This window comes from Molothrus ater, chromosome 19 (assembly GCF_012460135.2).
Source record: "Molothrus ater isolate BHLD 08-10-18 breed brown headed cowbird chromosome 19, BPBGC_Mater_1.1, whole genome shotgun sequence".
Lineage (NCBI taxonomy): Eukaryota > Metazoa > Chordata > Aves > Passeriformes > Icteridae > Molothrus > Molothrus ater.
The window spans coordinates 4987638-5108632 of NC_050496.2; the positions used below are offsets into that span (position 1 = coordinate 4987638).

General features: G+C 51.6%; 5 protein-coding genes across 10 annotated transcripts; 3 read left to right on the forward strand and 2 right to left on the reverse strand.

Annotated features, from left to right (window-relative positions):
* Positions 1 to 4949: 4949 nt before the first annotated feature.
* On the forward strand, positions 4950 to 19095 carry UNC13D (unc-13 homolog D). Its single transcript, XM_036394637.1, has 32 exons — positions 4950 to 5006; positions 7108 to 7140; positions 7382 to 7489; positions 8163 to 8222; positions 8438 to 8504; positions 8585 to 8762; positions 8888 to 8932; positions 9293 to 9361; positions 9541 to 9610; positions 9945 to 10049; positions 10312 to 10404; positions 10628 to 10731; positions 10926 to 11043; positions 11806 to 11930; positions 12209 to 12299; positions 12577 to 12633; positions 12720 to 12817; positions 13051 to 13102; positions 13386 to 13516; positions 13758 to 13878; positions 14440 to 14580; positions 14725 to 14823; positions 15310 to 15516; positions 15690 to 15758; positions 16057 to 16136; positions 16355 to 16460; positions 16535 to 16606; positions 16727 to 16810; positions 17062 to 17182; positions 17747 to 17870; positions 18296 to 18501; positions 18591 to 19095. Exons 1-32 carry the CDS (start codon positions 4950 to 4952, stop codon positions 18692 to 18694), a joined length of 3195 nt encoding a protein of 1064 aa, XP_036250530.1. The 3' UTR covers positions 18695 to 19095.
* Positions 19096 to 20516: 1421 nt separating this feature from the next.
* Positions 20517 to 66067, reverse strand: UNK (unk zinc finger). 6 transcript variants are annotated; one of them, XM_036394363.2, is made up of 17 exons: positions 65955 to 66052; positions 47543 to 47752; positions 45889 to 46065; positions 45321 to 45451; positions 45063 to 45198; positions 42851 to 42968; positions 41829 to 41913; positions 39905 to 40047; positions 38590 to 38637; positions 37532 to 37732; positions 33297 to 33365; positions 32449 to 32623; positions 31209 to 31310; positions 29518 to 29706; positions 26522 to 26619; positions 25756 to 26013; positions 20517 to 25414 (listed from the first exon to the last, which is right to left on the reverse strand). In XM_036394363.2, exons 1-17 carry the CDS (start codon positions 66050 to 66052, stop codon positions 25262 to 25264), a joined length of 2391 nt encoding a protein of 796 aa, XP_036250256.1. In that variant the 3' UTR covers positions 20517 to 25261. The 6 variants fall into 6 exon arrangements, with proteins under 6 accessions (XP_036250256.1, XP_036250255.1, XP_036250260.1 ...); XM_036394362.2 differs by having other exon boundaries at positions 26522 to 26703; XM_036394367.2 differs by lacking the exon at positions 38590 to 38637 and having other exon boundaries at positions 26522 to 26703; positions 65955 to 66067.
* Positions 66068 to 69561: 3494 nt separating this feature from the next.
* On the forward strand, positions 69562 to 71245 carry LOC118693641 (histone H3.3A). The gene is made up of 4 exons (XM_036394368.1): positions 69562 to 69666; positions 70088 to 70229; positions 70306 to 70459; positions 70544 to 71245. Exons 2-4 carry the CDS (start codon positions 70102 to 70104, stop codon positions 70670 to 70672), a joined length of 411 nt encoding a protein of 136 aa, XP_036250261.1. The 5' UTR covers positions 69562 to 69666; positions 70088 to 70101; the 3' UTR covers positions 70673 to 71245.
* An 8299-nt stretch (positions 71246 to 79544) lies between these two features.
* GALK1 (galactokinase 1) lies at positions 79545 to 83846 on the forward strand. Its single transcript, XM_036394634.2, is given in 9 exon segments — positions 79545 to 79701; positions 80500 to 80689; positions 81006 to 81125; positions 81624 to 81759; positions 82156 to 82337; positions 82554 to 82606; positions 82608 to 82705; positions 82866 to 83028; positions 83666 to 83846. Coding segments are annotated over 9 exon segments (1170 nt in total). The 5' UTR covers position 79545; the 3' UTR covers positions 83738 to 83846.
* A 258-nt stretch (positions 83847 to 84104) lies between these two features.
* Positions 84105 to 110762, reverse strand: ITGB4 (integrin subunit beta 4). Its single transcript, XM_036394823.2, has 39 exons — positions 110648 to 110762; positions 110282 to 110364; positions 109685 to 109786; positions 109072 to 109276; positions 108487 to 108583; positions 107913 to 108084; positions 106434 to 106697; positions 105961 to 106050; positions 105682 to 105804; positions 105398 to 105565; positions 105053 to 105129; positions 104728 to 104939; positions 103985 to 104088; positions 103770 to 103868; positions 102897 to 103023; positions 102637 to 102756; positions 102036 to 102142; positions 101680 to 101713; positions 100658 to 100846; positions 100468 to 100571; positions 100006 to 100064; positions 99524 to 99547; positions 99216 to 99364; positions 98956 to 99135; positions 98248 to 98396; positions 97579 to 97783; positions 96955 to 97115; positions 96418 to 96598; positions 95448 to 95585; positions 94740 to 94922; positions 94008 to 94139; positions 91768 to 91941; positions 91118 to 91288; positions 90062 to 90211; positions 89168 to 89356; positions 88121 to 88276; positions 87543 to 87707; positions 87176 to 87289; positions 84105 to 86259 (listed from the first exon to the last, which is right to left on the reverse strand). The coding sequence occupies exons 1-39, from the start codon at positions 110760 to 110762 to the stop codon at positions 86129 to 86131; spliced, it is 5403 nt and encodes a 1800-aa protein (XP_036250716.1). The 3' UTR covers positions 84105 to 86128.
* Between the last annotated feature and the right edge of the window lie 10233 nt (positions 110763 to 120995).

Here is a 120995-nt window from a genome sequence, read left to right on the forward strand (position 1 = left end):
GGTTCTTTCCTAGCAGGTTTTCCTTTGAGGGGAAGATTATTCCCTATAAATAAGGTGATGATGCTTGTTCTTTGGAGATCTGTTTTCTCAGCAGCACCTATAACCCCATTCACAAGTGGGCTTTATTTATATTGGGGACAGGTATAAAAGGTTTTCCTTTAGGATTATTTGTTTTTAACAATGATTTGTTTTTAAAAGGAATGTAAGGCTTCACATTGTGCATATATATGTTGGTTATTTTGGGAGGCAGACTGACAGCATGGGAAGCAGGGGCTGTTTTGGGGAATGCCCACCACCTCCCTTTAGAAAGTCCTGCCTTGGATGTCTGGGATGTTTTGCTAATTGTCTGCCAGTGTGAGTTTATCAGGATTGTCTCTACTAACCAGAAATCCTCACTCCTTCTGGAGCTGCTTTTAGGGCTTCTCTTATTATTTCCTGGACAAAGAGTAACTCGAGGTGCAAGTACTGGAGCTCAGGGCTTTTTGTCACTGGTATTTTGTGGAACAGGTGGCTGCTGGTAAAACCCGGGGGAAAAAGGATATTTGCTGCTTTTGAGAGCTGTTCACCAGACAGCTCTCCCCTGGCACCCACAGAGGCTCGAATCCATGTGATCCCTGCACAGAGTCCTTCCCAAGGACCCTGCTGGCTCTGCTGGGAGCTGTGAGCTCCCACCCTGCTGGGCTGTGCCTGACCTTTCCAGAGGGCATTGCAGCCCAGTGCAGTGCCCAGCTGGGGAAAGGGCTTTTAAACAGACACTTCCACACTGCAGCTGAACTTTTGCTTTCTAAAGCCTGCACAACCCCAGCCCAGCCACCAGCTCCTGGCTGGAGGGTCACTGCCTGCTGTTTAGCAATGGTTATGGCTGGATTTTACTTCTCCAGTGTTACAAGGAGGAGAGAAGTGGATTTGAGGATTGACTAAACTCTTTCAGCTGTTCTCTCTGTGCTGGTTGAGGCAAGAGACATCCTGACTGCTGTTATATTTTGTTGGCAAGGAGCAGTGAAAGATGTGAGCAGCTCAAGGATGCTGAGTCCATGTCCTGCCTTTACCTCTGGGGCTGCTGTTTGCTGGGCCAGATTTTGCTTTTGCAATCAAAGCTAAAAGCAAAGATGACAGCAATGGTTTCCAAAGGCCATTATGCACTCCTCTCTAGCTCCCACTAGCAACACTTTGCAAGGGAGCACAGAGCTGATGTCCCAGATCAATAAACTGCATTTGTGTGTGTCATGGGACAGGAATCAGCTTCTCCACCACATCCCCCCCATCAGCAAGGGAGGAGATGCTTTGAAGCTTTGCCCAAGGCGCGCCAATGGAAAAAGGCTGGATAAAGCCAAGGCTGGGGCTGGCAGGGCTGGGTGAGCACCTCTGAGCATCTCTGACAGCAGAGGGAAGGGGCATCCTCAGCAGGTGGGGGTGAGGAAGTGGCTCCAGTGCCAAACTGGGGAGTGCACAAGAAGGGATTCTGAAGCTCAGTTCCTTGGGACACCCAATTTCTGGTAACCTGGGGACAGTTACCAGAGCCCTCCTGACAGGGGAGAGAGCAGAAGTGTAACAAGCAGCTTTTTTCAGACCTCAGGGGACAAGGCTGAAAAATCTCAGGAGTGCATTTCAGCTTTTGGGTGTCTGCAGCTTTTGGGTGTCTGACTGTATCTCTGGATTTTTATTCTGTAGATTACCTTGGCATCCCCCTGCTCCTGGAAATTCACTGTTTTTATGCTGTGCAGCCCCTCTTGGCCCCAGTCCTGTGCTGGATGACCTGGATAAAGAAAATCTGCCCCCCACATCAACCCCCTGCCTCTGTTCTCAGCCCTTTCTCCATCTCCTGGTCCCACAACTTCAGGGAACCCCTTTTGCCATTAACCTGCTCTTACAGGGTCCCAGGGCAAAGGGAGGTTGTGTCTTTCTTAAAGGAATTAAAAGAGTGCAACCTGCCTCAATTAAAGGAGTGGATGAGTGCAAGGCTGGAAGGAACTGGCTGCCTGCCCTCATCCTCTGGCAGGGCTGCTGCTGCCAGCATCCTCCTGCAGCCCTGCTTGGAGCCAGCGTGCTGTGGGGCTCTGTGCTGATGCACTCTGAGTCCTTCTCTGCTACTGAGGACACAAACTTTCCAGTGCAGTTTCCATGGCCATGGTTTCCTGTTTGGGTTCAGCACAAATCCCTGAGTGCCTGCACAGGACCACTGATCCCAGTGCGGAGCCACTGCCATCTGTGTTACATCTGAAACATCTTTTTTTAAATGGGTTTTGGATCATCCAGGGGCCAGAAAGGTGTGGGGAAGACAAAATTTCCTCTTGGGGAGTCCCTGCCCTGCTGCACAGGGCCTGTGGCTCCTCAGCAACCCCAGCAGTGACACCAAACCCCAGCAGTGACTCTGAGCAGGGGCTGATGTCCTTGTCCTTGCCAGGGCTCTGGGTCTGCCCATGAGCACCAAATGCTTGTGCAGCTCAACAGCTCCTCCAAAGTCCAGGAGCTGTGCCTGTAGACACAACACACCCAGGAGCACACGGGCTCTGCCCCTGGCCATCTCCTGGTGCCCAGCCAAGCCTTCCCCCACCCAGTTTGTTATCAGTGAGAGCATCCTGATAGGGATCTGCCAGGGGAGGGCAACTGCCTGGCAAGCTGCAGTCTGATAAAGTGTTTACAAGAATGAAAGCTGATGATAAAGAACAAGATTTCCACGTCATTTCTTTCTGCTTTTTTCTCAGTAACCAGCTCTTTCTGGACAGCCCGTTTGGGAAAAGGTCACAGGCCCTTTCTGATTGCTGTTCTTGGCTCTCTACTGTTTCTGTTCTCAGCCCAACCTTGTGCAACTCTCCTGGGTGTTGCAAGGACTTCTCATCCTGCAGCTTTTGCATGGGGTTTCAAATTCCCCATCCCCCGGGGCTGAAGACACCCGGGGCTTTCTGCCAGGTCCCTGTCTCTGCTCTCAGGGCATGAAGGATCCCAAAATCAGAGCCCAGACCCTTTGTGCTGCCTTCACAAATCCTCTCCATCACCCCCTTCCCCTCTGGGCTTTTCCTTCTCAGGACTATTTCTCTCCACTTTTATTGCAATGCTGCGAGGGCCCCCACAAAAGAGGAATGATGATGAGGACTCCATTGATCTCAGAAGGCTAATTAATTACCTTATTATACCATATTATTCTAGACATCTAAAACTGAATCTGCCAAGCACTCAACCCTGCACACAAGAGCACACACTGCACAGAATCTTGTGACTGTCAGCCCACAGTCCCCACACACACACACCTGGCCCTGATAGGCCAAGGAAACAAAACACTGTGGGTAAACAATCTCCATATTGCATTCTGCTTTGGCACAAACACAGGCACAGCAAATGATGTGTTTTCTTTCTCTGCTGTTCAGAGAATGTGAAACCCAGAAATATTCTTGGGAAGAATTGGTGCCTTGCTTTTCCCTGTGAGGGGAAATTTGGCTACACACTTGCTCCCAGTTCCTTGCTCATAAGTGGTAGCAGGGGCTTTCCTTTTGCCCCCACGCCGTGTGTGCCCCACAGTCCCCACGGTGCTGGGGAGCAGGGCTGGGGGTGCTGGGGAGCAGGGCTAAGGGATGGTGGTGTTAGGAAAATTAATTTACAAACACCAGAGGTTTATGTGCAAAAAGGAGACAGAGGAGTCCTTTGACTTTATTTGAATAACGGGAGAGGCCATGGGGCATTCCCCTGGGATCTCTCAAATTTTTGGAGAACACAGCCTCCTTTTTATCCCAATTTCCCTCTCTCTTTCCCCCTTGGCTGGGGTACTTGAGAGGTTCAGACGTCCTGATACACCTGATACTGAAGATTCCCTCTAATGTATAACCCTCCCTTTTCATTTTTAATTCTTACAGAATTTAGGGGTTTTTCTTCCCCATTGTTTCTTTCCTCTCTCAATGTCTAATTTTGTTTCTCAGCAAACCTAAAGTTTATTTGTAAAAGCAAATATCTTTTTCCAATCATCCATCAGTGGAATCCTTCCCATTGTTTCTTTTATCTTTCTGAGCTAGTGTTATCTACCAGCAGACCCACAGCTTGTTTGTAAAGACAAATCTGCTACTCCTCTCACTGGGGAGCAGGGCCAGGAGGTGCTGAGGAGCAGTGTTGGGGTGCTGGAGAGCAGGGCCAGGAGGTGCTGGGGAGCAGTGTTGGGGTGCTGGGGAGCAGGGCCAGGGGTGCTGGGGAGCAGTGTTGGGGTGCTGGGGAGCAGGGCCAGGGGTGCTGGGGAGCAGGGCCAGGGTTGCTGAGGAGCAGTGTTGGGGTGCTGGGGAGCAGTGTTGAGGTGCTGAGGAGCAGTGTTGGGGTGCTGAGGAGCAGTGTTGGGGTGCTGGAGAGCAGGGCCAGGAGGTGCTGGGGAGCAGTGTTGGGGTGCTGGGGAGCAGGGCCAGGAGATGCTGGGGAGCAGGGCCAGGGGTGCTGAGGAGCAGTGTTGGGGTGCTGAGGAGCAGTGTTGGGGTGCTGGGGAGCAGGGCCAGGGGTGCTGGAGAGCAGTGTTGGGGTGCTGGGGAGCAGTGTTGGGGTGCTGGAGAGCAGGGCCAGGGGTGCTGGGGAGCAATGTTGGGGTGCTGGGGAGCAGGGCCAGGGGTGCTGAGGAGCAGTGTTGGGGTGCTGGGGAGCAGTGTTGGGGTGCTGAGGAGCAGGGCCAGGAGATGCTGGGGAGCAGTGTTGGGGTGCTGGGGAGCAGGGCCAGGGGTGCTGAGGAGCAGTGTTGGGGTGCTGGGGAGCAGGGCCAGGGGTGCTGAGGAGCAGGGCCAGGAGATGCTGGGGAGCAGTGTTGGGGTGCTGGGGAGCAGGGCCAGGGGGGGCGCCGGTGTCCCGGGGAGCTCAGCGAGGAGCCCCGAGCTCGTTTCCGCTCAGTTAAAATGGCCACGCTCTGATAAGGGCTGTGGTTTCCTCCTCGGAGCAGCGAGCTGCAGGCAGAGCTGCAGCCCGGCCCCACGCTCAGCCTGCCCCAGATGGATCCTGCTGGCCAGAGCCCCCCGGGGAGCCTCCCCGGGGAGGAGAGCCCCGAGGTAGGTGGATTGGAGCTCAGGGGATGATGGGGAGGTGTTTGAGGGGCGATGGCAGCAGGCAGGTCAGGGTGGCTGTGCCCAGGGGGCCTTGGGGACAATGCTGGGTGCTGAGGCTGTAAAAGGGGAATGGGGGAAAAGAGAAGGAAAAGGGACCAGGGCCTGGGTGTGACGGAGAGAGGGGGGCACCTACCCAGGTAAATGGGCACCCCAGGGTGAGTACAGGGTCAGCTGCAGCTCTGTGCCCCCACTGAGGGTCCCTCTGAGCCCCTCTGGGCTGTGCTGCCACAGCTGCCCCCACGCCCTGCTCCAGGCCATCCCAAAATGACCAAGCTCCCTGTGGGTCCCCTGTCTGTGTGTCTGTCCTGGTGAGATGGGAGCCAGAGCTCTGCCCGGTGCTGCTGGGAGCACGAGGGCACAATGCCCCACGCTGGGCTCCTGGGATGGTCTGTCCTGGGACTGTCCCCCTCTCAGGGACTTGTCTCCCCTCCTGGGTGCCCCTGTCCCTGCTGCCTCCCCACTGCTGCAGCTGCTGGGCTGGGCTGATGCTGGGGGTTGGATCCAGACCTGGATTTAAGCAACACCGCTGGATTTGAGCTGGGCTCTCAGCATGAGGATTAGCAGCAGTAAACACATCCTGGTGGCTCAGCTCAGCTTTAGCTTAGCCAGTCCCATGTGCACATGTGGGATCTGCACACCACGGAGCAGATCCTGCAGCCACCGTGTCTGGGCAGAATGGAACAGCAGGGAGCTGCCCCAAAACCAGCAGGGATTCTCCCCCTGCCCTCCTGGGCTACCCCACTGCTGGGCGAGGAGCAGATGCTTGTGTCTTGCTGATAATATATAACAGCAGCAGAGAAATAAAGTCCTTTTTCTGTCCCCTCTGTGCTTGTGACCTTGCAATGGGGCAGCACTGACTGTGGGGATGCTGAAAGGTTTGGGATGGGGCCATGCCCCCATGCCCTGGCACAGGCAGGACAGTGCCAGCTGCAGCAGAAGGTGCATGGAACCAGGCTGGGACCTCCTGAGTGCAACAGGACCCTTTCACAGGGGGCTGCTGAGCCACCAGAGCCCCCAGCAGCCACCACTGGGTAGAGGGAGGGATGTGGAGGCAGGTGGGAGAGAAGCAGCTCAAGGGTTAAACTTGCTGGGGCTGGAAGGGTTGAATTCAGTCCAGATGGCTGGGGGATTATGCCAGCCCTAGATTTGCCATAAGCAAATGTTAATGTTCAAGCTCAGGGTTGGTTTATTTTTTTCTGTTAGGGGCTCCTAAGGTCACTTTGGGGCCTGGGCTGACCCACAGGTAGGATTTGTCCGTCCATCCATCCATCCATCCATCCATCCATCCATCCATCCATCCATCCATCCATCCATCCCCACAGCCCTGCATGAGCAGGTGCTGGGACCATGCTCTGCAAACCCCCCTCAGCCCAGAAAAGCCCAAACTCATTTTAAAGACTTCTGTTGCATTTTTTGGTGTCATCCCCTTGTACTCCCAGAGGTTCCAGTGCCAGGACCCGTGACAGATGGCACGGGGACACCAGTTCCCTTCCTCTGGCACTGTCACCACTCAGATTTCATTCCTGTTTGGACAGTCAGAGCTGTCCTGGGCATCCTTCACGTGGGGGATGAGCAGTGCTCCCTTGCAGCTGTCAGAGATTTGTAGCAGTGCACCAAATCCTGGTGGCTTTTGGCATCTCCTTGGCCAGCCTGGAGCTCCTCACTGTGCTCTGGCCCCTGCCCTGTCCCTCAGCTGCTCTGCTCTCCAGCCTGGTGCTGCTGGAGTGAGTGGCTCTGGGGTGACAGGTGGGTTGTTGGCTTTTAAAGCCTCCTGGGGGTCACCCCAAGCTGGTGCTGCCACCCTCACAGCCCCCTCCTCAATTAATGGCACTTGGGGGTGAAGCCCCCTGTGCTGCCCTGCTGGTGGGTGATGGGGGACATTGTCCCTCAGCCATGGGGTGTCACAGCATCCTTTGGGACATCCCATCCTCATGTGTTGTGGGTGATGCCACCCCAGCCTGGCTGCCCTGCCCTGTCCGGCCACGACTTCCTCCTCAAACCATGCCCTTGATGGGAAACCTCTCTGCTCCTCTTCTCTCCCCAGATGGATCTGTCCCACCGCTTCTCCAAGGAGGAGGTAAGAGTGTGGCCCCACTGTGGTGTCCCTTGGTGGCACTGGAGGGGGTGGCAGTGCTGCAGGGGCTTGGGGATGTGGCTCAGCTCCCCAGGGACAGCAGGTGGATGCAGGGGGCGGCAGGGCCTGGCACGGAGCTTGAGGAGGAAATCCTGCTGCTCCTGGGGGATGCATGGAAATCCTGCTGCTCCTGGGGGATCCCTGCTGGCTGTCCCCACGTGAGGTGTCAGCACTGTCCCCACAGCTGGCCCTGCTCTATGAGGAGGTTCTCTACACCATCCGGCACCGCCTGGGCAAGCCCGAGCAGCAGCACGTCGGGGACTCCCAGGAGCTCTACTCCTACGTGCAGAAGGTGCATCCCCTTCCTGACAGCGTCCCCAAAACCTGTACCCTGACTTGTCCATCCTCCCAGCTACAGGGCATGGTAGGGGTCTGTTATGCCCCAAGCTCACATAGTGAGTGTTTAAAGAGACTTTGATTTACTCTGGTGGTTCACAGGAGACCACAACATTCTCAGGAGGCTGAATAACAAACTTTTACTTGCAAACTTGAGAATATTAATGTTGAATAAGGTTGGGCTTTCCATGTGCCAGGAGCTTGGGCTGGAGCCTCCAGGGGCCAGGATGTGGAGTGCCCCATCCCACCTTGCAGAACTTGCCCTGACCCCCACCACACACAATTTCTCTCTGGTTGTTTGGAGCCAGTAATCATGAGGGTCACTCAGAAGGAGCTTTTAACAAGCACCATGAAAGATGTAGCAGCAGCATCCAGCTGGAGGGCTGGGAGCATCCTGTGGCTGGGAAATATTAGCCCTGGGGAGAAGTGTTTATCTTAGGCTGGGGATGGTGGGAAGAAGGCTCTCCCTCAAGAGCTTTCAGCTGGTCCCCAGCCTTTCTGCTGGACTCAGCCACTCTCCTCTCCCCTTGGGCTGCTGCTGGCTCCCAGGGAGCAAAGGGAAGCCCCTGGCTGCTCTCCAGCCCCTGTTAACGGAGCAGAATCCATCACCAGCCCCAATATCCACACAGGCTTTTGGCATGGACGCAGAGGAGCACGGTGTCATCATGCAGCAGGTCATGGAGCTGGAGGTACAGTGTCCCCAGTGTGCAGCTGGGGTGCTGCTGAGGGGCTGCAGTGCCTCTGAGACCCTGTGGTGGGGATTTGGGGTGCCCTGGGGTTGTCACTGCTTGGGTGGGAGCTGATGGCAAGGTCCTGCTCCAGCCCCATCCTTCCATGCAGGGTTGATCCTTCCTCTCAGGCTTGGTGACCCTGCACATTAATATCTGTTTATTCATTTTTCCAGAGCCCCATTTACTGCCTGAAAGCCACTGTGAAGGAAGCCAAGGGAATTTTGGGTAAAGATGTCAGTGGTAAGTGGAGGGAGGTTGTCCTGTGGGAAGAGGGGCAGCTGCTGCTCCCGAAGGGAATTCCCAGAGCTCTGCTCCTGCAGGGCTCAGTGACCCATACTGCCTGCTGGGCATCGAGGCCAGGAGCCAGGAGCCAGCCCACCCTGACCACAAGAGGAGGATGAAGGCTGTGGTCAAAGACCTCATCCCTGAAGACCAAATCCATCGCACCCAAGTCATAAACCAGACCCTCAGCCCAGTGTGGAACGAGACCTTCATCCTGTAATCCACCCCCACCCCTTGGCTCTGCTCTCTGGGGGGGTGCAGGGCATGGCCAGGGCTCTTGGCTGGGGATGGGGGTTCACTCTTGTCTTACTGGAATAACAGCATCCCCTGGTGCCTTGCAGGGAGTTTAAGGATGTGGAGACAGCCAGCTTCCACCTGGACATGTGGTGAGTGACAGCATCCCCGTGAGCCCAGGCCCCTGCCCGAGGGGGTGCTGCCTCCTGAAGCCAGCTGGGAACCCCTTTCCCATCACTCTCCCTGGAGCAGTGCTCAGTGCAGGATGTGACCTGTGCCAGCAGGGAAAGCCAGGCTGGCTGTGCCCAGGCAGGGCTGGTCCTAAGACCTGCTTTAACTTATGGAGACCCACGTGCTGGCAGATTTGGGCTGGGTTTGGGGGTGGCCTCAACCCTGACATTTCCCTGCTCCTGTGCTTTCCCTCTCCACCGTCACTGCAATTCCCTGCTCTGTTTTTCCATCCCCTGCATTTCCCCTCTCCCCGCCGTGGGTTTTGCCTCCCGCCCTCGCAGGGACTCGGACGTGGTGGAGTCGATGCGGCACAAGCTGGGGGAGCTGACGGACCTGCACGGCCTCAAAAGGTTGGTGCTGGTGTGGCCCCAAGGCTGCTGAGGAAGAGGGGTGGAAAATGCTTATTTGCCTGCTGGGTTTAAAAATCGCCCTTGGAAGGAGGGAGGGAGGAGGGCGGCAGGTCTGTGTCACACGGCCGGGGCACGGCTGCAGGCACCTTCCCACCCCCTCGGCTGTTTGTGCCTTTCAGGATCTTTAAAGATGCTCGAAAAGACAAAGGGCAGGACGATTTCCTGGGGAACGTGGTCGTTCGCCTGAAGGTGAGCCCCGCGTGCCTCCCCTCCTCCGAGGGACTCCCCAGGACTTTCCCCGGTGAAACCTCCCGGGGTCCGGGCAGGATCTAGGCAGGATCCGGGCGGGATCCCAGCCCTGTGCCACACCCAGGATCCTGTCTCAGAGCCACAGACTGATGTCAGGTCCCTCCCTGTGCCACGGTACTTCCAACACAGTCACTGCACATCCTGTGGTTTTAATCCAGTTCTGAACCTTCCTGTCCCATGAACGCAGTGGGATGAAGATCCCCTGGTCTCCGAACGAGATCCTTCTCCTGGGAAGGCTGCCCAGGGCTTCCCCCTTATCCCTCTGTGCCTGCAGGACCTGCACTGCTGGAATGACCAGTGGTACCAGCTGGAGCCACGGACAGAGACCTATCCCGAGCGGGGACACTGTCACCTGCAGTTCCTACTGACGCACAAGAAGGTGGGATGGGATGTGGAAAGGTCCTTTCCATTGCCTTGGCAGGATGGGACAGCTGCCTGTCCCCTGGGGCTTGTCTGGGGGCCACAGGTGCCAGCACAGGGTCTGCAGGCTGCTGGACCCTGCCCTGAGCTCAATGCCAGCACTGGGACCCTGCTCCTGGTGCACCCACAGCCCTTGGCTCTCCAGCCCTGCCTTTTGGGCCCTCTGTCCCCAGGGTGGCAACATCCCTGGTGATGGTTCTCTCTGCCTTGTCCCTTTGCAGAGAGCCACCACCAGCAGCCGGACACAGCCGAGCTACACCGTCCACCGCCACCTGCTGCAGCAGCTGGTGTCCCACGAGATCCTCCAGCACCAGGTACTGCCAGGGCTGCCACCAGCACCAGAAGCAGCCCTCCAGCAGCTGGGCTGGGGAGGCCTTCCTTTGCAGCCCACACCCCAACTCATTGTGTGGTGGGAATGATGCCTGGCACCTTTCTGGGGCTCCCACTCCTGCAAATACACCCCCCATGGTGCCTGTCCTCCTCCTCCTCATCCTGTCTTGCTCCAGGATGCATTCCTCCCCCTTTCCCTCCTGGCAGGCTGGCAGCACCTCCTGGGACGGGGAGCTGAGCAGCCACGCCAGCACCGTGCTGTACCTGCACGCCACACAGAAGGACCTCTCTGACTTCCACCAGGACATGGCGTGAGTACCCCACACCCAGAGCACCACAGGACAGCACCTGGGGCCTTGCTGGGACCCTCTGACCACAGCTGGTCTGTCCCCTGAGCTCAGGTGTTACTCCCTGGGTGCCCCCTGTGCCCCTAGCTGTGACTGTGGCTGGTTCCTGGGTGTTCCCCAGCCCCTGGGGGCTCAGCCCAGCCCTCTCTCCTCCCCAGGCAGTGGCTGGCCTACAGCAAACTCTACCAGAGCCTGGAGTTCAACAGCAGCTGCCTCCTCCACCAGATCACCAGCATCGAGTACCGCTGGGTGCAGGAGCGCCTGAGGCCAGAGCAGGTGAGGGCAGAGATCAGGGAGACCAGGCACCCAGCCCTGAGCCTCTTCTCCCAGGAACCCCTAAAAGTGCCCCAGGCACCCAGCCCTGAGCCTCTCCTCCCAGGAACCCCTAAAAGTGCCCCGGGCACCCAGCCCTGAGCCTCTCCTCCCAGGAACCCCTAAAAGTGCCCCAGGCACCCAGCCCTGAGCCTCTTCTCCCAGGAACCCCTAAAAGTGCCCCAGGCACCCAGCCCTGAGCCTCTCCTCCCAGGAACCCCTAAAAGTGCCCCAGGCACCCAGCCCTGAGCCTCTCCTCCCAGAGGCCCTGGGGCTGTTTCAATCCCCCTGTTTCATGAGGGGCAGGAGACTGGGGGTCAGGGGTGCCAGGGTGTCTGGAGGGCATTCCCAGTGGTTTGTTCCCCCTCTCTGTGGAGAGCCCCTTACCCTTTGCACTGACATCCCCCTCCCCCATCCCTGCCATCAGGTCAATCACAACCCCCTGCAAAACTTAAATATGACCCAATTTCTGCTGCTCCCAGCCTGTTTTCCCAGAGCATCCCTGCACCCTGCTGAGACACTGAATTTTCCATGCATAGCATTGAGGTTTAAGCACAAAGCTCAGTTCAGTCCCTCCAGGGAGAAGCTACCAGAGACATCAGGGTTTTTTTCCCATCCCTGGAGGAGGCTGGGAAGGAATGGGAGCAGCAGCTCCCTCCTCTGTGGTCCTGCCAGCATCTGCCTGTCACTGAGGAGGACGATGCATGTTTACTTTCTTGTCCCCAGAAGGCAGAGCTGGCCGAGTCCTTCCAGTCCCTGCTGACCTACGGGGTCTCCCTCATCCGTAGGTTCCGCATCATTTTCCCCCTCTCTGTCCCGAGGTCCACGGAGAGGCTCCAGTCCCTGCTCCGGTGAGTGGGTCACTGCTGCCAGCTGCACATGGGGTCCTGTGGCTCAGGACAAACCCCTGAGCTTGGCAAAACTCAGTGTGAGCCTTTTCTCCCCTGTCTAGGCTGCTGTGACACTTGTCCTGTGCCACCCCTCATCCCTCGTCGCTCATCCCTCATCCCTGGGCTCCCTGTGGGGATGTTGCTGGGAGGGGAAGGCTCTTTGGGAAGGGTCTCTGAGGGGAGAGGTGCTCGTTTCTCATGGCAGGGGCTGGGTTTCACTCCAGGTTCTCACTTTGCAGGGTCCTTGTCCAGATGTGCAAAACCAAAGCTTTCCGTGAGCTGTGCACGCCCAGCCCTGACCTGCCCCAGATGGTCTCCACAGCTCTGAAGGTACTGGGGGTCTCAGCCCCTGCCCCCAACCCCTGCAGGGTGGGACCCTGTGGGTCTCCCTTTCCTTCCACCCCCTGCCCAATGCCCACACCTCAGCAAATCCACATGGATCACCATGGCGTGGGAAATACCTGCCCCTTCAACCTGGTGGCCCCAGCCCGTGGTTCCCACCACAGGATCTCCCCTCACCCAGGGGACAGGGAGAGTGAAGGGGGTGACAGAGCTGGCTTTGCTCCTCCTGCTTCCCTGCCATCCCACCAGGACTCCTCTCTTGCAGTCAGGCACCACGGAGTGGTTCCACATGCAGAAGCAGCACCTCAAGCCCATGGTGAAGGTCAGCTCCCATCTCTGTCTCTCCGACGTGATAAAGTCACCTCAGAATGTCTGAGCATTCAAAACAAGCTGTTCTTCCCTTTGCAGAGCATAGAGGAGAATAGCAAAGCCTTGTCCAAGCTCCTTCTGGAGGTGATAGAAGATCTCAAACAGTGCCAAAAGATCTGGAATAAATTGTTCAGCACGTAGGTTTCAGTGCTTGATCTCACTCCCATCCACCTTCCCTGGAATCAAGAGTGGCAGGGCACTTTGGTGCCTCATTCCTTGGCCCTTGGGCTCCACAGGTGGGGTCTTTGGTCCCACCTCTGCCCCTTAGGGCTGTGCTGGCCTCACCAGGGCATGTCCTGGGAGGGTTTTCTGGCCTGGCTTTGCCGGGCTGGGGCGGGCAGGCTCCTGAATCCACATTTCTCTCTTGCAGCAACCTGAAGTTGAATATCTTCTCCATTGCCTACCTGGAGCTGGAGAGCCTGGTGAGCAAGCCTGGGCTGCTCTGCCCTCGGGGGACTAAGGTCTAAAGCCAGGCTGAGGTTTTTAGTCACCCTTTAGGTGGCAGCTGCTTCTTGCAAGCTTGGAAGGGGAGCAAGAGAAACTCTCCCTCTGTGCCCATAGAGTGACTATGGGGACTGTTTGACCCAACAAATCTCCTGAAATGCCACCCAAAAGGAAGAGGAATCCCCTGAGCTGACCCTCACTCCAGAAGGAGCCTTCCTGGCCGGGCCTCACAGTGTCCCCCCTGGCCTTGCTTCCATCCAGGTGGCAGAGCATGTCCAGGAGCAGCTGCACAAGGTTGACAGCAGCATGTCCAGACCCACGGCCGAGAGCCTCTTTGATCTCTACAGGAAACTGCAGGAGCTCTATCAGATGAAGGACTCCCTCCCTAGCAGGTATCCAGCCCTGAGAGGGGAAAGATGCCAGAGGGAGGGATCCAGCAGCATCTGAGACAATCTCTGGATCCTTCATCACTAATTGCACAGCAGGCAGAGCAGGCTATTGGTGTCTGGTGTCAATGGGAGCATCACCAGAGGGTTTGGGGCTGATCCCTGGCTGGGGTTGGTGTGAGAGCAGGAGGGGTGATGGTCCCATGCTGCTGCTGTGTGGTTGGAGAACTGATGCCTTCCTCCACAGTGATGGACCTCTGGCTCTGAGCAACTTCCACCAGTGGTTTGAGGAAGCATTGCCCTTGTGGCTGCAGAAGGCCTACACCACCACACTGGAGAGGGCCCAGAGAGCCATCCAGATGGACCAGGTAACGTGGGGAGGAGAAATCTCCCTCTTCCTTTGGGACACTGCAGCTGCCCTCCATGCCCTGCTGCTGGGCCTGGCTCACAGCACTGACACCCACCACAGGTGCCTCTGGCAGGCCCAGGAGCAGCCTGGTTCCTCTGCCAAATGCATAACAAAGTATGTGGTCCCCTGGGCCAGCTGATCCCACCCACTCTGGCCCCACACAATGTCCCTGTGTCCCTTCCCTCGCTGCTCCCTGGCAGCCCTTGTGATCTGAGGACCCTGCATTTGGGCCATGCTGTGAGAATCCCCTTTGGTTCCAGCCTCTCTGAAGAGGGGAGGGAAGGCAGCCATGGCTGCTCTTAGTGGGGTCCAGCAGCACTGGGGGGATGTATGGAGGGAAGCAGGGAGCTCGTGCTGCTCCATCCATCCTCATCTCCTCTACTCTCCAAAGTGGTTGTGTGATGACATTGGGATGTAAGGAACTGATGATGGGCCAGGGAGCCCCGAAGTGAAGGAGCAGCTCTTCTCTCTGGGATGGCATCTCTCTGTTTAAGCTGTGTTTGCCTTCTCTGCCCCTCAGCTGAAGCCTTATGGGTACCACAAGCACAGCACATCCACTGTTGACCTGTCCACCTGCTACGCCCAGATAATGACAACCTGGCAGCAGCTCAAGTGGCCGGACCCTGAGAAAGCCTTCATGATCATGGTCAATCTCCTGGAGGTTTGTACAGCTGGGCACCAGCACCTGGAGTTTCCTCCTCCTGCACTTGAAGGAGCCAGTACCCCCTGTGATGGTGTTCCCTGAGCCCACAGTGGTCCTCTTGTTGCCTGGCTCAGTCCTGCTGCTTTCCTCTCTGTCCTGCAGGACATGTGCAAGATCTCCCTGATGTACTGCAAGCTCATCAAGGAGAGGGCTGAGGCTCTGTCCCTGAGTGAGCAGAACGAGGGTGAGGCCGCCAACAAGGTTGGTATTGGAACCTGTCCTGGTTGCTTCAGGAAGGGTAGGATTTGGCCCTGGTGTCTGGACAAAGAGTGAGCTGAGCTGCTGAGAACCCAGCTGACATCCTCAGTTTGGGTTCCACAGGGACCAGTTGGCCATCAAAAGCCATGATCCTGGAAAATCAGGAGGGAAATTATGTGAGCAGGGGGAGCAGGATGGGGATGGGGACACAGGTGAGGATGAAAATGAGATTGGAGATGGTGATGGAGATGGGAGTGGGAATAATGATGGAGATTGCCTTGGGGATGGGGATGTGGGATGGGAATGGGAATAATGATGGAGATTGCCTTGGGGATGGGGATGTGGGATGGGAATGGGAATAATGATGGAGATTGCCTTGGGGATGGGGATGTGGGATGGGAATGGGAATAATGATGGAGATTGCCTTGGGGATGGGGATGTGGGATGCTCCAGGGGGTGTGGACCCTGAAGCAGACCCACCTCTCCCAGCTCTGCATCGTGGTGAACAACATCGAGCAGCTGCGGCTGCTGATGCTGAAGCTGCCCTCCCAGCTGGCCTGGGCCCAGCTGGAGCAGCGCACGAGGGGCATCATCGAGCCCCAGCAGATCCAGAATGCTCTGCACAACCAGCTCGACAGCACCGTGGCCTGCCTGGACCATGAGGTCCGGGACGTGGTGCAAGCCCTGGCTACCAAGGTGACCACCTGCCACTGATGCCCCCTTGGCCCTCACCTGGCCCAGAGCAGTTTCACCCAAGGTGTCCTGAAACCCATAATGCTCCTGGGATGGAGACAAGGTGGAGCTGGGCATGGGGAGGCTGGTGCAGAGGACAAAGTCTCCAAGTCTCTTCCTGCATTTCTCCCTGGCAGCTGGAAAAGGGCATTGCCAGACACATCCAGGAGCTCTCATCTTCCAGTGACACCCAGAAGCCTGAGGATGTAGGTATCTGGTCCAGCCCCTCCTGGACCATCATTTTGGGCAGCCATGGATAGCCTTTGCTTGCTTGGCGGGTGCCTCTGTCACTGTCCATCACTGCTCCCTGTGCCTGGGGCACAGGACACACCAGTGATGGGGCCCAGAGCTCCACAGGCTTTGCTTGATGCCCATGTCAGCAGCAGGACCACACCAGGCACAGCCTGCCTGTGTGGGAAGGAGCCCCTCTGGGATCCTCCCTGGCCTGCTGTGCCCTGCTGGATGCCCCCCTGCCCTCCCCAATGCCCTCTCCTCTCACTGCAGTCCATCATCCCGCTCATGAAGTTCCTGGAGTCGGAGCTGCAGTACCTCAATGAGCATCTGGTCCAGGAGAACTTCAAAAGGTGACCAGGGCACTTGGGATGCGCTGTGGCAGAGGCCACCAGAGTCACCATCCCTTGGGCAGGAGCATCCCCTCAGCTCCATGGGGCTTGGGGCCATCTCACTTCAGGGCTGGCAGGATGAGGCACTTCCTTCTGGGGCTTTGCAGAGCCCTTCAGCTGAAGGCCATCCCTCCAGCCCAGCCCCTGGATCCTGCTCACAGCCTCCCTCTCCCCTGCAGCCTCCTCACTCTCCTGTGGCACCACACCCTGTCTGTGCTCTCAGCAGCTCGGGGGCCGCAGGTGCCCTCGGTCCAGCACTGCCAGAGGCTGTTCTGTGCCCTGAAGGTACCAAGGGGAAGCAGGGGGTCCCTGCCAAGGACAGGGGTTTGTTTGGTGGCTGACAGCATCCTTGTCCCCAGAGCCTGGAGCGGTGCTTCCACGCCGAGGGCTGCGGGCTGCCACTGGAGACCCTCCACAGTGAAGCCTTCAGGGTATGGAGATGGGGATGGGGGTCCTGTGGGCTCCTGTGGGAGGAAGGGATTCCAGGGAGGATGTCTCCGGGCTGTGGACCTGTCCATGTGCTTGACCATCACCTCTGCCCCTCCCCACAGATGCTGGAGGCTCACCTGGCTCTCTGCTCCACCACCAGCCGCAAACTCATCCAGAAATACTTCAGCAACAGGATCCAGCAGCAGGTAGGATTCTGGATACTGCTCCCAGCCCCTTCCCACATCCCACCCTTGCTCACAGGCCCTGCCTGTGGAAACGTGGAATTTCCCAGTCCTGGGCTGTTGGGGCAGGTTTTGCCGCAGCATTGAGCAGGAGGGGGCTAAATGCATCCCAGAGGATTCCCCAAAATTCCTGATGAGCCTCTGCCCAACCCTGTGCATCCCCTCCATGATGGGGATGAAGGACAGTGTCCTTATCCTTGTGCCCCACTGCCCAGCTGGACACAAGCTCAGAGAAGTATGGGGCCGTGACTATCAAAGCTCTGTACCGGCCTTCAGAGCAGAAACTCCACGTGGAAGTGCTCAACGCCACCAACCTCATCCCGCTGGACTCCAACGGTGAGTGTGGGTGGGCAGGGCAGCCCCAGGTCCCCTGTCCTTGGTCCCTACCATGCCCCAGTCAGGAGAGATGCTGGTAATGCTTGGACTCTGTCTTGATTTGCTTTTTTATCCAAAGAGGTGGATTTGCGGGAAAAGGAGGGTTATAGCACTGGTTCTGGGTGGTTCAGTGGGATGTGGCAGGCAGGCCCAAGCAGGACACAGTGCCCACGTCCCACTGCTTGTGGCACAAGCCAGCAGCCAGGGCAGGCGGCTTGTCTTCATTATGCAAAGCAGTCGCAGATAAAAAAGTACTCCGGGTGAGCAGCGACCTTCTCCGGGTCCGCCTGTCGTTCGGGGAGCTCTCCAGGAGAGGTCACTGCTCCTGCAGCCAGCCCAGCCGGTCGCTGCGCGGGCAGGCTTGGGGATGCTCCCGCACCCTCCAGGAGCCCGGGCTGGGCTGGGGGTTGCGGTGAGCGTGCCCTGAGCCCCCCTGCAGCCTCCACAGCGTGTCCAAGCCCCCTGGTTGGGTTCATGCCGGGGCAGAGGGGCCAGGGGAGGGGGCTGATGTCTGCACCCCACCAGGCTCCAGCGACCCCTTCGTGCAGCTCACCCTGGAGCCCCGGCACGAGTTCCCCGAGGTGGTGGCTCGGACCACCCAGTGCAAGAGGAATGAGCTGCACCCCCTCTTCGACGAGGCCTTCGACTTGTACGTAGGGGCTGCCACCCACCGGGCCCCGTCCCCACATCCCCTCAGGCTGGGGAGCCTCTGCCATGGGGCTGCCGTGTGCAGGGGGGGGGTCCCCCTCACACCGGGGAGGGTGCGGGGCTGTGCTGGGGCCCTGAGAGGTTTGGGTCACTGCGGGGCTGTGCTGGGGCCCTGAGGGTTTTGGGTCACTGCGGGGCTGTGCTGGGGCCCTGAGGGGTTTGGGCCAGTGCGGGGCTGTGCTGGGGCCCTGAGGGGTTTGGGCCAGTGCGGGGCTGTGCTGGGGCCCTGAGGAGTTTGGGTCACTGTGGGGCTGTGGCTGCCCGTGGAGCACAGCAGGGCCCGAGGGATGGGATGGGATGGGATGGGATGGGATGGGATGGGATGGGATGGGATGGGATGATCCCCTGCCTCCCGTGGCCCTGCAGCTTGATCCCCTCCGAGAAGTGCCGGCAGGAGGGGGCCTGTCTGCTGCTGACCGTGTTTGACTACGATGTGCTGGGCTCCAACGACCTGGAGGGTGAAGCCTTCTTCCCCCTGTGCCACCTGCCCGGCCTTGACACCGAGGAGGATGAGGCTGACATGGGACGGGTGCCCCAGACCCGGCTGCCCCTCATGCACCCCAAGCCCTCGGGTACGTGGTGCCACAGCCCCTGCAGAGCGGGGAGGGGGCTGTGGGGAGCATCTCCCACCATCACTGCCCTCTCCTCTCTCCTCTTGCAGATGAGATCCTGCAGCTGCTGGAGTCCAGGAAAAGGGACAAAGAAGCTCAGGCCTTCGTTAAGCTCCGCAAGCAACGAGCCAAGCAATCCAAGGAGACAGAGTGAGGGAGGGGCAGGAAGATGGCCCTGAAAGGGGAACTTTGGTGGTGTTGGAGCCAGAAGCATCTGCAGGGAGCGTGGGGACAGAGGGGTCCCTGTGCCTGCCCAGCGCAGCTCCCAGCACCCAGCTCACCCCAACCTTCGGGCAGCAGCGCTCCATGAGCCAGGGAGGGTGGGCAGCTGCATTGGAGGGGATTTCTTTGCCTGTAGTAACACTACACGAGGGATGTGGAAGTGTGGCTGTCCCTGTCCGTCCCTCTGGAGTTTGTCACTGCCAGTGCTGCATCTCCTGGCCGTGTCCCCAGCCCTCCTGTCAGCAGCACGACTGATTCAGGCTGGGGACAGCCATGGCCAAACCTGCCTTCATTTTTGGTTTTTCTTTAAATTTTTTAATTTTTTTCCCCTCATTTTCTTGTGGATAAGCCTCTTATTTTAAATGAAAAGCCACAAAGCTGGTGCGTGGGCTGTGTGCTTTGAGGCGGTGGCCCTGTGCTGGCAGCAGCAGCACAGTGGGGTGGGACAAGGCATTTGAGGTCTGGTGGGAGCTGCTGAATTTCTCCTTTTTTAAAATGTGTATGGCTCTTGTGTCTCTTTGTGGTTTTTTTTTAATTTTACCACCAATTTCACTGACCTCCTGGAAGCCTGGGATCTTGCTGGCAATAAAGAGCATCACAGCTCTGGCAGCCAAACCAGGAGGCATTTTGGGCAGCTGACAGCCCAGGCATGGGGTGCAGGTCCCTGGCATCACTCCCAGCCTGTGCCAGGGATCTGGGTCCCTCTGGAAGTGGTGGGAAACTCTGCAGGATGCATCCATGTGGGGTGACCCAGTATTACAGTAAAAATGCCAGACAAGGCAGGTGGTTTTAACAATTTGTTGGGTATTTTGGAGCTTGTTTTCTCTGCAATTATTACTAATTATACACCTGGAGCTCCCTCTACCCCCACCCTGCACGGGGGTGGCCATGTTTGAGCCGCAGCAGGTCCCTGGGAGCTGCCAGGGACAGGGAATTAAAAGCATCCCCCTCCTGGGTGCCTGAGCACCAGCTGCTCCCTGGTGGGCAGAGCAGCCTCTGGGTCAGCTCAGGTCAAATCCTGGATGTGGGGGTGGGAAAAGAAAAAAGCTCCTTTGGTATCTGTGTGACAGAGCCCACAGCAGGAGGGATTAAGGCACTGCGGGCTCTCAAGGAAGCCATTTGCTGGCTTAGGTTTTAGTGCAGAGAAATAATATTCCAGAGCTGGGTCTGGGATTGTGGGGATGCTGTCTTGGGGTGTCATTCAGCTGGGTCCAGCACCCTGTGCCTGCACCCTGCAGCTCATTTGGGGCTGGCACCTGCTGGTAGCCACCTCATGCTTTATTGTGAGGTTTACTCCATGAGGCTGGAGGTTTGAATATGGTCTGAACTAATTTTTAGCTATTTTTTAAAAAATCACTGTGTCCCACCTTGCCCTGGGCAGCCACCAGCCAGGTGTGTCCCAGGGAGCAGGTGGCACAGGCTGACCTCTCTTCTGAGGTTGTTTGCACTGTATTATTCAAAGTGTTTTAGCTGAATTTTTGCTCAGCCACAGGCAGTGGTGTGGATCTTCTCCCACCCCAAAAGAAGTCCCACCTTTTACAGAGAAAGACTAATAAACCTTAATCAGTCAGAGCACAACTAACCCCATGGAGCAGGAGAACAGCCCAAACATTTAAAAATAAGGCTTGAAGCACACAAAACCAGCTCCTAGCAAATGCAAGCATGACAGAGAGGAAGAAGTCTCCATCACCATCCTCCTAATCCTGGTGAAGAACCCGACACAGGCGGATGGCCAGAACACAAGAGGGAAGGGCTGGCACTTAGAGCTACTGATTTTATTGTGTTACCAATAATCTGCAATACAAATGGGCCCATTCAGATTATTGTTGTGATTGGACTGATGGGAAGTGGTTGAAGCATCTTTGAAGCATTAATTAGACCAAATTAATTAACAGGTAATTCTTGGATCCACAGCCAGGTGTGTTCTTCTGGGGTGCCAACACACAAAACACTGCATCCACTGTGCAGGCTCACCTCTGCCCAGCCTGGCTCTTCTAGGGCATAAATCCATGTCCAGACCAAGAATTTGGGTGAGCAATTTTTGGATTTGTCATTTCCAAAGAGGTCTCTGCCCCACCTTAACCACATTGCATTGATGTTTCCCCTCTTTCACCACACCTCCATCAGGAAAATGAATTGCAACACCCCAAAAAGGGAGAGGAGCTCAGAGAGAAATTATTCTCAGTTGTGTGAAAATTGGCCGGAGATCTGTTGTTCTGAGGGCTCCAAAGCCCAAGTTTCTCCACCCTCCCAAGGCCCAGAGCAGAGCCCAGGGCTGCACATCCACCCAGGCACACACACACACGCACACACTGCTTCAGTTTGTATTTTTTTTTTCTTAGCAAAAAAATAAAAATTTATTGTCGTCTAAAAAAAAAAAAAAATCCATCCTGCCCTTGGAAACTGTGACACAGATTGAGTTCTTTCCAGCCCCACATGCAAATTCACTCTGCCAAGAAAAGAGTCTAAACCAGGTTTCCGACAGCCAAAACACATATTTACAGAGTACGAGAGAACGACAGCTGAAATCACAGTTCTATACATGGAATCAACAACACGTTTTACACCACTGATCACCATTCTGCCAACTTCTACACAGACTAGGGGCGCCTCTGCCCAGTGCCCTTCCTCCTGGGGAAAGCAGGGAAGGGACTGGGCAAGAATTGCCACCAGAAATACTGCAGTGTGTATTATTATTATTTTTTAAATGTATACTGTATTTATTTTGTTTTAACATTGGAAGCTACAGAGTGGGGAAGCCCCAGAAATCTCTCCAATGCAGTCACTACTTTGCAGGAATACTTCACCTTTAAAATACTAGGTTTTACATCAGTAACATCTATTTTGCTGTTGGCCATCACTCCAAGGATTATAATAACTCTGGAGGAAAACACTGGTAATATTCTTCCTTCTCAGATAGGGGAAAAGGAGGAAGAGAGGAGGTTCAGAGGCTGGGGGAACAGCAAGGGATGACTGAGTCCATTCAGTGTTAAGGGCTTCCTCCCAGGGTAAGGAATTCTCTTCATTGTCTCAGCTGCACAAGCCTTGCCAGTGGCTCAGGTTCAGCTTCAGAGATGTACAAAAGTGTAAAACCCTTCAGCAGGGGATCAGCTGCAGGGACCCCCAGGGGTGGGATCTGCTTTAGGAAACGTGCTCCAGCTCTGAGACCTTTCCTGGGTCCCTCCTGTGCCACTGCAGGCGTGTGGCTACGGCACCTAAGGCCAGAGCGGAGCTCAAAGTGGTCCTGGCAGCCTAAAATCCTTCACGTCCTGGCTCTCACCTACAGCTCTGAGCCTGCTTGTTGCTCTGGATCTACCCAGGCTAGTGTTGTCCCAGGCCAGCTGCTTCTAGGTTGGTTTTCCATAATAATGTAAAAGTTGATTGACCTTTAGGATGCTGTGGTTTCACAACACAACCACAACTCCTTCCCCCAGCTCTCAACTCAGAAGTGTCCAACCTGCCGAATTAATCACCAAGGTCAGCTCTTCTGAAGCTCCCAAAAATTTGGGGAGGAAAATGTCATTATCCACTCAGGAGTCTGTGTGAGGAGGCAGGACTCAGCCATGGTCAGGGCTGTTCAGCTGGGCTGCTCCCCAAGGAACCCTGTGGACCCCACTTTTGTTTTGAAGCCCCCTCAGCTCTGCTGTGTTACTGTGTGTCCTGTAAAGGGAGTTCCTGCTTCAGAAGGAAGCCTGACAGTACGTGACAGGGGCTGCTGCACTTATTAGCACCAGGTTTGTTTCAGCTCTTTTTACACCATACGAAAGCTGATCACAGACTCTAAAGCCTCAACTGCAGTGCTGTGATTATGGTTTGTCCTTCCTGCACGGAGCAGGCAGCAACAACTGCTGGAGTGGGTCAGGAATGCTGCTCCTTCCCCCTGCTCCCACCTCATTTGGTTCGGAAATTGTGTTTAAATGGCCCACCAGAACATTCTAAAAGTATGCAAAGATGAAGTTCTCTTTTCCATCTGATGCTTAAGAAAATAAATTCACATTTCAATATTCCTCTCCTGTTTTTTTTAAAGCAGCAAACAAATTGATAGAAACCTAAATTTAGGAAGTGTTTCTTCAAGAACCAGAGAAAAGTGAGAAAGTCTATGTGCTTGTGCAAAGAGAATGCTGAGAGAGGATGGGGTGGGGGCAAGGGAAGGGTCTAGTGCTAATTCCTTCAGGCTGCTCTGCCATGAGTGCAGTGTGGCAATGGAAAGTTCAAATTTAAGGGCCACAAAACAGGTGAAATTCTGAATTCTTTGGTCCTTCAGTATAAGTTTTAAAACAGAGAAACTGTTTTACTCAAAAGGGAAAAACACATTTTCTCTGGCCTGGAATTTTTCCTTGTAACCCAGGGAAACTGGGGGTAAATAGCTCTTTGCCCTAAACCCCCCAAGTCCTGCATCACCCTGTGACTGTCCCAGGAGACAGCCCAGGCTGCCCTCAGGGGACAAGTTCCACGTGGAGGGATTCCCTGTTGGAATCACAGAGCTGCTGCTGGACAGATCTGGAAAAAGAGGGTTGGCAAAAGGCAGCATCACCCCTGAGCAGCCCCTGGGGAGGCAGAGGAGCAGAGAAACCCTCACGCTCATAAAAAGTGTTACAAACCATAGCCAAAAACAGGCTGATCAGCTCTGCTGCTTATAAATATTAAAGATCTGATTCAAGAGTTTATTTCCTATGATTTAAGTTAGTTACAAAAAAAAAAACAAAAAAACTTTTTAGTAAATTTTTTTCTTATTTGGGCTTTTTCCTCCTCCTCCCCTCCCACTTTTAATTTTTTTTTATTTTTTTTATTTTTCCTAAAAAAAAAGAGAAATGTTCATGTATTTTAATAAAAGGTCTTTCTTTAAGATCAGACCAAGGCAGATATGCTGCCCCATGGCACAGACATTCAAAGGCTATAACCAAACAACATAGCCACAATAGTCACTCAACAGTGTCTCTCCATTAAAAAAATTAAAAAACCTGATGCTAGTTACAATAAAATACACATGGAAAAAAAGCATTTTTACCAAAAAACCCAAAAACAAGTTAATGGGAAAACATAAAAAAGAACTACACAGAGCTGCACTTAAGAGATCATCTGGGAATGCATATTAACCCCTTCCATGGAGAGGAAAGGTGGAATTATGGAAACAAACCTAATTATGTGTTTGTATTAAATATGAAGCTTTCTGAGAGGCTCTGGTAAAAATTCAGTTTTCCTACAATAGTGGGCTGCTGGAGGTTCCAGTGCTTTTCCAGGTCATGGAGGGGCAGCACAGGAGCATCCCTGTGCAAAATAAAAATATTTAGTCACGTGAGTGGCCTTTTGGTTGAGATCCCAGCAGGTTACTGCAATCCACCTGATGTAAAAATCCAATGGATATGCTGGTAAGGAAAGTCACAGGAAAGCTCAGCTGCTGGGCAGGTCTGAGCTGGTGGCATTTCTCTGTCCTGCTGGACTATTTCTGTCACCACACTTCTCCAGCACCAGGGTTTCTGGAGCCAGCAATCCACAAACCACCCCTGAGCTGCTGACACAGGCAACAAAAATGTCCTCAGCCTACCTGGAATTGGTTCATGCACTTCAGCAGTGACTACGAATCAGGTCCCTGTGGCTAAAACAAAACTAATCTGGTCTGAAACAGTAAAAAGTCTCTAAACAGCCACCAGACAAAGGGGTGCCTGGAGAGAACTAACCTCTGCATCCAAATTTCCTTCATAAAGGGCTTTGGCTCACCCAAGGGCAATACTTCTAAGGCTGCTCAGACCTGGAACATGTTGGCTGCATCAGCAGTGAACATTGGTCACTGAATTTTGGGGCTTGGCTTGCTCTAGGTCCAATAGAAATTTTTTTTTCCCTCTTTTCTTCTTTTCATACAAATATACAAAGAGTGTAAAAAAATTTAAAAAGTGAACTTTGCTGATTAAATGCCAGACAAAGTTCCTGCACATTCAGAGATGGGCAGTGTGAGGCCCTCCAGGCAGGAGCCTGGCAGAGCTCTCATCAGGGAGGACGGCTTTAACCAAGCTGGGTCAGTGAAAGAGCAGGGGGACCGAAGGCATGAGCAAGTCATTTCAAACCACCTCGATCCTCCCCGTGATCTCAACTCTTCCTCTGGAAAGCACGTGGAAGCCCCTCTTGCCCACTCTAAGTCCTTCTGGAAATAGTCAAAAATTTGTTATCATCTAAATAGAAAAGAGGAGAAACACAGACTCTTTGCAAATGGCCCTTTGATCTGTATTAAAAACAGCTCTCAAAGTTCATCAAGAGTTAGAATTAGTGGGGCACGGGTGAGGGGCAGTTTAGATACGGGATGTAAAATATTAAAAAGTGCTCTGCAACTAATTTTCTGTTTTCATGTGTGCATGTGCGTGTGTGTGCACGTCCCTACAGGTGCACAGCCACGCCCATGCACACACATATATACATATATATATATACACATACATATATATGTACGTATGTATAAAGTTAAAAAGTTCTCTAGGATATGATCAGAAGAAGTGTCCCTGGAAGGTCACGACTGCAGAGAGTGGGGCCTGTTGGGGTGGCAGATGGGGCACTCGCCCTCCTCAGCGCACGTCTCGCACAGCACCGCGTGTTGGCACGGCAGCACCACCCGGTTCTCCTGACACTTAAGGCATTTCACTGACTGCATCTGAAATACTGCCTGCAAGAGAGGGGACAGGGCACAGTGTCAGTGTCACACACAGGGCAGGGAGGGCTTGCAGCTGTCTGCCCTGTTCATCTCCTGAAGCAAAAGGGAAGCAGCACAGTGCAATGCCTTTCAGGACCTTTAGGATCAACAGAGCAGCTTTGATTGATTTACACTCTGTATTTTAGGCACAAAGAGATGGAGTTATCTTCCTGTAAGCCAGCTAGAGCTCACTTTGACTACACCTACCTGGAGTCAGGCTTCTGATTTCTGAGTCTAACAAAGAAAAGGAGAAAAGCTGTGACCTGTAGGAGCAGAGAGGGCAGAGCCCTGCCCTTCCAGGCCCTGGCACTCACCTTGTCCACTTTCTCCAGGTTTGCCCGCAGCTGTTTCTGCAGGGTGTAGAGCGACGAGAGCGAGAGCGTCTCCAGGTCAGAGAAGGAGCGCAGGAACTGCGGGTCCTGCCCGGTGTGGATCCTCTCCAGCTCCTCCTGCAGTTTCTTCACTTGCAGCTCCAAGGCTTCCCTCTGCTCCCGGGCCAGTTCACATTCCATGTTAGCTGTGTTGGCGCGATCATTTGCTTCCTCTGCCTCCTTTTTCCAAGCATCACAAGCCTGCAAGTCCCAACCAAAGAGGGTAAAAGAAGCAGTCTGAAAACTTGGTCTGTCTCCAAAGAGAAACTCAGGCAAAACTATCAATTTCCATACACTCCTCACACCAGTTCTGACCAATCTGGCCTGTTCCCAAATTCTGAAACGTGTTTGGAGCCTTACTTCAAGGCACTGCTCATTCCACATATTCCATCTGCTTGGGCTGTGGTTCTACTCATCTGGCTCACAGCATTCAGGGGATGAACTTTGCATACTGATAAATTATCATGGATCAAAGGTCTGAGAGACTGTCAAACACTTTAGGGCATCTGTTGTGACATCTGGCCTTGCAATTTCAGCACCTGAACACGCCAAGCCAAGCAATTTGGTGATTTCCAAGGGAGAGGAAAGAATGCTGAGAACCTGCAAAACCTACAGCTCTGTCCATCACCTCCATGTCCAGAAAGAGCCTGTTGAAGACTGACACCCTCCACTGCTATACACTCCCTAATCCCAGGATCTGCCCAAGTACCTGCTTGGCTTGTTTCCAAGACTCTTCCCACTGCTTTATTGTGCTGTTGGCCTCATCCAGTTCCTGTCGCAGCCGTGCCATCTCCGCAGCACCTGGACCTGACAGAAATGCAGGTGAGGTACTGGGCGAAAAACTCCCCGAAGCAAAGTGTTCCCATATGCTGCTGTTCATCCCATTTAAACCTGTTTCACAGGGAAATAGAGAGGGTTATGTCACAGGTGCTGGCAATTTCCCCATTTCCTCCCTAACCCTGTGAAATCCAGGATTCATAAATGTGCAAATAGGATAAAAAGTTCATCTTAAGAATCAGTTTCATCCCCCTGAGTCCATCATAGAGAGACTTTATAGGGAAATTTCACAGTATTAGGCCCTCATCTTTAGTGATACAGGGAGGAACCATGGCACTGAGTGCAGGCAACTCTTGAATCAATCAGGCTGTTTTCAGAAGCATCACTTGTACAGCAGAGCTGACTGTCAGCTTAAATGCCCCTTCTTTCAGGGGAACCCCTGTCCTGCTTCTACCTCCCAATTTTCAGTGCAGCACAGCCACCAGAGCTGGTTCACAGAGCCCAGCTGATGCTTTCTCTCACCCTACACCCTAAGAAATTTCTGCTTTTGTCTCCTCAGTGTGGGGCTGAGAAAAGAGCCTCACTTCCAAACAGTGTCACAAAAATGCTTCAAGTCATTGCTGTTTCCATACACAAGGAACAGAACTGGAAAATCCTGTTTATAAACAAGTAGAGACAATAGTATCTGTATCTGCTTCATCCTCTGCAGAATTCTAGCACTGAGCTAGCGAGCAGCACCAAAGAAAACTAATCAGCCATTTCCCTATTTTAGCTTGTTCAAATAAACTCTCTTTTCAGGAAGAATTTCAAGGCTTAGGAGACAAAGGAGTAGAATATCAGTTGTAGACAAAACTGGCTATTCTTCCAGAGTCCAATGTTCATACTCTTTCAATAACTTTCACTTAAAATAGGTACCCACACTTGCATTCAGGGGAAAACTAGCAGGAAAAGGTAACATTGAGACAGAGTGTGGACTCTCACCCACACAGTTTGCTCCAGTTTGATGTGGGAGTCATTTTCATGCAGTGGTGCTCACCAGTGGCTGGGAATATTCCTAAATCGAGCTGCAGTTGATAATTCTGATCTCACAGCAGCTAAACTGTGCCTGCAAGTGAACCCTGGAATCAACAGCCTCTCACTGAGGTCTGTCCCAGCACCACTGACTTCCCAGCCAAGACACAAATATTGACAAAATTGTCTTCACCAAGGGCTTAGGCACATGAACTCATTCAGCAGAGCAGCAAGGGATCTTTGCTGGCTCAGGCCACTTACCACAGATCCATTTCAGCTGCTCTGAAGGGTGCTCAGATTAAAGCAAGAAGTTTTAATGGATTCCCAACTCACATTTTATTTTTCAAACCTGAGTTTTCTTGAATGGGAATCCAGCATTAAGCAGAATGCTGGCAAGCCACAAATTCTGCCACAGTGCTGACCAGGCTGATATTGTAATTTGTTGTAACTCCCTCTTTCCATCTGCTGTTCTCATTTCACATTGGAAGTATCAAGCCCCTTTGGGCAGAAAAGCCTTCTCTGCACATTTTGCACCTAGCACAGTGGAAACCAGCCCAGAACTAGGTATTTTTAACTCAATTTCAATACAAATAAGTGATAACTACACATTTGACATGTTATGTGCATTCACTAAGTTAAATGGAACAGATGATTGCCAACTGCCAAGATATTATTTAAATATCTTCCCAAAACCCCAGCAAAGGATTTGTTGTGTTTATGGAAAAATATATTTTATAAATAAATTATTAAAATGCATTTGTGAATTTCCTGCAATTTTTGGCTTTTTATTTATATAAATACACAGTCAAGATAAACATAATTCATTTCTTCTGAAACAGTAGTTTTTCCTTTCCTTACAAAAACTGGGACAAACAGCCAGCCTCAACCTAATTAAGAGCAGAGATGGCCTCTGATGTCTTTTATTACAGTAATTGTAAAAGCTGTTAAAGCCTAACAAGCAGCAATGGGAAGCATGGAAGCATGGGATTGGGCTGTGCAAACAAGGGATGCAGTTACACAGATAAGTGCATGCAGAAATAGCTTACACAAGCATGTAATAATTTTATTAGGTCAAGCTTAATATTAAAGATTAAAGTGTATCTCAGACTTTAAGAGGCATTTATGTCTAGCATCAATAGAGAGAATTAATATTTACTGTTACAAACAGAAATGAGCTGAACTGGTGTCCCTGTAGCCTGGAGGCCAAACAGTTTTATTTCTCAAGGTAATCCCATGTCTTGATAATAAAACAGATTTGACTAATTCCCTGTTCTAAATTTGGCTAAATTCCCTGTTCTTCCTGATACAGCTGAAGCTCCAAAGTAATTTTTTCTTCCTTCAGTCCCTCGTGCAGGAGAAAAGCCCTCAAGGAGGGGAAGGAGCAAAGGGGACAAAACTGAAACACTGACTTTTTGGAAAGTCCACACTGCAGAACTGGTGCAGAGTGTCAAACAGGAGAAAAAGTTCCAGTGGCCCAGGCCTGCTCTAGAGCTCCCAGAAGCCAATCTGGCCCACAAGCAGTCCCAAGGGAAAACTGCAATTCCTACCTAAACTAAGCTGAGCTAAGCTGAGGACCCAGCTCTGAGTTTTATATGAAATCTCATCAAAGCACCACTTTGCTGGTGCTGGAAAAGGCAGAGCTGTTTTTCTTGAAAGGCATCATCAGAGCAAGGCAATTAACCTATCTGCCCCACTTTCCCAGCCTAGAAACAAGGAAAGTAGAGGGAATTGATCCCTTGTTCATGAGGTATTAGCTGACTTTTGGTGAAACAGCTTCTAGTCCCATTGCTGTTCTCATGGGAAGAAGGGATCCATGGCAGCAGTGAAATAACACATTGAAATTAAAGCCAACTGAAAAGAAAATACTTACATGGCACAGACAGGCATGTACATGGGACACACACACTGTGCATTTACCTAATGATCCATGAGAAGCTGATGTCCCCAGGAAAGTGTTTTCTGACTGGCTTAAGTGTCCCTGGGGCTGATGGAGGAAATGCGATGAGAGGCTGACCGGTGGAGAAGGAGAGGCGGAGTGAAAGGAGGCAGAGCTTCCAAGGGACCCGGGGATATTTACAGGAGCAGAACTTTGCAGCAAACTCCCACCTGGACAAAGAACACACAGAGAGGATGGCTATGTATGATCATGAGGTGTGGACACAGGCAGGAGTTCAGAGCAGGAGGTGTCAGGTTCCCTTTCTCCTCCCTGAGTCCCTCAGGATTCCCTCCACTTCTTCTGAGGTTTCATTCCCCGCTCAGCCTTTAAGAGGAGCACTGAAGCTGCCATCCCATGACCCACATGGGTTAGGACCCTCCACAATTCAATGGATTACTCTTTCAGTGGCCAAAGGAACAAAAGGTTTTCTGAGCAGAGCTCGGTCCCTGTCAGTCTAGAGAAGATGAATTTGGTATCTGGTGAAATACTTTGTCACGAAAAATTCACTTCTAAAACATGTGCCTCTGCCTTTATACTTCCAAACAACCTGTAGTGAGAAGACCACCATGACCTCAACCACTAAAAACCATTGACTAGCTGTAGCTACACATACCTGAGTGCCTGGATCTATCAGTAATAAAAAACCCCAAATAAACAAAAGCCTAACCACAAAAGACATCACCTTACACCAGAGGTTGTTCTGCCTGCCACTCACAGATTTAGGGAGATCTCAGCCCTGCTCTCTCCTCATCTATGTCCCTCCTTAGAAGATCACCAGGTATCACCCAGGCCTGATGTGAAGAGAGGGAGAAGGGAGGATCCCTAAGGCACTGCAGGTGGGGAGCAGCAGCAGCAGGGCTGGCAGCAGCCAGGGACAGTAAACCTCCAACAGGCTCTAATCTTTGCCAGGGAAGTGGAAGTAATATTCTTTCCACAGGTCCTTTCCTACCTCAATACAGCTCCAGGCAGTGCAGTTCCCTTGGAAACCTTCAGACAACCAGTTAGCTCCTGTTGAAACAGCTGCTTTACACAGCAAGGGCAGCCAGAAACTACAACCACTTCCAAAAAAGTTATGAGACATTTCTTTTTTCCCTGGACACCCATCAGAGACAGGTAGAAGAGGCCTTAGCCTACCTCCATGTATCAAAATGAGACAGACATTACAGGAACCAAATCAGCAGACCATGATGACACTGACAGATGGATGGCATTACCAGGTCAGTGAGTTTCCTGTTACAGCTAGGGAGAGTTTTCTGCTTAAGATGCAAATTGTTATAATTTGGCCTGATTTGAAATGCATCAGATGCTTTCTGGAGTCCACTTACACATTCAAAAAAAAAAAAAAAAAAAAGAAAAAAAAAAAAGAAAAAGAAAAAATAAAGAAAAAAAAAAGGAGAAAAAAAAGGAAAAAAAAAATCAGGCAGGTCCCATTCAGTCTCAAGAAACATCCCCAAGACAGCTGGGCCCAATGGCAACAGCTCAGCTCTGCTAGTCAGTAAGGGCAAGCTCTCACTTCAAAGATGCTCAGGGGTTGCCAGAGTTTGTTGTAATTGCTGTTTTAACCAATGTCATTTTGGGACTGGTTTTAGAGCTTGGTTGGGCTGGCTCCACTGAGGTGACTGGGCAACACTGCTTGGCAGAAGATAAAGAAAGCTCTGCTGCTTTCATGTACCTATCATGATGCCACTCGTGTGGGGCACTGTGCTGCTGTCAAATGTCTTCTCCAGGGCAGCCACTCCGAATTCATTCAGGTCCAGGTCATCCAAGGCAGACTCTGCCAGACACAGAGGTACCAATTATGTTATAAAGGACCAACAACTTCAAGAGATAGGATGGCCCAAAGAGCCTACATGCAGAGGAGCCTGTGCTTGCTACCTCTCAGGGCCCTAATCTCCATCCTGTTCTCAGATGGTTTGGCAGAAGTGTCATGGGCAGCTTTTCAGTTCAGGTTCTTTCACCTGACCTGTTTCTTTTTGTCTTAAAGTATTCCCAAAGGGTATATGAAAACAAAAATCTGATTAATTAACAGCAGATCCCATAAGTCTTCCCCAAACTGTTCTTTTAAGTCTGTTCCTTATGTACAGGAACACTGCCTTATGGCATGTCTGGGTCTGGTTTGTGCTCTGTCCGTGCTTTCCTGAAAAGCCACTTGGAAAAGAAATACCAGGAGAAGGGAACACTTGAAAAACATCTCTGAGGTTCTCATATTGGGTAAAATAAAGCTTATTAATGCCTGAAACTGTTATATCTATTTGAACATGCCTCATCACTAATGATGATCAATATAATTCCATCCCACACATGCCCACTCATTTCTATTATTATTTTTAACAAATTAGTGAGATCACCTCAGAAACGTTACATTTAATTAAAAAAAGGAAAAAAAAAAAGAAAAAAAAGGAAGAAGAAAAACAGGTGACCAAAAAGCCTGTGCCTATCTAAGAGTGATTCCACTCTCTGGACTCTCCTGCTTTCCTTTCTCTTACAGCCTCTGTCCTACACTCTACAAAGGGCAAAGTCCTTACAATCTACCTGGTGGTAGCTCTGGCTATAAAATTCTCATTTAGAACGGAGGGGTTGTAACTGTGGAAAATGCTCCTGTGATTTCCTGCCTACTCCAAGATCTCTTTGTCACTTTGACAAAGCTACAGCTAAGGCCCTTTTACACCATGTGACATTCTGAGTGAGTGGCTCAGAGGCCTTCAGTTGGTCCCAAGGGTGAATTTCATCCCAAATGACCTGCAGGAAACATCAGACGTGTCACAGTCACAGAACAAGCTTCAGCAATCTGCCAGGACTGACAGACACGGAAAACTGGAGGTTACTGGAACATCCAGGTTACTCCAAGTCTCATACCTGGAGATCCATGGCTGAGGAAGCCCTACTTTCATAAGTGAAAAAGGTAAAGTTACCTATGACAGACTCAACGGTGTCACTGGTTGGGTAGAAGGGAAGGGCATTGGCATTCATGCCTGGAATGCTGCTGGTGCCGGCGGGGCTCGGGGGGGTTGCAGCCAGACTGGAGGTGATACTAGAGGAGATGCTGGATGTCAGTGGGCTCCCCACTGGGAGAATGCCCAGGATGTCCTGAAACAAGAGTGTGGAAAGCGAAAGAGGTAGGAAATAAAACATCTTTCTAGAACAACCCCTTCAGAAACGTGCAGGAAGGAGCCAAATGCCAGCAGCAAACCTGTTTCCTGCCTGCTTCCAACCTGACAGATGGCTACTGCTACCACTGGGCTGGGGGTGGGGAGAGATTAACAGCTTTTCTTTAATTTCTGTCGACTGTTCTCCATTCTGTGTCCCCCCTCCCCTCCCCAGTATTCTAAACATCTTTCAGGCTGCCCCAGAATTAACTCCTGTGACCCACAGGTTGCATGCAATCACAGCCATAGGCCACACAATCACTCAGTCAGACTTAGTTCAACACACGACTTAGAACCTGATATTAAATTCCCTTTGCCAAATCCTTGAACTTAGATGACTCCAGAGATCCATTCCAGCTCAATTTTCTGTAATTTGAAGACTCTCCTGCACAGTCCAGCCCTATGTATCTACCCTGAATTCACTCAGGTCTAACTACTCCCAAATAACACCTCCAGCAAATCATCCCATCTTCATAAAGTAATCCCTCCAGCTGAGCATCCCTAATGGTGTCTGGACTGCTATTTACTCCCTGCAGAGCTGTCTGGATCCACAGATTTCTCTGTGGTGCTGGAAGCCCTGAGCTGGGTTCAGAGCCCTGCCAGCAGTTCCATACCTGTTTGGGCTGTAACAAAGGTTGCTCCTGGCTCCTGTGTTCCAGGGAGTGGGACTTCATTTTTGCTTGCTGCAGTAAAGAAACAAAACAAAAGATAAGCAGAGGGATTATTTAGCAAAATTAAAAATGGCTGGCTGCTGGCTTTGGAGAGGCCATGGGAAACACAGTCCACTCCTCTCTTGGGCTGTCCAAGGCACTGGAGAATTTGGGGAGAGGAAAAGCACAGCAAACTGAAAACATTCCAAGTCATTTGCTTTCTGTATAGCAAGACATCACCCCTAGAGTTATGCAGAGACTTGTCACAGTGACATTTGCCTTTAATGCTGCTGTAAGACCCCTGCTAGCACAAAGCACATCCTAAGAACCACGATCAAAACTGAATTATTTTGCCTTGCTATAACTAACTCATCAGCCCTACTGCATCTAACACCCAGGAAGGGCCAGAAATGGCGGGAGGCACACTGCATTATTATATTATGCAAATATTTTTCAGTTTGGGGAAAATAAAAGTATGTAGGTTATGTTTTCCCTCAAACCTTTCCAGTTCCCAGCTAGGATTGCAAAGTAAAACACAGCGATAACTAACCAATTTTCAAAGCAACATCATCAAACTAACTTTACAAAAAATCCTCCCCTCATCCATTAACATAAGAGCTCAAAGGTAGAAAACATAAGTGAGGCCAAGGCTGTCTGGAATTGCAAAACTGCATGAATGCCAATACACATTTGGAATCCCACTATCCAGGCTAAAAATTCAGCTTAAGGTCCTTTCAGCATTATATCTTTAATGGATCTCAACTGTCTTGCCTTGCAACGTCAGTCAGTTCTGCTGGGATTCAGCTGGGAAGTGGCCTCAGGAGCCTGTCAGTCTGTCTGCAGGCTTTGCTTCCTTCCTCCCATGCTGTGACATGGCACAGGGAGATCAATCCCACCCTCTGGGCACAGAGAGGCAGCAAAAAAGTGCTGGGAGTCAGCCCTGCCTGTTTACTCACTCCCCAGCCCCCCAGTGTGAAACACAGACATATTCCAGCCATAAAGCAAGCCTGGTTTTTATCCCAAATCCAGGCAGGCACCATCTCTGCAGGAAACTGAGGCATGGTGTGCACCAGCAGCACATGAGGCACCACCCTGAGCTGAAGTGATAGCCCTTGACTTCTTGGCTGAACAATCTCATGCCAAAGATAAATGATTGCTGGAGAGGGGTGACGTAACCAGACAGGCAAAAGAGCAGTGCAAGAATTCCTCCCTTGCTTTTACTTCATTAAATCATTTTCTCTGCTCAGCTCTATGCCTGTGGGCAGACAGAGAGGTCAGAGCCTGCCAGACAGGCAGCTGGGAGATGGACACAAAGATACTCCTGCAGTGTTCTCTCACACTTCCCTGAGCATGTTCACAACACAGGAGCTGGTGATGGGCTGGCTCTGCTCTGTGAGTGAGAGCTGTGCTCTGTGAGTGCCTCTGGGAGTGTCTGATAAGGCTGCTGCTGCATTAGCCAGCACAGCCCTGCCCTGTCTGACACTCTGAACACAAAATGTGCCATCTCAGACGTCAGCAGTGAGGGGAGGGCACACAGGCAGCCGTGCCCCCACTGAGAGGCTTCCTGCCAGCCTGGGGAGCTGCCTCTGCTGCAGTTAAGTCTTACTGGAAGTGCTTTTTTTTTTTTCTTTAAGGAGGAGAAAAGTGAACATATTTCCAAGTCAGCCCCAATTCCAAATGCCTGGAATTCACACAACACAAGGGAAAAATAGAGCAAACAAAATGTCACCACTAAGGCAGTCTCCTTTAGCTCTGAATAACATTAGAAAGGGCACACATTGAGACAGATGTTCAAAGGACAGGCTGCAATTCTCCAGCTCCCTCTGTTGCAGTCAGGGAAGAGAACAAGGGACATAAATTGAGTGAAACTAAATGTTTTCTGACCAGCATGGAACAAACCTACTGTGCTGTGTGTCAAGACTTGGGAACACCTCCTGGTTGTGGCATTCAAGTCCTTCCAGTGCAGCCAGCATTTTTCCAGCTTGCTAAATCTTCTGGGACTTGGGAAAAGTATTTTTAGCTTTAACAGCTGGCTCAGCCTTACCATAAACTATGTGGAATCTATTAAGACAGAAGGTGCATTTTTCATTCTAATAAGATAGAAACTATTTGTATAAATTCTACAGGGGAAAAATGACAAGGCCATTGCAGAACTGAGCCAGAGTGTCTCCTCTGACATTTCCACACAGGAGCTGACAAAGTTAAATGCCTCATTATTGATCTAATTTACGGGGTATTTGAGAATCTCTGGTGCCTACTGCAGCCAAAGGGAATTACAGTAGAATTTTAAAACTAAGTAATTATGGATTAAAGTAAAATTAAATCAGGACACTTATGAGACACCTAATCTTCTGTGTAGAAGCCTAGCATAAGGCAACTGTGATTACTTCTGTCTATACCTTAATAGCTATTTATTCCTATTTAACACAAGGTTTTGCTTAATTAAAGCACATAATTAAGCAGTTATGTGAATACAGTATCTTCATAGCACAGATCTGACTCCAGATACAAATGCTCATCCTCTGGCCCTCTTTTTACAAGTCCTATTCATGCTCCATCCCTTTTCTCCTTGGCTTAGGCTTGCTGCCCATTTTCTCCAAAGCAGGGCCTCCTTGGCATCCTGCCTCTGCTGGCAGCAGCCAGGGGTTCTCTCAGTCCTTCAGCTCTGGGTTCACTCCTCCTTTGCAGCAGAGGCCACAGAGAAGGAGGACATGTTTTTCCTTTTGTTTCTAAACAACTGTTACAAGCTGCTGTGCCTGCAAGAAGTGCCAAGATCACAGCATGCTCTGCTCTTTACCCCCAAAGATGTGTTGCATCAATTTGCAGTTTCCTAAGGCACATCCCCCTTAGGCCAGACAAAGGGAGCATTGATAAGAGAGCACACATGCATATAGCTTAATCTGGATTTGTCACTGCATCATTTTAATTAGACTAAACAGTGCTCAAGACTGGCCCTACTGCAAAGCTTGGCCATATTTTCCCAAAGCCATAAAAATAAATAAAACCCATGGAGTCTGCTGCTAAATTCAACTACTTTATGCAAGACCTTGTCTGGACAGGATATTTCCACAGTTTTCTCACAGCAGTACAGGCTCATTAAGACTGACTTCTTTAATGTCACAGACAAAAGTGAAAACATGGCCAGGCTGAAAGCAGCACTTCTTGTCCTCTCTGTTCTCAGGCAACACAGACCTGGTATTCTTATGCCTTTTTATACTCTTGTCCAAAAGAACTTGCAGGAGATACATTTGCAGCAACCTCCTCATACAAGTAACTATTCCCCTCCCCCTAAATCAAGATAAAATTACCAACCCAGTGAGAAATAAAAACTGAAATAAAAACCCAAGCTCTGGGTTGGGCTCAGGTTGGAAGGGGTGATGTAGATGAACTATTAATTGTAACACCAAGAAAGGAAATTCACAGCAATAAACTGACAGTGGAAAAGCTCATGCGTGGCAAAAGAGCTGAAGAGATTGTTCCAGGCCTAGGGAGCAGCATGAATAAAGCATGACACCAGGAAGAAGACTAAGGAAGCAACAAGGCAAGAGTGGGATATCCAAAAGGGATAAGAGGGAATGTCATTAAGAGATGTGGGCTGGGTAGTATTCAGAGGGTTCTTCAGATCAGAATGAGGAATTCTAATTTAATACAGAAGGCACAGGACAGAGTCAAGGATCAGAATGATCAGAATGAGCCACAGAAGCAAGAGACAACTAACATGACATCTTCAGTACACCAGAGGAATGGTGAACAGAGGACAAACCAAGTGATGGAGATCAAGGTAAGAGTTTGGAGTTGAAAGACAGAAGGAAGGATGAGTTTCCATGAGACAATACAGCAAAAGACACAGCAACTCCTGGCAAGGACCTAAACATGGAAAAAGAAAGAGCAAGAAGTGATGTGGGAAGCTACCCAGGGTCAAAACAAGACAGAAGTTGAGAGGGGTTAGGAAAACAAGCAGCAGCTCAACTTCTACAGACTCGGTGTGTGATGGCAGCAAGGGAGACAAGACCAGATGTGAGATGAAAGAGGCTGGAAGGGAGACTTGAAAACAAGAGCAGAGATCGAGAAGCGCTCATATGAGAACAGTGCTTTCCCACTTTTGCTCCATCAGAAACAAAACTCCATTCAAGCTAGACTGGGCAATCTCTTATTCTTTCTTATCCCCCCAACTCTTCCAGCCAATATTCCCCACTAACCTGGCATTTGAAACTCTTCAAATACTCGGCCCCAACCTGATCTTCTCGCTCAAACCCCGGTGCTTTCTTGTAGCTGCCAGCTGCTGTGACTGAGTCTGGAGGAAAACCAATGCTCTCCAAGCTGTGGGGCTTCCCAATGGCACCAGGAGGAGACCCACATATATTAGATGGACTTCCAAGACTGCTGTTCCTACAAAGAATCTAACAGAGGGAACAAGTGTCAGGAAAGAACAGCCAGACAGCAGGAACTGCTCAAAGAGGCATCCATGGAAGGGTTCAATCACGTCACTGTTTGTGGATTGATTACACTGACAGCCAACACAACCATACAAGCTTCCAGTAAACACTCATTAAACAGACAGGAAAAAGCTCCACTGAATTTACACAGTCCCACGATTATGGTTTTATTGTTGAAACTTTGGAGTGCAGTCTTGGAAAATCTAACCTACAGCTCTAGTGACATTTTTCTTCCTGAGGCCTCAGAGGTGACTGATCAGGTTCCCAACATGACCACAACACTCCTCTCTTTCCTTAGGCTACAGTGGGTCCTGTCTGACTCTGGGTAGTGGTGTGGAACCTGGAAAGGTGCTGTGGCAGTCACAACAGTCAGGCATATCTGAGCTATATGTAATACTCTGTTTTTTGCTTTCCCGTTGGAAATCTCAGAGCTTTAATGCAGACACAAGTCAGGTATCAACGGCTGCATTAAAAAAACCCAATGATTTCCAACACTTCCATTCTTTGGACTAATACCAGGGATCACAATCACATGCAACAAGGCTAGTTTTGCACTGTAGATGAAGCCACAGACAGCAGCAAAAGAAGTTGAGTTTTAGAGAATGTGGATGAACACAAATATCCCATTTCTCTGGGACAAATAATTATTCGCCTCCCCTGGCAAGCACGACTGTGCTTCAGACATCACACATTCAAATGTGGAACAGTCTGGGCTGGCATTAGGGGGAAAAAAAAGGAGCAGCCTACAATGTTTTTATTTTATTTTTATACAGACATTCTGCTGTCCACGCTTCCCTACAGTCACAAAGATAACTACTCACTGTGGTGGAGGTGGGGCTAGTTGGCAGAGTTCCTGATTTATTCCACACCTACAGTACAAATACAAAACAGAACAGGCCACGTGAGGCTGGCTGCTACAGGGACCTTTTTCTCTGATTAATTCATCATGTAAAATGATCACCAGCAAAGCCATATTTGTTTGCAAGCTACATGCAGATGCCCTGTGGAGTGATGAAGTCATAGACAGACATGTGCTGCCATTTGGCACATATCCAAGGATTAGGAAAGGCTGTTTAAAAGACTAAGAGCTTGAGATAGACAAGACCTAAACAGCCTAAAAGAAGGAGATATCTTCAACTGCCCTGCAGTTTTTCAGTGAATTTAAACAATACCTTCATAAGATGGAGGGGTTTTTATTGCTTTCCAGTGTTATTTAGTAAGAGACAATATTATGTCCAGACTTTTCAAGATGTGTTTGCAATTCTACCCCCAATCCAATTCAGGACAACTATGAAGTGCTAGGTTGGCTCAAACACAGCTTCTCTTTTCAAAGAGAGGGAATAAAATAAAGCAGAGGTCCTAGATGAGTTCACCTCAGTCTGACCAGTTTCAAATGAGTTAAATTCATGTCACTGTACCTTCTCAAAACCTCAGCCAACCATTTGAAAAGGTTACACACCTTATCAAGTGCAGTACAAACAGGAAAGACTTAACAAAAAAAAAAAAAAAGAAAAAGCTAAGAAAAAATGTAGTCTAGCATTCCATGGGTTTCTAATCTGACTCTGAGTATCTGCTCAGCACTTAGACATCTCCTTTCTTGTATGGACAACTAACTACCAACAATGTGGGAGCATTACTGAAACATATCCCAGAGTTTAGCTATCTCCAGAAGTACAAGAGGGAGGGAACTAAGGATATCCTATAATGCAACACACAATATGCACAGGCTAAGGCTCTGAGATTACATATGTAAACAAACTCAATTGTAGTTATGTACTTTAGAGGCTGTTGGCTCACAGCCTTCAATTATAGGTCTTGGAAGCTGAGCCCAATATGTACCTCCAAACAGGAAGGAGTTGGACTGCATGTGCGGATGTATTCCACTCTCCTGAAAGTACATCAACAAACCCTGCACAGAAAGGAAGGCCTGGAATTTTTATATGTGAGATGACAATACTAAAGCCCCTGAATGTATGTTCCAAAAAACCAGATCCCTCTAAAAAGCATGGAGCTGAGAACTAGGAGAAAAATCTCATCCTTTGGGCTTTGGGGTACTTTTCTTGGGAGAAAGAACAGAGACTCAGAGAAACACAGATTTGCACAACATGGACAAGGCTTCTCCACAGGACTACATACATTGCTAAGGTCTGGGGCATGAGGACTGGAAGGGCTGACTGGAACAGAGTCCCCAGCTGCTGAGGGCATGTACATCACAGGTGCTGTCTGGGTGGGGCTGGACACGGCCGAGGATTGCTGCAAATCTTCGCTGAGCGCCGGCTCTGCGGGAGACAAAGCACAGGGACACCCTCAAAGCTCAGCCACTGCCATGGAGCACAAAACATTTAGGAACAAGAACACCCAGATACTCCTGAGAGAAAAAATACTCCACAAGCACCTACTTATAAATGTAGAAGTAAGAAGAAACCTTATTTGGCTCATTTGCTTATCTAATATTCCTCACGTTTTTACTGTCATCACATACACACTGTGCTGCTCATTAATGCTGCTCCAAAATTATCTTCCCTGCATGAATTGTGTGTTATTCATTCAGCTCTCTTGAACTAAGCAGAGTTTCCTTCTTTGCTTGGCACAGAGTTGATGGGTGCATTATAATTAGCTGAGGGAGTTAAAGTTTCCATCTGCTCAGTACAAATCATTACCAAAAAAAAGTGTCACTGGTTTGGAAGGTAGAGATGCTGTAGATTTGTAGGATTTACATCTAACACTCAGCAACTTCATAAAAACGATAGAACTGACACTACATCTATATTTCAATATCTTCAAAATGCTGGTTTCTTGCTATTAATCAGTAAAACTCAGGTTAAGAGCAGATATAATAAATGGACTCCTGTTATTTTAATTTCATTTGGCCTGTCCTTGTTGACCTTGTAGGAAGGACTACAAGATACAAATCCATAAGACAGCACAAGAAATAACCAAGTTGGAAGGACCTAAGTGCCACAGAATGTTACTCTGAGTAATATAATATCAAGTGTAGTAATCTTATTAGGAGTAGGGCATTCCTAAACAAAAATACTGTATTAAACCCAAGGAAGTTTGCTAAACACTGTTTCTTTATCAAGATTTCATTTTCTAAAGCTTGTTGGATCCCACTGTGTAGCTGCACTGCTGTGTTTTGGTCCATTACAGCCCACAGCTCCAGCTATAATTACTGCTTGTCAACAAGGCTTCCTATAAAAGGAACAGCACAACCTGTAGGGAATTCACTCTCCCCATTCCTTGTCAAAGGCAGCAATTACTAATTCTCTCATTTACAAAGGATAATCAAATAACAAAGAGATTTTCTCAAGGCCATGTAGTGAGTCAGTATAGAACAATCTAGTGAATAACCTGCTCTAATAATTGCAAATTCAGCAGTGAGATTGCAGAGCAACAACTGAGGAGGAGCCCTAAAACAGGAACTAACAATTATTTATGAATGTTAGGACCACCTGCAGGTAGAACTTCCACAACCAAAACTGCATCACTAGTTTATAGTTGATTAAACTGAGGATTGAAATAATGCCCTATAAGTCAGGGAGCTATTGAGAAAAGAGGATTTGAGATAAAGCAGTAAAAAAAAAAAAGCTGCATATTTTTCTTCTCCAACCTGACTTAAACTCTAAGTAAAACTTCGTAAAGAGTAAAATAGTTTTTTTTTCTAAATGAATCAATAAATTATTTACAATCAGCAATTTTATCTTCAGCTTTTTAAGATATGACACTTGGCAATTTAGCTAGGTAGTTTATCCATGCACAGAAGAGAAGCAGATTTCTCCAGTTCCATTCTCCTGAACCGAAACCCAGAGAACTGAGCGGGAGAGAGGGAACAGAGGGAGATCCTTCAAGAGACAGAGCAGTGAGAGCTAAAGGCTAAGTCCTACAGGCCACCTACTGCCTCCAGCTCTGCCAACACCTCCCCCACCAGCACAGATTTATAGAAATCAAAGTTAACCCTTCACAGAAGCTCTGGTTTTGCAGCTGTACATTTAAATTCTCTTGGTCAGAAGCTTTCCATAGCTCAAACATCCAGGAAAGATGAGAGAAGTAGTGCACGTACGTTCTACGTGTGCAAAGGCACAGAAGGGTCCTCGGGGACAGCTGCCAGACTGCTGCATATCATTGCATTTGGTGGATTTGTAGATCTAAGGGTGGGAAAAAAAACAAACAAAACAGAAAAAAACCCAAACAGAAATGAACAGAAAATAACAGTGACCACCAGGTACAGAAGTACTATGAAGAAATTTGACAGCAAAATAGAGACACAGATAAGAGGTGCAAAGGCCAGAGCTCAGGGTGACCATTTCAGTGCTTTGCTTCAAAGAAAGGAAAACCCACTATAGTTCTGGAAACACCAAAATATACCCATGACAGCTAGACCTCACCCAGAGACCAACCCACCACACACCAGCTCACCCAAAGGTCACCATCTGCCATGAAGTCCCTCAGACTCACTGGAAGCTCCATGGACATTACAAATGGCAAAAGGTAGGAAACAGCTGACAGATGACAGCACAGAAAGTTGCAGCCACATGTTTGCAAGGAAAATAACAAACCATTGACAAGGACTGTAGCAAATGGATAATTCCCTCTCCCCCCAGTTTGACAGGCGGTGACAATGGTTACTGTGCAGAAACGGGCCCCACAAAGCTTTTCAACACTGTAACATGAAGCAGACTAGGAAAAGGTCTTAATTACACTTTCTGTAAGGATATTGGAATGCTCTGGGCATGCTCACAGCTAAGAGCTTGGTGGTGTTTAGTGCTATCAACATGAACCACAAACTCTTAGTCAAGGAAACAGATGCTGTTTGCTCACATGCAGACCCACATTGTGCTTTCCAAAGGACCCCCATACCTGACACTGCTCCTACACTTGAGTTCTCCCCCACTTTTCTTACCTCCTCCCATACAGTCTATTCTGTCAAGCAGCTGAATTGCAGCTTACTCCCAACATGCAGCTTCTCTGTATCCCAGGACCCCACTACAAGCAGCCCACACCCTCTCCCACCTGGCACAGTGATTTACTTTGTAAGACTGGAATGCTTTTGCTTTTCTAAGGGGACTGAAGAGGTTACTGTACCTCTGGGTGGAACTGCTGCTCTGTTCGAGTGTGGCAGTACTGGCAGGAGTCTCCATTCTCACACTTACTGGGATCTCCCCACTCGTCCCCATGCTTCACACTGGGACATGGTGAAGATCTGTGCAAATAAGGAAGCAGGAGAAGGCATCAGACTCACAGGTGTGCTCTGAACTTTGCTTACTTTGGGTAGGTGGAGGGAGGGAGGTGATTCTCCCCCTCTGATCCACTCCTGGAGGACTGCATCCAGCTCTGGGTACCCCAACATCAGAAGGATGTGGACGTGCTGGGGCAAGTTCAGAGAGAGCCTAAAAGGGGCTCTGAGGGTCCCTCTGCTCTGAAGCCAGGCTGGGAGCACTGGGGGTGCTCAGCCTGGAGAAGAGAAGGCTCCAGGGAGACCTCAGAGCCCATTCCAGCACCTAAAAGGGCTCCAGAAGAGCTGGAGAGGGACTTTGGACAAGTGCCTAGAGTGCCAGGACAAGGGGGAATGGCTTTATATGGAAAAAGAATAGGTTTAGATTAAATACCAGGGAGTAATTCTTCCCTGTGAGGGTGGTGAGGCCCTGGCACAGGTTGCCCAGAGAAGCTGTGGCTGTCCCTGGATCTCTGGAACTGTTCAAAGCCAGGCTGGATGGGGCTTGGAGCAACCTGGGATAGTGGAAGGTGTTCCTGCCCATGGCAGGGGGTGGAACAAGATGAGTTTTAAGGGCTGGGTTCCATTCCAACCCAAACCATTCTGTGATGTTACAATTCCTCAGTCGGAGGCAGGTTTGGCTGCCCACCCTCAGCTGTATAATCTGCTGCCTCCCCAGCCCCCACCCAGCTGCTATTGCATCTTCTCCCCCTTCTTCCAATTTCCCAATGAAAAACTATGGCTTAATTCTCTATTTGAAACGAAATACAACTTGAACCAGCATAACAATATTAGCAGCTGATGTGATTAGTGTCAGAGACGCTGGGTCTGGTTTCTGTTTTGGAACTGCACCTTCATAGAAAGCTAAGAAGTTAATTGGCTAATCCTAAAACACATAATACCCTTACAGCAGTATGTTTCCAGGTTTATAGTGTGGCCATGTGGAAAAGAGCCTGAGTCAGGTCACTGGGGAAAAGGCAAGTCCATTTTCTTTCTCCCAGCCAGGAACAGTTCCTTTTCCCAGATCTGAATTTTTGCCGTGACCTACTTCCCCTGCTCTTTATGCTCTTAACCATTCCCTCAAACAACAGCAGAGGGAAGCAGATAGCAGCACCAGCACAGCCACATCAGCTGGGGTGGGGAAAAAACAGAAGTGAGTGGAGAGCAGCAGTGAAGCTTTCACCTCTTCCCTTCCCAAAGGGCCCAGAGAGGGGCACAAAGCAAATAGCTGCTGCCTGAAGACTGCCCCAGTGGTTCTATTTCCCCTTAAAGCATTGAGATTAACGCTCCTTTGACTGCTGCCTGCTTAATTTTTTTAAATATGGAATTTCAGTTCAAAAATTTCTGTGAATGTTGGGGGTGGGGAAGAGAAGCGAGAACATCCCTGGTATTTTCTCTCCTGGCTTTCTGGTCTGCTCCTGTGTTTTTCAAAAAGGAACTAAGGAAAAGCCCCACTGAGACCACAACAAAAGCTCTGTTGTGTTGGAGGAAATGAGGGCCTATAATTTGGATGAAATGCGTTCAGGGAGACACAGCACACTGAAAAATCCAGTGACAGCTGAGTGACAGAACACCCTGGTGCCTCAAAAGCAGAGCCTTTAGCAGCTGGTTAAGAATGCATGTCCAGCTACAGTCCCTCCTCATGATCCCCATCACCAGGCATACACAACAAGCAGCCTGATGATTCTGAATACTTTACCATGAACACATTGTTGGATGAGTTTGTTTCTAGATGGGGATTAAAACTTTCTTTTGTTTTCTCTTCCCTGCACTGCTTTCTAAAGCAGAGGTTTGTGTGGTAAGGGAAAGCCAGACACAGGTTCTCTTTGCTATAAAATCAAGAGTTGTAACATGATTTAACAATTCATTTATTAGAGTACAGGTTACTATATACAGGAAAACTCCTTGTTTAGTTTGTTATCTTTCTCCAAGGAAGAAATAACAGTCCATCAGATCTCTCAGTACATGGCTTGGAGATATACTAAAAGCAATATCTAGTGGTCAAAATCCTGCCTCCTGCACCACAGATTTCCAATATACTGCACCATTCAGCTGGGAAGTACAATACCCAGATCACAGTACCTGTATTTGTGTTTTCTTGGACTTCGTCTCCTGTCTTTGCTATTGTGGTAGTAGGGGCAGGCATAACCCTGGCGGCAGAGCCGGGGGGGCTTCTTACACTGCTCTGTCTTGTAGTTTCCCAACACATATGTTGTATCTGCAAAAAAACCCCAATGAGTCAGGAGAAATGACCACAATCCATATTTACTACAGGAAAGTTTAGGACAGGAGCAGGCACTCCACAGAGACCAAACTTCCCAGCCCCTCAGTGACACTCACCTTGCCACCTTGGCTCCTCACTGAGTATCTTCTCTATCATGGCATGGCTGGCAGCGACTGCAGACTGACCCTCAATGCCTCCTTCAGATGTTGTCTGACCATTCTGTAAAGCTTCCATCGCCTGAAGCTCTCTTCAGGGACAGAGGTAAATGAAAAAACAGACTGAGCAGAGGAAGAGTCAGATAAATGTGTGTAAAAACTAACATACTGGAGCATTTGCTAAGTGGGTGCATTTCAGCCATGCATGTTTTGTCAGAACATCTTTAGCTGAACAGCAGCTGCAGTAAAAATAAATCTTCATTCCCTGGGAATTCCAGATGCACTGTTCTGACCCCCTCCATCAGATTCCAAAACGTGATCCTTTCCCCCATTTTGAGAATCCTCCCTGGAGGTTTTTTATATTTGCCTTATTAGGAAGGGATATTTTACCATCACTTCAAGCTGAAGCAGTACTGTCCTTCAATCATCTCCCTTTTCACTTGGGTACAGAAATTACCTTTTCCATCCTCTCCTTGTTCATTTGGGCACAGAAATGACCCTTTTCCCAGGAGCCCCAGGCTCTACTGACCTGATGTCATAGACGGGTGAGCGCAGGTCGTGGGGCCCATGAGCAAAGGCGCAGTGCACTCCGTTCTTGGTGCAGTTTCCCTTGGAGTCTGTCTCATGGATGCAGATTCCAGTTTTGTAGTAGCGCAGGTGATACCTCCTCTCTGTGTCTCCAGTAGTTCTATGCAAGAAGGGACACCTGGGGAAGGAAGGAGGGGAGGAACAGACAAGGCTTAGTCACACAGGTGAAGGATTCAACTACCAGAAGACACTTTCCTGAGAGAAGATGCTGCAGTTGACGCCATCTTTGCTAACTCTGCCCCTTTTCCTTTGCCATGCCTTCCAACACTTCAGAGAACTCTCAAAGCTGTCACTACAAAGGATGCAAGAGTTTCCCTCCCTAAAAGAAAACTGGATTATTAATCCAGCAGCACCTTATTGTTCAGGATGAGTAGCTGCCAGGGATCTGGAAAAAAGCAAGGATGTGGGACAAGGAAGGACAATTACAAAACTACCATTTTAACTTGTTTTGTTCCTCTTTTTAGGCAGAAAAACAATCTACATTGAGAAGTAAAACAGAAATATAGCAAGATGTAATGGGGAAAGTTAAGATATTGCAGCATCAAGGTAAAAATACAAATGAACAAAGGTTCCTAGCTGACAATGGCTTTCACTCACTGAGTCTGAGCCATGTATCATCCAGTGATCTAGAAGCCAAAGCCCACAAACATCCCATTTCCAGTTCCTTCCAGATCTCTTTTAGCAAGGAAGAAAGTGTTGAAACTGAAGCCTCAGGCCTGAGGGGACTATTCCATTCTGTTGTAGTCACAAAAACTTTACTTAATTGAGTTGAAAAATTTAAAAAAAAATGTTTTGCCAATAAATAGCATTTTTGTATGTTTATATTGGCACCACAAAAGGGAACTGAAATTCCATCTTTTTACAGCATCTCTCTATAAAACACTCTCCATATTTGACTACAGTTTGGCTACACTATTTATCCCACATCTGTCACATGGCTAAAGTTATATTACCGGGTTAACCCCTTAATTGCTGGGGTCTGCCACACACACAGCAGAAAGATTTGTGGTTTTGCTCCAGTTAAACCTACTGTAGTCATGGGGAGAGAACACCCAAAAAACCCAAACTCTTCCTCATGCTGCCTTTTTCTGGGTACCTCCTGGTTCTGTAGTGGCTTCTTAAATGTTCAGAAAGACAAAATAAACTGATATGAGTTAAAAAGCTGAGACAGATAACTCAGGGGGCAGACTGGAGAACAAAGTTTTTCACAGATTGAAGAAAGAGGAGGAACTAATTTACCCCGCTAGTGAGCAGGAGCTGGGAGTCAGAGACTTAGAGAACAGAGTGTTTCCAAACTCATTTGTCTCATTGAGCTGTTTTTCCCACCTCAGCTTTGCTGAAGATGCTGAAGCCTGTGAGCACAGTGAGTTCCCAAGAGCTGAATTCCCATCTAAGTCACCCTCAGTACTGTCTCTGCAGCCGGCCTGGAGCACACAAGCTGCTATTCCAGATTTTACATCTGGTCTCATGTTACGTATGTGACAAAGCTGCTTTACTGCTGACTTGCCTCATCTCTGCAAGAACCGGCTGGAATCATCACCTGGCCTGATCCCAAAAGCCTAATGCCTGAAAAGCAGGGTGCAGCCTTTACTCACTCATCTCCTTCGGGGCAGATCCCCGTGGTCTCGTCATACTTGGTGCAGTAGATGTCGGGGCTGTAGTTGAAGGTGCCGTCGCGGCGGCGGATGGACCTGCGCCGGCGCTGGTTGACAAAGTGCCAGTGGAAGCAGGTGTAGGGCCGGTGCTGGGTGCACTTGTGCTGCACGAAGAGCGGGCACTGCTCCGTGCGGAACTCCTTCAGGTACCTGCGGGAAGCGGGATGTCAGCTCCAGGGTGAGATCCAGCCACCCACAGAGAGGTGCCTGCTGTCCTGCCCACACCCTCCCTGCTCCCCTCCCAGGATGGAGGCTGGAGCTGCCCGTGTTTGTCATGGCGAGATATCCATTACACACAGGGATGTAACAAGAGCTGAAATCGCTTTCTGTCGGGATCGTTTTGAAGAGGCTTTTCATCAGCTTAGGAAACATTTGTGAGAAAATAGAACTCTTAAGTACCTTTCTATCCCTTTTTAAATCTGTGACCTATCTGGACAAAAAGGGGTTTCCTTCCTACATGCTCGTTTAAAAAAAAAAAACCCACAGAAAAAAACCCCAAATAAAATACACTTCTTTGAGCCACATTTAAACCTTCAAGTTACTGAGAAATAAAGATTTTTAAAATTTTTAAAAGATTTTTAAAAGACTCTTTCATACCTTATCCTCCTGCTTTAGCCCTGCTTTGCCAGTACACAGTCAATTACAAAATAAAAATTAACCAATTTCTCTCTTGCAGTCATATTAATTCAGATCTCAGTCTTGCAAAGTGGGATAACTATCCTCAAACTCCCACATGTTTATGTTGCTTTAATTTTAATATGTAATTCCCTGAAAGTACATGGCTTCTTTTATCCCGAGAACTAAAGAAGTCACAAGCTTTTATTTGTGACACTAATAACAGTCTCTAAACCCAGATTGTAGAGGATTACAAAATGGTTTAGATCAACATAATGATCTGACTGTGATCTCTGTGTAGGTGCTTACAAAATCCACGCTGCTGAAACCCACGGGCTGCCCTGTATTTACAGGGAACATCCAAACAGCTCCAGCAGCTCAGACCCGAATCCCACAGAGTTCGGTCTCAGAGGCACATCCAGGAACAAGGCAGAAAACCTGGAGCATTCTGGTCTCTTATGTTATGAGGTCAGTGTAAACAGCAAGGACCAAGTTTTGTAGGTCAAAAAAAAAAAAATACAACTATTCTGCTGGAAGCAACAGGGTGATATAACAGCAGATTCGGACCGATTTTAAACTGCGTATGTACTCCAAGGCAACAAAAAGGAGCGTAGGAATTCATTCCCATGTCAGACAGTCTTTATCTCCTGTTTCTAAATAAATGGAAAGATGTCTGATGCCCAAAGATGCATTTACAGATAATATCACAGCACTAGGCTCATTCTGAAAGCAACATCTGTAAATAAAGCCCCCTTTCCTCTTTACCCCAGCTGAGGAGAAAGCCTCAGGAAAATGCACAGATTCAACCAAAGTGGTTTTATTTGTTTGCTATGAAGAGACAGTATCAGTGGCAAGAGCTTCCCTACATTGGATTTTGCAAGCATGAAAGGATAAAAGCTCTTCCTCTTCTTCAGCCTCTAAATACGTGAGATTTGCAGGTTCCACTGCCTGGGATCTGCGAATGCCCGGGGCTGGAAGCCTCCACGGCCGGCTGTAAGCCCTTCTCTACCCAAGCCCATCTGTCCCCAGCAATCCAGAGTGGCTGGAACAGTATCTGCACTGGGGCCCAAGGCTTAACAGCAGAAAACCAGAGCCAGCTGCAGAACCAGGTCTGCTTGGCACAGGTGAGGGCCAACAACACCACTCTGTTCCTTTTCCCATTTGAAAATCCAGCTCTGTTCAAACAGAGATCGCTACTTCAGCCACATCAGCAATTAATCTGCAAACTGAAAGCTGTGGTAAATTCATCCATTCTCAAAAAGCTTTCTAAATTGTTGGAACAAGTACTTGTAGAAGGTGGAATTCCACAGATTATCTTATCAGAGCACTAGGAAGACTTGGAACAAAAGTGACTGTAACAACATTTTGGTTAGAAAGTGAATTAAGTAACCTTCATCAGGACGATGCTGTTCACAGATGATACAGTCACCACCCAGTCGTTTCCACTCACTCACCTCCACGTACACCTTAGAGACAGAGATTTGTGTGACTCCCATTTTACACATGGACAAACAACACAGCTGGCTAGAAGCCCCAGGCAGTATCACACACCAACCAGAATCCCAGACACAAACCAAGAGCATTTTAACTCCTCCATCCTCACCCCGTTCAAGAACAGCATCCTGAACCTCCTCACTGCTCTGGAAACTAATGGGAGATACCAGGCTTACACAACCTGGGTATGGAGCCCAGCACTCCACACTTGTGATAGGCCCAAATAAAACAATTAAAAATCTGAGAGTTTAACAGCCCCACAATCAGCTGAGCTGAAACTGCTTCCCTTCAGCAGGGAAGTTTAAAAACGTACACACTAACTAGGGATTTCAGTCTCTAGTGTCTCAATTGTTGCTGAAGAGTATCTGAAAATTAATTGCATTTCATGATTGGCTAAACTCCCTGGAGAAACATTTATTGTAATGTTAATGAGAGATAATTACATAAGTAAATGGTTCACCTGAAAAGTGTTTAACACCTAACTTGCTTCATCAGAAAGTCGTTCTTTAATGGTCTCTATTAAATAAATGATGTCTCACTCTTAATTTCAAAGCAAGCCCTGCAAACAGATACCACTGGGCATTAACTGTGCACAGTCACCTCTGCAACAGACCCAAGTGAGGGAAGGAGAGTTGTCACATTAACTCAGTCATTTCAAGCCTTTCAATCACTGCTTTAGGTTTTTCTTTTTTCCAAGCCACTACAACGTTTTAAATCACCCTCCTCCACAATAGCCTGAATGGTAAATTGCCTTACAGCCCTTTATTTTTTTGATCCATGAAGTGAGTTTTGGCTCCTCTGGGAGAACACAGACCACTCAACCAGCCACTTAGTATTAAAATATATAAAAGGCCTCTAAACCACGTGTGTTTTGGGAACACAGAGAGGATACAGAGCCTGCACCACCACAATGTGATGTCTCACAAATCAGAAAGCCATTAATATTTCAGGAGCCTCTTTGCAAAGGCTCTAAACAAAACACAGAGAATAATGTCATGACAGATCCTTCTGGTGTCAATGGTCTCCGTAATTTTTTTTTTTACAGAAGAGCTGAAAAAGGGAATTTCAGAAGAACCCTCAAAGCTGAAAACATGTTGATAACTGGTACACATTTCATAGCATGTCAGCCAAACTGTGTCTGTACAGGAACAGGAAATCCAGCAACGATAACTTGCATTTCTCAACTCCTCTTAGGAAACCCTACAGCCCAGCCGTCACTTGAGGGGCAGAAGAATTATTACCCCTATTTCACACTGGAGCTACTTCTATATTTCTTTATACTTCTATACTTATACTTTCTTTATACTTCTATATTTCTTTTTCTAAAAAAAAGTAGGTAGACGTTGTATTTTCATACTCATGTAATTTTTAAAAAGTGGAAAGCACATAGCACTGTCTTCTGATACAACATTAACATCAACAGCAACACCCAGATTCCTGGAGGAAATGTTACCATTTATGAGCCCTACTAAACAAAGATGAATGCAATTCTAAACAAATAGGACAAGACTGGCCAGAACAATGCAGATCAAAGTCCCCAGGCTGAGCTGAACTTGCTGTCAAACAGGACGGACGCTGCTGGAAATGAAAGTTTTTTTCCCTAGGAGGACAAGAAGAGGTTCTTGGAGTAGTTTTAGGAACTCCCAGAGACCAACAGGTGCAGCAAAGCATTAGAAAACCTCAATGCTACTCTGCTGAAATTCCACTTCCTCTGGGATGAGGGAAGGGGCAGTGATTATTCTGCAATTATTTACACTAGAGGGGAGGTGCACACTGTCTTTAATTGCCAGTAGCAGCTTGAGTCTCCAGGGCAGGGTAGCAAGTGTTTACCTCTGCAGCTTGGAATTGCAGGAGTTCCCCCTCTGCCCTGGAGGAATGGAGCAGGAACCTGCTGTGGGAGCTGCAGGGAAAAAGATGGGTGCAGTGGGGGAAGAAGAAAAAAAATCAAACCTAGAAAAAAGGAAAAAAAAAAAAACAACAAAAACAAAGAGAGAACCCAACAAGAATTTTTAACCTAGAACTTTCATTTTTATCCTCACAATTGCAGCTGTGTCCTGGTCCCCTCCTTGTCACCTGGTGCAGAGATCTCCTGCTTTTCTGCAGCTTTTCTGGTTGACAGTGGTGTGCTCAAGCAGAGAGCATTCCTGCACCCATCCTGCTTCCAGGGCTGCAGCTTCCTGTCAAACTTGACCCAAGTCACACATCCAGTGGAGTGAGCTCAATTCAGGAAAATGTGCTGGTAATGCACAGCTGAGCTCCAAATTCCTCATAAAAGCCTTAACTCAAAGCTCCCAGAAATCACTGGAAGATGCACACTGATGCCAAGACAGCCTCTGCTTTCTAACAGAGGGATCAGAAAGACCAGGGAGAGAAACAATACCAAAGAGCAAGGAAATGAAAATATTAAAACCAACTCCTCAAAACTCTTGTGGCTTCTGTGATGCAAAGCCAGGCTCTGCTTTACTTCCAACACCCCTCACACTGTTTGAGATCTTTATGGAGGTCCCAAGACGAGCTTCTCTCCTTTGCAGCCCTTCTTGCTCTTCCAGGTCACCCCCCTTTCTGCCAAAATTCCTCCCAAAGAGAGGCTCACAAACAGCACCTGAACCTTCTGCAGCAGAATGACAGCAGAGAGAAAACCATGAGGTAATATAACATTATAGTCTGGCTAATGCAGCCTAGGACACAGTCTGCAATGCAGGCAGCAGTGAGATCTAACACCACCATCACCTCCATTCCACACACGGGTGGGGGTGTGTTTACACCCCTGAAACTGCTCTGGCACCTGGGGAAAGGCTCTGCTGAGAGGCTGTGGCAGCACTGCTGGTCTGTGTCACACCAGTGGAAACCTGGAGCAGCTTTTACAGCAGGTCCTCACTCAGGGCACAGCCACTGGTGCTGGCTGAGCTCCCAGAGCTGCTCCTGGGCAGCAAACCCAGAGAGGGCAGCCCAGAACTGGGCTGCTCCCAAAGTCCAGCCTGCTGTGGGCACTTCACTTTGTTATTAGCATTAATATTAGAAATTATTAGTTCAGGCCTGTATAGAGATTCTCAGCCACTTGTCCAGAAGAGCCCCCAGAGGCAAATCTAACAAGAAATCTACAAATTAATTTTTAGGTTGTGTGTTTTGTCTTGGGTTTTGGTTTAGGGTTTTTTTTTTTCCCTGTTTTGTTCTGTTTTTTTCTTCAAACAAAGTCTTACACTCCTGATAAGATTTCAGATATCAGGGAGAAAATGCTCTTCTGCCATTACCACTTATTTTAGTCATGTGTGCCTTCTCTCAAAGTATTGCACTGGCAAAAATGCCATTTCACTGGCACAAAAGTACACGGCAATGCTGGGGATATTTGTTGGCATTTTTCCATCAGTCATGTCCTGCTGTTTCAGACAGGACTGCATGAGGCCATGGACCTCTCTGTAAAGTCTCAGGTGGTCCCAGTTCGTATCCTTCCTGAAAAATGCAGAAATGCAGTCTGAGAGGTCACTGCTCTCAGCTGCTCATCACCTTTCCTCTTCTAGAAGCTCGGAGTGGCACTGATCTGTCCAGACAGCGGGATGGAGAAAGTTTTCCCAATTCAGGTTAGGAAAGGTATTTTTAAAAAAACCCAAAACCAAACACCCCCAAACATATATATTTTATATATATATATATATATATATATATATATAAATATCTCCCAGCAGCTTCACTTAAAAATTTAAATTAGTGGTTTAAGCTAACAGAGATAAAATTATCTGAAGCAAACCAGGGTGTGCTTATCCAACAGACTGTCTGCTCAGTAGACAGCATTGCAAAACCCAGGAGAAAATATCTAACTATAGATACTGATATTTCTAATTCAATAATGTTATCTTTTGGGATTATTTTCAAAACTGCTATTTTCTTCTTAAGCTCAGAGAGCCACCCCAACACAAGAGGAAAAGAGCTGTCCATATTAAATCAGCTCTCTAAATTCATTTCACCCTCATAAAATTTTATTGCAAAAGATGATATCAGACACACTTTAAGTAAGAAACGCATGACTCAATTATTTTCTTTTACTGAACTGTGGTATTCCAATTGAAATGAGTCAGTGGTGCATGACAGAATCTACTTATTCCAACAGGATACTCAATAAAAATCCTACTAATACACCTTTCATTTAACATATTACTGATAGAGAACACCCATGATATGCAGCTCTGACATTGCTCAAGAGACTTTGCTCTTGGGGCAAGGGAGATGTTTCAGAATAAGTGAGATAAAAACATGGAGTTAAAGAATAGGATTGTTCAAAAATAATTCGGAGAGTTCTATACAAGACATTGTGTGAGTTCTGTACTCACACAATGTCTTAGGAAGTTTCAATGCAAAGCTTCCTGACAGGGAGCAGAGTCCAACTCCCAAGATTTCTTGGAATTTGGGAGGAAAGATGTGAAACAATCTGACTTCATGGGAGTTGTAGTTCCTTGTTCCTAGGGGTGGCACAAGTCAAGCAAACCCCTGAACCAGTAGCTGCAGACCTCCAGCAGCCTGGTTTACAGCTCTGCAATGTTTAGTGTCCTTCTAGTAAGAGCAGAAGTTAAGACAAGTCTGTTTCAATAAATATTTTTTACTGACTGGCAGATGTAATTTAATATTGAAACAGAGCCTCACATGAGTCATTGTTGAATATGAAACAATAACAAACACTTTTAGCAGCAATCTTCAAAATTTCAATCATAATTTCAAGAAAAATTCTCATCAAGTTCTACTAGGAATCTGTGTCAAGGCATGGTTTGGGTTGAAAGAGACCTTAAAGATCATTTCCAACCTCTTGCATGGGCAGGGATGCTCACCCACTAGATGAGGTCTATCAGCTACTGTGGCTCACCAATATTGGATATTTCCCCTTTTACCACATTTAATAGTATTTAGAAAAATAACATCATAGACCTGACCAAGCCCTCACACTTCACACACCAAGCTTTTTGCATACACCATGCACACCTGGCACAAAAGGCAAACATCTCTCTCAAGGACATCTCCAGAACCATCAGTCCATCTGCCTCTCCACACCCTCAGCAGCCATGTGCACTTCTGTAAACCTTGAAAAGATTAGAAAGCATTTAAATCTCAAAGAAAAATATATGGATCACTTTATAAAAACAAAAGGCTGACTGCGAATGTAGGGAAGGAGAAAAGGATGAGGAAAAAGTTTCAGTAAGCTCAGATCTGTCAAGAAGATAGACTTCATATGCCTCAGTGTTTTCTTTATCACCCAAATAAATTGAACCATCAACTGGAAAAAGGTCACACACAGACAGCAGTGTGTGATTTTAAAGCTGTTAGATTTCCCCTCCTCCATTAGAGCTTGACAACAATGTCAGTCTAAGGGCAAATAAAGAAAGTGAGAGTTGGAGAGACTTATTACAGATGCATGGAGTTGGGTTTGTTTGGTTGTGGGTTTTTTTGTTTTAAGACTTCTTATAACTCACTGTGTACCTCAGCGGTCAAAATGACAACTGCTCACATCTATAACCCACTGCACCCCCAGTTTTTGTTGTAGAAATAGGTAGGCACCACTCAACTCTTCCATTTTCTCAGCATCTCAATGATTTAGCAAACAAAGTTGAGCTGGATGCTTCCAAATACATGGAAAAGCAGAGCGTACTGCAGAAGGTAAAATACAAACTGCCAGACTACAGGAAACTGAGGATAACACACCAAAATGCACACAGTCACATCCAACAGTAACCTGATCCCTGCTGGAGCTCCATTTCTGGATTTCAAAGGAGAACAGAGGCCGGACAAGAACACAGTGAATTTATTTCAGCCGCAATGAATGAATTCTGTATCACCAATACTTCATAGATAACTGAGTGACTGCAAAAGTTCAGGCTAAAAATAACACGTGTTGGCAACTATCAGAAACCATCAGGATGTTTTTCAATTAGAAGGAAAAAGTCAGACAAACAGTTGTGCCTTGTCTACACTGAAAAACGAAGGGAAAACAGAGAAGTGTGGTGCAGGCCCATCATGGGAAGACAGATTTGCACCAACTTCAGGGAAAACATTGTTCAGTTTCCAGTTATAGCAAAAATGGCTTTGTTTGGAGAGAAATGCCACACTGCAGCAGAGAAGCTCATCAACACTGTCCCAATGAGGAACAAAAATCAAGGCTTTCAAGCCAGAGCTCACTTGATAAAACCCATATTTATCACATTTGTGAGCAGCCAAGACATGAGCTCCACGAGTCACAACTGTGTTCCTGCCCTGGGTGTTGGGGAAGAGCTCCTTGCTGAGACTTCCTGGGAGCTGTGCATCCCTTTGCTTGGCACCCCTTGAGTTGTGTCACTCAAAATCTGACAAATAAAGCAATTTGAGTCATTTTTTGATGGTGTACTGTCTTTAAAAAGCAGGCACTTGTTGCATCAGCAGACCATGAAATGTATATAACCAAGTCATACCAATCAAATCCATTTCAAACACAAGTATTTGTTTACACAGAGCTTTCACCTTTTTAATTAAAATAACCCAAGCACTGGCAAAGGCAAACACTTAATGGCACTCCATTTCAGATGCATTTCCTTAAAAGCCATTCACCAAGATCCAGAATTCTGCATAAAGCCTTGAACTTACATTTACATTTCCTTGAGTTAGTTATCCTTTTTTTTCCCGAATTACTTGGCAATGAATATGTATTAGACATGACCTCGAAATTAACTCAATATTTAGGCAGTTGATGCAATGTTTTAAACACACAGCCCATTTTCCAAGTTTAAATGACATATTTGCAATTTGACACCGTTAGTTTATGTAAACTGTGCCTAAAGCACACTTTGCTGTTTTCAAACATGGATCACCCCGATTGAAACAACCCTCGTCCTTCTCTGGGCTGGTTTTTGCTCCACAAATTTTTAGTTGTCATTAAGCCTTCCCTACAGCACCTGTGTAAGTGCTGAGTCTATGAAAACAGGATCATATGGAAATAATTATTTTTCCGTAACGTGGGCTGAGCCTGTTGCAGGGCAAACACTGGAGCTCACTGCATCCAGACAGCTGCACACTGCTGAGGGTCTGTGCCTGCTTCAGTTGTCAGCACAATGTAGCAACATATGCTTAAATATGAGCAGTTAAATATTCTACTACTAATTACTTCACAAAAAACATCCATCCCCAGACTTATCTATTATGGTCATTTATTCAGCTTATAGCCAGGTAAATTTTCTCTCTTATATTAACTCATATATTAACTTACATTATCCCATCTCTTATGGATGGGATGGATGATGCCTCTTTATCCCAGTGTTAGTGTTTGTAGCCTCAGGAAGGTGGGCACACACCAGGTTTGGCACAACAAATTAAAGTCTGAATAACACCCTGATGTCCTGTGCTGTAAAAATTAAAGTTCCAGTTTCCAGCAAAGGTTTTTTCTATACTGCACTTCTCTCACCACCAATTCAAGCACTAACAAAGCCTACCCAGGGCTTACAACTGTAGAAATACCAGGGAAGGCTGGGAACAGGGCTGGGCTGTTTGAAAACTTGTGTTACTCACTCTGCTAGTTCCCCAAAACAAAACATCCCACATGCAAGAATTCATAATGGGCAATTCAGAAAAATATTATTTCCATACAAGCTATTCCACAGCTCAGGCTCTCAGCTGCAGATTATTATGAGCATCTTTAGCCAGCTAAGCTTCAACATTTTATCTGTGTTTGGAAACAGAGCACAGTAGCCTTCCCTCTCCTGGCCACGCCAAGACCCCCATGAATTTAACACACAGCTCACAGATTAGCTGCAGCCCCACACTCACAAGTTTTAAGACAGAACATGAGCTGTTTGAAGGGCTGTATTTACACAGGACCAAAACCAGACAACCAAAGCTCCACATGACATGACAGCTCTATAGTGCTCTCACCCAGCCCAATCTCCACTGGAAATTAAATGGCATCTGCTTCTTCTCAGGTTAAACACCAACCAGATTTGCAGCAGCCTCTTTGGAAAGGCTTTCATTTGTGAACAGACATTTTCTGCTGTGAGTTTGAAACAAAACACAGTGATTATCTAACAAGCATGAACCTGCATGCATACCCATGTGCCAGCACAGAGATAAAAGCCAACCCTTACTGGTTGATTTTGAAGAATCAATGTCAACCATTCAATCGATTTTCTTTTCTGCTCAGCACTCAAATCAGACTTCATCTGTGCCTGCTGTGGCCCAGTGGACTGGATTCCAACCCTCCACACAGAAGGCACACCTCTGAATAAATGTCCTGCACACTCTGGTGTCCAAAGAGGCTCCACTGCATGCTGACACCACCTCTCCTCCAAGGGGAAAGCAGGCAAACCCCAGGCTATGCCACAGCCTATCACTTCCCCCTTGGGCTAATCAATGCACTGATAAATCTGGTGGCACTCTCATGATATTTTAAACGTGCAAACAATTTTTTTTTGTTGTTGCTGTAAAGCTGCACAGTTGTCCTCAGGCATCTGCTGTTTGCATTTCTGCTATGACAGTAACAGTCAAGTGCCATCAATGAAAACTCATGGGCTATTGAAAACTTTAGAGGAGAAAAAAAAAATCACCTCAGAGCATACTGGGTGTGGACTGACAGCTTCTTTTTGAGCTGTGGTGACATGCTGAAGACAGAGGATAACAAACAATACTGACTTGAATTCTTTTTTTACAGATAATCATAGAATAGTGACTTTAATTCTTTAACAGTGACTTTATTTTTTTTTTCAGATATTCATATTTTCAGCCATTCCATTCATTGAACGGCCTGAGTTGGAAAAGACCTTTGCAATCACCCAGTTCCAACCCCCAAGTTCTGGTTCCAAGTTCATCCAGAATAGTTTCAAAAAACTAATTCCCCTTTCATATGGCCATGGCTGCATATTAATCAAATCAAATTTTAGGCATACAATAATAAAAAGACATCCCACCTTAATTTCTTAGCTGCACTTAACAGTGCCATCAGTCTTAGGAAGGCAGTATATGCTCTGCTGAAATGGATTGGCCATTTTGACCAACAGATAGTTAGAGATGGTAGGAGATTTTTCTTGTTTGACCACAAATTCAGTGCAAGTTTCTTCTCTACCACTGTTCTGACAACTTCATTCAATTAAATGTCTCTGACTTCTAATAAGAGATAAGAATCAGGCCAGTATTGAGCATTTCAGTGATCTGGCTCTTTTATTGCCATCACTGCACTTCAGTGCTTAAAATATTTATTTCAAATAAAACATAGAACTTTCCTTGTTGTAACAATCACCTCCTCAACCTGAATGAATACTACAGCAGGGTAAGGGTCTGTGAGTCAGAAGCTGCACCAGAACTAAAGGAAAGAAGGAATTGTTGGTATTCATTGCAAGGGAACATTCATTCCAACTGATATTTCAAATGTCAAGCTGGTATTAACTGCATCAAGCACTGATCAAAATACACAAGACAAGAGGTTGCTGAGAAAATCATCACAAGCATCTAAATTGGCTGTCATCACTAGGAGTAGTTTGGGAAGGTACAAGCCTTCAGCATCTCCCTGTGCACCCTTCTGCTGAGGCTCCTTATATTTGATGCCCTGATATAAAAGACAAACTCTCTCTCAATAAATTAGAGGGGACAAATGTAGCTAAGAAATAGCACTTGCTCCACAGCCTGCTGGCACGTGACCACCCATTAATTTAGGACACTGGGGGGGAATTGCTGGCTGGCTCTGTGCACACACAGCTTTCAGCAACAGCTCTGTACCTGATTTGCTGAACGTTACAGAAAGTTTATAGAGTACATAAATTCTTTATAAGATAGAAAGTGCTGTGATTTACTCCCTCTTATAATTCACAATTTCACCAAAATCCAGTTTAAAGTGGAAACTGATACAATATTAAAAATCAATGACAATTAGACCCCAAAAAAAAATCTTAGCTAAAGTGATGTAGGTGACTGCTGGGCAAAAGGACCAGGTAACTTCTCACCATCTCTTTCAGCCTATTTCTGCTGCTTTCAAAAAGATTTATGAAGTTTTTAAAAGCAGAAAGTTAATGGAAGGAACAAAAACCTCTCCTCAGCATCCTCTGAAAGCGAACACAGCTCTTCATGTCCTGACAAGCAGGTTTCCACGAGCCTCAACACAGCAATTAAAGATATTATTGCCTTTTTATTTTGCTCCTCTCTCAGAAATAACAGCTCCTTTACCAGGGACCACAGAAGGGCTGTGTCCCTGCTCAGGCTCAGCTGGGTGCATTAACACAGTCCTCAGTGACAGCTCATGCTAATATGCCACACAACAAGTGTGATTAACTGATGTCCTGACACATTCCCTCCTGCCACGCTGTCACAGGGGCAGGGACACGCAGCAAGCAGCCAGGCAGGGATGCTGGAAGGCACTGCAGGAAGATTTTCCTGAGAGCACTGATCAGACCCTTTGGAATAAGAAGGATCAGTGTTTCAGCTGCTCCTGGAAGATAGTAAAACCTTTTTCTGGAAGAAGAATAGCTCTAGAGACAATAAAATGTTGGAATTCCAACAGAATGCTCCTTAAAATAAAGTCACATGATGTAAAAAATACTAGACAATACATAAACTTACAAATTGAGAAAAACTGATATAATAGGAAACTCCAAGCTCTGAGGTTCTCAGGATCATAGAATAAATGGAACTGGGAGGGACCCACAGAATCAGCAAGTTCTTGACTTTATAGAACAATTACTAACCTTAATACTGCCTCCCATGCCACAAAAAACTATCCTATGTGCTAATGTAAGCAACAGATAATCATCAACATAATACTTTTTATTACATTAAAAATTAAAGAACCATCTTCCACTTTGAAACAATTCTGCACCACTGAACCCCTCTCCTCTTTCACAGAGTTTTGGATTTTTGAAACACCAAACCTTGCCAGACCAAAACTAATTCTGAGAACATCACAGCAGTACACAAAGGTTTCTGCTTGGCAAAATATTGATATGACACCTCTAGAGCTGTTATCCATATGTGAATTCCCTGTCAGACTGATATCCAAGTACTCAAGAAGTGGGAATGCAGCAGGCAAAACACAGGTCCAGCCCCACTTCAACAGGAGGGAAAAACTCTTTTTTGCCCCAACACATTTGGGGCACAGATTGGGCCCAAATGCCCCTTGCCAGCCCCTCTCTCAAGCTGGAGCCTTTCAACACTCAGCCTTTGAAGAACCATAAAATCTAAAATGTTATTTTCAGCACATGTGTTTGGTGGTGAGAGCATACTGTGAAGGCAGCTCTTCCTGTTCACACTCCAGCACTTTATATTTCCAACTTCCTGTAACTATTCACACTTCCTAATAACAGCTGGCAGTGGACGTGCATTCAGTGAAGTTCACACAGACTCAAAAAATACCAATAATAATAATAATAACAAGTTGATACTTTCCTGATAAGATGACATTTACAGGTAATGATGTAGTGGACCACTGGTAAGTCCCAGGTTTAAAAGTATTGACTCACTCTGTGCTTTCCTAAGGGTATTACCTTACATTGTATATAATACAATAATAACATAATCTATTCTACATCTTCTGTGCTTTATTACCAAACCTGAAACCTAAAAACACCTGGGCTTCTTTTTGTTATTTTTGTTTTCTGGGTTATTTGGGTATTTTTTTCCTTTGCTTAATTTTGTGTTTCGTTTTGTTGAGGTGGGTTTTTTTGGGGTTTTTTTTTTTTTTTGTTTTTTGTTTTTTTTTTTGTTTTGTGCTTAAAAACAGGGCTAGTTTCTATAACTTGTATAAGTCCATATCAGCTTATTGATCTAAGGGTTATCACCAGTAAAACCAAAGCAGAATTAGGGCAGCAGTTTGTTATTTTAAGAGTCCTGATGGTTTAAAAAGAACACAAAAGGTTTCTAAAAACAATTTCCAGAGCCTCAACTCGTGCAGTAGGGTGTGAAGACCACCCAACTCAAGCAGATCAAATGTACAATCTGACAGACCATGCAGGCAAATGTTATGGGACCTAGAAGAGCAAACAGCAACCCTGAAAAATTGTTAGCTACACATCTGGGTTTTGGTTTTCTTCCCACAGACACTCAGTCTGCACCTTTGAGATCAGACATGTCCTGTTTGCTCTGCCAGTGGTAAGACACTGTCCACTGATAAGGAGATAAGGATTACTCTGCTACAACGGATGCTCTGAGGTGCATTTTTGAATTCACATGTTCAATGTTGAGATAAGGCTTAAAATAAGCATACCTATGGTCTTGGTATTTTTACTTCTTCTTCACCCACATTTCCACTGCTGTCCTAATCTGAGTTCCTATTTGAGGCTGAGAAACCACGAGACAAGGCACGATGCAGACACAAGAATGCCTCTGATTTCAGTTGTAGCCAAATTATTGCACCAGCTCCATTTTCATCCCCATTTACAATGTCCTTCATTTGAGTCTTCTGGTCTTTCAATGCCTAAATGGCACCAGAATGGTTGCAAGACAAAGCTTGGGTGAGCAGTAGCCAGCAGTCTCTACACCACAGCCCAGCCATGTGGATGCAGCTCCAGCATTAATACAGGGTATTAATCCTTCAGGAATTTCCCACAGTTCCTCTCCTTGTGCAAAAGGAAAGACAAGTTCTTTGCCTTTGATGCTGCAAAGGCATAATCACAAAGCTTATCTTGATGCACTGCAAAAGAGGACAGGATGTACTCCCAGGCATCTCACCCAGATCTCAAGTGAGGGTACACGGAATCCTGAAGGTCACTTTCAAGGGTGTTGCTCATATTTAAGATGGGCACACTCAAGAGAAATGTCTTGAGTAGCAATGACTTGTGTTATGCACAATAAATCTGTGTTCCAAAGAGTTTATCACCTGAATCAGAGTATTTTCAATGCTGCTTGTGAGCCTGTGTGCTCTGAATGCTCTGAACTGAAGGGACTCTCTGTTTTTTTATTAAATGGGTTAATTTATCTCCACCTCAACGTTTGCTTTCCTGCAGAGTTATTAAACTGTCTGACTTTCAGGTGAATGCACAGTGAACAAAGGGCTGCTCCACTTTCACTTATCTAAATTCTGCCAGATCAATAAACACCCAAGCAGTGGAAACAATCTTTACAATTCACAATTAAGGCATCAAGCCTGACTGAAACCAGCCACACTGCCAGCAGCCGAGCAGAGGAACCATACCAAAACAAAACCACCCCAGAGCACCCTGTACCTACAGCTTCAGTGACTGAGAGCTCACTTTCAGTTTCTTCCAACTCAAGTCTACCCACATGAGTAGATACACATTAAAGACAGAGGTACCTGCAGAAATAACATGCTAGACAGAGCCGAGAAACGCTGCAAAACCAATCCTCAGCTGAGGCTTGACAGAGCCCACCCAAATGAAATCCACTTCCCATGCAGCCCCTGCAGAGCACATCACCCCAAGCTGATCCCAGCCTCCAGGAACCCCAGGAAGGAGCTGTCTCACTCCTTTGTTCCCAGGAATATGCTGCTCTCATCCTGCTACGGGAGCTGTGGGATCACAGAAAGCAGCCACACGCAGGAACATCTAATCCAGCAAGCCAGGGAGAGCACAACAGCAGCCACGGAGTATTTTGTTACTCACTCGGGGCTCTACAAATGGAATCCCATCCCCAGACAAGGAGCAGTCCATCCATAATTAAACAGCAAACTTTGGCATCTACCAGGGACTTGTCTCCAGGAATATCCAGCTGCACACCACGACTGCTACCAAAGGACACAAATCAAGGAAGCTCGGCCTCTTCTGCTAACAAACAGTGACAAAGGTGTGAGAGAGCATCACCAGCTCTGCTTTTCCCACATTGTCTTTTGCTGCACATCTAAAGTAAACATAAAGGCTTCCTGACAGAAAGACAGAGGTTCAAAATATCTAAAAAATCTCATGCAACTAACACCAAGAGTTTGGAAATTCACGCTAATACAGAAACTGGAACATTTCCTTACAAATACAACCAAAACTTTCTGAGAGATCCCCAGCACCAGATTGCCTGTCCCCAGGGAACAGCAAAGTATGCAGATAATTAAGCTTACTTGAGTTTACAACTTGTAACCTTTGTGTCATTTTATGGAAACAAACTATATTTAAGGGAAAAAAAAAGGAAGAAAATATTTACATTTTGACAACATACAACTTGTTCACATGAGCCACCACCAAATAAGTTCCCATATGTTATCAGGAGGAGGTTTACAGTCTGATGTGACCCAGTGTACACATCCTAGACTTCCAAAGGATGGCTCACATCCCACTGTCAGCACTCAGCAGCCCCCAAACCCGTCTTTCACTTATGGTTATTCAGCTCGTCTGCAACTGTTTTCACTGAAGTATTTATAGCATCCATCTTCAAAACACAAGTTTTGCCCTCTGGAAATAAGCTAATTGCACCACCAGCTTTGTTCCACACTGTCCCATTTCCATCCTCTTTCCCAATCTCCTCTGCTTCTTGAAGTCTTTCTTCCTCTGGTTTTCCTAATACTTGACATCCTTACTTCCACAATCATGCTCAGCCAGGTTATCACTTTCACCTTCCTCTACTCAGTGTCCTCACTCATCTCCTTGTTTTCCTTCTCCATCACTAGTGTCATTCCACTTCAGACAGCTCCTGTTCCCTCTTTTTCCCTACAGCAACACTCCCAGCAGACTCTTCCATGCCCATTTCCCCCATAAAACTGTCAGACTTGTAAAGCACACCAGAAGCCACACAGCCTACGAGACTGTGGCTTGCCAGTTCCCTAAAGATCATGACAGGATCTTCACAATGGCAATAAAACCTGGAAGCCCTCACTCTGCCATAGTATTCCTGAAGGAAAGGGGTGGCAGGTAGCCTGTGATCCCAGCTAGGCACACAGGCTGTATGGACCCAAGTCTGTGGATTCCTCAAAGCTCTTTTCATTCCAGGTATCACAGTGTGGATGCAGGGAAGTCCACCACCAACCTTATGAAAATGGAAATTAAAAGCACACAGAGCACACGTCTCAGTTTGGGTGGGAGCATCCACACAAGCCAGAGATATGAGTATTTGTAGGGTATTTGTAGGACAACACCCTAAAATGATAAGGGAAACGGCTCAGCACATATGTTTTGTTCACAAAGAACAGTTCCAAAGTTTTCACCTTTAAGGACAGGGAACACATGACCTATTTCCAGCCACATCCATCCATCGCCAGCCCACCTCACAAAGACAACGCTCGCTCCCAATCTGTTATCCCTATTGCACAAGAGGATGGGAATCCCATCCCACAGCCTCCAACTCCAACAACTGACCACAGGCCAACTTCACACAGCTCCGACAGGTTGTGTTTCCCTGGGACAAGGCAGTGAACTGGTATTTTTTGGTTAGGAAAGACACATTCCAGCAACAAGTGTTCCCTGAGGAGTGTCTGCAGTGATGGAGGCGACACACACCAACGATGTGCCCATACAGCCAGATTGCACCCACACAGGGCCAGCAAAAGCAGGGACGGAGCAAACACTCGTCCAGATTTCAATGTAAACCTTCCAAGGGGGATATTCCACACACCTGTGTCACTCCCAAAGACACCGGCCCCGAGAGGGACCCGCTCCATCACCAACCACCAAAGCTGCGACCCTGGGCACCTCCTGTCACCTCACACCTCCCTCCACAGGTGCCAAGGAACGCCCGGGACCCCTCAGGGGATGGAGGACAGCAGTGACAGCCCTGGGTGACAGCTCACCAAACCCTCAGCCCCTCAAAGCACCACGAGGTGACCCCCGGAGGAACGGACCCCACCGAGGGCGGGGGGCAGAGCTGGGGACCCAGGGTCCCCTCACATCCCGTGGGAGAGAGGCCCAGCCTCGGGCCGGGGTGTCACCACAGGGCCCGGCGCTCCACCAACACTACGGGGAGGGACCGGGGCTGTCACTCGCGGGTCCCCTCACCCGCCGCGGAACGGATCGGGGCTGTCACATCCCGGGGCATGCCCTCACATCCCGGGGGATCGACCCCCACCCCAGGCGGGGGTGTCACCCGAGAGGGAGGGACGGGCGGGCGAGGGGCCGGGGGTGTCAGCCGGGGGTCCGGGGGTCCTCTCTCCCCGGGGGAGGCGCGGCGGCCCCGGTGCATCACGGGCGTTGGGCGGGGGGGTCGCTCATCCCCCGCCCCTCCCTCCCGCCCCGCCGCCCCCGGCCCGCGCCGGCCGAGGCCGGTTCCAACCGGTGCCCGCGCGTCCCCCCGCGCGCCCCCGCGCGCGCCGCACGCTGACGTCAGGCGCGTGTTGGCGCGCGGGCGGGCGGGCGGCGGCGGGGAAGCTCCCGGCTCTACGTACGTGTAGTGCTGCGGCTTCTCGGGCTGCGCCTGCAGCGCGCTGGCGGCGCTCGCCGGCCCGGCCGCGGCAGGGCCGCCCGCCACCGGGCCCTTGGACATGCCTCCCGCCTTCCGCCGCCGCCGCCGCCGAGGAGACCTTTATTATTCACTCTGCGCGGTCCGCACGGAGGGCGCCGCGCGCAGGCGCCGCCGCCGCCATTGCCGCCCCGGTGGCGCGCGGAGCGGGGTGGGACTTGTAGTCCCGCCGCGCGCGCGCCGCCCGCCGGCCCGGGACGCGGCGGGCGGTGGCTTCCGGCCGGCGGGACTACAACTCCCAGAGGCGCCCCGCGGCGACGCGGCCTCCGCGCTTCCTGCCGCGTGGGGCGCGACGGGAGGTGTAGTGCGGGGATCGGTAGGGGCGGCGCGCTGGGGCGCCCCCCGGTGGCGGGGCGGGATCGGGGCCGGGAGAGCCCCGAGCGCAGGGAAGGCACCGACCCCCGGGGGGACACGGAGATTGTGCGGGACACCGAGCCCCTGAGGGCGAGGAGCGAGTCACAGGATGGCAGCGAGCTCCTGGGGGAGCACCGAGCCTTTAGGGGACACCGAGCCCGGGGCACACCGGCCCCAGGGGCGGCACAGCCCGCTCGGCCCAGCCCCGACTGGAGCAGGGGCGGCCGGTCAGGGGAGCTGGTGAGGGACCGGGAGTTATTTGTGTCAGGCAGCCTCATTTCCTTCCTCCCCCTCTTCCTCTGCCTCAGGGGCCGCGCGTGGACGCGGGAGCGCGGCCAGAGGTTATTTTAGTGCTGGCAGCGCTCATGGCTCCGCGGCCCTCCCCACCCACGGAACAGCGCCGCGCAGGACGTGCCCGCGAGCAGCGCTGCGGCCTCAGAAGGAGGAAGAGGAGGAGGAGGAGGAGGGGGAGGAAGGCCCAGCGAGCGCATGAAGAACCTACCTGGGAGGAGGTGACACCAATGGCACCTGGCTGCTGGGACATCGGAGCACGGGCTCCCCGTCCTCCCCCGGGAGAACCCCCCCCTCCCCAAAGCAGCCGTGTCCAAGGAATCGGCCGAATTCCCATGTGGAGCACTCCCTCTGCCAATTAACTCCTCTCCCAGGGGAGGAAATTATAGGAGTTTCTTTTAATAGGACTTTGATCTCTTGGGCTCTGCTCAGACCGGCTCCTGGCGCTGTGGGAAAGGGCACTCAGCATTTATCGGGCAAACACCTTTTCTACCTCTGCCAGCCCACACGGGCTGAGCAACGTTAATAATAAACTTTAGGCCTGGTCTCTGCAGCTGGTTTGGGGAGGCAAATCACTTTTTAAATTCCTATTTATACTGATTTAGTATATACTACAACCTGAGGTGATTTAGTAGCTTATTCCCAGGCACTTACAGGAATAAGTCACAGGATATCAATTACCTCCTTATTCATCTAACCACCTTCCATGGAAAGCTGGAGCTCTGGAATGATGCAGTTCCTGGTGAATGCATGAGCAGGTGTTTCAGTGAGTATCTCCACACACACCTGTACACCCAACCAGAGCCACTGTCAGCCATGAACCTGCTGGAAAAGCCACTCAATTATTGAGGAATGACACTGAAAACACCCCCGACCTGCACTTTGTCCAAAGGGATTTGGATGCCACAGGCTCCAGTCCCTCATGGCTGGTGTTTACTCTGCACCCTGGTGCTGACACTGTGCTCCAGCTGTTTCACACCTTGGCACACACCCTGCCAGGCCGTGGGGAAACACTGAGGACACTCCAGCTGATGTGCCCGGGGTGTATTTATTTCACCTCTGCTAATGTGTGCTGGTTTGCCTTCCCTAGCTTCTGTGTGTACACCTGCCCCTCACCCTGTTCCACCCCAGGGGACACCTGGCTTTTCTCCAGGGTTTTGTAGAGCAAAAAAATCTTAAGTATCTTCAAAGTGAGAAGTCCAAGCAGCCACGGCTATGAAACTGGCAAAGGTAATAATTAAGGCGACTCTGAACTCCTGGTAACAAAGTTTCACCCGGCCTCCTGGCATTAGTGACAGGGCAGGGAGCTCTCAAAAGTTATGAATTAAATGTATTAGAAGCTGTTACCACCAGAAATTTTGTTTTCCCTAAGTGTGAACAACTCGGACGAAAGAGGCATTATTCCTTTTCCACCTTCCAAAACAGCGCAGTGAGTGTTTACCCACACCTCCCAGCTTTTTGCCTCTGATAAATAATTAACATTTTCCTTTAGAAGAGAGAAAATGAACCTGAAAATGAGGACCAGAGGCAGGGGAGATGACGTCCCTTGGGCAGCAACAGCCCGGGCACACGTGACAGCCCTGTCACACCACGGTGCCACGTTTGCTTGAGTGGCAGCCCGGACACGGAGGAGCAGGACACGCTCCCAACACATTCCCAACGTGCCAAGCTCCATCCTGGTCCTGCCATCCTCTGAGCCCAGAGGCCGAGGATGCAGAGCCTCATGCAGAGAGTGGGTAATCCCAGCTGCTCTCCACTCTGGAAACCTCAGGGACAGCTTCAGGAGCGTCTGTGTTCCCTGCATATCCTACGTGCTACAACTCCAGGGCATTTGGGACCTGTTCTTCTTGATCCTGGGAGCCTTCCCGTGGGGGCAGGGACCTGCCTCCACAGTCAGGGCAAATACAGTAAAATAGTGATATAAGTCAAGGTATAACTTAAGGCAGCAGTTTTCCCCAAAAGACAAGTTTTATTATTGACTTGTTATTTATCTTAGGAAGATAAACGCTAAGATGGCACCAACGGGGAGCACGGATTCTGGATTTCTACTCACAATGAAACTTTGTGACTCACTTTGGGGGCGAAGGTGACCCACAGATCAGTGTGATTTGGGGAAGGGCAGCGCAGAGGGGCTGAGCCCCAGCTCCTGAACGCTCCCTCCTCAGGGCCAAAGGTCAGGCTCTGACATGAGGCAGCCGCATCCCAGCCCTACTGCCCACTGCCAATCCAGGTCCCGTGACAGCCCTTCCTTGGCATCTGGAAGGACAAACCCGGGCAAGATGTGCCGGAGGCGCTGCCAGACCCGCTCCCCTTACGAGGCCCCCGCTCGCCCCACGGCCGCCCCCGAGCGCGGTGCGGAGCGGCCGCACACCGGCGGCTCCCGGGGGAGAGGGGGCGGAGGCGGGGGGACCCCGCGGCCCGGCCCTCGCCGCTCGCAGCCCCCACCGGGCGCCTCTGCTCCGCAGGCCGAGGCTGGCGCTCCGCGGCGGGGGCGGCCGGGGCCGGCCGGGGGTGCCCGGGGGATCCCGCGGCGCCGCCGCCGCTCGCCCCGCTCCTATTGACTTCCCATTGTGGAGCTTCGCAACAAAGGGTAGGATCCAAACCCTACCCCGTTTCGTCCAATCAGCGCGCAGAGCGCCCGCCAGCCACCGATTGGATCCTTCTCATCCCTCAACACCCAATCGGACGCCTACTTTAACAACCAATCAGCGCCCGGCCGCGCGCCCAATCAGCGCCGGGGAACCGGAGCACGGCCTTTGTGTGTGGTGACGCGACGGCGCCGGCGGAGGTCCCGGCCAATAGCGCGGCGCGTTGCTTACAGGCATTGTGACGTCACCGCGCTACGCGCGCGCCCCCACTATAAAGTGCGTGTCCCCGCGGCGGGGAGGGCGCAGTGAGCGGCGCGGCGGCTGAGGAGCGGCTCGGCAGCAGCACGACGTAGAGGCTTCGGCGCGCAGCGCTACCGGCACCGGCGCTTCCTTCTCTTCCTACCGGTAAGTACCGAACAGCGGACGCGTATAAAAGCGGGTGGAGGTGTTGCGCAGCCGTTCGCGGCCTTGGGTTCTCCGGGAGCGCGGCGGACAGGCCGGGCCTTGCCTACGTGCCCTGAGTCACGGCCGGTTCCCATCCCCCACCATTGCACCTCCCTCCCCCCCACCCCGGGGCGGCCCGGGAGGAAGGAGGAGGCGGCGTGACTCAGTCGGCTTTCCCCGGGGACGGGAGCGGCTGGGCCGCGAGGCGGGGGCGGCGGGGTAACCGTTACCCCTCCTCCCCGTCCCGGGGGAGGCCGCTGGCCGCCTGCCCGCCGCGGGGGAGGGGGGCATTTGGAGCGTGAGGGAATCGGCCGCTGCGGCGTCGGGCCTGGGGGTCACGGGGATAGCCGGGCCCCGGTGTCACGCGTCTGTGTCTCTGTAGGTAAGTGAGGAAAAATGGCCCGTACAAAGCAGACCGCCCGCAAGTCCACTGGGGGGAAGGCGCCGCGCAAGCAGCTGGCCACGAAGGCGGCCCGGAAAAGCGCCCCCTCTACTGGCGGCGTCAAGAAGCCTCACCGCTACAGGTAAGGCCCTCGGCTCGGCCCCGGCTGCCGCAGCCCCTGCCCCGCCTCACCGCCCCTTCCTCCCTCTTCCATCCAGGCCGGGAACCGTCGCGCTCCGTGAGATCCGTCGTTATCAGAAATCTACGGAGCTGCTGATCCGCAAGCTGCCCTTCCAGCGGCTGGTCAGGGAAATCGCCCAAGATTTCAAAACAGATTTGAGGTTCCAGAGTGCGGCCATCGGTGCTCTGCAGGTACTGCCGAGGGCAGGCTGGGCTGCGGTGCCGGGGGAGCTGCGCTGAGCGTTTTTAACAACGTTTCTTGTGCTCTTGAAACAGGAGGCCAGCGAGGCATATCTGGTGGGTCTGTTTGAAGACACAAACCTGTGTGCCATCCATGCCAAGAGAGTCACCATCATGCCCAAAGATATCCAGTTGGCTCGCAGGATACGGGGAGAGAGGGCTTAAGTGAAGGCTGTTTTTATGGTGTTTTGTAGTTAATTCTGTAAAATACTTTGGTTTTAATTTGTGACTTTTTTTGTAAGAAATTGTTTATAATATGTTGCATTTGTACTTAAGTCATTCCATCTTTCACTCAGGATGAATGCTAAAAGTGACTGTTCACATAAACCTCAGTGATGTTGAGCCTCGGGCTCGGGAGTGACAAGTTGCTAATATGCAGAAGGGATGGGTGTTCTTTCTTGCTTCTCATGCATGTTTCTGTATGTTAATGACTTGTTGGGTAGATAAACTTGTAAGGTACTAGAATTGATATAAATGTGTACAGGGTCCTTTTGCAATAAAACTGGTTATGACTTGATCCAAGTGTTTAACAATTGGGGCTGTTAGTCTGACCATGCATCACTGTGATCAAATGTGGACTTCCTTCAGAGGGTGAAACTTCAAGTCTTAACCACAGTGTAACTTACAGTTTCCTAAAAACGTAAACCTGGCAGCTATAGAATACACTATGTGCATTTATAATAGCTATTTTATATATTGTAGTGTCAACATTTTTAAATTAAATGTTTTACATTCACATGTGAGGAGTCTTTGTCATTTGGTTTGAATGGGCTTGAAGAAGCTTCTGCCTCCTACAGATTCCTGTAATCCTGGGCTGCTGCTGTGGCAACTAAACTTCTACTGGCACCAGAATGGAGAACTTTTGGAGTATTTTGGAGATTTTGTGCAGCTTGAGTCCTTGCTGTGCCCGGGGAGAGTGGAGCCCTACAGCTGTGTAGGGGTCAGGAGGACTGGCCCAGGCTGCAGTGGCTTTTTGGGGGATTTTTCTCTGATCAGGGCACAAGCTTAGCTCTAAGTTCTTTCTTCCTTTTTAGTGGATGGGAAAGTTTATTTTGGAGTTATGACTGGTCTGGCTGAAGCAAAATCACCTGGCAGTTCCCGAGCAGTGGGGGGAGCGTTCCCATGGGATTGGGCTGTGCCAGTCCTGGCTCTGCACAGGCGCAGCTGATTGAGCACCCTGGGAGCAGATGGGCTGCTGAGCACACGGGTGGGTGCTCCATGGGATTCTCGTTTCCCATCCAGATTTTTGGATGGAATGTGACTGAACTCAAACCTTCACTTCAGGCTGGGCTAAGGCAGGCCCGGCTGGGCTGTGGTGGAGGAAAGTGCTCAGAGGTAATTAACACTGCTCAGCCCTGCCAGAACAGGCTCTACAAGTCAGGCTGGAGCTGTCACAGAAAGCAGCACAGGGAAGTGGTTGAGCCAGCCCGGCTTGATTTATTCCAGTGGAAATTTGCTGTTCTGGGGCAAGAGTAGCAGCGGTCCCCACCAGGTTCCAGTACCTGTGATCTCCCACCCAGGATGGTGAGGAAGAGGATGGTCTCCTACTACCGTGGTGAGGGAAGAGCATGAAATCCATCCCAACTCGCTCAGGAGGCAGGGCCTGCATCCCTCAGCTGCTGCTGGGCCGGTGGTGCCTCATCGGTGGTGCCTCATCGTGCTCCTCTCCCTCAGACAAACCACTCTGTGCGCTTAAATCCTGCAGCTGGAGGAACGGGCACTCCTCACAGCCTCCTCACCTCCCTGTCCTACACTGCTCCGAGCAAACCCAGCCCCGGCCTCGCAGCAGAGTCCTGCCACAATCCTGTTCTGAAATGGTTGATAGGTTTTAAACAAGTATTTTCCTCTTTTTGCTAAAGCTGTAGGGGAAAAGATTCCTTTGATACAAAGTAATTAGGTTCACAACTTAGACACAAAGTTAACCACCAGCTCAAACTCTGGGTGAGGCTCAGTGATCTCAGGTCAATCACCTTTCAACAGGGACCCTGCCTGCCAGGAATGTCCCCATGGGAAACGTGAGGATCCTCAGTGGCCCGTGTAATTCAGGAAGAACCACACAGCTTGCATTTAGGCCAATTGAAAATGAAAGATTCCAAGATAGGAGTTTTTTTTTGTTTGGTGCTGAGCTGCAGTAGGAGCCTCAGCTCCTGCAAGAAAAGTATGTTTAAAATAACATCCCTTGAAAACAGTATTTCCTCCAAGTCCTTACTAGAAACAATGAAGCAGCTGGGTATGCCTAGAAGCTGCTTCTTTAAATAAAATCATTGTCAAGTGGTCCTTTATAAAAAAAACCCACATCAGAAAAATATCAAAATATCTCTTCAGCTTAGTAACCTGAACAAAAGGAATTAAGTCAGATCCTGCATGTGATGAACCAGAACAGAATTCCTGGTATTCCATGGTGTGACTGATGGCAGCTGAAGCCTTAAACCCTTCCCTTACCGATTGTCCCGATGATTTCCTCGCATTCTTGCTCAGAACTGGATGCAAACACCAGGCAGTCGAACGTGCTCCCGTCAGGGCTCTCGGGGGAAGAGCTAAAAATGGAAACACATCCATTATCCAGCCAGCTCCGAGCCCAGCCCTGCCTCCCGCCACAGCAGGACCTTGTGGCTGCTCTGGGCCTCACTCAGAGGTTTCCCAGAGCCACATCCCTCTGTGCCCTGCCAGGACCCACAGGCAGCACTCACAGCACACAGAAGGCGAAGATCCTGGGGCTCCACGTGCAGCGTCCCACACAGGAGATGGAGGGGTAGGGATGGCAGCACAGGAGCTGTGCAGGGACAGGGAGGGGTAGGGATGGGGGCACGGGAGCTGTGCAGGGACAGGGAGGGGTTGGGATGGCAGCACAGGAGCTGTGCAGTGACAGGGAGGGGTTGGGATGGCAGCACAGGAGCTGTGCAGTGACAGGGAGGGGTTGGGATGGCAGCACAGGAGCTGTGCAGTGACAGGGAGGGGTTGGGATGGCAGCACAGGAGCTGTGCAGTGACAGGGAGGGGTTGGGATGGGGGCACGGGAGCTGTGCAGGGCACAGGGAGGGGTTGGGATGGGGGCACGGGAGCTGTGCAGGGACAGGGAGGGGTTGGGATGGGGGCACAGGAGCTGTGCAGGGACAGGGAGGGGTTGGGATGGGGGCACGGGAGCTGTGCAGGGACAGGGAGGGGTTGGGATGGCAGCACAGGAGCTGTGCAGGGCACAGAGAGGGGTTGGGATGGGGGCACGGGAGCTGTGCAGGGCACAGAGAGGGGTTGGGATGGGGGCACGGGAGCTGTGCAGGGCACAGGGAGGGGCTGTTTGGGGCTCTGGTCAGGCCCTGTCAGCCCCATTCCTGGTTTATTCTGTCCCCAGCTGGGCTCCCCATGCCACCAGATTGCCAGACCTTGGATGTCACTCACTCACCTTGGAAGAAGCCTTCTCCCGCACAAGGACTTCTGCCTCCTTCACATCAAATAAAACCTCCTGCAGGGGGATGAGGGGGAAGAAGCCCCGATCAGCACAGCCCTGAGCTCTGTTTTTAATCAGACACTCACCAGAGATTATCCAAATGCAGAGGTGACGAAGCACAGTCAGCCTCAGCTTTTTCAAGTTTTCTCTCTGCTGCCCCTTTTTCCCCACCACCCAGTGCTTCCACACTTCAATCTTTTTACAAACAATGCCCAGAGGCTCAAACAACAGGGACCTGAGCCTTAAAGCACCCCTGGAATCAGGCTTAGCTTTCCCAGAGTTTTCCAAGTGATTTCCCGCATGTGGTTGCATTTTTTCCTTAATGCCCTTTCCTATCCTGGCTGCTGAGATGCTTCTGACCTGAAAAAACCCCACAGGGGTGATGGGGTGGCAAATATTCAGCCAAGCCATGTGAACCTGGAGCTGGAAAAAATATCCATGGCCTGCATTCTCTCACAGAGCCCTTCCCAGGATGTCCCCAGCCCTGTTGCTCACCCGTGCTGCCAAGTTCCTCTCCAGCACAGCAGGGATGGCCCCCTCCAGCACCTCTTTGCCACCATACTGAAATGGAATGGGAAGGAGGGAATAACCCTTGGACACATAAAGAGAACTCCAGAAGAGGTGATTCACCCCCTGGCAGGTCTCTGCCCCACAGCCTCACCATCCCAATGCTGGTCTGGCCCAGGAACCGCAGGTTGTAGAGCAGCCTGGGGAGAAAAGGGCTCGGGGGCATCAGATGAAGGAGCCCACACATCCCTCCTGCTGCTCTTTGCAGGGGAGGATGCTCCCAGCCCCCTGCTCACCTCCAGGCCATGGGGGCAGCCTTGGCCCCACAGCCTGGAGCAGAGATCAGGGATGGTGTGGGCACAGGGCTGCCCCGGTGCCAGCCTGGGGGCTGCCCATGGCACAGACCCACCTGCCCCCCTGCAGCTGCCGGGGCTGCCCCTCGCCCCTGGGCCGGGGGCTGTGCTGCAGCTGGAACTGGGGCTCCTTCTCCTTCAGGGCCTTCAGGTAGGGCAGCAGTGGCTCAAAGACCCTCCCGTCGTGCCACCGCCACCGCAGCAGGCGGAAGGTGAGCGGTTCTCCCTTCAGCCTCTGCAGCACAGCCCCGGCCTGGAGGGAGGGAGGGAGGAAGCAGCAGAGGGGAGCAGGGGGCAGAAGAGGGGACAGCCCAGCCCGCTGTCCCCACCCACCTGCCCGGGGGAGGCGGATCTCAGAGAGCAGCCGTTGATCTCATCGAGGATGTCACCGGCCAGCACCACCTCGTCCACCTCTGCCTGGCTCTCGGGGAGCACCTTGGTGACAAAGACTCGGCCATCCACGTACCTGGGGGTGCAGCCGAGCCTCAACTCAGCCCCAGGGACCCTGCCTGGCTCCCCTTTTGTACCATGCATGACATTTCACCCATACACTGAATGCAGGGAAAAGCCACCTCATGGACAGCAGATACTGGCAAGGCTGAGCCGATGGGGAGAAAAGCACCCGAGACAGCCCCAATGCTCTCAGCAGGATATTTATTTCCCTTTTTGGGGCATTTTCAGGGCTGTGCTGACCAGATCCCTCTGGAGAGTGGAGAGGAGGATCAAGACTTCCTACCTGAGCACCATCCCCAGGGTTCGGCATGGGACTGTCTCGTAAATACTGCACACCTGAAAGAGAGTGGATGGTGACAGTGGCAATGGCCGTGGGACATCCAAGGAACCCCATGCCCTGGATAATTTCTGGCACTGATGCCAAGCCAGGTCTTTGGGAGCCCAGGGAGAGGCAAGTCTCAGTACCCTAGGCTGAGCTGGGACCATCAGTGGCTGCTTGTCTCTGTCCTCTTTCAGGATTAGGCTGCGCCCAGACCCTGAAGGGACAAAGCTGCTCTAAGGATGGGATGGCAAAGCAACAGCAAACCCTTAACTCACTGAAGAGCCCTCCTGCCTCACCCCACATGTCCCCACGCGGCCGGGGGACGCAGCTGTCCCTCCCCAGAGGCGCTGCTGTGTGCAGAGCACTCAGTGTCACATCGCATTAGCCGGGCCTGAGCCGCGGCCAGCGGGGGCACTGCCTGTCAGAAATGCCCCAAAGCCAGCGGCATCCCGGGCTCTGCAGCACCACCACGGCTCAGCGCACGCCTTGGCCAGTCCCAAAGCTGCCTCGAGCTTTTTGGGGATTCTTTTGGGCTTAAAAGGTGGTGGAGGCATGCTCTTCATCGTTAAAAGACATGAAGGCGTTCCTGCTGTTCTCAGTAACACACTGATGTTTCACTGAGCAAACCAACTGATGTGTAATCTGTGTCAGCCTAGGGAAATGGGGATTTTTTGGGCAAGAAATCAGGGAAGGGAGCATGGGAAAACTTCACTTATATCAGAGATTCAGGCCTGGGTGCTTCTCTTGCTTGGTTTTTCTCCTGGGATCTGCTCCTGGTGATGCTGCAGGTACCCAGAAGGATCCAGCCTCGATAGCAGAGGCAGCTCTGCTCATCCTGGTGAACCTGAGCCAATTCACCCCGGGGTGTGTGGCAATCCCTCCCCACCAAACTGTTCCTTGTCTTCCTCATTTGACTTTTCAGGGAAGGCCAGGTGGCGGAAGGACGGCTCCCGATGGGCTCTCACCGGCAGCAGCCAGCTCTCATCCAAGAAGCTGCAATTCTGCAAACAAAGGAGTGTCAGGGAAGGGGCCAGGGCCCCACGTTGGCAGCCCTGTGCTGGTCACCACCCCACCGATTCACCACTGCACCTGCAGGTCCAGGGAGAAATCTATCTCTGTCAGCACCAGCAGCAGCGAGAGGAACGGCTCTGCAGAGGGATGGGGATGGAGAGAGGCAGCATCACTGCCGGTTCCTGGCAGCCACAGCCTCACAGGGGCACGGCAGAGGACTGAATGAAGCCATTTTCAGTGTAACTAATGAGTCCTGGGAGCGAGGCCTTGAGAGCATCCCAGCACCATGCACCCAGGTGCTGCTGGGGGCTCATGCCAGGCTCCTGCTGCTGGCACAGGGGCAGCTTGGTACCTTTTTTCCCAAAATTCAGACGAAGACTTGCAGCAAGTGCCACTGACTATTTCTCCCCTTAGAAGCACAGCAAAGCTGCCCAGGCTCTCCTACACAAACCTTGCAATCACACTGCCAGGTCTGCAATCTGCTCATGCACCAGCAGCACGGCTGATTTATAAACCATTGATGTACAGGTTTAACATGGGGTTATTTATCATAATCAAAAGATTAAAGGCTTCCACCCTGGCCTGGCCCCCCAAAGAGTCTGGCTGTGGATGGATGGAGTGCTGCAGCCTGTCAAGGCAATGCAGCCATTTAAACCCCCGTGCCACCTCTCAGCCCAGACTGATCCAACACAGCCTCTCCTCAAAGCCAGACTGGGTCTGCTTAAGCCAGAATCCTTGGTACAAATGAATAATGTGGAAGATACTTCAGAAGAAATTTTCCTTTCCCATGACACTAAAGCCAACCTTAGATAGATTCAAATCATGTTTAAATATTTACACGTTTGTTTGGGGTTTTTTCTCCATCACTGCAGCAATGTATTTAGATTCCAGCGCTAAGTTTGGATTAGAAAAATCACAGTGGACTCTTCCCCCTCCCCTGCAGCAGCAGTGCAGTGCCATAACACAGGCTGCATCCTGCCTCGGGTGAGCCACCATCTTACCCCGGAGATCTTCACTGCCGAGGATGGAGCTCCCTGGATCATAAAACTGAAAGCCAGTGAAAAGCACAGGTTACGCCTCCGCTTCACAGCCCACCTCCCGTGGGCAGCAGCTCCCCCCGGGTGCGCACCTCCAGGAGTCGGGGGGTCCGTGCCAGCTGCCCCACGGCCGCCGCCAGCACCTTCCCCTGCAGGGCCAAGCGTACAAAGCAGCGCCCGCGGCCCTGCGCCGTCCGCGCCCGCTCACAGCCCGCGGCTCTCCGGATGCTGACGGACAGGGGCTCCGGCCTGTTCGGGGAGAGGGGAAGCAGCTTTGGCCGCACACCGAGCGTCCTCCCTGCGCCTGGGCTCTTTGGGATGAGCGTGTCGCTCATGGTGACAGACGCCACCACGGCTCAGATTTTCACCCCGGCCTAGCTCGGGACGCTCCGGCCGCTGGTGCCCGCGGGGAGCTGCTCCAGCCAGTGCCAGTAATCCCGCCGGCGGAATCCCCAGGCCGGTTCTGCGGGAGAAAGGGAGTGCGAGACCCCTCGCCGCGGGCCCGGGGACGCTGCCACCGCCCGCCCGGGCACGAAGGGTCACTCACGTCGGAGCCCCTTGCGCAGGATGCTCTCCAGCAGCTGGCAGAGGGACACGAGGTGCGGCGAGGTGTCCGTGCAGGGCCCCCCGCCCTCCCGCAGCCGCAGCACCCCTCCTGCGGGGAGGAGAGAGAGCGGCAGCACCGTGGGTGCCCAGCCCGGGAGAGGGGAGCGGGTACCGGGGCTACAGCTCTGCACGGCCCCGCGGGGGGATCCGATACCCCAGCACGGCCCGACCCCCCCGGCTGCCGCCGCTGCGCCGGGCAGGAACGCGGATAAACTTCCCCAAAGCCACGGTCGGGCGGCGGGGCTGGCCCGGGGAGCCCCAGCGCGGCCCCGCCGTCGGTCCGGTCAGACCTGGTACCAAGCGCAGCCAGGAGAGGCTCGCACAGGGGCCGGGGGCCCACGCTCACCTTTAAGGGCGCTGAGCAGCGGCTCCTTCCTGGCCATGGGCTTGTCGTCCCCCAGGGCCAGGTGATCCCGCGACGGCGGCTGGATGGGAACCAGGAACCGGGAACCAGGAACCGGGAACCAGGAACCGGGAATGGGGAACGGGCCCCGCCCCAGGAGCGGAGCGGAGCAGCCCGGCCCCACGGGCGGGGGGAACCTCACACACACACAGGTGTACGTGCACTTGAACGGAAAGCACAGACGCTGCTGTACATCGGTGTAACACAGTGACACACGCACACCTATTGATCTGTACAGATACATAAATTCCATACATTGCATAGGCAGAACCCGCATATATGAGACACATGTGCAAAACAAACACGTATTAATCTCTACGTGTATTAGGACAGGCTTTGGGATATGGGTATATGTGCTATAAATCTTCGGTGCCGGCCCCGCCGCAGGTACACTCGGGGTGTGTGGACGAGCGCTCGCCCTGTTCGGAGGGATGCGCGCGAACGATGCGATTCCCAGGACCGTGAGAAGAGGCGGTGCGGAGCGCTCGGGGCGGTGCGGGGCTCCCGGGGGCGGTTCGGGGCGCTCGGGGCTGTTCGGGTCGGTTCGGGGCGGTGCGGGGCGGAGCGGGGCGGGGGCTCGAGGCGGTTCGGGGCGCTCGGGGGCGGTGCGGGACTCCTGGGGGCGGTTCGGGGCGGTTCGGGGCGCTCGGGGCGGTGCGGGGCTCCCGGGGCGGTTCGGGGCTCCCGGGGCGCTCGGGGCCGTGCGGAGCGCTCGGGGCGGTGCGGGGCTCCCGGGGCGCTCGGGGCCGTGCGGGGCGCTCAGGGGCGGTTCGGGGCGGGGCGGGGGCTCGAGGCGGTTCGGGGAGCTCTCGGGGGCGGTGCGGGGCTCCCGGGGGCGGTTCGGGGCGGTGCGGGGCGCTCGGGGGCGGTGCGGGACCCATCCGGGGCGGTGCAGCTCGGCCATGGCGGAGCCCGGTTCGTCCGCGCTGCTGGCGGCCGCTCGCCGGGTGCACGAAGAGGCTTTCGGGAGTCCGGCGCTGCTGGCGGTGTGGGCCCCCGGCCGGGTCAACCTCATCGGGGAGCACACCGACTACAACGACGGCTTCGTGCTGCCCATGGTAAGGGCCGTGCTCTGCCGCCCGGCCCCGGGCTCTCGCCGTGTCACTCTTCCGGGTCCTCCTGGCAGCTCACGGGGGTCCTCGGCCACCGCCTTCCCATCCCCGTCTCGGGATGTCCCCTCCAGGCGAGCCCACCCAGGACCCTGAGGGATCCTCGGGATCCCCTGCCCAGAGCGCGGGGTTCGGAGCCGGACCTGCTGCAGCCCCCCCTGCGGACCAACTCCTCACCGCTTCACGGGCATGAGATTCTCTTCCCAACCACCTCTCCGAGAGGCTGAAGCCTTTTTTCTGCAGCCCCGTCAAACAACTTCACGTTCCCAGAGAGCGATGTTTTGGTGACAGAGATGGCTCAGAACAGCAGGAGCTTCCTGCTCTTTCCGAGCCGCTTTGGCTCAGCGGCGAAGTTCCCACTCAGTCTTAAATCAAACCTACAGATAATTACTGTGAGGCCGAGGAGCGTGGGAGCAGGTCAGCTGAATTCCCTGACAGACAAGGAAACGTCCCGAAGCCTCTCCCATTCTTGGCGTGGTTACCACTTCCCCGGAGCCCAACAAGCAGCACCCGGCACTGAGCTGGGGGTCAGGCACATTCAGTGGGAAGGCTGACCCCGTGGGTCAGTAAATAGGCAGGAAGTTTAATTCTGTGCCAAGCCAGAGTGTGCAGTGGGAGCTCTGGGGGGCTAAAGAGAACACTTGGATGCTCCAGCTGTGGGCTGAAGCAGACACAGCTGTCACCTGCCACCCGTGGGGATGCTCCAAGGGGTGCTGCAGGGTCTGAGCCCACCTTCCCTACCCCCAGGCCCTGCATCTGGGGACGGTGCTGGTGGGAGCCCCCACGCAGGATGAGACCATCTCCATCATCACCACCTCGGCAGAGGCAGATGAGCCCCACAAGGTGCAGTTCCCGGCTCCCACTGCCAGCAGCCCCCTGAGCCCAGGGCAGCCCCACTGGGCCAACTACGTCAAGGGCGTCATCCAGCACTACCGGGGTAAGGCCGGGCTGAGGGGTGGGTCAGAGCCCCCCTTGCAGGGAACTGCTGTTCACATCCAGCTTTGGAGTGCTCCAGGCGCTCTTGTGGTGTCTGTGTAATCCTGCAGCTCTACCAGGACCAGGCTCCAGCAAACTCAATCTCAGCTCCAAAGGTTCCTGTGCTTGGGGGGCTGCAGGCTCACACTCTGCTGTGGGTCACCTTGTGTTCTGAATGTTGCACAGGGGCTCCTTGTGCCATTCCCTGTGAGCTGTGGGGCACACAGAGCCCTGCAGGGGCTCATGGCCCCCCTCCTCCCTTTGCTTCTTTCCTGCAGGTGGTCCCGTGCCAGGCTTCAGCGCTGTCATGGCCAGTGACGTCCCCCTGGGCGGGGGCCTCTCCAGCTCAGCTTCTCTGGAGGTGGCCACCTACACCTTCCTGCAGCAGCTCTGCCCTGGTAAGGCAGCAGCCTGTTCTGGGCCCTGGCATCTGCTTCTAGGTGGGAGCTAGGATGAGTGGGATGCCCTTAGCTAGATCCCACAGCCCTTGGGAAATGCTGCTGTGAGTGGGTAACAACTCCCCAGCTGGCACTGCCCTGCCTATGTGGCTCCTCTGGCTCATCCAGCCTGACCTGCCCAGACCTCTAAAATCCATGGACCACTCCTGGGGCTGGCCAGGGAGATAAGATGAAGTTCCCTTGGGAGCATCCTCTCCCCTCCCTAATGGCCCCAAAAATCAAGATACCTGAAATACCAGTGTCAATTATCACATCCAGCTGGATCTAGGGTCCAGGCTGGCATAGAGGCCATGCAGGGGTGCAGGAGCAAGCACCTGCAGCTGCAAAAACCCATTCCACAGGAAAACAACCCTTTACCTCCATGTTTGCTTCCCCTGCTCCCAGGCAAGGGACAAAGTTGCAGGAGCTGCTAACCTGTGTGTCTCTGCTGTGGCACAGACGATGGGGATTTGGCAGCCAAGGCACTGGCGTGCCAGAAGGCGGAGCACACGTTTGCTGGGATGCCCTGTGGGATCATGGACCAGTTCATCTCCGTGATGGGCCGGGAGGGCCACGCCCTGCTCATCGACTGCAGGTCAGTGTCAGGGCTGGGCTCGCTGTGCTGTCCTTGAGCAGCTGGGGCTGAGCTGGCCCTGTGGCCATGAACTGAAGGCAGGAGTGCAGGGAGAGGTTAACCCTTGAACCCAGCCCAAAACCTCGTCATGGGGGCGGGGCAGCCTGCACTTTTATTCCTCCTGGTCTTGATTCCTCCTCCTGCAACCTTTCTGCTGCTTGCCTGGGTTGTCTTTCCCACGGTCCTTAGGGTCTATTATGGCACTAATACTTGGGAGGGAGTGAAGTGCTGAAGTGAAATCCCAAACCACCCGGACTTTGCCTCTGTAGCTCAGGATCTGCCTGCCACGTAGCCTCACTCGGGTGCCTGAGAACGGGGCGGGCAGGGGGCGGGCAGATGGCTGAGCTGTCCCTGCAGGTCCCTGCACACCGTGCTTGTCCCGCTGAGCGATCCCAGCCTGGTCGTGCTCATCACCAACTCCAACGTGCGGCACACGCTGACGGGCAGCGAGTACCCCACGCGCCGGCGGCAGTGCGAGGAGGCAGCAGCGGCCCTGGGCAAGGCCAGCCTCAGGGATGCCACCATGGCCGAGCTGGAAGGTGGGGACAGCCCTCCCCTCACCTCTGGTCACTCCTTGGGGCATCAAGAGCTTGGTGCCCCGTGGGCTGAGACCTGGGGCAGGCGGGTGGGCGCACACCCTGTGATGGGATGTGCTGCGGGCAGGGAAGCTTCGGCACAGGATGGTTGCAGGATGCAGCCCTGCAGCATCCTGCAGGCTGTGAGGCTTTGCTGCAGGAACACCAATGTCCCTGCAGAGGCCAGGAGCCGCCTGGGGGATGAGGTGTTCCGGCGGGCCAGGCACGTCATCAGGCGAGATAGCACGGACAGAAGAGGCAGCGCAGGCGCTGCAGAACAAGGACTACAGGACCTTCGGGAAGCTGATGGTGGAGAGCCACAACTCCCTCAGGTGAGGGTGACCGAGGATGCTGACAGCTGGGCCAGGCTCTGCAGCACCCAGCGCTGCTGCCATGGCAGTGGCTGCACAGGACACAAGCTGGAGCTGTCAGGGGTGCAGCGGTTGTGCCCAGGGTGCAGGACAGGGCAGAGCATGGCTCTCCTCTCTCCAGGGATGACTATGAAGTGAGCTGCCCCGAGCTGGACCAGCTGGTGGCAGCAGCCCTGGAAGTCGATGGGGTTTATGGCAGCAGGATGACTGGGGGAGGCTTTGGAGGCTGCACGGTGACACTGCTGGAGGCTGGGGCTGCAGACAGAGCCAAGAAGCACATCCAGGTATGTGGCAGAAAAGCCCCAGGAGACTGAAAGATCCCAAGGAAACACTCAGGGGCACAGCACAGGGACACTGTGGAACTGTCACTCCTGAGCCATTTGTGGTTGGTGGAGCCTGTCCATGGCCCTGAGCCTGTTGATGCACTGAGCTCCTGCAGGCAGTTCAGTACTCTGTGCCAGTCACAGAGCCTGCCCCAGGACCTCTTTGCATTGAGAAAGGGAGTGAAAAGGTGCTGGGGGAGCTTCAGGAAGGCCAAATCCATCCACAGAAAAGGGATCTGAGCTGAGCTTGGGTACTCCTGAGCTGAACACTGGCAGTTATAGCCTGGGAAAGATCTCAGTGCCATCACCAGTGTTCCCTAACTCAGCACCTTGGCATTCTCAGGTAGCTGGAAATTCCAGCAGAATGGGGATGTCAGGACATGGGGCCTGTGAACAAGGCAGAACATCATTTTACTGCTCTGTGAGATCGTGAAAATAGCTGGAGGAGGGGGAAAGAAGGGGCAGAGGTGGGAGAGAGGAAACATGACCAGGAGTTACAGTTCAGTGAAGAGTGGAGGCAGAGTGTGGAACTGACCAGCAGGGCCTCTCCCCCCAGCTCTGGCAGCCCCCAGCCTCAACTGCTCCTCTTATTTTTCAGGAGAAATACAGTGGCAAAGCCACCTTCTACCTCACCAAGCCCTCAGCAGGGGCAAAGGCTCTGTCCATGTAGAGGAGTGACCACCTCCCCTGGGAACCTTGGGCTGGCATTGCCTCCCCCCCCAAGGGGATCAGTTTGTCCATCTGCATCATTTAGCTAATAAAAGCAAAGCATTTGCATAGGTGTTTTGTGCCTGTGTGTGCCAAAATCACTTGGGACTGTTCCTCAGAGGATACTGGTTTAATTCCAATTTGCACTGGTGTAAGGAGCAGAGCTGCAGTCACAGGAGGGGATGGCAGTGCAGGAGCAGCAGGCACTGACACCTGGCAGAAGTTCCTGCCTCTGGCCCCTGCCCTGCATCTGCTGCAGATGGAGGATAGTAGGGGGAGGAGGGATTTTTTATTTTATTAAAAAAAAAATCAGCAATAAAGAGGCAGAATATAGAGAAAATATTTATTGAGTGCAAGAGGAAGCCATCTGATCAAAGAACCTGCTCTGGATCTATCTTGGAAAGGCTGAAACAGCACCAATTCCAACAACCAGATAAATTAAAAAAGGCCTAGGTTAGTGCATGTGCATGGGGAAGGCCTGATTCCCTGGAGAGCAGATGATGGGCCAGGCTCTGCTCTTGGAGAACAGGATCATCTTTGGTTAAAATGCTTGGGAAACTCCCTGTTTAGGCATGAATCCCAAAGGGTCACGGAGTCCTTGATCGGGAGGAGACAAAATCCCAACCCCAGGCAAGAAGGGAGCAGGGAGGGAGGCAGCCTCATGCCCCTGGCACTTGCTCAGGAGAAATAAGTGCTTCTTGAAGGCACAGTAAAACCTCAGGGCTGGTGAAGGATCCCTGGAGCCAAGTTCAAAACTGACCCAGCTCCATCTGCAGTCATGGAGATTCCTGTGGACTTGGTTTACCCACATCCATCTTTGGCTGAAAGGTGTACAGCCCTTCCCCCTGTGAAATAAAAAGCCTGAAGAGGAGAAGGAGCTGGTGGTGGTGAGCTCTTCTTCAGAGTCCAAAAGAAAAAAGGAAATAAAAAAAAGAAATAAAGAAAACCACAAAAAAAGCCAAGGTTCATTGTGAGATCAAAGCAGGCTGGTGATGCTGCCAGGGGCCCAGGCAGCTGCTGCTTTGGTTGGAAGATCTAACGCAGAGCAGTGGCAGCTGCTGCTCCAGGCAGGCTCCTGACCTGCTCCCATGCAGCTGGAACACGCCAGGGAAAGCTTGCACTGCTTGCTGTCCCTGGCAGAGGCCAGGGAGCCTCCAGGGATCCTGCCCTGCACTGGGACATCAAACCCAGCAGGGTCTCAGCTCAGCCCAGCCCTGTGTGAGGGGAGCTGAAGATGAAGAAGTCTCAGACTTGTTCAGGAGAGTGGGAGTGCCTGTTCTTCCAGGCCTGCTCTTCTTTTGTGCTTACTGATGGAGCACAGGCTCCTTTATGGATCTTGTTGCCAGGTAAAAAGTCTTTTAAAAGGTACCCAACATCTTCTGCCCTGAAATCTCACCTGTCCACATCAGCTGTGTGAGGAATCCCAGCACAGTTCCCATCCCACACCTCCAGGAAGCTCCCAGCCCTTCTGTGTCCAGATGCTCCAGCTGGGAGATGTTCTGCAGTGGGTGGATCTGGGCCCTTGCAGCCTTCTACTGGAGCCTCTGGGGCTGAAGGATACAAGGTCCAAGGCAGAGCCCACCAGCATCATCAGAGGGTTCAAGAGGCCTTTGGATCAAGCCCTTAACTCATTGCTTCCAGTTATTCCTGTTTCCCAGCAGCCACAGCCCCTGTGTAGCCTCCACATTGAGCATAGATCTCATCCGCCTCCATTTTTTATAAAATAATAAAATACATTTATATATATTTATATATATACTATGAAAACTGTACAATGTTGTATGCCAAAAAAAAAAAAAAGCATCTGAGGCCATCAAGTAACGCAACACAAGTGAAAGGTTAGGCTTTGCTATTGTGGTACCAAATGTCAGCAGCAAAAGAATAGACACAAATAGGTGCAATAAGAAAGCACAGGTTACCCCAAAGCCCTACCTTGCAGCTCTCATAAAAACCCCCATACTGAACAAAACAACTCTAGTGAACAGGTGAGTCACCAGAGAGCTTGGAGCAAAAATGGAAATGGTGACCCTCTACAAATCATGGTTTTGACATCTGAGGTCCTCTCAAAACCGTGGAGCTGACAATAAAATCATTCCATTCCATTTACCTGGGGAGGCTGAAGCCATGGAGACACCCCAATTTCTGCCCTGGAGGATGAGCTTACCCACCCAGCTGTGCCAGAGCTCTGAGTGTGCTGGGCTCCAAAGGAGAAGTGCAGAGCCTGGAGTGCCTGAGAGGGTCTGTGCCTGCAGGAGGAGCTGCCCAGGCACCACCTGGGTGAAGCACCTTTGGGTTGTTCCATAAAATGCTGGCACTGATCCCAGAAGTCCTGCTGGTGCTTGGCCTCCCTGGCTCAGGCCTCGTAGAACTGCCTCTCCAGCTGCTGGCTCAGGGTCCCGCTGGCCATCACCGTGTGGCTCACAAACTCCTGGGTCAGGGTGCTGCTGGAGCTCTCCACGTGCTGGGTGGTCACCAGCATCCCGTCTGCAAGGGAAGGCACCACGGGTGGGGTCACAGGGAACAGGGTCTGCTCTGCCCCACAGCTCCAGGCAGGAGTTTTCCATCATAGGAAGTGGCATTTAGGGACCTCTCCACACCAAGTTGTCACAGACATATTTTATGAAAAATCCTTTCATTAGGACCTTTTCTCCTGAGAAGCTGAGAGGCCTCAGAAATGAAATGTAAACAATGGTTATCTGCTGCTGTGGAATGCACCAGGTGCATCTTTGATCGGTCTCATGTGGTTGTTTTTAATTAATGGCCAATCACAGTCAGCTGTCTCAGACTCTCTGATCAGTCACAAGATTTTATTATCATTCCTTTCTAGCCTTCTGAAGAAATCCTTTCTTCTATTCTTTTAGTATTGTTTTAATATATAATTTTCTTTTAATATAATAAATCAGCTTACTGAAACATGGAGTCAAGATTCTCATCTCTTCCCTCGTCCTGGGACCCCTGTGAACACCCCCACACCAAGTGACCCAGTGCTTTGCTATGTCAGTCAAGGGGATGGATCTCCTGACAGCTCCTAAGCTCTCTGTGTAGCAGCATGAACCCATGAGCTCAAGTGGGATAACATGGGACAACTACTTTTATGGGAATAAAGATGTTTGTCCCACTGCTCTGTTTCTGTCTGCTCTGAAGAGATTGAATCTTGCAGGAAGAGCTATGATTTGGTCCCTAATGATAGTCCTGGAGGACTCTCAAATACAGCATTCCCTCCAGGACTGAGCAGCACGTGTGGAAATGGCTGCAGCTCTCCCTGGGGCAAAGCAGGGACACAGTGGAGGAAAAGGGCTGACCCTCTTCAATCCCACCTGATAAAAGCTGCCTCAGACCTTTGGACAAGCAGAATTACCCTTTGTTTCCTGTGGGTTGCAAAGCAACAATGAGCCCCTACCTGTGAAGTGGGGATCCAGAGAGGAATGGCTGATGCTGGTTTTGGTGGTGTATTCAGTGGGGAATTTGTAAACTTCTCTCATGTACTGCTGTCCTCCAAACTGGGAGAAAGCACCTGGGGAGAAGGAAAAGGGACAAGTCAGTCAAGAAATGGCAAAGAGCTTCCAACTCCTCAACACTGCGGAGTGAGCACCAGCAAGCTCAGGAATCTTCCCTCACCAGGCACAGCACTGGCCTTATGGAAAACTGTCTCCATGTCTTTCATGGAGCATGGAGTCACCACCAGAGCTGGAAAGTGACTGCAGGAGTTGTGCTCCCTGCTCTGAGAGGTTTCTCTTTGCACCTCCACAGACACAAGAGTACTGTACCTCTGTCCTGAGATTCAATGGTGATGAGGCCTTCTCTCTCTGGCCCAAAGCCTTGGGTGGTGTTGGCTTGCACTTTGAACTTGTATGGGACATTCTCACTCAGGTGGGGCACAGTCAGGGTGGTTTCCAGGTTGTCTCCTTCGACATAGATTGTCCTGGGCTCCCCTAATCCAGAGACACAGAGTGGTGAAGACAGACCAGAGTGATGGTCCCTCCAAACACACAACCCCTCAACTCTGCTGCCTCAGCTGTCCCTGAGCTTTACAACCCACAGGCTGCAGGACTGCACCCACTTCTACTGAGGGTTAAAACAACCCCATTTCACTGCAGTGGGGAACCTTAACAACCTCCATGGGATTTTGGCTGAGGTCCTTACTCTTCCCACCACATTTGTTAGCCCAGACCACATAATGGCACAAAGTGTCAGGAGCCACCAGCTCCCAGGCCTGGCATCAGCCTCATGCCCCCACTTTGTCTGCACACAACTCTTCTACTGGTCCCAGCCGAAATGCAGCAGATTGCTGCCTTAGCTGGAGGTGTCTGGTGCTCAGCACAAGGGAGCTGTGCTGACACTGTACCTCCTCCATGCAGCATCTCACAGGTGATCCTGTAGCCCAGGATGGGCCCATTGGGCTCGCGGGGCCTCTCCCAGCTGAGGTGCAGAGAATCTGGGCTGAGGGCCGTGAAAACCAGGGGTCCAGGGGCACAGGGGGTGCTCAGGGTGAAGGGGGTACCTGCCAAAGCACAGGGGACACGTCAGAATAACAGCAAAGGGAACCTGGGAGGGATCTGAACAGAGCATTTATGGAATGAGCTGGAAGGGCTCAGCTTCCTGGACAAAGAGTGTGAAGTGAGTGTGTGGGGAAGAAGGTCCTGGTCCCAAACTGAGAGGAAGGAAAAGAGAGGTGAGGATGTGCCAGGAGCCAGGACATCCCTCTGGCTGTCCTGAGCAGCCAAGACCCCTGCAGGGGTCTCAGAGACTCTGGCACAGAGCCCAAAAATGCCTGTGGTTTTGACTATGACCCATGGAGCAAATTACCAACCTTAGATGAAGATCTGCAAGCCATGACAAATTAAGTAGAATGATAGTGAATTTATCACAAGGTGAAAAAGTAGATTTTGGGGTTTTTAGAATGGGGATTCAGGGGGGCAAGATGGAGGGATCTGGGCATGTCCAGCCTTTCTCCTTCTTCTTCTTGGCCTCCATCTTCTACTGTGATGTTGGCACTTACAGATTGGTTTAGAGTAGAAGCTCCCTGTCTAACATAGGTGATAGGTATTGGGAAGTAATTGTAAACATTGTACACATAGTTTTTAGTATAAAGTCATAACACCGCCCCAGGGGCAGGCAGAGTGCCTGGAACTGTCCTGCTGGATGGACCTCAGCAGGGCAGGAGAAAGAATTTTATAGATAAGGTACAATAAACAACCTTGAGACTGAGAAATGAAGAGCCCTGACTCCTTCTTCAAGAGCCAGACTGGGAAAAGAGACTTTTGAACTCTTCTCGGGGTCACTCTGACCAGCGAGAGATCCTGACAAGGATGTGCAAAGAGGAAACAGCCAGGCCAGCACTGCAGACAGCAGCACAGCCATCAAAGCCACCCTCCTGTCCCCAGCAGCTCACCTGGCACGGGGCTGAGCGGGCTCTGCGGGTCCACCTGGGACTCGATGGTGATGACTCCCTCCCTCTCGGGGCCCCAGCCCTCCTCGCTCTGCGCCTTCACCTTGAAGATGTAGGAGTGGTTGGGCAGCAGGTCCTCCACCACCACCGAGTTCTGGCTGGGGTTGGGGATGGTGATCCTGTGCACCTCTCCTGGGACACACAGGGAAGAGATGTCAACAGCACGTTGCAGGCACAAAGACAGAGCTGCAACTTTCACCTAAACTCTCTCTCAAACAAACTGCATGCAAAGCCATCCAGGGTCCTTTCCCAACCACCTGCATCACACCTTGCCACCAGCAATGGGTAGTGCACGATGAGATGTCTCTCCAAAAAAGGATTGGGACAAAAATCATCTTCTTGAAAACTCAAAGAGTTTCAGACAAAAGAATTATATTTTCAGTAATACTGCCCTGAGATTCATGTAAAAATAATATATTTTCACTTCAATCCTTCTTCCCAGTCCCATGTGTTGAAAAAAAATTCATGTAAGTTGTTTGGGCTTATAGAGAGAATCAGTCAAAAGGGGTTTTTTTTTGGAGGAGAGATGATTCTACAAGCAACTCCAGGACTTGCTCTCCCTCTAGGAGAAACAGGGAATGAAAGCTATGAGGTAGCTGCAACATTTCCTCACAAAAAAAAAAAAAAAAAAAAAAAAAAAAAAAAAAAAAAAAAAAAAACTAGACAAGAAGCAGATTTAGGATCCTGAATCCCAGAATGGTTGAGGCTGGAAGGCACCTCTGGAGATCATCTGGTGCAATCCCCCTGGCTCAGAGCAGGGTCATCCAGAGCCAGAAGCCCCAGAGCAGCCTCTCCAGCCCTCAGCACTCGCACCCAGCCCCCGTGGCTCCCACTGACCTCCGCTGAGGAGCTGGTACTGCACGCTGTAGCCCTGCACCTCCTTGTCGCAGCGCGGCTCCTGCCAGCTCACCTTCAGCGACGTGGGGCCCAGGGCAGAGAACACCAGGCGGGTGGGGGTGTCAGGGATGCCCAGGGGCTTCCTGGAGTCTGAGGCAGAAAGGGAACTTCAGGCTGGAGGTTTTGGGGATTGGGGCTAAGGGGGCTGGGGGAGAGGAGGGGGTGGCACAGGCAAACATGGGATGGTCCTGATGGTTCAGGGAGGACATGGTGAGATGTCATCTCTGCAAGCTGACCTGTCATGAGGGGGACTGGCTGGCTCTGCACAGCCACAGGGATGTCCCACAGCCTCAGGGTGCCCAGCTTGGGTGGGACAAGTTAATGTAAGCAATGTGCCCCTGTGGCAGAGAGCCCAGAGAAGGGGCCTGGCGCTGGCTGTGACCTTCCTCATCCCTGAGCACCCTGTCCAGTCTGCCAGAAGCTTCACAGACTTCATCAGGTGCAGGTCAATTAAGACTGGCCCTAATCTACAGCTAAATCAGGCTTCATGATTCAGGCCTCATGTTCATGAGGCTTGGGACCACATCTGAGTGCTTCTCAGCTCATCTCACTGGGAGACAAGGCTCACAGAGAGAACAGCAGCCTCCCAGGTGACACTCAGGGACTGAAGCCCCTCGCTGACAGGGAGCTTGCAGAGGGACATCTCAAGGAGCACAAGTTCTCCCAAGAGCTCTCCAAAGGCCTGTGGAGTAAGACTGAGAACAAGAAGCTTGTTAGGAATTAAGAGAATGGGGACAATGGGGTGATCAGAGCATGGTGGCAGCAGTGGTGATGAATGTTAATCAGTCCAGGTGGGCTGAAACCTGCAATTCACCTGCAAATGGAAAGGTGATGTGATGGAGGTGCAGGCTGGGTCAGAAGGAAGATCAGCACAGCACACAGCAAGCCATGGAGAGGAGGTTTGGAGTGAGCAGTGGATGGCAGCAGCTCATGGGTGGATGGTGGCTGGGCTGTTATGGGATGTGTGGCTGGGAGGAAACACTGCACAGGCTGTACCTATGAACTTGCACATCCCTGTGGACCCATCAGTCATGATTATAGAGTCCCGACAGCCAATGCTGGGGTAGTAACCCTTCACCTTTGCCCTGCTCCTGAAACCCACGTCCCGGGGCCGGAGTGTCCTCCCAGCATCTTCCTGGATGGGAGGGAGGAGTGTCCCTGGGTAATCTACAGAAATGGTTCAAGAGGAAAGAGAAAAACACCATTGGAGATTTCAGAGCAGGTTCAGCCCAGGCTCCTGCACAGGTGACTTTTTAAGGCTCAGGTTTGAAGAATCTAAGCCACCTTCTGTCAGCACCAGCTGATTGACACACGTGGAGCTGAAAGGCAGCCACACTGCTGGATAGAGTGAGGAGAGGACCTGCTCTCCCTGAAGTGCCTCATGGTGTAAGGATAAGGATGGAGCTCTCTTCCCTGAGCACCCTGCCTTTGAGGGGTGGGACCCCTTTCCAAACTGGTCTGGAAGCAGAGAGGCCTTAGCAAAGCACCAAGACACCAGTGGTGGGGACATGACCTCCTAGACCTGCAGGTCACAGGCCACCTTGGCTGTGAGCACAGTCCTCACCCCATGAGGACTTTAGGGTGCAGGTCCAAAGACAGTCATGGGGATGGAAGGGAAGGGCAGGTCCCATCCCTGTGGTACTCACCATGCCCCATCTGCATTGTGGAGTAGTCTCTTGTCAGCGAGGAGCTGCCCATCACCCTGTGCTCCTGGTGCATGTGGGAGCTCAGCTGGTGGTAGCTGGTGTTGGCTGTCCTGGTCAGGGTGCCACTGCCACTGCCAGGGAAGGAGAAGTCCACCCGGCCATTCATCAAGTGCTCTGTGGAAGAGGGCACACCGTGAGGAACGTGGCTGTGGACAAAGCTGCTGCTCCCACTTTCCACGGGGAGGAAGCAGGAGGTGTCATGGTGCCCCCCCCCGCCTTGGCTGAATCCCAGGTTCAGCCACTCTGGAAGGTGATTCTGGAATGCTACATCTAGAACAAGCCACAATACCCAACATGAGACACAGAAAGAAAGAGATAAACAAAGACTTCTCCCTGCACCAGACACACCCATGGTGCCCAAGGTAACTCCAGACCTCGGCCCTGCTGGGGCACTGCCTTGTGGTTCTCGCCACATTCTCTCACATCTCCCCTTAGACGCAAGCGCTGGTTTATAATTTCAGATTTTAAAAGAAGGTGAAAGAAGGAAAACGGCTCTTTATGGAGGAGGTTCCTCCAGATCTCATTCTGGATCCCATCTCAGCTGGATCTGAAAAGCAAACTCCGTTCTGTTGTTCTGGTCCTTGACAAACAAATCCCCATCCCCTCCCAGCAGGCTAGGAGAGATCAGCCACCTATGAGAGAGCGATTTCTGTTTAACAGTCCAGCACACCTGCCCCAGAAGCTCAGGGCACTTAATTACTGTGAAGAGCTGCCCTTGGAGGTGGCACTTAGCAGGTATCATCTGAGTTTGCTCCTGCCTCGAAGGTCCAGCCTTTGGTAGAAGCAACTTGCTAGCAGGCTCCCAAGTCCGTGCCGAGATGGGGGTTACCTTGACACCCGTGTGAGCAGACACACCAGGACAAGGTTCTGAAGCAGATCACACCAACACGAGGGTGGGCACACAGGGGGAGGCAGGGGGCACAGAGCCCCTCCTCAGGCCCCTCGGCTCAAAGCAGGACGAGACAGGACACTCAGTGCTGTAACGGAGCCATCCTTCACCTGCTTGGGGCCGGGGCGTCGCGCTCCTCCTTGCAGTGCCAGGAGCCACAGCGCTGTCCTCCTCCTGGAGGAGCCCCTCGGTGTCCGAGGAGAGGCGGCTGCTGCCAGAGAGGCGGGGAATGGTTTCGGGTGGGAGCCTCCAGGTGATGCGGCGAAGGTCCAGGTCTTCCCCCAGCAACGGCACAAATTTCCACCTGGAGCCTTTTGGGACAACGCAAGCACCGGTGTTGGCACAGGCTGCAGGGGTCAGGGTGGGCCACCCACCACCTCTGTGCTGCTTGCTGGGAGAGGAAGGGACAAGCAGCAGTGGGGACGATGCCTGTTCACAGCCCATGTTCCAGGTGTGAGCTGAAGAGCTCAGGTGGTGCAGCCATCTGGTAGGTGGAGAGTGCTGGGAGCGTGACATGCAGGGGGTTCCTCAACCCCTGGGCTGTTTTCCAGCCCCGTGTCCCTCATGAGAAAAGGTGAGAGGCAAAGTCCCACCACATGCCTGTCCCTGCATGAAGAGTCTGCAACAATTGTCCTCTGCTCAGGAGAGGTTTCATCACTCCTTGATGTGCACTCAGGGTGGTCGGACTCCTGATGTTCCCATCACTCTTGGGTCTCAAAAGACCAGGGACTCACTCTTGGGTCCCAGGCCCTGGAGAACCCTCCAGAGAAGATCCTACAGACACACCTCATCACTTCACTTATGGCTCATATCCCAGCACAAGACCAGGGAGTCAGCCTCATTCAGCAAGTGAAGGGATGGAGTAAGAGAGGCCAGTGCCCTCCCAGCACTGCTGCATTCCCTCCTGTTGGCTTGGCCTAGACCCTGAGCATCCAGGGGACTCAGAGGTTTGTGCCTTTGCTGGTGCTTGTTTGCTGATGTCTCATGGTCCAGCCAAATGGCAACACAAAGGGAAGATGAGCAGGGAGGGCCATGAAAAGCTCCTCTCCCACCCCACACCGATTTCTCTTTGCCCCATGGCTACAATAAGGAGGCACTGGCCTCATTTACACTGTGACCAGCCAAGTGTTCCCATGGATGCAGCTACTGAGCTTTGCAAAGGCTGATTTCCACCATCTCCACAACTTGGATCTCCTGAGAGATGGAAAGGAGCAGTGAAGCTCATTGCTGAAAGCTGCTGTTAAGGAAAATGAATGTTAGAAATGACCTTTTCAAGCTCAGAGACACGAACCTGAATCATCAGAGACACTGGGCCTCTTGCTGCCAGCTGGAGAGCGGAGCACGTCCGTGCTGTACATCAGGTAGCTGTCATAGTCCTCACCTCCCTCTGCATCAATGATGGGGACATCAGGGATGATGGGGACTGCAGGAGAGGTGGAAAGTGCCATTAGACAAGCAGCAAAAAACCAGACAAGCAGCAAAAAAATGTACAATGCTCAGGCTGGCCCTCAGCATTCCCAGGATGGCTGGAGCAGCAGAGCAAACAGGAGGTGGGGAAGCAGTTGGGTGTCACAGACATCTTTTATGAAAAATCCTTTCCTTAGGATTTTTCCTCTTGAGAAGCTGAGAGGCCTCAGGAACAAAATGTAAACATTGATTATCTGCTGCTGAGGAATGCAACAGGTGGATCTTTAATTAGTCCATGTTAGTTGTTTCTAATTAATGGCCAATCACATCCCAGCTGGCTTGGACAGAGAGTCCAAGACACAAGCCTTTGTTATCATTCTTTTCTATTCTATTCTTAGCTAGCCTTCTGATAAAATCCTTTCTTCTATTGTTTTAGTATAGTTTTTATGTAATATATATCATAAAATAATAAATCAAGGCTTCTGAAACATGGAGTCAAATCCTCGTCTGTTCCCTCAGCGTGAGACCCCTGTGAACACCGTCACAGCTGGGGTGATGGGGAGCTCTCCCCAGCACTGCTCCTGCCCCTGTGGCCCCTGCCCAGGCTGGCACTCACTGGACATGGGGCGCTTGGGCTGCGTGGCGAGGTTGATGGTGGCTTCTCTCTGGGGCCCCCAGCCCGCGCCGTTCCTGGCCTTCACCATGTAGCGGTAGGGCTGCGACTCGCGCAGGTTCTCGATCAGCACCACGCGCTTCTTGGGCTCTTCAACCAGCACCTTCTTCAGGGGCCCAATGGGCACTGCAAGGCATGAGCATGCCTGTCACCCACCAGGCACAGAGGACCCCACAACACCCCACATTTTGGTGTCAGGATACAGCCTGGCTCTGGGAAAAAGTGCAGCAGCTCTTTGGGCTGCTCACAACAAGCAGCATGAGCTCAGGGTAATTCCCAAATCCAATGCGGAAGTCAACCTACAGGAGAACACTTCTGTTGCTGGTGTGTCACAAATAACTCCTTCCCGGCACCCCACCCCTTCATCTAGACCTTTGAACTAAGTTTATGGAATGGGACAAAAAACAACATAAAACACTATATAAGTGAACAGAACAGAGATTTTTGGCATTTGCATAATTAAACCCTGACTGGTGGTTTTTCTGTGCTCTTTCCATCAAGAAGTGACCCATCCAAACCCCAGTTCTCAAAAGAATCATGCTGGAGCTGTTCTGGCTCTGCTGCTGCTGTTTGGGACCGGCCCAGCCTGCATGAAGTGTCCTCCAGCCCCTCAGCCTAGCTGGACTGTCCCATCCAAAAACCAGCTCTTACCATTATCCTCATTGACAAGGCCATAGCTGACTTCATAGGCTGTTATCACCCCGTTGGTCTCTGCAGGCTCACCCCAGCTCAGCTGGGTCACGGTGGAAGACACAACATTGAAAGCCAAGCGCCCGGGCTCGCTGGGCACTGGGGAGGCAAAAGCAAAGGGTGCCCATCACTGTGAGTCAGGAACCCAGAGCTCCCCAGATCACAGCTGGGCTGTAGTGGGAGACACTCAGTGCTTGGCCCTGAGAACACCAGAAGCTCAGGGCTGGAGCCCTGCCCCCAGTGCTGGGTGCATGTCAGGACCCAGGACATCCCTCTGGCTGTCCAGGACGGCCAGGACCCCTGCCAGGGGTCTCAGAGACTCTGGCACAGAGCCCAAAATGCCTGTGGTTTTGATTGTGACCCGTGGAGCAAATTACCAACCTTAGATGAAGGTCAGCAAGCCACAACAGTTTAGGTAGAATAATAGTGAAGTTATCACGGGGCAGAAAAGTAGATTTTGGGGTTTTTGGTATGGGGGTTCAGGAGGCAAGATGAAGGGAACTGGGCATATCTAGCCTTTCTCCTTCTTCTTGGCCTCCATCTTCTGCTGTGATGTTGGCACTTACAGATTAGTCTAGAGTAGAAACTCTCTGTCTAACATAGGTGATAGGTATTGGAAAGTAATTGTAAACATTGTATATGAAATTTTTAGTATAAAGACATAACACTGCCCTGGGGGCAGGCAGAGTGCCTGGAACTGTCCTGCTGGATGGACCTCGGCAGGGCAGGAGAAAATTTTTTATAGATAAGGTACAATAAGCAACCTTGAGACTGAGAAATGAAAAGTTCTGACTCTTTCTTCAAGCACTGGGCTGGGAAAAGAGACTTTTGAACTTTTCTTGGAGTCATTCTGATAAGGTAGAGATCCCAACAGGTGCAGAGGGACAAACCTGCTCCCACATGCAGGGCAGGAAGGTGTGGGGTCACTCACCCTCCTCCAGCGTGCGGCAGCGGATGATGTCTGAGTAAGTCCCTTCTCCCACGGCGTTGTAGGCACAGACTTGCATCTCATAGTCGGAAAAGGGGTAAAGGTTGGTCAGCTCTGCTGATGGGGTTTTGACATCAATGAGATGGGCTTCTGACTCAGGGTCTCCCTGCATCCAGTATTTCACCTGGCAAAGCAAGTGCAAGCCATGATTCCTTCTGAACCTCACATGATGGGTGAGAAATTCCTTGTCTCTTACTAAATCAGCTCTGGGAATCGTGGTGTGCCATTCCTCTGAAATGGGAGGCCAGGACAGTCTGGGCACTTCGTGATAAGTGATGGAACTGGAGATGAACCCACCAGGAATCTTTCTTGCATATCCCTCATCCACCAGCAATGGTCCCTCAAGGATGGAGGGGACCAGGAGTGGTGAACTTGCTCCCTCTTTTGGGTGTGCACTTGGACCCCTTTGGTACAAATGTCTATGTGAAACACCTGCAGTAGGGGACCCACACTCTTCCCTGGGATCCACTCACCCCTTACCTTGTACCCCAGGGGTTTTCCTGGTGGAGGAAACCAGTTGAAGCTGATTTCCCTGGAGCTGAGGGCACGGGCATCAGGATTAAGTGGTGCACTCAGGCGGCCTTTGGGGGACTGGGGGACCTGGGCCAAGCCAGTCATCAAGGGGACACCATCCACCAGCTCTGCAGACAAGGAAGTTTACATCAGTGTCAGTCCTCCCCCTTGGATGAAAAAGAAGGAAGCGTGCCTCTCTCAGCACTGCCCTGCCATGCTGTGATAAATACATTATTTATGTTATTGACCCCCTTGATGACTGTTTTGTCCAGCCACAGGAACCACCATGCACCATTCATGGAAAATCCTACCTCTCCATTATCTTTATGGCTTTTCATTCAATATCCCAAGGAAATGAATTAAGAATCCATTCTATTTCCTTTACCGAGGGAGATGATCCATCTTCTCCCCACCCACTGACTATTCCCACTCGTGCCTCTAGAGGGGGACCCAAATCTACCAGCTGGAGCTGGAGGGGCCCTGCTGCGGCTTTTTGGGCGAGGATGGAACTCTGTGCACCGCATCGGGGTGGGCTGGTCTGGGGAGGAGGTCCCACAGCAGCCACTGCCACTGCCCGGCTGCAGCCCCTACCTGGGTCAGCAATGGTCACCGTGGTCTGGGGGTAGCGACCAATCTTGGCGCCGTACTTGGGGTGCAGGAGGTCGATAGCAAATTGCTTGAGCTGGCAGTTGTTGAGGAGGGTGTCTATCTCTGTCAGCTCCAGCAAGGGCACCTGCACCTCCTTTCGGGTCTCCCCAGGCTGGAAGACCAGCTCACCCTCCGTGAAGAGGTAGTCCTGGAGGAGAAGGAAGAGGTGTGCTCAGGGTGAGGCTGGGTGGGGCTCTGAGCAACCAGGTCTTGTGGAAGGTCTCCCTGCCCATGGCAGGGGTTGGAATGAGATGGTCTAAGGTCCCTTCCAATACAAACTGTTCTAGGATTACAGCTTGCAGTATCCATGAGGAGATCCCCAAAGAGCTTCCCCTCATCCCCCAGTCAATCCTCATTTGCCTCCCAGTGCCCACAGCTCCAGGGGCAGCTGGTACCCTCTGCCTCAGGCACAGACATCCTCTCAGGTCCTCCCTCCCCGAGGGAGCAAAGGATGGAGAAAAAAGTTTACCCTTGTGCTGACCTCAAGCCTTGGGTCCCCTCTGTGCCAGCCATGTGCTGATAACTCCTTTTCTGCACCCCCAGGGCTGGCCTTTTCCCAGCCCTCAATTCCCCCTCCCTCCTGCCTGCCAAGGCCAGGAGCTCCATGCTTACCCTGCCGTTCTTGGCCGTGAGATCCCGGGTCCTGTAGGTGACCTGGGATTTCCCGTTGTCGATGATCTCCCTGAGGACAGGGATCTTGGCCAGCTTGTCAAAGCGGCTGTGGGAATAGGCTGGCTGCAGGAATGTGATGAGGCTGCTGGCTGGAGAGGGCAGGAGAGAAGGAATGTGTAGAGAAAATACACAAAGAATCACATCCCAAACAGGTGTCCTCCTCCTTGAACAGAGTTCCAGTCACCCACGGGTGTGAACTGTGCATGAAATATCATTGCATGGGCTGGAGACTTCCCCACTTCCCATTTGTGCTCCCTGCTCTTAACAGCCAGGTGGGAAGGAGAGGGAGTGCTGGGCACAATAACATCAAAGAGGTCCTGCGTCATGCCAGCACTCAGTGAACTGGAGCAGCAGAGGAATGTGGTCAGCCCTTAATCTGTCATGGAATTGGCATCTAAACTGGTGATAGTCAAACGTTTCTGTCAGCAGGGAAGATCACCCTCCTTTGGAAGCATTAAAGCAGGCTCCAGTTTAGACTCAGGTGGCTTCAGGAAGGAGTCCCAAGGAAGTCTGCTCTTGGCACAGGGGTGCTCAGATATACAGACTGTGCCCTTACAGACCACGTCAGTCTGGACAAGGACACTCAGACACAGACACCTCACAGGGGACACTCAGACACAGACACCTCACACACTCACAGCCCCTCACCTTGCTCCTTGATGATGGTGATGTTAACAACCCTACGCCCAATCTTTGCGATGCCATTGGGGACCTCGATGGCCTCCACCTGCAGCTGCTTCTCATCATCATCATCGTCCCTGATGAAGAGTGGGACACGGACGTCCACCAGCTCCACGGCCTCTTGGAACTCCACCATTCCCTGAGCATCTGGGGGAAAAGACAAGGGTGAGAGGTGGGAAACAACCCCCATACCCAGCCAGGAGCCTGTGCCAGGCTCTGCTCCCTACCTTGGTCTGAGGTCACAGTGTAATAACCCGGTGCAACCTTCAGGTCATTGAAGGCCTCGTGGGAAACGTGTTTTTCCACAGTTTTGATGATGTCTGGCTTGGCTGAGTAAGGGGCAGTGAGCACTGTGTCCACAATGGTGTGATCCTGCCTGGGAGCGGGGAGGGAAAGGCAGGTGAGAGCTGAGACCAGGCAAATTCATCTCACACAGCAGCTGGGGGGCCAGTGAGTGTGTGGGGCACTCAGTCACCCCACACATGCCTGTGCAAAGAGGGAGAAGCAGCACCAGAGAGCTGCAAATTCCTCTTACCTTTTCCCAGAATTAGGCTGTAACCTGGGGGAATAAAAAAACCAAAACCAAATCAGAGTGACTAACACCTTTGGAGAGACAAAGTGCTGTGTGAATCACAGCCCTGTGCAGGTCTGAGCTGCAGCACTGCCCTGCGGGTGCCAACCCATCCCACAGAGCCCCAGCACATGTTCCCTCCTGCCCAGCTGCTCTCTCCTGCCCTGGGTTTCCCAACACACCAAGGAACATGCCCACAGGGGAGACCACATCTGGATCAGGCTGTGGGGAGGAGATACCACTCCCTGCTCAGCACTGGCATCCCCAAATTCCTCCCAGCCTGCACCAGGCACTCCTAAGCTGCACCAGGCTGAAACTTTGGGAGCCAGTGGAAATTCTCCCATTGAGCACCCTGCGACCAGGGTTCCCGTTGCTCCAGAGCCAAACTCAGCTGAGATCTCCTGGGGGAACCCTGTCCTGCAGGAGTCTCTCCCCCTCTGACTCACCTGAACTTGGTCTGCTGGACCTTGTGGCAGCCAGGAATGTGCTTGAAGACCTCATTCAGCTGCAAGGAGCAAGAGGGACAAGATTCACAGTGTATCCCTCACTGAACAGGATGTGCTCAGTGAGCAGATGCTGCTGCCTCCACACATAGGAGCCCTCCGACCACCCCAGGCCCTCCTCCCTCATCCTCCCACACCAGGTTTCATCCCAGGACATGGCAAGAGGCTGCAACTGAAGCCAAACAGGACCTTCAGATCACATGTCCCAAAGCAAACCCAGAATCTCCACGAGATGCTTTGCCAATTCTTACAATCGTGACCTCAAAAATTGTGCTTTCTCACAAAAGAAGAAGAACTGCTCCTTCCTTTGCGTAGCTGTGGGTTCCCAGGGAAGGGGCACTGCCCAGCCCCCTGTGTGGCTGTCCCCAAGGCCACCCCGAGCCCCCCTTGTGCCCAGGCTCCTACGTTCTCCTCCACTTCCTTGCGCAGCTGCTCGAACTCCCGCGTGTCCGGTTTCATCAGGTTCTGCGTGAAAAGCCGGGCCAGCCTCAGGGACAGCCCGTAGGGAACTGGAAAGAGAAATTCCCAAATCCAACTCCGTCCTTCTCGGTCAGAGACACACCCCAGGGAGAAGCTGGAGGCTGGGGACACTCACCGAGCTCCTTGGGGCTGGTGGCAGCGGGGGAGGCGATGCCCTGCCTGTGGACATTGTTGTGGATCCTCCAGCGCACCGTGTCCCGGCCCTGGAGGGAGCCGCTGCGCACCAGGGGCGTGTCCAGGTGCTCGGAGGACATGAGGCTGTGCCGCAGCATGTAGTGGTCCTCCTTGAAGCCAACCGTGCGACCTGCAGAGCCAGGGGCGGGTTAGAGCCGGGGCACACCGGGACACACCACAGGTTCTGTGCTGGGGGATGCTGAGGGTTCCACCAGGCCGAGGGGTTGGGATGTCAGCAGGGGAGAGGGAGGGAGGAGAAAGGGATGCTCAGGGGTGGGGAGAACACATCTCACCAGCTGAGCATTACATGTAAGGGAGAGCCAGCAGTGGGACTCCCAGCAGGGCAGCCCAGGTGTTGGGTTTTTTAGCTTTTATCGAGATTGGGTAACTGAGAGGTGTTTGAAGAGATTTTATTCTATTATCAGTCTCGATGAAGGGTGAGACATAAGAGATGTAAAACTCAATGCCATTCTATCAGAAGCTAATTTCTTAGTTATAATACTTTATAAATGTTTTTCAACCCATTAACTTTAACTATACAATGTTGCTATTACTTCTAACACCAATCACTTATATTTTTACTCCACATAATCTTACTCCAATCTTTCACAGACCTAATTTCTAAAATATTTTGTCTTTTTATAAAGACATTTTGAAACTTATTTCTAGTTCAATCTCTCCCTCAACAATGTCATCTCTATTCCATAACCTTCCTAACTCAACACACCTTATCTCAGTATTTGCATGCAGATATATTTTGAAAATTCTTTACAAATCCATTTCTCACAACAGGGTGTGGGGCAGGGAAGAAGCTCCAGGACTCCTTGGCTCAGGCTCTCTGCTAGGAGCCTTCTCCCTGATCCACCTCTCCAGCTCAGAGGGGAGGGATGCTCACCCCAGCACACCCCAAACCCAGGGAGGGAGCGCACCCCCGAGCCCTTCCCCAGGACCCAGGGCTGGTACCTCGTGCACAGCAAGGAAGCAGGGCCAGGCAAGCCTAGAAAACAAATGGCCAGAGACACAATCACTTTGTGGCCAAGGACAAAACCCCCCAAGCCTCCATCAGGGAGGATCCACATCAGCAGGGATGTGTGAGCAGCGGGTGGAGGGGGCTCTCAAGCTGATTTTAGCTAGATGGGGGAAATCTGGCTAAAATTTCACCAGCAGCTCATGCTAGCAACAGCAGAGGGTTGGATACCATGGGGCCATCTGCTGTGAACCTGGCCATGCTGGAGGCTGGGTGAGTTCTGGAAATTTGTCATGTTTTTGGCCATATTTGGTTCTCCCCCTGGGCTGGGGAAGCCAGCTGAGACACTCACCTTGCAGCAGGCACAGAACTTCCAGCAGAGCAGGAGCAGCAGCCCCAGGAGCAGGATGAGGAAGATGAGCAGTGGGATGAGCCAGAGGAAGCTCGCAGGTGGGCACTCTGCAAGTGACAGCAGCAATGTCACCTCCAGGCATCAGCCCCGTGTGGGATGTGCAGGGAGGGAGGGAGCAGGGAGGGGAAAGGCTGGAGCCCAGCTCTCTGAGGGATGCTGCAGCCCAGTTAACCTTGGCAATGCCTCACAATGAGAAATGCTGTTCAGGGAGGGCTATCACACCTCTGTCACACCCAGCCAGACCAAAGGGCTGCAGCACCTTGCAGCAATCCCTGCCCATGGCAGCAGGGGAAAGGCTCTGATCTGTAAAAGTCTCTCTGAGGTTGATTCGTTCCACCCCTTGCATGGGACAGACAGTGTCACCCACCCGTGGCACTCAGCAAGGTGGGCAGGGAGGTGCTGCCTGCAGCTGACCCTGCCCAGGGGCACAGCAAAGGGGCAAAGCAGGGGTTGGAGGCACTGTGGAGGTGGTCAGTCTGATCCAGATCCCAGGCTGGACATCCCCTGCTGGACATCCCCACGCTGGACATGCCCTGCTCACCTTTATTCTTCTGCACACGGACAGTGGTGTTGGGGAGGACACTGGGGTCTCCCTCCAGCGTGTAGTGGTAGGTGCAGTCATCATCCTCATCCTGGAAGGAGCAGTACTCACCAGCCTCCTCTGTGGGGACAGGGGACATGGGTGTGAGGTCACCAGGGCCAGGAAAGCCTTGGGGAGCAGCCCTGAGCGCACAGCCACACGGAGCAGGGCATGCAGGACACACCACACATGGCTGTGCCCTGCTCTGCTTCTCACGGTACCTTTCTTCAGCTCCTCCACCATCTGGATCTGGAGGTGGCAGGAGCTGCAGTTCCCTTTCAGGTTGCCCGTCCCCCAGGTCTGGCAGCGGACACAGTCCCGGATGCTCTCACACACAGCCTGGAAGCCCTGGGCAGAGGGGGTGGGGTGGTCAGGGACACCCCCAGGAGTGGGGGAGGACACAGCCTCTGAAGGGCAGAGCTGGAGAGGCAGCTCCTTATCCCAGAGTCAGAGCAAGGTCCAGGTCAAAAAAAGACGTCACTGACAACAAGCAACTCATGAAGGATTTATAAGTCCAGTTGGCTCAAAATCTCTTACACCAACAGCCTGCATTTGAGCAGCAATTAGATCTTCTCCAAGGGTTTCAGTGGCCTTTCCAAAACGTGATCAAGCCAGCTTTCTCCATCCTACTGTGGGATTAGCCCATGTTTGTCAATGGGGAAATTGAATGTGTTCAAGGCCAGTTTGGGTGGGGCCCTGAGCAACTCGATCCAGTGGAAGGTGTCCCCGCCCATGGCAGGAGAGGCAATGAGATAAACTTGAAGGTCCCTTCCAATCCAAACCAGTCTGTGATTCAATGACATGAGGTTTTTCCCAGTCTTTAGGCAAATCAGAACAAGCCACAAGCTGAGCCTCAAACCAGGGTGCAGATAAACACAGACAGACTCTCAACAGCTGCTGCTGGTGAACAGCAGGGCAAAGAAAGCCTGTGGCTGCAAAGCAGCTCCCAGGCCATACCTTTCTGGCCACAGGACAGGTGAGACAAACTCTTGCTCAAGATTTTGCTCCTAACTGAGATGTGCCTTCATCTCTGCTTTGCCTTTCTTCCCTGGAAGCTCTGTGTGGGAATAAATGATGAACGCAGAGGGACTCACCAGGGAGTAGCTGATTTCACAGGTGGAGCTGGTGTACAGCGAAGCCATGTCACAGATGCATCTGCCACACTCACACCTGCCGTGGTTATTGCAGATGCCCTGGGAGGGAAGAGGTGACAGCCTGAGAGTGGCACTGGGAGTCAGCAAGGCCCCTCAGTGCCCCAGAGATGCCAGCACAGGGGCAGCCCTGCCTGGGGAGGGGGCGCAGGACCTACCCCCCGGCTGTCGATGCAGGTGTCGTTGCTGGTGGGGCATTCACAGCCCGGGCCCTCCCAGCCGCTCTCGCACACGCAGGCGCCCCTGGAGCACCGGCCACGATCTGCGGGGAGAGCAGCGATTGCCGGGGCTCCAGGGCTGGGCCATTCCCCCAGCCCTGTCCGGGGCTGCCCTGCTTTCTTTGGGGTGCACAGGGACTGCAAAGGGGCTGCACAGCATCCTCCCTGTGCTTCTGCAAGCGCAGGGTCCCTGCAGACCATCACTGTGATATTTTCTGAAAAATCCCTTCACCAGGATTACTTCCTGGGAAGCTGAGAAGCTTCAGCTTGTCCCTGTTTTGCTGCTTTGGAATGTGATTTGGAGATTGTTTACACAGTATGTGAATTGTTTTAATTTAATGGCCAATCATGGTCCAGCTGTGTCGAGGCTCTGAGGAGTCACGAGTTTTTATTATTCATTCTTGTTAAGCTTTCTGATGTGTCCTTTCTCTTTCTTTAGTAGAGTTTTAGCATAGCATTCTTTAATATAATATAATAAAATAATAAATCAGCCTTCTGAGAACATGGAGTCAGATTCCTCATCTCTCACCTCATCCTCGGGACCCTCACAACACCACACTGGTCACTCAACCCCCCCGTGCCAGTGCCACCGGTCCAGGACACCCTGTCTGTGCCCCCAGGCCCAGCACATCCATCCATCCATCCATCCCCAGCCCTCTGGGGGGGCTCTGGGGGGCTCTCACCGTTGCAGAGGAAGCCGGAGGTGCGCGGGCACTGCAGGACATCGAACTCGCAGAAGGCGCCGTCGAAGCGCAGGCTCTGTCCCTCGGAGTAGCACTGGCACTTGCCGCACAGGCACTCGCCCCTCCCCGAGCACGGCTCCGCGTCCCCGGGCCGGACGCAGCCCTCGTTGCTGGGGGAGGACGCTGGGGAGCAGTCGCACGTGTCCCCTCGCCTGGGGACAGAGATGGTGCTGAGAGAGGCCGAGCAGAGCGCAGCACAGCAGATCCTGGGCAGGGTGCCCGCAGTGTGTCCCCGGCAGGGGGGGGCTCTGGACACGGTCCTTACCAGCCCGGGTGGCAGATGCACTGTCCGCACACAAAGTTCCCGTGGAAGCTACACTTGGGCGAGTCCAGCTCTTGTTGCTGGAAGTGAAGAGAGAAACGGCGTTGCTGAATGGGCCCAGCTGCCCCCAAGACCATTTCAGGAATCAGAAAGGCAGATGCAAAGACAAAGTTTTGCCCTGAAGAGCAAGCTCTACCATGGGACATCACATCGAGCTGGGAACAGGCAGTGATGGAGATCTTGGCCAGGCTGAGCATCACTGAGGGGTCGAGCAGGACCCGCATGCATCAGCCAACACATTCCCACCCTGGGCTGGCAGGAGGAGGACCCCTCTGTGCATGACCCCACCTGTTCACAGGGACACACGTCGCAGACCACAGCAGTTGACACCGTGAGGCTGTCGCTCAGGGACGTGGGTTTCACGTGGATGACTCCGTGCCGGTCCCTCTCGGGGAGGCTGCACACGTGCTGCCCTCCAACGTACTCCAGAGCCTTCACGTGCATGTGGAACTTGCTCTGAAGGAAGGGACACACTGCAGGGATGAGCCAGCTCTGCTGGACCACATCCCAGCTGGACACGGAGAGCTCATCCCTCACAGGTTCCTTCCCTCTGCTGCCATCCGAGGACTTACCACTTTTCCACGGGTGATGTGGAAGGAGCCCGATTCTGTCTTTTCAAATTCTGGGGAGGTGAACTCTGTCTTCAGGGCTCTGGGGGTGAAGTCAGCCCGGATGTCCATCTTGGAGCGGATGCGCTGGGCACCAGAGCATAAACACAACGTTGATTTTCAGCAGTACCTGTGACCTGCCCCATGGCCTGCTCCAGAGGGGCCACATCTGCCCTCTGCCTGCTCTCCTGCCCAGGAGGTGCCCAGCCCCTGCCCTCCCTGTGAGCCAGAGAGCACCGTTACCTCAAAGGCTGTGCGGAGCAACTCCACGATGTTGGAAGAGTCTTCCTGGAGCACCCCGATCTCAGAGATGGGGAAATACTTGTGCAGCTTCTGCAGAGAGACAGGAGCTCCCTGAGCCAAGGCCTTGAGAACCCTCCTCTATCACAGGAGTGGGCTCTGCTTTGAGACCTCCAAATGTCCCTTCCAACCTAAATTACTCTCCAGCTCTGTGCCTCCATTGCTTTACAAGAAGCAGAAACCAACACAAGGAGACATCTGGAAGCCCGGATTCCTATATCCAGTAATACACCTTGAGACCCCCCACAACCTAGAGCAGCCCCCCAACACAGTGTGCCACCCTCCCAAATACCAAGGTGTTGGTTGAGCACTTGGAGACAAGCGATGGGAGAACACTTTCTCCTCAGAGCTGAGCTGAGACAGAGGCCCTGGAGGAAAGGCAATCCCTCGTGTCATCACTGCCGTGTTCTCCTCACCTCATAGTAGCTGTAGGAGTGGTTGGTGACAGCGAAGATGGGGATGATGTTGTGCTGGCCCAGGAGGCGCACGAGGGTGGGCACTGAAGGATAGTCCTGCTTGGTGTCGTACACGTAGGTGCCGTGGCTGTCCAGGTGGCACTGCTCGTCGTTCCTCGCCAGGATCCCTGCCAGGACGTTGGTACCATCAGCTTCATAGTGAAAGGCAGACTCGGTGGAGAACACGAGCAGGTGAGTGCTGTCCTTTCTCCAGCCAATCTTATCCTGCAGCCAGGGAAGGGGAGAAGGAACCTTTATCTCTGTGCTTCCCAAACCCCTGCACAGCACTTGCAGCCCTTGGCAAGCCAGCACTGACAGGAGCTGGAATACCCAAGGGACAAGGCACCACCTGCACCTGGCAGCCATCACAACCAGCCACGTGTCCCCAGGAATCCCAGCACCGACCCACACCCCAAAGCACGGGGTGTCTCCCACCCAGCAGCTCAGTGCCAGGCACATGTGTGTACAGGGGGCAAGCCCACACCTCCCTGGACGTGTCTGGAGCCGTGCTCATCCCTCAGCCAAGCAGCCAAGCCCAAGTGGGCTCTTTTCCAGGGAGCAGAGTTTCATCACCGCAGGCGTGGAGGGGGACAGAGCAAAGAGCACACACAGGGCTCCCAGCAAGGAGACAAACAGCAGGACACATATTCTAAGGCTTAGGGAGAATTGGGAATGCAAAACAGCTTGGCACTGGGAGCATGTGGCTGGGAGGGCAAGAACCAACTGTAGCTGAGCCAGGGCTCCTTGGCTGCCCTGTCAGGTGCCCGGTGCACAACTCTTCTGCTCATCAGTGGGCATCAGGAAGAGCCACTCTGTTGTAGTGTGTTTTTATACTTTGTAATACTTTGAAGTAGTTTTGTTTTGTATCCCCGTATTTTTCCCAAATGGTTTATCCCAGACTGTACCCCCCTTCCTTTACCTGTGTAATCTCTCTCCCTGGATGAGATCGTCCCCAAACCTCCACCCTGGCTCTCTGTCAATCACTCAGCATCCCATCCCTCCCATCTAGAAGCTTCGGTCCAGGATGTTGAGTGCTTAGCCAGAGGCCAGGGGTCAGGCCCCCAAGCCTTGCCCCATACTCTGTCCTAAATGTCTATCCCCCACTACCCATCCCTTAGGGTCACTCATTGGTTAGTAAAACGTTATCTACTTTTGGTTTCCACCTCCCTTTAAATGTAACCTTGGCATATCTCCCGGGGTTCTCAGCAGGAGCCCCCTAAGGTGCAGGAGTTCCCCAGAGCCCCTGAATAAAACCTTGGATTAACCCCTGCTAAGAGTCGGCCCTTTATCTTCTACTGATGTCTCTGGTGTCTCTTCTGCTGCAAAGGTGACCAGCCCAGGTGCCCTCAGTACCCTTGGGGCACGGGCTGAGGGTTCCTGAGAGGCTCACAGAGGGACAGAGACACCACTTCTTAAAAACACAGCCCTGGCCACCCTCACCTTGCACACAGCTGTCTGCAGGATGGCATCGAAGCCGCCCTCGGGGGCATCCAGGTTGCCGGAGATGCGCTCCTTGCGCAGCTCCTGGCTGAAGTGGTTGATGTTGCTGGTCAGGCGGATGACGTTCTTGAAGGAGAACGGGGAGTCGGCGTTGTGCCAGGGCTCACGCAGCCTGGGACAGATGGAACCAGGGATCTCGTGTGGGCCAGGAGCCAAGGGATGCCGGGGTGCAAGGAGAGGAAATGTGGGGAGAATCCCTCAAGGGAAGTCATGGAGCTGAGCAGCTCAGCCACCAGCACAGAGAGGGAGAAGGGATGAGGGCAGAGATAGAGGAGAAGACAAGATGAGTTGGTTGTGGCAGAACAGGGAAGGTGTGAAAGCAGAGGATGACACTGCTGGCATTGTCACAGTGCTACAGCAAGCCCTGAGGGATGGGGAGACCAGGGAGGACACCAGCAGTGAAAGTAGGGAGATGGATGGAGGCTCTTGCACTGCTCACTGAAAGCCACAGAGAACCAGATGGCACCTTCCACTCCCTCTACTCCCACCTCAGGGGCCCATGGGGCTCACTCACTTTTCAGGTCTCATGTCTGTCTGAGGGGATGAGACTTTGTCCACAAACTTGCCGAATCCAATGGTGTAATTGGAAGTCAGGGCTTGCAGGAAGTCCGCTGGGAGGAGGGGAAAGGAAGGGGGACACACATAAATAAAGAGATGCCTGTGAGCTCCCTGCTCCAGGGAAAGAAGTCATTTTGTGGGCATCTTCTCTGCTGGTGGGTTCTTTGATAAGATTCCCAAACTGTCATCTTTTATAGGGCAGAAACCTACACCCCCTTTGGAGCCCCAAAACTGGAGCTCCTGCTATAGCTTCCAGCAGGTTCAGGATGCCAGAGGCCCTGCACAGACCAGTTCTGAGGGGCACCAGCTGGGCTGGAAGGGGAGAGCACGTGAGGATCCCTGCAGGACCAGAGGGACATCCCCACACAGGACTGCAGAGAGATAATGAGAAGCTCTAATTAAAACAAACCCCTCTCGGGCCATTGCCAGCTGCATCCCCCTCTCTGGTGCTGGCAGAGGACTCGCAGCCACAGGCAGGAACGAGCTGCCTGCCTTCATCAGCACAGAGCAGGCTCCCCTCTTCTCCCAGCTCTGCCCTCACCTAGGTTATGCCCCATGCTTTTGAGGTTGTCCAGATCATCAGACATGGAGTAGGAGAAGTCCATGAGGATGTAGAGATCCACAGGGCTCTCCTTGGGCTGGAAGACATCCATGTAGAAGCTCATCTCCTCGCCAGCCCGCAGCCGCATGTACATGGCCTGGGGGGACACCTGGGTCCTCTGCAGGGACATGTTGATGCTGGAATTCTGTGAAGGAGAGTGACATGGAGGGGATGGACTCCATCTCCAGCATGAGTGCAATGAGGAGGAGGCAAGGAGCAGGGAGATGTGTGGGAAGTACAAAGGCAGGGATGAGCACGTCCCCCTCCTCATGTACTGTCCAACAGCCTCCCCCACAGCTACTCGTGTCCAGCCAGGCACCTTCTCCAGAGGGATGTGAGCACTTTGCTTACATCTGCTGTGTCTGCAAAGGCAGCCCAGCCTGGACCAGGGCCAGCGACCCACAGGTCCACCAGCTGGCCAAGGCATTGCTTTTGAGTAGATCCTACATAAATAGCGATCTAGGCTTTGTGTTCTGCCTGCTGAGGAGCCTAGAGAAGGCTGAAGGAGCCCTCAGGAGAGGCTGAGCACGGGTTGTGTGTCCCCAGCACGCACCTTCAGTGTCCTCATCTCTCCCTGGGTGTACACGATGCTGGCCTCCCCGCAGCCGGAGCGCAGCAGGTTCTCCCGCAGGTCACAGCGCGGCTCCTCGAAGCTCTGCCAGGGAGCAAGAGCAGCATCAGAGACACAGAAACCACCAGATCCACTGGGAAAGGGGGAAACACACAGGGCAGGAAGCAGGGTCTTGTGCCTAGAGCATTATGAGCCTTCGAGAGCAGGAGAGGGGCAGAGAGATGGGTTCTGTGAGAGATGTTCTCACACAGAACCACCAGCTGAAATGTGACTACCAGTGAGTCACTGGATTGTGTGAGATAAATCTCTCCCTCCATCCCTTGCACACACTGTTTCTGGTGCACTGTCATTTTCTGATAAACTCCTGTATTACTGCAATTCTGCCCTGGACGGCGCTCCCTCCCTCCCACCCCATGTTCCACACCAAAAGGAAATCCACATTGCAGCCTTTCCCATCCAGAAGAGAAGCTGGATCCAGCAGCTGCCTCTGCTCTTGTGTCCCTGTCCCACTGAGGGCGGTGGGATCCCTTCCTCAGCAGGGTGGGAAGAGGAGCCCCAGGCTGCCCTGCAAGGTCTCACCTCATCAGTGCAGAAGGAGCAGTCCTTGTCCACCCGGATGCACTCGGTGCAGCTCTTTGCCCGGGACAGCACACAGCGGTTGTCTGCCAGGAAAGATCAGGGCATCAGGGATGGGGAGAACAAAGGGAGCTGTGGGAAAAAGGCTGATCCCATGGAAAAATGAAGGTTTTGCCTGGTTAGTGGAAACTGGCTGCAAAACAGCAGTGGGGTAGCATGGGAGGGTTCCCAAAACTGGGGAGATGGAAAACAGCAGGAAAAACCCACAGCAGGTGCTCTCCACATGAAGACTGGTGTTTCTGGAGGCAGGACAGGTACACACAGTCCCCAAGGGGAGGTGGCAGACAGGGCTGCCATGGCTCCACTCACTTTTGCTCCATTGGCAGACACTGGTCGTGCAGAGCAGGGACAGGAGGAGCAGCCTGGCACACGCCCGTAGCAGCACATTCATCCTCTTCCTCCTGAAATAAAGGGATTGCTGCATTGCAGAGAGCCAAGAAGTGGAAATGGACCTGGATATGGCCAGGGCAGCACCCACAGAGCCCCTTACCAGCCTTGCCAGGGTGGGACAGCCCTCACATCCTGGGCTGGAAACAATTGCTGAGTCTGCAGGGCAGGGCACAAAAGCAAAACCAAGGATGGTTTGTGCTCTGCTCAGGCATCTGCAAAAGGCTCAAAATTCCCAGCAATGCCACCCCTGTGCCTGGAGTTGGGGTGTCCAGCTTGACATCAAGGTTGCTGCAGGCAGCTGGAGCACAGGAGGTCCCAGACAGAGCCCAGCACCATCCACACATGTGAGCACTGACCAGGCCAAGACATTGCTTTTCCTGGCAGGTTAGAGAAACAAAACAAAAAGAAAGAAAACAAAACAAAACAAAAAAAACCCCAAAAACAACAACACCACCGAAAAAAAACACCAAAAAAAAAAAAAAAGGAAAACAAAGTGACTGTCCACATCTCTCCCCAAAAGAAACACTGACCCCTCCCTTCAGCTATTTCCTATCACACTAAGAGTTTCCAGGATGGTCAAGCTAACAATAAAGAGAGGGTGAGGTCTTGGGAAATGCCAGGCTTGGAGCTTTGGAGTCATTGAATGAATCTGTGGTTTTGAGAGCCTGGCAGATCCCCTTTGTCCTGTCCAGGGCAGCAGAACCCCTTGATGGACGCAGAGGTCAAATCCTAAACAGAGTGAACCATTCTCCCTGCACCACACATGACTGAGAAAACTCAGTGCCATCCAGAAGTCAGCATTTGGATGTGGTAAACAGAAGGCACAAAGCTGGAACTCGAGTTCTGCAGCTGCTGTGCCAGAGGCTCGTCCTCACAGCCAGCAGGGCAAGTGAGAGCAGTCAAAGAAAAATCATCCGTGTAAAGATATCGTTAAAGCATCTCCTTCCTGGCAGATGCAATTGTGAAATATGAAATGTGAATGAATTGTCTTATAGCTTCTTGCTGTGTCAGCCCTGACTCTAAAATGAAAAGAATGTGAAAACCACTTAAAACAGGGCAAGGAAACAGGAAAAGTTGTTGCGTGCAGTAACGATGCCCAAGTTCCCCGAGGGACATCCAGCACACAGAGCAGTCACGGGGAGACTCAGCCACTCACAGCCTCCCTGGGCTGCAGGGAAACCCCTGGAAAAACCCAGCCTTGTCTCAGCAGCACCAGGTCACACCTGGCCTCTGCAGCCAGGGGAACGCATTGAATGCAGCAATTGTTGTGACACAGGGCTCAACCAAGGCAGCATCGACAGCACAGGACCTCGCTCCTGGTGGCTGCACTTGGCTCCATGTGAGAGCCACTGGGTGCACAGCAGCAACTGGCAGGACACTGGTTCATCCTGTCAGCTGTGCCCAGAGGGATTTACCACAGCCATCAATGCCCAGTGGCTAAAAGTGAAACACGGGGGCCTCAGGGCAGCGTCTCTGCAGGGAAACCCCGGGAAGCTTTGGGGTGGGAACCCCAGGGAGCTTTGCTCTTCCTCAGGACCTGTGGCCAATGTGCTGTTTTGCCAATGAGCTGCTTTTCTTATGGGTAAAGGTACCAGCTGAGCAAGGGAACTCCTCTGCTTCCCTCCCTGCCCCACTGACAGCCAGGCCATGTCCCCAGTTGGGCCCTTTGCAGGTTTGGGGGGGTCCCTGTCCCCCCAAGTCCCTTTGCAGTGCTGGCTCTGAGGCCAGCATTGCTCACCCAGGACATGCCTGTGGCCTCCTTCAGGGACAGTCCTCACACCAGCACTCACTGGCAAATATTGTGTCCCTTGCTACTGACACAGGCAGATTTTGAAGCCAGAAAAAGCCTTTTTTCCCTTTGCTCTGCCCCAGCCCAGGAGAGTGCTATGGAGGTGTGGGGAGGTGCCAGGTAGAGGTGGGATGAAAGGGTAGGGAAGGAATCCTCAGAGTCCATGGAAGGAAAACACAGTTGAAAACATCACCTGAGCACTCAGCAAATCCCATCTCCCACCATGGCAGGGGCCACAAGGAAAGGATTGAGTATGGAACCAGACTGCTCAGCTCACAAGGACCTAATGCCTCTTCCCTTAATCACCAGTTAGGAAAAAGTCACCAAGGAACGGATGGACACACCCTGGGCCTCAGGCTCATAAATTGCCATCACGTCTTTTCAAGTGCTGAGATAAAAGGCCATAAAATCCTGCTCAATATCAATGTTCTGTTGCCCTGTGAGCCACCAACCTTCAAGGATTTTGCTGGGCAGATGCCAGCCTGCTGGGTGCTGGTGGCACGGAGCATGGCCACTGAGGAATGCAGCTGCAATATTCCTGCAAAAATATGGGAGTGGCCACCCCTTGCTTTCAGAAGTGTCCTCTGGAAGGGAAAATGCCACTTCCACTTCAGGAAAGCTGCAGGATTTGGTTGGGTTTTCATGACAACAACAACAACAACAAAAAATAAATCTGTTCAGTTGTTCAAAAACAAGGAGAAAGAGCAGCTCCTGGCTGCACATAAACTTCCCACCATTTCCCAGACTTGCTCCAGCATTTCCTCCTGGTCTCCTCTTGCTCCCCCAGCCTTTGCCCTGCCCCTCAGCACAGCCAACAAACCTGCTCCAGGAATCTGCCAAGAACCCCTGAGTCTGGAGAAGCTGGGGCTAGGTACCTCATCCCCAAAAATCCAGTCAATGCTCCAAACAAACCACTGGTGCAATGGGACAGAGGACAGGGTTGGAATGGCAGATGGAAGAGCAAGGAGCAGGTTGTGATGAGCCACAGAGCAACAGCAGGAGCCTGGTCCCAGCTGCCACATGGGGGACACCCGGCAGGTTGGGACACGGGAGTGGGAAAGTGAGGGAGATGCTAAGCAAGGAGTTCCCAAGCACAGCCTTTCCTCTCTTGGGTGGGAATTGCTCTTTTCATGGCTGTGTGGGGCTGTGCAGGGGACTGACCCTGGTCCATGGCATCAAGGACCATCCACATGTCCATGTGTGCTGAGGATGGGCAGTGCAGCCACAGCCCAGGGGATCAGGGACACAGCTCATGTTCTGTCCTCTGCACATATGGTGGCACAGAGCTGCTGGGACCATGCTCCAAAACTTGGAAATTATTAAGCCAGACTCCCAAAAACTATCAAAAACTCAACCCAAAAATCACATTGTCTCCTACACACAAAATCCTACTGGTCCTGTTTTGTGTGCCTTCCCCATCCATTCCTCCTCCTTCCCCAGGCGTGCTCCTGCAGCTGGGACACCCCATGTGAGTGTCTCCATTTGTTGTTTTCAGCTCCCAGGTTGAGTCCCAGACCCCAGACATGGCCCCCAGCACCCTCCAGCCAGGGACAAAACACAGCAGGACCCAGCCCAGGCACCCACACAGAGCTGCTGGGAGCTGCTTTGTGCCAGCACCCCCCGTGCTGTGAAGGGCTGGTGGCTCTGGTTCCATCTCCTCCTGCTCACCCCTGGGCTCGGGCAGAGGGGAACCCCAAGAAGCAGAGGCAGGAACAGCAGGACCCTGCCTGGGGTCTGCCCAAATGCCAGCACAGCCTCTGAACCCCCGTTCCCTCCATGTGCTCTTCCTGCCACTTTCTCTGCTCCTTTGGCCCCACAAGACACTTTTCCCTCCTCCCCCTCCGTGGGTGCTCCTCATCCCCCTTTCCCCCAGCTAACCCATGCCTGTCAGCCCCCTCACACCAACCCTCCTGTCCTGTTCCCTGTCCAAGTCAGATCCACGGATTTGCAAACACCCCAACACCTGCAGTTCAGCAAAGCCCACCCTGAACCCCCCGCTCTCTCCTGGCCGTTTCCTCTGGGATCCCCCTTCCCTTGCTCCCCCCTTGCAGGGGCAGCCACCAGGTCTGGAAAACAACCCCGGTGGGCTCCGGGGGTGGGAGGCACCCACAGCCCGGCTGGCCTTGCACCCTTCCACCCGTGAAAGCTTTCCCTGGGTGCCAGCTCCACAGCCTTTCCCCCTGGAACTGAGGGACAGGGCAACCCCTGAGACTCCAACAGCGTCCCCAAAGGGCTCTGCTCAGCCATCCCACCCCCGCACCGCTCCCGGACCCCCACCCAAATACCTGCGGACACAAACCCGGACCCGTGAGGCCCCCACAGCCCTGCCCGGTCACCAGCGCTGCCTTTCCCTGCCAGCCCAGAGGCACCGGATGGTGCCCGACAGCCAAAAACCAGGGGAAAACAGAGGGAACAGGCGGGCAGGGGCTGAGCCCCGCGCTCCGTGTCCTGCCCACCTGCCCGAGCATTAATTCACTGCCCGGTTCATCAACGCAGCCAAGTTCGAGCGAGCTGGACGCTGCAGAGCACAGATGAATTGATTCCACAAACCTCATTAGCGCCGGGTCTGACTCAGAGTCCAAATCCTCTGCCGCAGCCCGAATAACAGGCACCGCACACCAAGCCAAGAAACTCTCCCGAAGGCAGAGGGGGAACGTGCTGCTTCGCTGCTGCGACTTGATTTATTTCCAGCTTTGGGCTTTTCTTTCCTTTTTTTTTTAATTCTCTTTCTCCCTCCTCTCTATTTTGTGTCCCTTTTCTCTTTCCGGTTAAACGTCAGGGCTCGGTGCGGCGGGGAGCGCAGCCCGCCCGCGATCCCTCATAACTCCCTGCGGCCCCTCAGCCAAAAATCCACTTTGTTCTCAGTGCCCGCGCTGCCGCCTCGCCCTCCCGAGGGGTTGCCAGGGAGAGAGGGTGGGAGCTGCGATAAGTAAGCTCGGATCCCAGGTGAGGAGAAGTTTTATCCCAGGCGGGAGGAAGGAGGGGGTGCCCGTGACGCAGGGCTGGCATTCCCTGCTCCCTGCACACCTGGCCGGGCGGGCACAGCCTCCGGACCCTCCCACAGGAACAGGGCTGGGAAAGGGCGGTGGGAAGGTGCTGCCGAGGGCAGGGAGCCCGGAGGGGCTGCTCGGCTTCATCCGCCTGCTCAGGGCAGAGCTGAGGGAGCTCCCCGACCTCCCGTGGCAGGGGTTTCTCCTCCCAGTTTCCCCCTGGCACGACTGGGAGGTGTCACCCTCAGAGCTCAGGTAATTCCTTGCTGAAATGTCAGGGAAATTCCTGCCCCGACAATCGGCAGATGCCGAGCTGAGCCTCGGTGCTTTGGGTGCAGAGGATAGATCAGCACCCTGCTCTGTGCAGGGCGTGGGCACAGCAGAGCACTCCTCACCTGCAGTGAATCTGCCTCAAGACTGTAGCACCATGAATGATTCCCATCCATACCTGCATCCCACCATGGTCCAAGGCTGCCACGAGCAGCAGTCCCACAGCTGATTCCAGTCCTTCTGCTGAGCTGGATCCAAAATCCCTTCCCCAGTCCAAAGAACAACAGAGGAGGGTTTAGAGTTCAGGTGAGGCTGTTTCTCTGTCCACAACACCCATTTGCTTTAGAGCCTGGGGTTGGTCACAGCTCAGAACCACTCACACTTTCCACAGAACAGAGCACACACATTCTGGAGTAGATGCAATGGCACAGGCTGGATTTTGGCTCCGTGATAGATCCTCGCAAGGAAAACTGCATCCCCTGAGCTTCAGCACAAACAATAGCAACAGCCAGATGGAAAAATGGCACATTTCCTGCCTGACTTTGAGCAGGGCAGTTTTGCCCTCCTTGCTCTCAATGTGGCGTTACAGAGGCTGCTGCTCTCCAAAACTGATAGAAAGGTGAGGAGCAGGATTCCTTTCACTACAAGAAATTAGGAAGCTCAAGTTAATATATGCAAACTGCCTTAGCCCCAGGATAAAGGAGGATGTGCTTGTGCCATTAAAAACTACAGCAAATGGGAAACAGGCAGGAGTGCAGGGGAAGATGGCCCGGGCAGTTTAAATCTGGCATTTCCAAGTTTCCCAACTCATAACTTGGCAACCCCAGTCCTTTTGGAGACGTGATTTCCTAGAGTTAGAAAAAGGTTCTGAAAATGAAGGAGGTTTGCTGTTGTTTTTTTTTTTAAACACATGAAGACAGCGACTGCAACGTGAGAGCTGTGACACGAGACAAAATAAAGGCAGAGCAGAACCAGGCTATGAGTGCTGATGCTTGAGCTGCTGGTGAAGAGCAGATTGTTCTCACGGAGGGGATGAAGGCAGAAGGTCCTGCTCTGCCTCAGGAGCCACAGCTGCAGCAGATGTTGGACATTGCAGATGAATTAAAACTGGGCTTCAGTTCCCAAGATGGGAGGGGAGCTTGTGCTGGTGCTCACAGACCTGCCTGGTCACCTCACCTGGCCCTGTCCACCAGCAGCTCCCACCAGCCCCACCCCACCTCCCACTGCTGCAATTTCCCTCTTTGAGGTAAGCAATGCAGCCACTGCAGTTGAAAAAGCCAATTTAGGCTGCAAGAAGCATTGTAGTAAAAAACTCAGTTAATTTAGCGATGGATCCCTAACAGGAATCCTGAAGCCAACCAGAAAAGCTCATGGGAACCCAGCTTGCACCACAATACTTGGTGTCCTGCCTTTCTGGGTGTCCTCCTTTCTCCACCTGAGATGGAGAATGTTTATGTTGCCCCTGTAAAGGATCTCTGGTGTCACCTGCAGACCCTGACAACCCCAGGGTTTCCTGACACCCTCTGCCTCCCCTTCATCCCTGCAGCCTGGAGCAGCAAGGAGGCACCAGCTCCCTTCAGCCTTCCCAGCTGTGAGGAGAAGCCCAGTTGCTCCCTCTGGGTGCTGCCAGAAGAGCTCAAGATACCAATTTTGCACCTTTCTTTGAAACACCTCTCCCCAGCACCTAAGAGATCCCAAGCCCATGGAACATGAGTTTCCCCAGAGCTGTAATTGGGCTGCTTTTACATTTGCAGGGCTGATAAAGACACTTTTCCAATATAAAGGCAACTCCACCACCAAATTTTTAGGGCAAAAAATCAGAGAGGAATCAGAAATTTTCTGTAAATACTCATGAGAATATAAAAGGTTTTAACTTCTTTGTCTTAAAAAAAAAAAAAAGGTTGTTTAATTGTTTAATGAGTCGACTTTCTGGCAACTTCTCCAAATTACTTCCACCAGGGAAGAACACTGGGTGAAATCAAGTTCTTGCCTTGGTTCCATACCTTGCTCTCCCTGCCTGCTGGATCAGGCTTTTGTCACACAAATTTGCTGTTTTTAAGAACAGAGGACAGGGATTTCAGAGGCAGGGTGAGCAGATTTCAGTGCAGATGGCTCCACCACAGCTCACAGCCACATCTGTGGTGAATCTCACATTCATAAATCAGTGAATTTCTGTGGTGGCAACGTGGCCTAGAAATTTTTGCCCTAGGAGGAAAAACATGTAGTTTTATAGCTCACATGAAATTATTGCTCTCTCTGCTGACTACCAGTCTGAGTGCCAATTCCTGATAATTACAAGTGATTTCAGGGTTAATTATTGTCTTTTTTTTTTAATGCCACGCCAGCTTGCAACAGAGCCTTTCTTCTTTCTGTCCTGCCACCACAGCATGCCTGGAGACAGCTTTGGGGCTTTTTCTAGGTCTTTATTGTGCAGTTACAGCCAAAATCCTGCTGGCTGGAGCACATTCATCTCCTTTTTAAATTCTGTAACAACACACATTACTAAAAGAAAAATAAACACTTAATCCCATCACTGCACTGTATACTGTAGTGACAATATCCTGCTATGTGGCTTAAATAAAAGGAATGTGTAATAATGTATTATTAATGTGCATTAACGTGCATATAATTTATTGCACTAAATGATGCTTAATATAATTCCCTTTTCAATTAAAAGTGCCAGATGAAATCCTGCCATATTTTCTCCCTCAGCCTTTCCCCCAAGGCAGCATTAACTACACGTGCCCCCTGTTTCCCTGTAGATGTTCCTTGTCATGAACATGTTCCTAAAGGAAAATCTCTCTGATGAACACCCTTGATTAACATTTGCCTCCGGGACAGACTAGCAGCAAGAGGGAAGTGGGACACAGAAACAACACCAGAGGAAAACATCAGTAAAGGATCCAGGATACAGCCTCAGTCTGGGACACTCTTGTCACCCATTGGGGACATCAGGGCCTTCCAGGGATCCATCAGCATCTCACCCAGCTGCCAGGGGCTGAGCACACTCCCACGTCTTTATGCAGAAAGGCAAAACTGTGCCTTTCTGAGCCCTGTGAAATCCCAGAGCTCTGCTGTTTTCCAGCAGCACAGAGCACGAGCCTGGCCCTGAGCTCCAAATAAACACAGAGCAGCTATTGGAAGTCATTGGTGTCCCTGGTTCTCGCTTGGAACAAAAGGAAGGAAGTGGAATATAAACAGTCAGAGGAACAGCAGTGCAGGGAAGGCTCAGAGGTGGAAAACTGCCCTGTAAAAGCCATGCAGGAACGTGCTGAGGTAAACGTTCCCCCCAAAGGGAAGAGGAGACTTTGGTGGAACTTCGTTGCCCTTTCAGGGGGTCTTGAGCCTCCACAGCGATTTATTTACCTGAACATTTAACATTAGAGAGTCTTGGGGAGCCCTGCTGAGAAGATCTGTGTTTCTCACTGTCCCTCTGGAGATATTCCAGAACTGTCTGGACACAACCCTGTGCCAAGTGCTCCAGGAAAAACTGCCTGAGCAGGGAGCTTGGGGCACTGCAGCCCTTCCAGCCTCACCCATCCTGTGATTCCCTGCAGGTACCAACTCTGGGCTTTCCCTGGCCCACACCATCCCCCAGGAATGAGCAGCTCATACCCTTTGATGACACTCTGGGCACATTACAAAGCCCACCTGTTTGAGGGGCTTCACAGGAGCTGATTTCTCCCCTGCAATGGAGAAGAGCTGGAAAGGAGCTTGTGCAGGTGTTGACTGCAGCCATCACCTCCCTCACTGCTGGAACTGTCATCAGCAAAGCCTTGGCATGGCCCAAAGCCTTGGCAAGGAGGGCTCTTTCTTTCATTTTTTGTTCATCTCAGTGCACAACTCCCCTAAACCAGACAGTGCAGCAGCAATCCAAGTAAAACATAGCTTCAGGTGCTCCCATTCCACGGTTTGAGGTGGGGCTGGCAAGAGCTGCCCTCCCCACCTGCTCCCTCAGCCCAGCAGCACCCAGTGAGACAGAAAATAAAAGTGAGTCCTGAACACACCAAATCCCTTCCCACACTAGCATCAAAGCAGGGCAGGTCTCTGAAGCACAACAAGCAAATGGGAGAGAAAATCAACACCTCGGGGCATGGAGGTGGAAGAAAAGAGTTCAGAAGGGAGAGCAGAACCAACTCTGCCAAGGATGAGTTCATTACTGCAGCTCTCATGCCTCTGCTGGGGCAGAGACACAGACCTGAACGTGGAGTTTCAGCTGAGACAAAGCTCCTTGAGCTATGAGACACCCCTGCTTAGGAAGGAGATAGGCAGAGAGAAGCCCTGTGGTGTTCAAGGAGCAGAGACTAATTTTTGGACTAAGGAAAGATGAAAATAGGACTGTTTTTACTCTCCTGGGTATGGTTAGCATCCCTTTGGAAGGAGAGCTAAGAACGAGTATCTACAGCTCTCAGAGCCACAAGCGCAGCCTGAGCAGTCACTGCTGCAGCAGCACAAGGAACTTTATCTCAGTGTCAGCTCTGAGTTTGCCTCAGGGCACACTGGGCACAGCTGCAGTCCTCGAGGGCTGTTTGGGCACTGACACACTCAGCAGAGCCCCCCAGCCCTCAGTAGGGCTCCCAGCCAGAGCTCCAAAGCACACCAGTCCAAACTCCTGTCTGGGGGCTCCCAGGCCAGAAGGATCCTTTTCCCTGAGGACATCACCCCTGTGTGCCCAAGGTTCCCTCCAGCTCCTCTGGGGCACTGACTGACCACAGCCCAGTGCAAGCCATCAGCCTGTCCAGTGCCATTTTCAGAGCTGGAAAAAAGGCATTTCCTGCAGTTTCCAACCTAAGGATCCATTTATTACCTCTGATCCAGCATGCAAGACAAACAAGAACACTGAGTTACTGGCTGCAGGTTTGTTATACAGGGGTTGGCATCCTCATTCCACCTTTCTGGGGGAAGAAACCCAAACCTAAATCAAGCCTGTTTCAAGCTGCATTCTCCACTGCAGGCAGCAAACACTGACTCCTGGGAGCTCAGGACAGAACTGCCAGGGTACAGCCCAGTCCTGCAGGTCTCTTGCAGAAGCTCTTACTGCAGGAGCCTGGAAACTGCTGCTCCAGGGGTCCTGGATTCACAGATGCCTTTTTTTTTTTTTTTTTTTAAGCTTAAATGACCACCAGGACAAAGTGTTTAACACGTTTTAAAATTATCTAAAGCCAGGATATCAACCTATTATTTCTACCTGAAGTCTCCATAAATGTAAAGTTTTGAT

Coding starts and splice junctions, on each gene's coding strand:
- UNC13D (XM_036394637.1), top strand. CDS start 4,950: ATGGATCCTGCTGGCCAGAGCCCCCCGGGGAGCCTCCCCGGGGAGGAG. Junction 8,223..8,437: donor AGCAGGTCATGGAGCTGGAG/GTACAGTGTCCC, acceptor TCATTTTTCCAG/AGCCCCATTTACTGCCTGAA. Junction 12,818..13,050: donor TGGAATAAATTGTTCAGCAC/GTAGGTTTCAGT, acceptor TCTCTCTTGCAG/CAACCTGAAGTTGAATATCT.
- ITGB4 (XM_036394823.2), bottom strand. CDS start 110,762: ATGCAGCAATCCCTTTATTTCAGGAGGAAGAGGATGAATGTGCTGCTA. Junction 106,051..106,433: donor ACTCCTACAGCTACTATGAG/GTGAGGAGAACA, acceptor GTCTCTCTGCAG/AAGCTGCACAAGTATTTCCC. Junction 94,140..94,739: donor GCCCAAGCGCCCCATGTCCA/GTGAGTGCCAGC, acceptor CCTCTCCTGCAG/TCCCCATCATCCCTGATGTC.
- UNK (XM_036394362.2), bottom strand. CDS start 66,052: ATGTCCAAGGGCCCGGTGGCGGGCGGCCCTGCCGCGGCCGGGCCGGCG. Junction 40,048..41,828: donor TGCCTTTGCACACGTAGAAC/GTACGTGCACTA, acceptor TGTCTCCCGCAG/AGCCGGCGCTCAGCGAAGAT. Junction 31,311..32,448: donor CACCGTTGAGTCTGTCATAG/GTAACTTTACCT, acceptor TGTGTCTGGCAG/AGTCTGCCTTGGATGACCTG.
- LOC118693641 (XM_036394368.1), top strand. CDS start 70,102: ATGGCCCGTACAAAGCAGACCGCCCGCAAGTCCACTGGGGGGAAGGCG. Junction 70,230..70,305: donor AAGAAGCCTCACCGCTACAG/GTAAGGCCCTCG, acceptor TCTTCCATCCAG/GCCGGGAACCGTCGCGCTCC. Junction 70,460..70,543: donor CGGCCATCGGTGCTCTGCAG/GTACTGCCGAGG, acceptor CTCTTGAAACAG/GAGGCCAGCGAGGCATATCT.